Raw genomic sequence first — 142,080 nt, 5'->3', positions numbered from 1 at the left:
ACTCTGGATTAGTACAAAAGGCAGCATCAACACTTTCTCTGAGGGAAAGGACACTGGACTGATGTTTAAGCTGCTACCGATCTAGTAAATGTGTCTGGATCAGGAGGAGAGTCCAGACAACACATTGTTAGTTTGATGGTGGAGAGAAAAATCCAGAATAACATCAGCCACATGTTTTAAATCAGTCCTGCACAGACACCAACACAACATTCACAACAGAAAGGACAGAATGGACAGAAAGAACAGAATGGACAAAGAGGACGTACCTTTTGCATCATCATTAGTAGCAGCTCCTGTAAACAAACAGAGAGAATGAAGTGATGGTGGATGGTAGAAGTTGTTGCATTGAAGGACTTGTACTTGTCCACAGTCCAATAATAACAGAGCTCTGATAACAGACTCACTCCATTGTTCTTCTGGAGGAAAAGATTCTGTGGAATCTTGGTGTAAATACACTACAGACAACTCTGGATTACAGGACCTACAATCATTGATGTTGTTGAACACAGTGAAGATACACAACTTTGAACCTACCACGGATGCCTTTTTTCTTCAGTACCACCAGCACGACAGCCAGAGTCAGAGCTACACCCAGGACCAGACCCACAGCTCCCATCACTGCACCAACGATGACAGCAGTGCTGAGTCCACCAGAGTGAGGAGGAGGAGGAAGATGATGATCTAAAACCCAGAAAACATTGCCATCAGTTTGTGTGTATTAGTGAAATGTGGATGTAAAGTCTCAGCAAAGATTGAATTTAATGACTAAACAAAGTGAAATCAGTGGTTAGTGAAGGAGAGAAACATGTGAGCTTCAAAACTAAACCAGAGTGTCAGAGTATTCTCAGATGAGACTATGTGAAGACAACTTCTACCTGTTCTCTAGTTACAATCATCTCACTCACTTCAGTCCAACCAGATTAAAACAATATTCTTACCCCAGGGCTTCTCCACTTTCATATAAGATGCAGCATGAATGACTTCACAGGTGTAATCAGACTTGTCTGATTTTTTAATCTCCACATAGTCTCTTCTCTGGAAGGTGTCGTCTTCATTTGGACGAACTCCTGAGGTCACCACTCCGTCCTCTCTGGTTAGAATACGGCCGTTCCTCCTGATATTGAGGACGATGTCTTTTGGGTAGAAGCCTGTGGCCAGGCACATCAAGATGATGTTGGTCTCAACTTTGGCGTTTCTCGCAAACAAGAACACTTCAGGAGGAGCTGGAAACAGAAAAGATGAGATGATGTTCACATGCTTCATTTCAAATTTCAGGTCTATTTTAAAAACCCTGGTACAATATGTAACTAATTATTTATATCGCTCAGTTTATCAGATTTAACCTGTTGACTTCATGCATCAAACATCATCTCCACTAATATAATATTGAATATAAAATAATTTCATGCATTACATACAGGCTTGTCTTATCTGATTTTCGCCGTAACTCCTGAACTTCCCCAGCCAGTCCATGCACTCGTTCTCCAGGTAGCCTTTGGTGTATTCTTTCAGGACCTGGACTTCATCCCACTTCCTCTTGGTGGGGACAGCTGCATCAGTCGGGGCGACCCAGACTGCGTTGGCATCATCGAAGGACAGGAAGTCGTTTCCATCATAGTTGTACATGTCCATACCACGCTGGAACTGTAGAGAGCCGTCAGTTCCTTCCTCACCTTCACAGCCGTGCATCCACTGGAGAACATGGACGTCTGAAGGACAGCAAGGACAAATCAATAAATTACAACCTAGATAAGATGATAAAGAGGCTGGTTCTGAACATAAGACACTAATTAAAATCATTTAACAGCAAATAATAGTAATGACATGGTCCTTTCTTTAGTATGTTGAATAATAGATGCAGTATTTATCTACATGAAGTCATTACAATTTTTAACTACTGATGTGAGGTCATTCCTCATTGGTGGATCTTACCGGTGTCATTCTGTCTCATCCGTTTCATCAGGATGTCGATGTTGACCTTGAACCACTGCTGCTTGCTCCGGCGGGACTGTGTTCCTTTGTCCCAGTACTCTTTAGAAAGTCGCTCTTCCATCCAGGGCTGTTTGGGAACTTTGGTCTGATGCTCACTGTCGTAGTAGTCGATCATCTTGCCGTCCAGCAGACCCATGGCTGTGAACTCGTGGATGCCCTCGAGTCCCACAGGTTTGGAGAGGGCCGTGTAGATGTACGTGAGGGAATGTTTCTCTGAGAATCACACAGAAAATAATGGGAGGGTATTTATTTGACAAGGCTACAAAGCTCATGTGTTTAATGTGGCTCACACGATTCAATAATCTGATAATCTTACACCTTAAGTTCTGACATATCTTCTATTAATATCTGAATTTTCATTGTTCATTCTTTTAGTTTCCCTTCTTTGATCATAGTAAGTGAATTTTAGCGGTTGCGAGGGACGACTCTGTCCAGTCTACCTTAATTTTGTTCAACAAATTCACGTTCAGGATAAGAACTCAGAACAGAAACCACTAGAAATATTTCAAAGCTGCAGTTAAACCTGTTGTTGCATGGCATGTGTTGATGGCCATGTCAATTCTAATAGAAATGTGTTTCCCTGTTATTGTTGGCTGAGGTGATGCCTCCTTTATTTCAAACTATTCAGTTACTGATGCCTGTGAAAACCAGTATTACACATACCTTAGATAGAACCATGTAAAACCATGTAAAAATGAAATAGTCATTACTACAACAGACTGATCCAGCTCCACTCCCACAGTGAAAGCTACAGGACGACATTCATACCGAACCCTATATCATGTTATTCATGATAATGCTCCATCCATATTTTTACACCTTATCATTAGGGGTGTAACGATTCACTTTAACAACGATTCGATTCACGATTCGTGGTTGCCGATATGATTCAAGGATGATTTTAGTTCATTTTAGAACGATACGATATGAAACGATTCAGTGACTTGAAATCGATTCAGTAACTTTTTAGCCAAAAATTAATAAACCGGTGTGACTGAAATAAACCTACTCAGTGTTTCCTCTACATTCATTTAGGAGTGGGGCCGCCAACAGGTAACTATCTAGCTCAGTATCTACTCTTTGGGGTTCTTAATCTTCAGGTTATCGATCACAGTCACTTTTTAAACTCCAAGTGTCTCGATCTCTTTTGAGCGCTGACGTTCTCCTACATGCTGGTCTGTTGACAATATCACATGATGGTGGCGACCGACACTGCACATTAAATCATCTTGTTTTCTTTTTGCTCAGGTCACTGTGTGTCTCTTGTGGGGCGAGGAGACGTGAAGGCGAATGTTAGCATTAGCATATACATTCATTTTGCCATTGACGTTAGCTGGAAGCTAACACATATTTGTGTAACGGTGTTTTCGGTATATGAAACTAATTTGTAAATTTAGTTTGTCCAGTTTTACAGTGTTTCTCAAGTAAATACTCTACACGGATCCTCTGATTGTTTAATCCAATGCCTTATTTCCTGGTATCGGTACAATTAATTGATTACCTTTTAAATCGCTATTATTTTTATAACTACCTTACACCTATTTTTCTTCTTACTAGTGGTTTTTGAAAGTATTTTCTCTGCACAACTGAGCTACTGCGACCAAGTAATTTCCCTTGTGGATGAATAAAGTCTCAGCATCTGTCGCCTCAGCTGAAAAGAAAACATGAGGAAACAAGGTAATTAAAGTTTCCCTGACAACAACACACGAATGAAAGAATGTGGTCTGTCAACCTCAAGCAAAGGCTGACGTTCATACCTGGAGACAAAGATCACAAACTCAAACTTTAAACTCTGTGACTGCTCCACTTGTTTTGATTTCATAACCCTTTAACAAAAAATATCATTCATTTCTAATTAATGCACTTTAAATATATTTTTAAGTTTGAGAAAAGTCAACAGGCTTGTCGATTATCTAAGGGCACTAATTATAAGACCTATTTATAATAACAGCTATCCAGTTTTTAAACTGGATACTGGTGTTGTTTAATACTGTTATCTAATGAAATGACAGACTGCATATTTACTTATCATGTCTTATCAGGTTACAGGAAATTACTTCATATTGTAGGTTTCACAAAACACAACATTTTTTATTTTCACAAAACAATTCATATTTAGTGTTAAGTGTTACTTTTTAAATAACCAAAATATCTTTTTGAATATACTTTAATCTGAAACTCAAAATGAAGCGCAGCCATAAACAGTGAACCAGAAGTTCAATAGTTCGCCTTTCTCCGCGTGAGTCGGCCTACAACAAAAACTTCGGTAATGAACCATTTTCCTCTAAGTAATGTAATGTAATAAGTTTATATTAGTAAAAGTGAAGAAACCAGTCGTCTGTTCCGATTAATTTAACTAAGATAATTACATAAAACATTAATTTCAACGACGTCACTGTCAGTGTTTTACTTTCGTTTTTAGCCGAATTCGCATAAACATGTTAGAAAACGGTGACTTACCGCTGTTTACCGTCACATCTGCCCCCAAAAGCAATAAAACAACGAAGAAGATCATTTTGAACTCAAACGTGACTCAGTTCTCCGTCTAAACTTAGTTTTATCCGTCTATCGGACCGAGTTTGATGCCTCTCCGATGAAAACTCGTTCGTCTGTCTTTCTTCGTTTCCTGGTTCTAGCTGCTCAACATGGTGCATTCACGACTGCTCGGAAATTACAGATGCGTTCAAACCACAACCACGTTTTCATTTAACTTCCTGTTTTCATTTACATGGTCGACACACACATTAAACATAATGATAATGATAACAGAATTTCGTAGCTGCCCTAAACAAAACATAAATGTGTGCTAAATATTAATTTACACTTTATTTTTATATATGCATACGAAATTACAACATTTTGCCTAATGACTTATAAAAGAAAAGATGTTGAGTAAAAATATGTATTGATGTATGAAATAATATTGTATCGTGATGGGTTTAGATATTCGGTCAAATAAATATTCCCCATAAAAATATTGCTAAATTATTTTAACATTATATAACGACACCACAGGTGTGACGGAGGTCAGTTGATGTCCTGGTTATTGTATAACTCTCTTATAAAGTTACAAGAGCCAGTGAACGCATCGTAGCTCAACTTCCTGGTTCTTGTTTGTTGTTTTAATCTGATAAAGTTTCATCATCTTACTGTGTCTAACCCTCTAAACACGCTTCAAAAAAATACAGTTAAGACACAGACTGTACACCATATACATTTGTTTTATTATTACTATTGTTTCTGTTAAACTGGACTAAACTATTATTTCAATTTCTGTTGTTTAGTCTCGCCCACTGACTAAAATGTCAAAATAATTGTACATTACAACACAATATAAACTACAGCCTCCACTGTCATTGGAAACTTAAGCTGAATACCAGAACCCTCATGAAAACACTACTGTAAGAGTAGGACTCTTACAGTAGTGTTTTCACAAGTGTAACTGTTGTTGGTATCTTTAACAGGAATAATAAAGCTTGTCACGGCTTGTCATGATTCTGCTTTATATCACATTTTGATGGACAGAGAAACTAATTTAAAGTGAATATGTATTTAAACAATTGGGCATTTGTCCTCTTTGTATATCGTTGGGTTTGTTGAGGACATAAATAATTGGAGACAGAAACGTTTAGCCTTAACGTTAGTCTGCAGCTAATGTGAGCTGACTTCTAACTTCGAGCGTCAATTTAATTTTGGCACCAGCCATGACACTGGGTTTGAAAGACGAGCAGGCGGACATCATTAAACACGAGTCTGATTTTTTTTTAACACTCTAAATTTGTCCATTATATATGTAATATAATATGTATATATGATATATATACATATTAAATTTATTTGGCTTATTTGAAGAAATTAACGTCGTTCAACGGCTGCTTTTATCCAACCGTCACCGCATAAACCGTCAACTGGAGGTTTTATTAAACTTAAGTTACCAAAAAAAAACAAAAAACAAAAAAAAACTGTCCGGCCACGGTGAACCTACCGCCTCCAGCTGGGTCCACATTGCCCCACATTAAAGACAGAAACACAAATATCCAGATTCTTGGTGGATTCATGGTTTTAAAACGAGGAAACGTCCGAGGACACGGACTTGCTGGTTGCCACTGCAGCAGCCAATCAGATTATTAGTTTGATGTTACTAGGCAGATTAGTTGAGCGAGGTTTGACATGGTAGAGAATATGTGTATGAGTACGGTGGCCCAGAGAGCCCAAATATCTATCTATCTATCTATCTATCTATCTATCTATCTATCTATCTATCTATCTATCTATCTATCTATCTATCTATCTATCTATCTATCTAACAGACAAACACATTCACAAAGGTTTTCTTCCAGTTTTTTACTCCATGTATGTACATGTGTTTTCAGACATTTTCTGTACATTCAGTTACTGAAAAATAAATCTCTGCTTCCTCTGAGGTAAACACAGGAGACAAAAACATCTGTTTGCTGCTGTCGTGCAGAAGAATTAATATCCTGACATTCACTTTATTTATTTATTTTATTTTTTATTTTTATTTATTTATTTATTTTTTTGTTAAACTGAAATCATGTGCTGATCTGGTTTATTTTCTCTTTTAGACATCCACCTTTCCTTTAATTCGCCTGTGTCGCCTGGTGCCGGCGGCCATCTTTGTTGTTGTTGCTGTTTTAGAAAACAGCAAAGATGGCCGCCGGCATCCGTGTGCTTCGCAGCCTTTCACAGAATCACCTCCTGGCAGTTTCACTTTCATTTCCTCCCCTCAGCCTCCTCTGAAACCCCTCCCTCCACGCTTCTGCTCGTCCTCCTCTGCGGCCCCTCTCCTCCCTCCATGCCTCCATCCCTCCACCCCTGGTCTGTCCATCTTTTCCTGCCGAAGCGGAAGCCGAATCCTCCTTTCTCGCGGCTGACGGCTTGGAGTCCTCCTGCGATGGAGGTCAGAGCCTCGTTCCTCCCCTCCTCCCCCCCTTCTCCTCCCTCCTGGTAGTGCATGCTCTCCAGGGAGTGACCCCCCGGGAAGGGAGATAGCGGCCGGGCCATCAGGTCTCCTCTCTGAGCCCTCTGCAGGGCCTCTTCTTCCCAGGACCCGTCCTCCGCCCCGTCCTCCTCCCCGTCCTCCTCCCCTGGCCGTGGCAGGGCTGGCCGGGGGTCAACGGGCCACTCGGGCCAGACTTCAGGCCGGATCTGGTCCTCCAGAGCGGCCTGGAGGTGGTGCAGGGCAGATTCCAGCTGGGGCCAGTCCACCGTGGGCGGGAGGCCGGCGGGATAGAGGGGGTACGATGTGACGGGGCAAAGGAGGACGAGGGGGAGGAGGACGAGCTGTGAGGCACCGAGATACCGGAGAGAAAGTCTCATCTGGAAACAGAAACGAGCATTTACGAGGAGGATGAGCCGGTTTTATTTAACTCACGCTACAGCAAAGAAATTAAATAAGATTCTGACAATTTTTCCCATACGGTATTTTGTTATTTTACTTTATCTCTCTTATATTTTCTAAGTAATGTTACACATCTCATACTGTAAATGTCTGTACTGTTAAACTGTCGAACACCAAAGAATAAGAAATAATAATAAAATAATAAATGCATCAAAAAACGAATCAGACTAATATTATTTAATACTGTGAGAGGTGACGGCCAGCTGATGTTAATAAGAAGATTTTTTTTTTTTTACAGATTTTTACTTGAACCAACAAGAGCTTCAGCTTTAAGAAAAGAAGATTTCTGGATAAATAATTTAATAAATGAGATGAAGACTTAAAACTATGTAATTCTGACTAAATTCTAAAGCAAATAATCACAATAACGACTCATAATTTGTTAATGTTCACATAAGAACTCATTTTACACTTTGTTAATTTGTAGATTTTTTGTTTTTGTGTCTTTAAAATATAAAATTCAGGTTTTCAGGCATTTGATGCATAATCCATTCACCAGAGAAGAAATAAACGATGATAATTTTATACATTTATTTAAAGCAAAAACCACAATAAAGGAACAATACATTATCGTCTGCTAATTTACTCCAATGAAAAGCCATATTTTAAAGAATGAGCTCATGTTTTCTTCAGTAATGATGTGATTATATGAGTATTTCACCCAAACATTGACCTCAGTGTCTGTGGATGAAACCATGGTAGATGTTCTACTCACAATAATAATAATAATAATAATAATAATAATAATAATAATAATAATAATAATAATAATAATAATAATTAAATTTAATTTTAAGTAAATGCACAATTATCAACATTTTAGTCTTGGCTTTGCTGAAAAACATAATTTTGAATAAAACAGAAGCTGCTGCAGAAAACAATTGTTTTGCTTAAATTTTTAGAATTTTTACAAAAGACAAATCAGAGAAATTCTTTTTTTTTTTTCTCTAATGATTTACATCTTTTAAAATTTGTTACACTCCATGGAGACATAACTGAGTAACACCAGCCTGTGGCGCAGTGTGTCCTGAATCTACAGACTTCACAGAGCACAGAAAAACGAGACCACGAAGAGATTAAAAAACAGCCAAAAATGACTTGGGATTCAGAGGGTTAACATTCAATGAAATGGAAATCGTGCAAACAAACGAGATGATGGAAAAAAAGAAAAAAAAAACACATTTAAACCATAAAATATATGTAGTGCTGGAGAATAGCCAATAAAAAAGGACGCAAAGTAAAACTAGTGATTACACTGTAGTAAATAAATCCTACTGATACCCTCAGTAAATAAAAAACCAAACTATAAAAATACAAATCCTCAGTCTGTTTTCACAGTTTTTTGCTGTGTTGGTCCAATCACCAGTCATTCACGAAGACATTTAAGATCACGCATTCAGATCACACTTCATCAGGACTGAAAACATCTGCAACAATACTGATATAGAACAACTCCTCAGCATGAAACCAGGAAAACGCCTTTCTGTGTGTGAACCTTGAATCAAAGCTGAGGTGGAAAAAAAAACATCCCACGAGTCAAAACATTTAACTGAGAATAATGAGTCAAACTGATTTTTGCTGAACATTTGCTCGATTACATGAACTGAAGTAACTTTTCTGAATGTTTTCTTGTCGCTGGTTCATCCCACTTCTTTTATTTATTGGATTTTCTGAAGGAAGCACCAGTAAATTAATAAAAATACACTTCAGTAGTCGAGCAAATGTACTTTTTACCCTTTACCCTTGTAGTAATTATTTAGACCTTTGGTCACCAGTTTTTGGCTCCTTTATTAAGATGTGAATACGACTCAAATATTCTGTAAAAAAACAAACAAACAAAGAACAAGAACATTCCCGCTGATCCCCAGTCTCTCTTTTCTTACCTTGTGCTGTGTCTTGCTGTGTCTTCTCTGACATTGGTCGACCCTGACCTTTTTAAAAACTGCCCGCCGGCCCTCCGCCCCCCATCGGTGCCCCATCCCTGTGACGCATGTGAAGACTTGCGTCGACCTCCGTAACCTTCATTCTTTCAGCTGAGAAACGTCGAACCACTTGAGCGCCGAGGCCCGCGGAGGCATCAATTATCGCCGCTTGATTGGGGAGGCAGCGCACAGAGGAAGAGGAAGCAGCCGATTCATTAAGATGTTTCTGAGGATAGAGAGGTTTCTTGAATCGTTACGCTCGTTATGAAGGTCGTCGCGCTGGGAAAAGCCAGACACACCTGAAAGAATGTCATTGAGCCAGTCGTCTGCTTTCTCAGGAATCATCTCGGTGACAAATCCAAACGTCAAAACTGCAAATGGATTTTAATTAGCACAGGGCCAGAGATAAATAGTTTGAGGGATACCAGGAAGTCTAGCACGTAAAGCTAAAAGAAGAACAGAGGCTTCAGGCTGTTCCACGGTGGTGGTAACAGGAAGTAAAACATCTTTGAAAAGGTTTATTGGGTGAAAACTGTTGACTTTCATGTTTATTATTGTTGGTGAAGGTTCTCTGTCATCCAGCTCATGGTTTATATCTAAAAAACTGGACTCGTTGAGTTTAGAGAATATGTTCCTGGTCAGTATCTAGATGTTAATGGAAATTAAATTCTAATGTTTTTTTAGTTTCCAGTTTAAACCTGAAACTTCCCCTTGAAGAAGCTACTCCGACGAAACGTCTTTGCTAAACTCAATAAATGCAGTTAAACACTTTTCTAACACGTTTAGAACATAAAAGATAAATTATTTAGGACTGTGCAGCAGAGTTAACGTCGTTGGTGAATGGTTAACCCTAACGCTACGATGACGAAACCTTTTCATATTACAAATAACATTTCCTCTGTGACTAAACCCAGATGCTGACAAGTTAAAATTAATATCTGATAATAAAAACAGTGAAGAAATGTTAACAAGACTAAGATGTTATTTGATGTGAGAAGATGTTATTTGAATATCAGACATTGATCCTGTTCCATGATTGGATAAGAGCCATTAGCATTTGATCTCTTTTGGCATTAGCAACCAAAACTAGCTAGCTTCAACTAGCCCTGTGGCTAAAGATGAGGAGTAAGAATCCAACATTTGAAGGAGAATCAAGTCTGATATTGATGCAGCCTTCATCACAGTCAGTAACGAGTCTCGTCCAAGTACTTTACTAGTTCTGAAGTCTCATCTTAGATATTTTATTTATATTTTATTAGCTTTGAAATCCCATCAAAGTTCTTTACTAGTTCTGAAATCTCATCTAAGAACTTTAGTAGTTCTTAGATAGTTTTAGGAGGTAATAACATCATGTAGTTTTCCACTACATGATGTTATTACCTCCTGATTTTTTACTATATTTTTAAACTGTGGACCGTAGAGCGGATTAGTATTTAACATTCAGTTAAGTGTAGTTCCAAGAATGAATCATTCTTGTTTATGCTACCCCCTATTTATCTGTCTAATGTAACCTCATATCCAACTCTGGAAAGTAGTAGAAGAAGGAAAATGTGCAGGAAAGGTGGGTTTATTAAAGTTTAAATGAAACACAGTCACGTCTCTATGATACATGTCTCCTTCGTGTTTCCATCACCATGTCTGTTTAATATTGTCACCGCTATCTGAATTATTAAGGATTATTAGTTCAACTACTGTCTACTAATGAGGATCTGCTCATTTGTTCCATCAACAGTAACGAGGTCTGAACGTGTCAGGATCAACTTGTCGCTCTGCTTCTCCTCCTCCTGCCTCTCCAAACTCTCCAAAGGCCTCCAGCGAGGAGATGCACCCAGGTGCACTCTGGGAGTCGTAGTCCAGGTAGAAGGCGGGGCTTTGCAGCACCTGGTGTGTCGGGTGACTGGCGCCTGGACTCGCTGGCGGCTCACTGAGCGGAGAGGTGAGGAGGGAGAGCTGGAGGTGGTCGATGGTGCTGGTGGGGAAGGGCTGCGATTGGTCCGGAGGAGAGCAGGAGGGAGGTGGGGAGCTGGTCGTCATGGCTACGGGTCTGGAGGGACCGGAGGGCGAGTTGACTTGGGATTCGTCAGAGTTCAGGGAACGCCTGAGTTTGGCCCGAGCGTTTTGAAACCACACCTGAGGGAGAAATGATTCGTCATGAAGGCCCAGACATCCGAGCACACAGCAACACACAGCCATGTCTTAGTCTTAGTACCTTTATTATTATCCCCCCGGGCGGGCAATTTGTTTTTATAGAAAAACAACACAAAAATGCAGAGAGACAGAAACAGTACACATTCAATAACACAATCCAACAACAAACTTCAGGCACCAATGTTCCTAGGACAGGTCATCACAGCAGATTATTAATAGACTCAGACCTAGACAGGCTTTAATGATCCAGAAGGGAAATTAATTGGTCATAGTGGCTCAGTTGTTACAAAAAGATGAACTGTTCTCCAGCTGGATAGAGTTTGGTATAAAAGCAGCGTTCACTATGAATCAGTCTGCTGGAGAATGAGCTCCTCTGTCCCTCTAATGTTTGGTGTAGTGGATGGGATGGATTGTTCATAATGGAGAGAAGTTTATCCAGTGTCCTCCCTCTCCCTCCAATCACACAAAACAACCACAAAACAATCACAGAGATCTGTTCTAATGCTCTAAATACACACAGATAGGAAATTTATTCATCTGGATTTTCTTCACGAAAATTAACAAGTTCATGAAAGTAAGTTTTCTTTTGTCCTTTGATTAAACTCAAGTGTTTGTGGGTTTAGAGTTAGAGAGCTCTACAGAGGGTTAAAGGGTTCTGAGTACCTGCAGGACTCTCTTGGGGAGGCCGGTCTTGTGAGCCAGGCAGGTCCAGTCTTTGCCATCAGGGTTGTGCTTCTGGGCGAAGTACGACTCCAGCGCTCTGAGCTGTTCGCTGCGAAAACACGTCCTGATTCGCTTGGTCCGCCTCCGGCTCCGCCCACTCGCCCCCCTGTCATCCAGTCGTGGCTCTGGACTGCTCACTGACTCCTCCCCTTCACCTGAGGCCTGGCTCTGACCTGTGGGCATTCAGACTTTGAGTCTCTTTTAGCCTGTTTGAGCTCTGGTTTTGGTTTTGCCACAACAACGTGACGCAACCAGTTTTAAATCAGGTCTGAATCTTCACCCAGTCAGATCCACACTTAGAGAAAAACCAATAACCACAAAACTATAGGAAAGAGACAGAAACGACAACAGTGAGACACAAATTTTAATTTAAAATGTTTCAAGAAGAAATGCAAATGAATCAATAATTTACCAGTGTTTACCTCACTGCACAGACACACAAAAGAACCACAAAACAACCACAAGTACACACAAAACAACCACAAAGACACACAGGACACATAAAACTACTACAAAGAGACAAATTGAGCACAAAGTCACAGAACACTCCCACAAGACAACCACAAAGGTGCACAAAAAAACACGAAAACACACAAAACAGCCCAAAAACAATCACAAGGAAACACAGGACACTTAAAACAACTACAAAGAGACAAAACAACCAAAAAGACATGCAAAACCACCATGGAACAACCACAAAGACGCACAAAGTAACCACAAAACAACTACAAAACAACCACAAAGACACACAGGACACATAAAAGAGACATAACAACCACAAAGTTGCACAAAACAACCAAAACGACACGTTAAACCACCACAAAACAACTACAAAGATGCACAAAATAACCACACATCAACCACAAAGATAGAGAAGAAACAGAAAACAACTACAAACAGACACAACAATCACTTATTCAGAGAAAACAAGGAGAAAACGAAAAGTTTAAATAAAGTTTTATTTTGTCTGAGTTTATTGTTTCTGTAGAAACCACTCACCTTCCTTCAGGTCTGATTTGGGTTGAGGGTCCAGGGGCAGAGGGACCCCCCCATCACTGTGATAATGGGACTGGCAGTAGACCGTCTGGCCCTGGAGGAAGTACAGACTCCCTGGCAGCAGTTTCACATCACACTCCTGAAAAACACCACAAAGGAAATGTGTGTGTTTTATTTGAGCCTCTATAGGGATCTCAGTGAAACGTAAACATCAACCCTGGAGACAGAAATCTGTTTTACTCTGGTGAAATTCTTCTATTTTTGTTCATTTTCATGTACAAAATCCAGATGAATGAATTTCCCATATCTGATTAGACCTGAGACTGGATCTTCTCTGATTGGCTGAATGAAAACCACATGCTCCTGAGAGGACTGAGAGGAACAATGACATGAAGTTACCAGATATGGTTCCTGGACCCACTCGGGGGCTAATAAGACGTTTGGTAGCAAATAGCTAGAAGTTCTTGATCTGACCTGGCAGGAGAAGCAGTGAGGGTGGAAGGTCAGCTCACCGGACCTCATGACCAGAGCGGACGCTGGGATTGGCTGGAAGCAGCGAGCACACTGACCCCCTCCGAACATCCTGAGCAGGAAGAGAAGCCACACAGGGGTCAGGATGTCAAAAGGTCGGGTCAGGGGATATGTGATGAGTGATGGTGACCTAGGGTTAGGGTTAGGGTTAGGGGTTAGGGCTAGGGATGTGGGGAGGGGTGATGGGTGATGGTCACCTAGAATTAGGTTAATTGGGGTGGGTGATGAGTGCTGGTGACCTAGGGTTAGGGGACAGGTGATGGTGACCCAGGGTTTGGCTTAGGGGAGAGGGTTGCGGGTGGGTGGTGAATGATGGTGACCTAGGGTTAGGGATGGGGGTTTGGTTAGAGTTGGGGTACTGTTGACTTGCAGTAGTCAGGGTTAGGTGTTAAGGTTAGGGGAGGAGTCAGTGTTAGGGGGCGGGGTTAGGGGTTGGGGTGATGTTGACCTGCAGTAGTCAGGGTTAGGGGTTAGATTTAGGGTTAGGGGTTAGGGGGCGGGGTGATGTTGACCTGCAGTAGTCAGGGCAAGGGGTGGAGTTAGAGTTAGGGGGCGGGGTTAGGGGGCGGGGTGATGTTGACCTGCAGTAGTCCTGCTGGCAGTAGATGCGTCCGTCTCTCCAGAAGAGCGACGGGTGCGTCTGCAGCTCACACTGACACTGGCTACAACGGAGGCAGGAGCTGTGCCACAACCTCCCTGCAGCCAACAGGAAGAAACGGTCGCACACCTGCTCACCACAACCAGCGCACATCATTGGCTCCTGGATGGACACAGGTGTTGGAGCCTGACACAGAGGAACACTGCTTCAATTTCCACTGGCAACAAGTATGAGACACATAATGCCAGTACAGAGAAATTCAAAACACACACAATGAGACTCAAAACTACCTCAAAGGGACGAAACAACCACAAAACAATCATAAAGACACGCAGGACACACAAAACAACCATAAAGATACACAAAACTACCTTTAAGATACACAGGACACCACAAGTTTCCACAAAGACAACTACACAAAAACATACAACATACAAAAAGAGACATAAAGCTATCACAAAGAGACAAAATAATCACAAAACCACAAAGACACACGGGAAGAAACCTCCTTCGAGGACACACAAACCTATTACAAAGACACACAACAACCATCAAACAACCTCGAAGACACACAAAACAACCACAAACAAATAGAAAAACACACACGACACACAAAACTACTCCAACACGACAAAACAACCACAAAGACACACACTGTGCTCCAGTTAAAGGTGATATCACTGAATGTAATCATTTAATATTTTAATACTCACACTCTCGGCTCCAGGACCGTCCTCTGCCCCCCCCATGCCCCCGCCTGGCTCCGCCCCCTCCTCCGCCTCGTCACCAAGGTCGCCACCGTACAACAACAGGTCCTCGAGGGCTCGGTCATGTGGCGACATCATGATTGTCCTGAGAGGACAGAGGGGTTAATTAACGTCCCTCTCTGTAATCACCGGCCTCGTTAAAGTTTCTATTAATAAACAGAGGGAGGTCCAGGTCCACGTATTAAACGTCTCTCCAGTCACACTTTAGCTCCTCTACTCTAGGACGTGTCTCTAGCTCTGAGGTGTTACATGAGATATTTATATTATTAATATTCATGAACTGTGGTCTTATTTCATCTTTGTCATTAACAATATTTTTTCATTTATTCATTTTGTATTTAACTTTTTTTCCACTCTAAAGTCTTTATTATGTTGATTATTATAGTCTTTATTATTGCCCTTATACCTGCACCACTAAATACAAATCTGGTCATATTAAGTGTAAATTAGTGCATTTGTTCATTATTATTTTCAGACGGCAACTAATAGTTAAAAGACGAGAAGGATTTTTCACACTCAATCTGAAACAATTATTCTAGTTTTGGATTTTTAATCTCATCGTTAAAGGACATTTAGAGAGTTGGTTTGGGAATTTAATTTAGTTAAAATAAAATCATAAAGTGAATTAACAATTTTGTTTTGTAGTAAATCTTTAATAATCAAGTTTAAAGGACTTGATGTTCCTTTCCTGATGTTTCCAATTTAAAGCCACATTTAATCTTTTTGTGGAGTTTCACTGAAGAGACCACGGAAGGTTTGAATTTAAGGCCAACTAACGAACAGCACGATGAAACTCATGTCAATAAAAATACTTAGTTCTTATCATCTGAATCAAACTGGAAGAATTCGTGAACTAAAAACTACACAATGGAAACATTCATCCATCTGAGAGGAGGAGGAGGAGGAGGAGAAGGAGAAGGAGGAGGAGGAGGAGGAGAGCTTACCTGTCTGGATGGTTTTTCCTCTGCGTGACAGACAGAAGAAGAAGAAGAAGAAGAAGTAGAAGAAGGTCTGAACTTCTCTTCTCCCGTCCCTCCAGGTGTGTCTGCTGCCTCCCGTCTTCAGGTTTTTTTGGACCAGTGTCTCAGATCTCAGCTCCACCTCGTCCTCCACCCACCCACGTCTCTTCTGTGCCGGGGGACATCCAGGACGCTCACCTGTAAACAAGAGGCCCGGTGGAGTCAGAGGACAGGTGAGGGCCGGCGTCTGATTGGCTGCCGGTGACCAGGTGGGGGAGGTGGGGGAGGTGGGGTGGTGCTGGCTGCACCCTGGGGACCAATTAAAAAAAACCTCAAAGGTGTTAAAAAGACGTCTGGGAGCTGAAAATAAACCTTCTCCCTCCTCGACTGTAGGCTCAGTGTGAGAGCCGTCTACTTTAACACAAACTACTATAAAACAAACATGTGGACCAAAGAATTAAACTTCACAAACAGAGCAACTAGAATAATAAACAAACTGTGTGCATTAAAATTCTTACATATCGTGTTCTTGAAAACAATGGAAATATTTTTTACGGAATAACAGTCTTCTGGTTTGTATTCTTCAGTGATTTGTCAGACTATAATTTAAGATGGTTATTAATGATGTTTGAAATGTATATTTTTGAAATGTAAAAATGTATATTTTGAAATGAACTAATGTAAAATACCAATGTGTTTCAGCACATGGAATAAGCTCAGTGATGACTGAAATTTAAGTCTCAAAACGTAAAATAATGAATAATGCCTTTGCAGTTCTGGATAAACGGCTGTTTTTGATGGTAGTGATGTGTGACTGACAAAAACTGTTTCATTCATTCATTCATTCATTCATTCATTCATTCTCTGTCTGTTCAAAAACCAGTGTGACTGAAACTGACACTAAGCACAAAATAATAACAATAACCTTTCCCTTCCTCACCCACTCAAACACATCCACTAAACCCAAACTACTGTGAAACCAGAGCTGTATATTATATCAGAGAGAGTCTGTCCAACCAGGGAACAGAGCGTCTGATCTGTCTCTCTGTGCTGATTGGCTCTGAGCTGGTCACATGTTTCACTGGGCGTTTACCCAGTGAACAAAAATTGAGAAAGTTATGGGAACTTTTACCTCTGTTACTACTACGTTATTATGGCATAGCTTGCTAATTCTATAATGATAATACTCAATAACGTTAAGACTAATTTATTTTCACTATTTCTGAGTATTTATAATTTGAACCTTTTAGCGGTGATGTATGAACACGGAGGCTGAGGAGAAGGTAAACACAGCTCCATGACTGATGAGGTGATTGGACTATAAAATATTTTACAGGCTCATTTGAGAGGGGTGCATGGCACGAGAGAAAATAAACATGAAAAAACAAAGTGTAAACATCTGGTTAACTAACTACAGTGCATGCAAGTGGCAAAATAGATCAACTTTTAGTATTTATTCCTTTATTTATTCCAGTATTCCATCAGTCTTGTATCAAACATAAATTAAACATTTATGTAGAGGAGATGTGTTTTAACACCTCATAATAATAATGCATTGGATTTATATTGTGTTTTTTTTTCTTCCAGATGCTCAAAGCGCCTACAATTGTATTGTATGCATTATTCATTCGCTCACAGTCACACTCTGGTGATGAATGAAAACGTGGCTGCCAGTTTGCGCCTACAGGTGGGTAGAGTTGCCAAAAATTGTACTCAAGTAAAAGTAAAAAGTAGTCATCCAAATAATAACTTGCGAAAGAGTAAAAAATGACACAAGTACCGAGTAACTGTTGAGTAATGTCTGATTTATTTGTTAACACAAGCATTCAATCAGACAGACGAAAATACAAAATGATCATCTTTAGGCAAATTAGAGTACATCCAATCAAAAAAATGAATTAAAATTCATTAATTAATTACAAAATAGCTTAAATTAAAAACAATCAATAAAAAATAAAATCAATAAAATAATAATAAATAAATTAAATACAAGTAACACATATTTCCAAAACTTTGTACTTTTTCACCAGGCTCTGCACGTTTTTGAAAGCTGAAATGTCAGTTTGTTCAGGTAGACACAGAAGACACCACATAATGTAGCTGCTGCACTTTTTTTAAGGCAAACATGCTTTTAATATGAGGCTAATAGCGTCCCTCCTCGTCTGTGTCTGCATTGCCAACCACTGATCTTGCCGTTTTTCATCCGTTTCTCTTTTTTATTTGCTACCACTGTGAATTGTAAAGCCACTGAGATTGAGCATGGTCACGTGACGAGACTGTACGGCCACGTTTGATTGGTGAAACACAGTCACATGTTAGAGCCTTGTCTGTCTCAGTCAAAATAAAACATTAAAATGAGGCGTATGAGGGGGAAAGTAACGAGCTCATCACGGCCTAATGTGGAGGAGTAAGAGAACAGTTTCTTCTTCACAAATCTACTCAAGTTAAAGTAAAAAGTAAAATTTAAAAACATACTCAAGTAAATGTAACGGAGTAAAAGAGCTTGTTACGACCCACCTCTGCCTACCACCACCAACATCATTCACTTGCAGTCATATACCTGCAGGCAACACTGGAGGCTGTTCCACCTTTAACAGCTGTGTGCCAACACTGTAAACAAGATCCGGTTTAATGATTAACAGAATATTGGCAGAAATGGGTGCGTCCCAACCTACTGATGAGCAGAAAGAGAAACCAAACCTACCTGTGTGCCAGTAAGTTCCCTACGAAGGAGGGGTTTAGTTATTTCTTTATAAGTGAGTCGAGTTCCAACCAGGTTTCAGTTTTTATTAATACAGTGAAGGTGAAACCTCAGTGAAGAGATAAAGACTGCACAAAGGGAGGGCATGATGTCTCCATCAAGGTAAGGTTTGAATGTGTGTTACTGCAATGAGAAAAGTATAAAGTATTGTGTTCTTATTGGTCTTTGTGCACGTTGTGTAACCATTCACCTTGATAATCATCATCATTCAGGTGGTATTTACTTCTACACTTCACAGCCAGTGATTCTTGACCAGTGAGACTTTTTGTCCAACACTTGTGTGTTGATTTTTTTTTTTTTTTTTCTTTTTTTATAAAAATGTCATCTTGTTAGGTTGGACACAAATTCTCACATTTACTTCTTGCAGTGGCAAAAGCTCTTAATGAGGGCAGAGCTGGCAGTGTCAGACAATGGGTCTATGAACTAAAAGACTATAAATGTAATATATGGTAATAAATAAATAAATTAAAACACCCTTTATCCAATAAAAAATATATTATAAAAGCAAATAAATAAACACTTGGATTTTAAAATAATGTAAAACAGCCATGTGAAACGCTAGTGATATAAATAAAAATCAAATATGATAAAATAGAATTAAGAAGAAACTTGTTCAAGCCTGATTAAAAAGATGAGTCTTGAGCCTCTTTTTTAGAGTATCAACAGTCTCTGTGGCCCTGAGGTTCTCCAGCTGTTCCACCGTTGGGGGTCAGCTGGTAATATGAGTGTACACAGTACATGGGCTATTTCCAACTGTAGTGACACTGTAAGCAAGATCTAGGTTTAACTATAAACAGAACATTGGCAGAAATGGGTGCGTCTCAACCTACTGATGAGCAGAAAGGGAAACCAAAGCTACCTGTGTGCTGGCAAGAGTTTAGTAACAGTCAAAGAGCCGTTTGGACCCGTTTCCCGCAGAAAAGAAAACACTGGGAGCCACAAATCCCCTTTGACATCTAAAATGAAGATAACACTGCATATATCGCTTTTACCTCTAAGCTTGACCCATGTAAGCTATAGTGTGTTACATTTATGAAATGAAATTGTATTGTTGTATTGTATTTATCCATACATAACAGGGATTTATCCATGGTTGGCTTACCTGTGGTTGAAAGTTCAATAAATAGCGGGCAGGACCTGCCGTCGGGTGACGCACATTGGCAGTTGTGACATATATTTTGAGCGACAAAAAATTAAACACATTTTATTTTAATCTTACAAGATCATCATAAATTCAAATTTAGAATTATATTTAAAACACTAGCGAAGTAAAATAAAATACATTTGAATTAAATACTCGATAACAAGGAGTATATGTGCTGCAATGCATTGTGGGAGTTCAGTGTTTTTGGTTGACCTTACAAACATGAGTGTGAGTGGTGTGGCATTCAATGTCATTCAGTTGTTGCGTAGACCTTGCTTGTTTACTATTGAGTGAGTAGTTACTGCTTTTCTGAGGCAGTTAGCGTGAAAAAATTAACGACTTTAATCAGGATCCTTGCTCCACCCCGTTTGCCACGGAGAGCCGCAGCAGATGACCCAAAGGGCCACATGTGGCTCCGGAACCGCGGGTTGTCGACCCCTGGAACCTTGGAGTCGACCTTGGAACTCCAATCAGTTTTCAGTTTTTATTTCATTAATACAGGTGAAGGTGAAACCCCATTCTATGTGTGGGATTTTACTGAGAATTTCTGAAGCTCTGCTTGAAAGACTGTGTCCTACCGCTGCAGTATTGATGCTTTGCCATAGTTTCATCAAGGAGCTCTCTGGAGTTTACCACTGTTCAGTTTGCCAAAATTGACAATCACACACACATTCTTCTACAGGCATTTGTTTTGCGTTGCAGGACTGAACTAGAGGAAGCCTTGTGTCGCTACATGACGCACGCCCTCATCTACATCAACATAGTGAGAGGATTCTGTGAGGGGTTCTCTATATGGAAGGACTGGAGGGACGAGGAGGTCAACATCATAAAGGGCATCAAAGACAGGGCTGACGAACTGAAATTCAGTCATGTTAGAGAGTCAGAAGACAAAGGCAAGGCCTTTCAGAAATATATGAAGAGCAACTTGAGGCATGTGTTTGCAGACAGGTGTGAAGAGTTGAGACAGGAGCTGGGTGGAGTGTTGAAGAACACCCTGAAAGGTCTGGAGAAGCTTGATGGCTTCCTGGATGCAGTGGAGAGGCTGGCTGTCACCTCACCACACATCTTCATGGAGAACCAGGTGTTACGCCTCCCTGAAGACTTCAGACATGTTCAGGTTGTCATCACTGCTGCGAGACGAGTCTGCCCTCGTCTGCTAGAGTTTAAAAGAGATGCCAAAGACTTCTTCACTCCCAAACTTCAGAATGTTGAAGTGTTGATATATCAGCTGGACAAATACGTGCAGACCACCCAGGAGATCTGTGAGGAGTTGGAGAAAAGGTAAACCATTAGTTAACTTTAATGTAATCTTGCAAAGAAAAAAAGAAAAGAAAGAAAGAAAAGGAAACAGGAACATCTCTTAGAAATGTGTCTTTCACAGATGCTTGAAGGTATTTGGCCTGAAGCTGACCAACAAACCTGTGATAGACATGAATGTGGATTTGTCTGAAGAAGAGATTCAGAGGATGCTGCATCACATTAACCATCTTCGTGAAATCAGGTAAGTTTTCATTGTTGGTCATATTTGTATTAGCTGAATCTCTATTCTGCCCCACGGCCTAGTTCTAAGGAATTGCAATGGGTGCCTCCCATGTTGTAATCACTCTATGTTTACTATTATTCTTCCGCCTTGTTCCTAGGAACTTTGCCGTGTTACTCCTCCCAGAATTTCAAAGCGATATGGACAATATTATATCAGAACATGCGTCTCAATCAGGAATGGTGTGCTTTAACTTTTCTAAGCAATTGATTGAACCCGATGGGAATAAACAACAGTAAACCTAGAGTTTTTTTACCATTGAAAGGAATAGAGAAGTCCAAATATTCAGAAATCTACTCACTTGCTTTGCTGAAAGATTACTTGGCCATACTTTGGAGTCGAAAAATTATTGAAATTTTGTACGAGACACGACAAATGTGGCTTTCTTTTCCACAAAATGGCGTTTCGATATTGTTTAACATGGGAGTCTCTGGCCGCACTCTAACTCCAACTTTAGCAAGGGGAGTTCGCAGTTTTTAATGAAAAAAAGGTTTTCAAAGTTGTCTGGTGGCCACATTTTTTGAACTACAGAAATAAAAACTATATAAAAACATAGTTGCACAAATCAAAGCAGATGCTCTTCTTTCTTTCGTCACCTCGGCCACAGTTTTCTCTGTACGTGTGTGGAAAAAGCATTAAATTGAAGTGGACCCGTGGACTGACGCTCACGTGTTCATTTTGCCCATATGACCTGTTGTTGCCGAGATATAAGCAGTTGTTATATCTACCCTATAACCTAGGGTAATGTTTTTGTATCTGACCTGCCCTGGTTAAAGACAGCAGCACCTGGCCCCTGTCGCACAACTTAACCTACACGCACAGAGAAGCCTGGCATGGTCAGCCAAAACATTATGACCCCCTCAGACATTAACAGCAATGGAGAAGAGGGAGGCTATGAGGCTATGATATCAATGGCATGATTGCCTTTATCAAGATTTCAGTAGGACTTTTATTTTTATTCACAGAATGTGCCATTATTGTGCTGAATTGATTCTGTTGTAAGATTTAAAAGTAACAGTGTGGGTGGATGGGTCTACAAAACACTGGACTTGATAGTTTTGACTACCACTTTTAGATAACCTTACTAAACCATTATATACAATATATTTTATAGCTAAACCTCGCAAATTTTTCATAACGGAACAGAACCATAACTTCTGATTGATTGCAAAGATCTTTACTTTCAATAGCTAAAGTTAAATGATGGCTTTTGTCCCACATCTGTACAAAACAAAACATTATTCTTTTCTTCAACAGAGAAGACCAGAACTTCCGCACAGTCTTCTTGTTCCAGGACGTGTCTTGTTCTGATTTCATCCATGAGTTCAACGAGCGACAGCCCAGGATGCTGCAGTTTCTAGAGAAGCTGGAGGAAGCTGCTGTTCAGCTGGACAAAATAAAAAAAGGGTCAAAGATCTCCAGTGTGACAGGCAGCTCAGTGGGGGCAGTTGCAGGTGTGCTGTCCATTGTTGGGTTTGCATTAATACCTGTCACAGCAGGAGTGTCTTCAGCTTTGATTATTTCTGGTCTGGCGTTGGGAGTCACCAGTGGAGTCAACAGTATTGTCACCACCGCCACAGAAGGTGCAGTTAATTATAAACAACAAAATAAAGCTGATGATGTCTATCAGAGCTTCATGGAAGATGTGAAGTGTCTCCAAGATTGTCTCGAGGAGGCAACCACGCAACCAATCCCAAGTCTAGAAGCAAGTACATTAGATGGGGCCTTACCAGCAGTCAAGATTGTTTTAAACGTTCCTAGTATTGGAAAGGCTGTTGATTCTATTGTTGACGCTGCCTCTGCTGTTAAGCTGGTGGCCTTAGACAGAGCTCTCTTCATCGGTGCGAATGCTCTCTTCCTTGGCATGGATATATTCTTCATATGTAAAGACAGTGTCAGTCTGACCAAAGGCGCCAAGTCTGAAGTCTCACAATTCATCAGAGCCAGAGCTGAACTTTGGAGCTCTGAGATGGACTCATGGAAGAAGATCCATGATTGTCTGAACAAAGGTCTGCAAACATCAGAGGAAAAGTGTGCTGTCCTGGAGAAACCATTTTATCATTTAGGAAATTCACTGAATCTGGTCACACCCAAACTAAAATCAAAGAGAGTTGGTAAAGATCATTGACTGTTTAAATATGGAGGCAGAAGCACGTAGAGCTCCCCCTGGTGACTGGCTGCAGTATAGGTCATAAGCTCCACCCCTCCATGTTAGTGGATGGAAGTTAGGCCAAACTATTATTCTTTAAGGTTGATTTCTGACATTTTAGGTATGGATGAGTATCGTGAAGGTTTTATCTGAGGCCGATACTGTGCCTGAACTGGTGTTTAAAAAATACAAACTTTGCCCCAAAATGGGGCTTTTTTATTTTTAAATCATTTTGTGAGGTGCAAGTTGAATAGAATATTGATTTAAATAACATAAATGTAACTAAAAAAATAAATGAACCAATAAAAAATAAAATTCACGACAGACTGTTATAATGATGTAAAAACATAATAAAAACAGTGGCGTGGGGTCTGTCAGGTTATCAAAGAAAAAAAAGTCTATGCGTATCCAGGTATTAACTCTCTTGCACAATATCTCCTTAGAGCGCTTGTTGCAGGTTACTTATGATGAGTCTGAGTCAAACCTTACCCCAGATTTCCACCACAGCTCCACGGTCAGTCGTGACAATTCATGTAGGTATTCTGGAGGTTCTTGCACATTCATTTCTTTCACTGATTGAAGTTTTTATTTATTTATTTTTTAATTTCTGAAATGTGTTATATTAAATGTTGTGTTTTTTTTTTAAATTCATTTTTTAGGTCAAATCATGATCTACATACTTTTACTGAGCAGAGGAATTGTGTTTCCAAAATCAGCATAAAAAACACAACTCACTTTACAGCTCATTTATGTCTGGAAATTCATTGTACAGATCACTCAATTATAAAAGTATAATGAAAGAAAGAATAAACTGAAAGAAAAAAATGCATGGCAACTTGTTTTTATTATTTATCTTTAAAGAGTTCTGTCGGTGATGTCCTTTGAGAGTTTAACTCACTGGTTCTCAAACTGAGAAAACCCCTCAAACCCTTACCCGTCCATGGCTGAGATCAACAACCTAAAACCCAAATTGCTCCACGGGCGTGGCCCCACTTAGACGCTGCAGCCCACTGTACACACTACAGTGTGAATGAATGGATGGGTCAAACAGCAGGATTTTATTTCCCGTATGGAATCATCTCATCTCATCTTCCATATCGCTTATACTCACTAGGGTCGCAGGGGTTTGCTGGCATCAGGCGAGAGGCAGGGTACACCCTGGACAGGTCGCCAGTCTATCTCAGGGTTAACACAGAGACAAACAACCATTTGCACTCACAACTAGGGTCAATTTATACTCACCAATCAGCCTAACGAGCATGTCTTTGGAGGTGGGAAGAAACCGGAGTATTAACCACGTGAACACAGGGAGAACATGCAAACTCCACCCAGAAAGGCCCGAGCTGGCCAAGTTGAACCCGGATTTTCTCGCCGGGAAGCATCAGCACTTACCACCGAGCCGCTGTGCCGTCCGTATGGAATCAATACAGTGTAATTATGTAATTATATTGGATTTGTGCACTTTAAATGCATCCTGGGTTACCTGGATGTCCCAAGCCTAAATCACCTCCCTATCATCCACTCTCAGTAGTAGTTCAAGGGTAGTTCAAGTATATATACAGGCATGTGTTTAGCTAGATGTGTATTTTGAACTTTAACAGTTATTGGTGATGTTTCACCCTCAACACACACTCAAAGTCGAACCAGTGACGCCTGGGGTGGTCCCTGGATGAGGTGGATGCCGTCAGCCAGAGGAAGCAGCAGGATGCAGGACAGGATGCAGCAGCCTGGTGAATGGACGGTGGGGAGGACTTCATTGGTGAGGACTGGGTGGATGAAGCCGGGTGGGCAGAAGACTTCCGTGGTGCGGCAGAGCCCAGGTCCATCAGGCAGAGGTGACTGAGAACTACGGGGCCTCTGGGGGGATGGAGGCACAGACTGGGATACTGGAGCCAGAGGAGGAAAATCATGTCGAAGATGTCATACCTGTTTTCCAACCGGATGTTATAGTGGAGATGTGCATGAGAGGAGTGCCTTTCACTACCGTAATACTCTCGTCGTAGAGTGGGGTGGAGCTAACCTTAGGTCTAGCCCCAAGCTACGACATCATTAAAGCTGTGACCAGGAGTCATTAAAGACAGTGGCTGAAGGGGGTGAAGGGGGGGCATCGGTTTCATCAGCGGGACACCCAGTGGTGACGATAGGCTCAGGAATGGGAGCAGGATCTTGACAGTTAGCGGTGACAGCAGGCGTACAGGCGGATGTGCTGTTTTGAACTGGTCCAAAGAAGATGGAGTCAAGGAGCTTCTCTTCTTCCTGGGTTCTAGAGTAGAGTAGAGTGCGGAGATTACTGACCTTGTTGGCCAGGCGAGCACTGCTGACACAGCCGGATGGAGAGGTAAGTGGAGCCATATTGTAGGAGTGTCGACTGGGAAATAGAGATACAGAAAGCGGGGCAGTACAGGGCTGAAAGATGTATAGAGCAGTGTTAATCTCCTGTATTTAAAGAGAGTAGTTGCAGATAATGAGGGGTCACAAGCACTCACAGGAAAGGGCTCCAAATCCAGAGGCCACAGCTTGATATGGTGGTATCAGGTGATCAACAGAAGTAACAGCAAGCAGCAAAACTTGCCGACACATTGTGGACCAACTGAGGTGTTCAGGCACTTGTACACAGATTTTCATTTGACTTTGGCCAGGTTCTGCTTCTGGTGCTAAAAACACAAGCTGTTAGCAGTCTGGACCACCATGTTACAAAATCTTATGATTCAAGCGAGTGATGAATGAAAAGCTTTAGATGAAGAGATGATCTTAGAGTGCATGCCATAGGAAGTGCCTCAAACACACTAAAAAAATGGAAAGATAACTCTTTCTTTTTTACAGCAACACAAATACCATGTCTGCAGTAACGTCTACTTCAGCAATGATTATGGGAGTAAGTACAATTCCAGCTTACATCCAGAATTGCTCTGAGACTTGGAAACCTGACATAAGTTTTAGCCAAATTGATTTGTGGGTGTTGAAGTGCGTATGGTTGGTGTTTCGCTGCACTGGAGAGTGGATCAGTCCATGAGAACCAAGAATCAGTCCATGAGTATTATAGCCCTAATCATCAATGTTGTTAAGGCTCTGCTTGAGATCATTGGCCGAGGAAAAAGTATGAATAAATGTCTTTGTTTCTAATTCTTGGAGGGCACCAGATGCGGCGGGTGTAGGACCACCCTGAGTGAAGTGAGCTGTCTGTAGAATCTGGGCACATCTGGGAGATCTCGGTTGACCTGCTCCCTCAAGTAAAGGCACTATGTGCAGAAACAGAACTTGAATTAACTAAGATTTTTAAAAAGTGATTTTAAGCAGTATTGATTTATTGTGTTGATTCTCTGTGAATAAGATATTACACACAGAATGTAAGATGAATAATAGAATGATAGCAGGAATGTAACCAATTATTGAAATCAGGAACAAAGTAGGAAAAACAGGGAACATCTGGTTAAACATATGGGGAAAAAGAGAGGAACTGGTCAAGGCTCACGTGCCTTAGGACATGTCAGGACAGAAGATTATATAATGTCCAAAGTATTGTTTAATAAGTCATGTGTATAAGACACTTATTGGGCAGAAATGCTCGTGTGTTGGTTAGTTATGATGATGTATTAGATGTAGCACGTGTATTAGATCTAAGAGCATAAAAGATTAAATGCAGAAGTAGTTTACAGGAATATGTCATCTGACACAGACTGTGCTGCACGTGGACTAAGAAACCTCCTCTGCAGTGCCATTTCAGCCTTAAAAGTTCTGTCTGTATTCCTCCTGCCTAACAATCGAAGATTGGATCATCTTTTGCAGTTTGGACCTCTACTTCTTGGTCTTTGTACTGAGCCAAGGAGACATATTGGAATACAGGACAATCAATGTGTGTTAACGCTAGCTAACGTCAAGTGTTCCAATCAGTTTTCAGTTTTTATTTCATTAACGCAAGTGAAGGTGAATCCTCAGCGAAGAGCTAAAGACTGGACAAAGGGAGGGCACGATGTCTCCAGCAAGGTAAAGTTTGAATGTGTGTCACTTAAATACTAAAATACTAAGTATCGGGTTCTTATAAGTAGCCTATTATGTTCGTGCAAGGTGTTGTTGTATATTGATGTGCTTAAAGTTTAAAAAGGTTTATTACAAGAAAGAACAGTGTCAAAAACTCTTGCCGAATCTGAGAGAGCTTCTGGACAATCGTCGAATCCTCTCTCTCATTCAGCTCCCACAGTAACCTTATAGATGGTTCTCATCCCCAAGAACCCCCATTCACAAAGAAAGAAAACTTATCTCCTTACGTCTAGTTAGTTTTACGAGCTAACATCTGGTAAATAACCTCTTAACCTTTAAACTTTGTACACACTTCGCAAACCCCAAAAACAGGAAAGGGGACAGAAGAGAAAAACAAGAATATAATATACTACAGTGTGTAACTATTCACCTTGAAAATCATTATCATTCTGAGGTGGTATTTTACTTCTACACTTCACAGCCAGTGATTCTTAGCCAGAGAGACTTTTTGTCCAACACTCAGGTGCATTTACAGCTGTGAACTTATATATTGCCACTGACATTAAAAGCATGTTATAAGATTTTTTATGAGAAATTCTCTTCAGAAAAATGTCGTCTTGTTAGATTGGACACAAATTCTCACATTTACTTCCTGCAGTGGCACTCCTGCCAAAACTCTCAGAGCTGGCAGTGTCAGACGATGGGTCTATGAACTAAAAGACTAAAACAGTCAAAAAAAAAGTATGTAAAAGAAACATGTTATTAAAGTAAATAAATAAACACATGGATTTTAAGATAATGTAAAATAGTGGAATAAAGGTATTAAAATACGTTTGTAAAACACTAATGGCATAAATATAAGTCAAATATGATAAAACAGGTCAAAACAACACAAGACACAAGAAAACACAACGGCATTTCAGAAAACACGACATTAAATTACTACATGCAAATCTTAGTGTTTTCGCAGTAATGCTGGAGACCAAAGTAATGTAAAGAAACCAGATGATTAGATAATTAATCTGACATGTTTAGGGCCAAAAACAAAGACTTCTGTTTGTCAGAGTTTGCAGTTTTTCTAAATTGTTTACACACAAATACTGGTAGACACAATGACCCTCTGAAACAAGTCTGCTCAGCTACCAGCGCAGTTCCTGGTTTATTCAACCAGTTTTGTCTTGTTGCGTTTATTCCATTAATATCACTAGTTATGTAGTCACCTAACATTAGTTAACGTTAATAATGTACGTTAGCCGTTACATTACAATTATATGTATTTTTTCCCCACACATATGTGGCAGACCAAGGTTGCGCATCAGATGGGAAAATTACATGTTTTCAGCCACGGTTCACCAGTAACTTACAGCTGTGCATGAACGGGATTGTTTCCGTTGCAGGTTCCTCAGATACCGTTGTATGTCTTTGGTTTGCCACAAAAGTCGTAAATACATATGAAGGGCCAAAAGAAACAGCTGGCGGGGGCATCTTGGATGTTTGTTTACAGTTGTCGCCTCCGCAAGCAAACAGCAATGACGTAACGGCAACTGAGTGCCGTCTTGTTTCCTAGGGGAATGTTTTCACCCCTCACTCGAAACAGACGGCCAAGAGAAAGGGGTAGATTAAGGGGAAGGGCTAAGGGGTACATCTCAGAAACAATATCAGGACTCCCACTTGAGCTAATTATTTTTACTGAGACGTACATTGATGCCACTGTGGGATTAAAAATGACAATCACACACACATTCTTATACAGGCATTTGTTTTGTGTTACAGGACTGAACTAGAGGAAGCCTTGTGTCGCTACATGACGCACGCCCTCATCTACATCAACATACTGAGAGGATTCTGTGAGGGGTTCTCTATATGGAAAGACTGGAGAGACGAGGAAATCAACAGCATGAAGGTCATCAAAGACAGGGCTGATGAACTGAAATTCAGTCATGTTAGAGAGTCAGAAGACAAAGGCAAGGCCTTTCAGAAATATATGAAGAGCAACTTGAGGCATGTGTTTGCAGACAGGTGTGAAGAGTTGAGACAGGAGCTGGGTGGAGTGTTGAAGAAAACCCTGGAAGGTCTGGAGAAGCTCGACTGCTTCCTGGATGCAGTGGAGAGGCTGGCTGTCACCTCACCACACATCTTCATGGAGAACCAGGTGTTACGCCTCCCTGAAGACTTCAGACATGTTCAGGTTGTTATCACTGGTGCGAGACAAGTCTGCCCTCGTCTGCTAGAGTTTAAAAGAGATGCCAAAGACTTCTTCACTCCCAAACTTCAGAATGTTGACGTGTTGATATATCAGCTGGGCAAATACGTGCAGACCACCCAGGAGATCTGTGAGGAGTTGGAGAAAAGGTAAACCATTAGTTAACTTTAATGTAATCTTGCAACAAAAAAAAAAAAAAAAAGAAAAGAAAGAAAGAAAACGAAACAGGAACATCTCTTAGAAATGTGTCTTTCACAGATGCTTGAAGGTATTTGGCCTGAAGCTGACCAACAAACCTGTGATAGACATGAATGTGGATTTGTCTGAAGAAGAGATTCAGAGGATGCTGCATCACATTAACCATCTTCGTGAAATCAGGTAAGTTTTCATTGTTGGTCATATTTGTATTAGCTGAATCTCTATTCTGCCCCACAGCCTAGTTCTAAGGAATTGCAATGGGTGCCTCCCATGTTGTAATCACTCTATGTTTACTATTATTCTTCCGCCTTGTTCCTAGGAACTTTGCCGTGTAACTCCTCCCAGAATTTCAAAGCGATATGGACAATATTATATCAGAACATGCGTCTCAATCAGGAATGGTGTGCTTTAACTTTCCTAAGCGATTGATTGAACCCGATGGGACTAAACGACAGTAAACCTAGAGTTTTTTTGCCATTGAAAGGAATAGAGAAGTCCAAATATTCAGAAATCTACTCACTTGCTTTGCTGAAAGATTACTTGGCCATACTTTGGAGTCGAAAAATTATTGAAAGTTTGTACGAGACACGACAAATGTGGCTTTCTTTTCCACAAAATGGCGTTTCGATATTGTTTAACATGGGAGTCTCTGGCCGCACTCTAACTCCAACTTTAGCAAGGGGAGTTCGCAGTTTTTAATGAAAAAAAGGTTTTCAAAGTTGTCTGGTGGCCACATTTTTTGAACTACAGAAATAAAAACTATATAAAAACATAGTTGCACAAATCAGAGCACATGCTCTTCTTTCTTTCGTCACAGCGGCCACAGTTTTCTCTGTACGTGTGTGGAAAAAGCATTAAATCGAAGTGGACCCGTGGACTGACGCTCACGTGTTCATTTTGCCCGTATGACCTGTTGTTGCCGAGATATAAGCAGTTGTTATATCTACCCTATAACCTAGGGTAAAGTTTTTGTACCTGACCTGCCCTGGTTAAAGACAGCAGCACCTGGCCCCTGTGGCACAACTTAACCTACATGCATAGAGGAGCCTGGCATTGTCAGCCAAAACATTATGACCCCCTCAGACATTAACAGCAATGGAGAAGAGGGAGGCTATGAGGCTATGATATCAATGGCATGATTGCCTTTCTCAAGATTTCAGTAGGACTTTTATTTTTATTCACAGAATGTGCCATTATTGTGCTGAATTGATTCTGTTGTAAGATTTAAAAGTAACAGTGTGGGTGGATGGGTCTACAAAACACTGGACTTGATAGTTTTGACTACCACTTTTAGATAACCTTACTAAACCATGATATACAATATATTTTATAGCTAAACCTCGCAAATTTTTCATAACGGAACAGAACCATAACTTCTGATTGATTGCAAAGATCTTTACTTTCAATAGCTAAAGTTAAATGATGGCTTTTGTCCCACATCTGTACAAAACAAAAAAATATTTTTTTCTTCAACAGAGAAGACCAGAACTTCCGCACAGTCTTCTTGTTCCAGGACGTGTCTTGTTCTGACTTCATCCATGAGTTCAACGAGCGACAGCCCAGTATGCTGCAGTTTCTAGAGAAGCTGGAGGAAGCTGCTGTTCAGCTGGACAAAATGAAAAAAGGATCAAAGATCTCCAGTGTGACAGGCAGCTCAGTGGGGGCAGTTGCAGGTGTGCTGTCCATTGTTGGGTTGGCATTAATACCTGTCACAGCAGGAGTGTCTTCAGCTTTGATTATTTCTGGTCTGGCGTTGGGAGTCACCAGTGGAGTCAACAGTATTGTCACCACCGCCACAGAAGGTGCAGTTAATTATAAACAACAAAATAAAGCTGATGATGTCTATCAGAGCTTCATGGAAGATGTGAAGTGTCTCCAAGATTGTCTCGAGGAGGCAACTACGCAACCAATCCCAAGTCTAGAAGCAAGTACATTAGATGGGGCCTTACCAGCAGTCAAGATTGTTTTAAACGTTCCTAGTATTGGAAAGGCTGTTGATTCTATTGTTGACGCTGCCTCTGCTGTTAAGCTGGTGGCCTTAGACAGAGCTCTCTTCATCGGTGCGAATGCTCTCTTCATTGGCATGGATATATTCTTCATATGTAAAGACAGTGTCAGTCTGAGCAAAGGCGCCAAGTCTGAAGTCTCACAATTCATCAGAGCCAGAGCTGAACTTTGGAGCTCTGAGATGGAGTCATGGAAGAAGATCCGCGATTGTCTGGACAAAGGTCTTCAAACATCAGAGGAAAAGCGTGCTGTCCTGGAGAAACCATTTTATCATTTAGGAAATTCACTGAATCTGGTCACACCCAAACTAAAATCAAAGAGAGTTGGTAAAGATCATTGACTGTTTAAATATGGAGGCAGAAGCACGTAGAGCTCCCCCTGGTGACTGGCTGCAGTATAGGTCATAAGCTCCACCCCTCCATGTTAGTGGATGGAAGTTAGGCCAAACTATTAATCTTTAAGGTTGATTTCTGACAATTTAGGTACGGATGAGTATCGTGAAGGATTTATCTGACGCCGATACTGTGCCTGAACTGGTGTTTAAAAAACACAAACTTTGCCCCAAAATGCTGCTTTTTTATTTTTAAATCATTTTGTGAGGTGCAAGTTGAATAGAATATTGATTTAAATAACATAAATATAACTAAAAAAATAAATGAACCAATAACAAATAAAATTCACGACAGACTGTTATAATGATGTAAAAACATAATAAAAACAGTGGCGTGGGGTCTGTCAGGTTATCAAAGAAAAAAAAGTCTATGCGTATCCAGGTATTAACTCTCTTGCACAATATCTCCTTAGAGCACTTGTTGCAGGTTACTTATGACGAGTCTGAGTCAAACCTTACCCCAGATTTCCACCACAGCTCCACGGTCAGTCGTGACAATTCATGTAGGTATTCTGGAGGTTCTTGCACATTCATTTCTTTCACTGATTGAAGTTTTTTTTTTTTTTTTTTATTTCTGAAATGTGTTATATTAAATGTTGTGTTTTTTATTCATTTTTTTTAAGTCACATCATGATCTACATACTTTTACACAGCAGAGGAATTGTGTTTCCAAAATCAGCATAAAAAACACAACTCACTTTACAGCTCATTTATGTCTGGAAATTCGTTGTACAGATCACTCAATTATAAAAGTATAATGAAAGAAATAATAAACTGAAAGAAAAAAATGCATGGCAACTTGTTTTTATTAATTATCTTTAAAGAGTTCTGTCGGTGATGTCCTTTGAGAGTTTTACTCACTGGTTCTCAAACTGAGAAAACCCCTCAAGCACTTACCCGACCATGGCTGAGATCAACAACCTAAAACCCAAATTGCTCCACGGGCGTGGCCCCACTTAGACGCTGCAGCCCACTGTACACACTACAGTGTGAATGAATGGATGGGTCAAACAGCAGGATTTTATTTCCCGTATGGAATCATCTCATCTCATCTTCCATACCGCTTATACTCATTAGGGTCGCAGGGGGTTGCTGGCATCAGGCGAGAGGCAGGGTACACCCTGGACAGGTCGCCAGTCTATCTCAGGGTTAACACAGAGACAAACAACCATTTGCGCTCACACCTAGGGTCAATTTATACTCACCAATCAGCCTAACGAGCATGTCTTTGGAGGTGGGAGGAAACCGGAGTATTAACCACGTGAACACAGGGAGAACATGCAAACTCCACCCAGAAAGGCCCGAGCTGGCCAAGTTGAACCCGGATTTTCTCGCCGGGAAGCATCAGCACTTACCACCGAGCCGCTGTGCCGTCCGTATGGAATCAATACAGTGTAATTATGTAATTATATTGGATTTGTGCACTTTAAATGCATCCTGGGATACCTGGATGTCCCAAGCCTAAATCACCTCCCTATCATCCACTCTCAGTAGTAGTTCAAGGGTAGTTCAAGTATATATACAGGCATGTGTTTAGCTAGATGTGTATTTTGAACTTTAACAGTTATTGGTGATGTTTCACCCTCAACACACACTCAAAGTCGAACCAGTGACGCCTGGGGTGGTCCCTGGATGAGGTGGATGCCGTCAGCCAGAGGAAGCAGCAGGATGCAGGACAGGATGCAGCAGCCTGGTGAATGGACGGTGGGGAGGACTTCATTGGTGAGGACTAGGTGGATGAAGCCGGGTGGGCAGAAGACTTCCGTGGTGCGGCAGAGCCCAGGTCCATCAGGCAGAGGTGACAGAGAACTACGGGGCCTCTGCGGGGATGGAGGCACAGACTGGGATACTGGAGCCAGAGGAGGAAAATCATGTCGAAGATGTCATACCTGTTTTCCAACCGGATGTTATAGTGGAGATGTGCATGAGAGGAGTGCCTTTCACTACCGTAATACTCTCGTCGTAGAGTGGGGTGGAGCTAACCTTAGGTCTAGCCCCAAGCTACGACATCATTAAAGCTGTGACCAGGAGTCATTAAAGACAGTGGCTGAAGGGGGGGGCATCGGTGTCATCAGCGGGACACCCAGTGGTGACGATAGGCTCAGGAATGGGAGCAGGATCTTGACAGTTAGCGGTGACAGCAGGCGTACAGGCGGATATGCTGTTTTGAACTGGTCCAAAGAAGATGGAGTCAAGGAGCTTCTTTTCTTCCTGGGTCCTAGAGTAGAGTAGAGTGTGGAGATTATCCCTTCCAGCTCCTGGACCTTGTTGGCCAGGCGAGCACTGCTGACACAGCCGGATGGAGAGGTAAGTGGAGCCATATTGTAGGAGTGTCGACTGGGAAATAGAGATACAGAGGCGGGGCAGTACAGGGCTAAAAGATGTATAGAGCAGTGTTAATCTCCTGTATTTAAAGAGAGTAGTTGCAGATAATGAGGGGTCACAAGCACTCACAGGAAAGGGCTCCAAATCCGGAGGCCACAGCTTGATATGGTGGTATCAGGTGATCAACAGAAGTAACAGCAAGCACATTGTGGACCAACTGAGGTGTTCAGGCACTTGTACACAGATTTTCATTTGACTTTGGCCAGGTTCTGCTTCTAGTGCTAAAAACACAAGCTGTTAGCAGTCTGGACCACCATGTTACAAAATCTTATGATTCAAGCGAGTGATGAATGAAAAGCTTTAGATGAAGAGATGATCTTAGAGTGCATGCCATAGGAAGTGCCTCAAACACACTAAAAAAATGGAAAGATAACTCTTTCTTTTTTACAGCAACACAAATACCATGTCTGCAGTAACGTCTACTTCAGCAATGATTATGGGAGTAAGTACAATTCCAGCTTACATCCAGAATTGCTCTGAGACTTGGAAACCTGACATAAGTTTTAGCCAAATTGATTTGTGGGTGTTGAAGTGCGTATGGTTGGTGTTTCGCTGCACTGGAGAGTGGATCAGTCCATGAGAACCAAGAATCAGTCCATGAGTATTATAGCCCTAATCATCAATGTTGTTAAGGCTCTGCTTGAGATCATTGGCCGAGGAAAAAGTATGAATAAATGTCTTTGTTTCTAATTCTTGGAGGGCACCAGATGCGGCGGGTGTAGGACCACCCTGAGTGAAGTGAGCTGTCTGTAGAATCTGGGCACATCTGGGAGATCTCGGTTGACCTGCTCCCTCAAGTAAAGGCACTATGTGCAGAAACAGAACTTGAATTAACTAAGATTTTTAAAAAGTAATTTTAAGCAGTATTGATTTATTGTGTTGATTCTCTGTGAATAAGATATTACACACAGAATGTAAGATGAATAATAGAATGATAGCAGGAATGTAGCCAATTATTGAAATCAGGAACAAAGTAGGAAAAACAGGGAACATCTGGTTAAACATAGGGGAAAAAGAGAGGAACTGGTCAAGGCTCACGTGCCTTAGGACATGTCAGGACAGAAAATTATATAATGTCCAAAGTATTGTTTAATAAGTCATGTGTATGAGACACTTATTGGGCAGAAATGCTCGTGTGTTGGTTAGTTATGATGATGTATTAGATGTAGCACGTGTATTAGATCTAAGAGCATAAAAGATTAAATGCAGAAGTAGTTTACAGGAATATGTCATCTGACACAGACTGTGCTGCACGTGGACTAAGAAACCTCCTCTGCGGTGCCATTTCAGCCTTAAAAGTTCTGTCTGTATTCCTCCTGCCTAACAATCGAAGATTGGATCATCTTTTGCAGTTTGGACCTCTACTTCTTGGACTTTGTACTGAGTCAAGGAGACATATTGGAATACAGGGCAATCAATGCGTGTTAACGCTAGCTAACGTCAAGTGTTCCAATCATTTTTCAGTTTTTATTTCATTGACGCAGGTAAAGGTGAAACCTCGGGGAACAGCGAAAGACGGGACAAAGGGAGGGCATGATGTCTCCAGCAAGGTAAAGTGTCACTTACTGTAATGAGAAAAATACTAAGTATCGGGTTCTTATTAGAAGCCTATTTATTCGTGCAAGGTGTTGTTGTATATTGATGTGCTTGAAATTTTAAAAGGTTTATTACAAGAAAGAACAGTGTCAAAAACTCTTGCCGAATCTGAGAGAGCTTCTGGACAATCGTCGAATCCTCTCTCTCGTTCAGCTCCCACAGTCACCTTATAGATGGTTCTCATCCCCAAGAACCCTCATTCACAAGCAAAGAAAACTTATCTCCTTACGTCTAGTTAGTTTTACGAGCTAACATCTGGTAAATAACCTCTTAACCTTTAAACTTTGTACACACTTCGTAAAAGATAATATACTACAGTGTGTAACTATTCACCTTGATAATCATTATCATTCTGAGGTGGTATTTTACTTCTACACTTCACAGCCAGTGATTCTTAGCCAGAGAGACTTTTTGTCCAACACTCAGGTGCATTTACTGCTGTGAACTTATATATTGCCACTGACATTAAAAGCATGTTATAAGATTTTTTATGAGAAATTCTCTTCAGAAAAATGTCGTCTTGTTAGATTGGACACAAATTCTCACATTTACTTCCTGCAGTGGCGCTTCTGCCAAAACTCTCAGTGAGGGCAGAGCTGGCAGTGTCAGACGATGGGTCTATGAACTAAAAGACTAAAACAGTCAAAAAAAAGTATGTAAAAAAACATGTTATAAAAGTAAATAAATAAACACATGGATTTTAAGATAATGTAAAATAGTGGAATAAAGGTATTAAAATACACTTGTAAAACACTAATGGCATAAATATAAGTCAAATATGATAAAACAGGTCAAAACAACAGAAGACACAAGAAAACACAACGGCATTTCAGAAAACACGACATTGAAGAAAACATGACATTTCAGAAACCACAGTTCCAGCGCACACGCAAAATTCTAGATTACACACACAAATTAGTACATGCAAATCTTAGTGTTTTCGCAGTAATGCTGGAGACCAAAGTAATGTAAAGAAACCAGGTGATTAGATAATTAATCTGATAAGTTTAGGGCCAAAAACAAAAACTTCTGTTTGTCAGAGTTTGCAGTTTTCCTAAATTGTTTACACACAAATACTGGTAGACACAATGACCCCCTGAAACAAGTCTGCTAAACTACCAGCACAGTTCCTGATTTACACTCATATTGCAGTTCTAAAGCAAACTTTTTTCTTTTCTTTTTTTTCAAAACACTGCTCCCAGTTCTCTGGAAGGAACACACTTTCATTCAGAATAACGTTATGTAACGTTAATAATGTACGTTAGCCGTAACATTACAATTATATATATATGTTTTTTTCCCCACACATATGTTGCAGACCAAGGTTGCGCATCAGATGGGAAAATTACATGTTTTCAGCCACGGTTCACCAGTAACTTACAGCTATGCATGAACGGGATTGTTTCCATCGCAGGTCCCTCAGATACCGTTGTATGTCTTCGGCTTGTAAAAGTCGTAAATACATGTGAAGGGCCAAAACAAACAGCTGGTGGCGGCATCTTGGATGTTTGTTTACAGTTGTTGCCTCCGCAAGCAAACGGCAATGACATAACGGCAATCAAGTGCCGTCTTGTTTCACTTGAAACAGACGGCCGAGAGGAAGGGGTAGATTAAGGGGAAGGGCTAAGGGGTACATCTCCGAAACAATATCAGGACTCCCACTTGAGCTAATTATTTTTACTGAGACGTACATTGATGCCACTGTGGGATTGAAAATGACAATCACACACACATTCTTATACAGGCATTTGTTTTGTGTTACAGGACTGAACTAGAGGAAGCCTTGTGTCGCTACATGAAACACACCTTCATCAACATCAACAAAGTGAGAGGATTCTGTGAGGGATTCTCTGAGTGGAGGGTCTGCAGGGACATGGAAATCAACAGCATGAATGGCATCAAGGAAAGGGCTGATGAACTGAAATTCAGTCATGTTAGAGCGTCAAAAGACAAAGGCAAGGCCTTTCAGAAATATTTGAAGGGCAACTTGAGGCAGCTGATTGCAGACAGGCGTGTAAAGCTGGGAAAGGAGCTGGATGGAGTGTTGAAGGACACTCTGAAAGGTCTGGAGAAGCTCGACGGCTTCCTGGATGCAGTGGAGAGGCTGGCTGTCACCTCACCACACATCTTCATGGAGAACCAGGTGTTACGCCTCCCTGAAGACTTCAGACATGTCCAGGTTGTCGTCACTGCTGCGAGACAAGTCTGCCCTCGTCTGCTAGAGTTTAAAAGAGATGCCAAAGTCTTCTTCACTCCCAAACTTCAGAATGTTGACGTGTTGATATATCAGCTGGACAAATATGTGCAGACCACCCAGGAGATCTGTGAGGAGTTGGAGAAAAGGTAAACCATTAGTTAACTTTAATGTAATCTTGCAAAAAAAAAGAAACAGGAACATCTCTTAGAAATGTGTCTTTCACAGATGCTCAAAGGTATTTGGCCTGAAGCTGACCAACAAACCTGTGATAGACACGAATGTGGATTTGTCTGAAGATGAGATTCAGAGGATGCTGCATCACATTAACCATCTTCATGAAATCAGGTAAGATTTCATTTTTGGTCATATTTGTATTAACTGGATTTCTATTTTGCCCCTTAGCCTGTTTTATTTTTTATTTTTACTCACGTAGTGTGCCATTGTTGTACTGAATTTAAAAGTAACAGAGTGGGTGGATGGATGGGTCTAGAAAACACTGGACTTGATAGCTTTGACCATCACAGTTACATAACCTTACCAACCTTTCTTATTTGAATCCAAACTATGATATAAAATATAATTTATAGCTAAACCTACCAATTTTCTGCCAATAATCAGGAAGTATTCTACCCCTAAAAGAACAGTGAGCAGCCTTTGGAAAGGCTCTCGTTAAGGAACAGAGTCATAACTTCTGATTCATTGCAAAGATCTTTAATTCCAATACCTAAAAACGATTTAAAAATAAAATAGTAAGTACAATGATGCCTTTTGTGCCACATCTGTACAAAACAAAACATTCTTTTCTTCAACAGAGAAGACCAGAACTTCCGCACAGTCTTCTTGTTCCAGGACGCGTCTTGTTCTGTTTTCATCCATGAGTTCAACGAGCGACAGCTCAGGATGCTGCAGTTTCTAGAGAAGCTGGAGAAAGCTGCTGTTCGCCTGGACAAAATGAAAAAAGGGTCAAAGATCTCCAGTGTGGCAGGCAGGTCAGTGGGGGCAGTTGGAGGTGTGCTGTCCATCGTTGGGTTGGCATTAATACCTGTCACAGCAGGAGTGTCTTTAGCTTTGACAATGTCTGGTGTGGCGTTGGGAGTCACCAGTGGAGTCAACAGTATTGTCACCACCGCCACAGAAGGTGCAGTTAATTATAGACAACAAAAGAAAGCCGATGTAGTCAATAAAAGCTTCATGGAAGATGTGCAAAGTATTCAAGATTGTCTGGAGAAGGTGGCCAAGCAACCAATCCCAAGTCTAAAGGCAAGCAGATTAGATGTGGCCTCAGCAGCAGGAAAGATTGTTTATAAGGTTGGTAAAATTGGAAAGGCTACAGATGCCATGACTCATGCAGCCTCCACTTTGAACCTGTTGAAAAGTGAACAAGTCCTTTCCACTGCTGGTAAAGTGGTGGCTCAGGAAGGAAAAATATTACCTAATGTGTCCAGAGTGGCCTCAGATATCCCAGATATCGGTCAGGTTGCAGCCAAAGGGCCACTTTCCCTCTCCAAGTCTGCCAGAGCTGGCTACATCGGCTTGAATGCTCTCTTCCTTGGCGTGGATTTAATCATCATATGTAAAGACAGTGCCAGTCTGGCCAAAGGCGCCAAGTCTGAAGTCTCACAATTCATCAGAGCCAGAGCTGCACTTTGGAGCTCTGAGATGGAGTCATGGAAGAAGATCCGCGATTGTCTGAAGAAAGGTCTGCAAACATCAGAGGAAAAGCATGCATTCCTGGAGAAACCATATTATCAGGAGATTTAGGAAATTCACTGAATCTGGTGCCCAAACTAAAGCCCTTTCTCCAAAAATTATTTTTCACTTGATGTGAAAGGGTTTTTCGCTCTGGCGCTGATATATCTGCGTGTTACATTCTGATCGACGGTCTGACAGACTGTACCACTGTGGAAGCTTCAGCTCAAAAACAAGTTTTTGTCTACTGCCATAAAGACAACAGATGTGAAAGCGCACCAAAGGCGAGTTGACTCTGGATTTTCAATGTGAAAATGGTAAAATAAAGCTGGTAATGATCACTGAGTGAGAGGTGTAGTCTCTCTTGCACAATATCTCCTTAGAGCCCTTGGTGCATGTTACCTATCTGAATCTGTTGAGGTGAAGTAGAGTCGAACCTTACTCCAGGTTTCCACTGGGCTCAGTCGCAGCTCCACAGTCAGTCATGACAATTCATGTAGGTATTCTGAAGGTTCACCATGCACATGAAAAAACTTGATAGGACGTCACATGTAGCATCAGCACAGCGATAGAGCTAAGAGGGCTAAGCTAATTAAAAACTCACTGGCACCAAAAGAAGCAGATCTTTCTGGTTACTACCGTCAGAGTCAGCACTGGGGTCAGTATCAGTATCCATCCCTAATTTTAGGTAGTTAATATGTTTTATTGTCCGTTTCTGAGAAGTTTTGTTTTAGCTATGTTATAGAAACATTTATATGTAACTGGTGGTGTTAGAGCAGACTGTTCAGTCTCTGGCTTCAGACTTGCAAAATGACGCCGCCCATATCGCCTGGAAAATAGCTTTACTTACCTTTTGTCAAATAAACGTGAGCTTTGATAAGTGACCAGTTGGACTTCTTAAATTTAAACGGTTCTATTTTAAGTTCTCTGCACATTCATTATTTTTCACTGATTAAAGTCTTCATTTAGTTATTTCATCACATCATGATCTACTTACTATTCCTGAGCAGAGTTATTGTGTTTCCAAAATCAGCATTAAAACACAACTCACAGCTCATTTTGTGTGTCGGTGAAATTCATTGTACAGATCATTTTTTAAAGGAATAATGAAAAAAGAATAAACTGAAGGAAAAAGGCATGACAACTTGTTTTTATTATTTATTTTTGCTCATTTCTTTTATTTTTGTACATCCTGTCTCTTCAGCTCTTGTCTGTGGCATAGAGACAGTGAAGTTAATTGAATCACTGTAAATGTCCGGGGTTCTTTAAGAGTTTAAGTCAAACTGAGGTTTGAGATCAGTATATGTGACATTCATCAATACCAAGTATATGAACTTCTAAATGCCGTACTGTGTAGTTTGGACATGGTTTCATTTGTGAGTACAGAGGAAGGTCATCCTCCCTCGTCCGTGGCTGAGGGGCCCTGATCAAGAACCTGAACCCCAAATTGTGCTTCATGACAGACTGGAATCATTGTGATCTCTGGGTTTGAACTGATTCTGAAGAAAAACAGCAAAATGTTCATTATGCCTTGTTCAATTGCCTCAGCTAGTCATGTGATCATGTAGTCAGGTGATCATGTAGTCAGGTGATCATGTGACAGGTGATCAGCCTCGATCTTGTTCAGGTTGTCATCACTGCCCTCTGCTGGTTTCTCCTGGTAGAGTTTAAAACGCATGCAATAGTCTTCCTCAGTCCCATATTTCACAATGTTTCAACAAACGGGTCCTTGACGTGAAACAAAGAAAAAAAAAAGATCTTTTATGGCATTTTCTTGTAATTGATATATTTATTTATTGATTGTTAAAATGTGTTAATATGTTAAAATATACAACAGTGTTTGTTTATCATTTTGCTTTATATTTATTTTCCACTTTCATATTTTTCTGTATTAATTTCAGTGGAATAAAGCATAGACAGTTACAAAGGCTGTGGAGGAACATAGTCAGTGATTGAGGAGAGTGATCCGGTCAGTGAATGCTACTGATCTACTGATTCACGTTGCGTCACTGACTCGAGTCAGTTCGCTAACGGATCAGTTAGTGATTCATTTTCCAAGTGAATCACCAGTACATCAACGGAACACTGTCTGAGATTGGCTTATCGTGTGAGCCTACTGCACCTTAATCAATCATTATCCCCTATAAGGTTGTTTCGCCTCTCCCTCCATAAAAAAAAAAAAGCTTCTCGGCTCCAGTGGCCCATATAATTTTCAGTGACGGAAACGGCGTTATAAAGATGGAAACAGTGATTAGTTAGATTACCTCTTTACTGAAAAAAGTAACGCCGTTTATTTTAACGCCGTTATTCCCATCACTGGGACACAGCTCATTTAAGAGAGGTGGATGGCGTGAGAGAAAATAAACCCTAAAAAACAAAGTCCTGAACAGCTGTGTACCACCCAGTCAGGACTTTTCCAACTGTGTCAGCACTGTAAACAAGATCTTGTGTATATTGACTTTAGAAATGGGTGCGTCTCAACCTACTGATGAGCAGAAAGAGAAACCAAACCTACCTGTGTGTCAGCAAGTTCCCTACGAAGGAGGGGTTTAGTTATTTCTTTATAAGCGAGTCAAGTTCCAACTAGTTTTCAGTTTTTATTAATACAGTGAAGGTGAAACCTCAGTGAAGAGATAAAGACTGCACAAAGGGAGGGCATGATGTCTCCATCAAGGTAAGGTTTGAATGTCTGTAACTGCAATGAGAAAAGTATGAAGTATTGTGTTCTTATTGGTCTTTGTGCACGTTGTGTAACCATTCACCTTGATAATCATCATCATTCGGGTGGTATTTACTTCTACACTTCACAGCCAGTGAATTCTTGACCAGTGAGACTTTTTGTCCAACTCTTGTGTGTTGATGTTCACATTACAAACAAGATTTTTTTTTTCTCTTCGTAAAAATGTCGTCTTGTTAGGTTGGACACAAATTCTCACATTTACTTCTTGCAGTGGCAAAAGCTCTTAGTGAGGGCAGAGCTGGCAGTGTCAGACGATGGGTCTATGAACTAAACGACTATAATGTTATATATATGTAATATGCTACATAGTGATATATAATAGACATGGTAATAAATAAATTAAAACATTCTGTATCAAAATATGTTATAAAAGATTTTAAAACACGTTAGCCTAACTTGGTTTGATTTGTTCCATTGTCCACTGTTCTGTTGTACTGTAATGGTAAATGGTCTTGCTCTTATATAGTGCTTTTACAGTCAGAAACACATTCACCCATTCACTCACACAAGCACACATTCACACACCATTCACACACTGGGAGCAAATGGGGGTTCAGTGTCTTGCTCAAGGACACATGGACAAACCCACTCTACCTATTGAGCCTAAGTCGCCACTGTCTATTGTCATGATATTTTCATGGTGTACCTTAATCAGTTTCATTGCCTCACTGGCTCTCCTACCCAGCAGGGGCACTGCTCCGTCCGCATTTACCACTTGGAACTCCAAGCGATATTGCTTGTGATTTCTTGGATTTCTTATTTTAATGCTACATTTCCTTATTAATGTTCTCCTTAGAGAGCTCCGCGGCTCTGCACAGTTGCAAACATGTGTCAAGCGTCAAGTTTTTTTCCTGCAGCAGTCTTTCTCTCATGCTCGTGTTTTTACCTCCACACACAATGCATCATCATGAGCGAGTCTCTCAAAGTCCCAAAGTTGCATGTTCTTGCCAGCAGTCTCAGTTCAGTGACACAACTGTCTATATTTTCATTGGCGCCCTGGTTTCTTGTGAAGAAACGGTAGCGTTCAACAATCTCATTCAGGCTTCATCAAACTTCGTGATGATGTCCTCTATCTTCCATGCATCCTTAGCTGTGTCGCCAATGAGGCCAAATACGATGACTTCTGTTTTGTCTGAGTTTAAAAGTAGAAAATCCAAGCCTTTATGTCTTTAAGGCATGCTTGGAGTTTAACCAGCTGTTTAGTTTCATCTGGTTTCATGGATAAATATAAAGTGTAGGAAAAGGTAAACTGTCAATATGACATTGTTTTACATCTCAGAAACAATATAAGGACTCCCACTTGACGTAATTATTCTTCACTGAGACATACATTGATGCCCCTGTGGGGGTAAAAATGACAATCACACACATATTCTTCTACAGGCATTTGTTTTGTGTTACAGGACTGAACTAGAGGAAGCCTTGTGTCACTACATGACACACACCCTCAACAACATCAACATAGTTAGAGATTTCTGTGAGGGGTTCTCTATATGGAAGAAAAGGAGGTGCGAGGAAATCAACAGCATGAATGGCATCAAAGACAGGGCTGACGAACTGAAATTCAGTCATGTTATGAAGTCAAAACACAAAAGCAAAGCCTTTCGGAATTTTTTGAGCCTCAACTTGAGGCAGTTGTGTGCAGACAGGCATATAGAGCTGGGACAGGAGCTGGATGGAGTGTTGAAGAAAACCCTGGAAGGTCTGGAGAACCTCCACGGCTTCCTGGATGCAGTGGAGAGGCTGGCTGTCACCTCACCACACATTTTCATGGAGAACCAGGTGTTACGCCTCCCTGAAGACTTCAGACATGTTCAGGTTGTCATCACTGCTGCAACAGAAATCTGCCCTCGTCTGCTAGTGTTTAAAAGAGATGCCAAAGTCTTCTTCACTCCCAAACTTCAGAATGCTGAAGTGTTGATATATCAACTGGACAAATATGTGCAGATCACCAAGAAGATCTGTAAGACGTTGGAGGAAAGGTAAACCATTAGTTGACTCTAATGTAATCTTGCAAAAAAAAAAAAAGAAAGAAAGAAAGAAAGAAAAGGAACAGGAACATCTCTTAGAAATGTGTCTCTCACAGATGCTTGAAGGTATTTGGCCTGAAGCTGACCAACAAACCTGTGATAGACACGAATGTGGATTTGTCTGAAGAAGAGATTCAGAGGATGCTGCATGACGTTAACCATCTTCGTGAAATCAGGTAAGTTTTCATTGTTGGTCATATTTGTATTAACTGGATTTCTATTCTGCCCCCAGCCTAGTTCTATGGAGGAAACGCAATAGGTGCCTCCCATGTTGTAATCACTCTGTGTTCACTATTATACTTCCTCCGCCTTGTTCATAGGAACTTTGCCGTGGAAGTCCTCCCAGAATTTTGAACTGATATGGACAATATTATATCAGAACATGCGTCTCGATCAGGAATGGTGTGCTGTGACTTTTTTAAGTGATTGATTGAACCCGATGGGAATAAACGACAGAAAACCTAGAGTTTTTTTTTCCATTGAAAGGAATAGAGAAGTCCAAATATTCAGAAATATACTCGCTTTGCTGAAAGAGTACTTGGCCATTTTTTGGAGTCGAAAAATTATTGAAAGTTTGTAAGAGACATGACAGATGTGGCTTTTTTTTCCACAAAATGGCGTTTCGATATTGTTTAACATGGGAGTCTCTGGCCGCACTTCCATTCTAGCAAGGGGAGTTTGCAATTTTTAATGAAAAAAAAGTTTTGAAAGTTGTCTGGTGGCCACATTTTTTTGAGCTACAGAAATAAAAACTATATAAAAACGTGGGAATTTTTGTTGGCTTTCCGACTAGTTCCTGTAGGTCCTACAGTTTGGACTCCAGGCTCAGCTGAGCGACGAGCGCACCGAGCATTCTGTAAACTTTTTCACTTTCGTGTGTAAGTTATAGTTCGCTCCTATTTTCTGAGGACAGATCAGAGCACATGCTCTTCTTTCTTTCGTCACAGCGGCCACAGTTTTCTCTGTACGTGTGTGGAAAAAGCATTAAATTGAAGTGGACCCGTGGACTGACGCTCACGTGTTCATTTTGCCTGTATGACCTGTTGTTGCCGGGATATAGGCAGTTGTTATATCTACCCTATAACCTAGGGTAAAGTTTTTGTACCTGACCTGCCCTGGTTAAAGACGGCAGCACCTGGCCCCCGTCGCACAAGTGAACCTACACGCACAGAGGAGCCTGGCATGGTCAGCCAAAACATTATGACCCCCTCAGACATTAACAGCAATTTTATAGTTTAGTTTTTATTTGTATTCACAGAGTGTGCCATTATTGTGCTGAATTGATTCTGTAGTAAGATTGCCTGCTTGTTTGAACCCAAACCATGATATATAATATATTTTATATCTAAACCTGCCAATAATCAAAAAGCAATCTGCACCTAAAAGAACCGTGTTAAGGAAGGAGTCATGACGTCAAGTGAATAAAATGATGCCTTTTGTCCTACATCTGTACAAAACAAAACATTATTCTTTTCTTCAACAGAGAAGACCAGAACTTCCGCACAGTCTTCTTGTTCCAGGACGTGTATTATTCTGATTTCATCCATGAGTTCAATGACCAACAGCCCAAGATGCTGCAGTTTCTAGAGAAGCTGGAGGAAGCTGCTGTTCGCCTGGACAAAATTAAAAAAAGATCAACGATCTCCAGTGTGACAGGCAGCTCAGTGGGGGCAGTTGGAGGTGTGCTGTCCATCGTTGGGTTGAAATTATTATGTTCAGCTTTGATTATTTTTGGTGCAGTGTTGGGAGTCATAAGCGGTGCCATTGGTATTGTCACCACTGCCATAGAGGCTTTAGGTAATTATGAACAACAAGTTAAAGCCGACGAAGCCTCTCAGAGCTTTATGGAAGGTGTGAAGTGTCTGCAAGATTGTCTGGAGGACATGATCAAACAACCAATCCCAAGTCTAGAAGCAAATACATTAGATGGGACCTTAGCAGCAACCAAGATTGTTTATAAGGTTCGTGGTATTGGAAAGGTTGTTGATGTTATTCTTGACGCTGCCTCTGCTGTTAAGCAGGTGGCCTTAGACTTTGACATAGGTCTCATCCTTTCGAATGCTCTCTTCCTTGTCATGGATATATTCTTTATATGTATAGACAGTGTCAGTCTGACCAAAGGCGCCAAGTCTGAAGTCTCACAATTCATCAGAGCCAGAGCTGAACTTTGGAGCTCTGAGATGGAGTCATGGAAGAAGATCCGCGATTGTCTGGACAAAGGTCTGCAAACATCAGAGGAAAAGTGTGCTGTCCTGGAGAAACCATTTATCATTTAGGAAATTCACTGAATCTGGTCACATCCAAACTAAAATCAAAGAGAGTCGGTAAAGATCATTGACTGTTTAAATATGGAGGCAGAAGCACGTAGAGCTCCCCCTGGTGACTGGCTGCAGTATAGGTCATAAGCTCCAGCCCTCCATGTTAGTGGATGGAAGTTAGGCCAAACTATTATTCTTTAAGGTTGATTTCTGACATTTTAGGTACGGATGAGTATCGTGAAGGTTTTATCCGACGCTGATACTGTGCCTGAACTGGTGTTTAAAAAATACAAACTTTGCCCCAAAATGGTGCTTTTTTATTTTTAAATCATTTTGTGAGGTCCAAGTTGAATAGAATATCACTTTAAATAATATAAATATAACTAAGAAGTAAATGAACCAATAAAAACTAAAATTCACAACAGACTGTCATAATGATCCTGATAAAAACAGTGGTGTGGGGTCTGCCAGGTTATCAAAGAAAAAAAATCTATGCGTTGTCAGATTCCAGGTATTAACTCTCTAGCACAATATCTCCTTAGAGCACTTGTTGCAGGTTACTTATGACGAGTGTGAGTCAGACCTTACCCCAGATTTCCACCACGGCTCCACGGTCAGTTGTGGCAATTCATGTAGGTATTCTGGAGGTTCACTGTTCACGTCACGTGTAGCATCAGCACAGCAATAGACCTAAGGGGGCTAAGCTAATTAAAAACCCCCTCACACCAAATGAAGCACCCAGATCAGTCTGGTTACTACCGTCTGAATCAGCACCGGGGCCATTATGGTACAGAGTATCTGTACTCATCCCTAATTTTAGGTAGTTAATATAATGCTGATGCATGTTCAGTTGTCAGTTTCTGAGAAGTTTTGTTTGAGTTATGCTATAGAACCATTTATATGTAACTGGTGGGGGTAGAGTTTGTCCAATGGGAGGAAGTGGGGACGTGTTTCCATTTTTACAGTCTATGGTATTGATCATGTAGTCGTACCTTTACTTATTTTGTCAAATAAACACAAGCTTTGGTAAGTGACCAGCTGCATTATATCGTTAAATTTCAAGTTTTTGCACATTCTTTTCTTTCACTGATTGAAGTTTTCTTTTTAAATTTCTGAAATGTTGTGTTATATTAAATGTTGTGTTTTTTATTCATTTTTTTAAGTCACATCATGATCTACATACTTTTACTGAGCAGAGGAATTGTGTTTCCAAAATCAGCATAAAAAACACAACTCACTTTACAGCTCATTTATGTATCAGTGAAATTCGTTGTTCAGATCACTCAATTATAAAAGCATAATGAAAGAAAGAATAAACTGAAAGAAAAAAAAGCACGGCAACTTGTTTTTATTAATTATCTTTAAATGTCCAGGGTTCTGTTGGTGATGTCCTTTGAGAGTTTAACTCACTGGTTCTCAAACTGAGAAAACCCTCAAACCCTTACCCGTCCATGGCTGAGATCAACAACCTAAAACCCAAATTGCTCCCCGGGCGTGGACCCCTCTTAGAGGCTGCAGCCCACTGTACACACTGCTGTGTGAATGAATGGATGGGTCAAACAGCAGGATTATATTTCCCATGTGGAATCAGTACAGTATAATTATGTAATTATACTGGATTTGTGCACTTTAAATCACCTCCCTATCATCCACTCTCAGTATAACGGGTAGTTCAGGTACAGGTACAGGCATGTATTTACCTGGATGTATATTTTGAACTGTAACTGTTATAGGTGATGTTTCACCCTCGACATACACTCAATGGTGAACTGCAGGTTTAATCTACGAAGGAAGTGGTTAATGAAGAAAAACAAACAGGAAGTCTGTGATGAACAAAGCAGCGTCGCATCCTCACAGTCTGAAGCTTCCTGTTACTTGTGCTTCATGACAAACTGGACTCATTGTGATCTCTGGGTTTGAACTGATTCTGAAGAAAAACAACAAAATGTCCATTATGTGTTGTTCAATTGCCACAGCTAGTCATGTGATCATGTAGTCAGGTGATCATGTAGTCAGGTGATCAGCCTTGATCTTGTTCAGGTTGTCATCACTGCCCTCTGCTGGTTTCTCCTGGTAGAATTTAAAACACATGCAAAAGTCTTCCTCACTCCCATATTTCACAATGTTTCAACAAACGGGTCCTTGACGTGAAAAATAAAATAAAATAAAATAAAAAAGAGACAACAATTCCCACAATTGCCTGAAAAAAAAAAATTTAGGATAATGAGTTTAATACAGGGATTTAATGACACTCCAAAAAAAAAAACAGATTTAGTTTTTATCTTTAAGTGAATTCATCTGTACTTTTTATTTACTTTAAATATCGTCCTGTTACATGAAGTATTTTTTATATATATATTTTTTGCCACCTTTTCATCAAAACAAATGCAGCTTTAACCTTCCTATTACCTTCTAGTGTCAGTTAGACTCCAAGTATTTAAACCTAAAAATTATCAAAGTTAATTGTTTAACTCGTTTTATTGTTGTATTATTTTAAGTGAAACATAAAGAAATGAAACCAAAACTCTGAGTGGAGGACACTTGTCTCCACTGACTGTGCATCTGACCAGCAGGTGGCGCTGCAGAGCTTTAAAACAAACCTGACTCTACAACGTGAAGACTTTTCAGAACCTGAGGTTTTATTTCAGGAGGATTTTGGAACAAAAACAAAAGAAAAACGATTTGTCAAAATATGTTTTTTATTAGTTCTTGAAAATCTTATTTCAAATAACGAGGCACATAATAAAAAATAAAAAATAAATCCTGCATGCACAGACGAGAAGTCGCCTCTGAGATTAAGTTTTGGTCCATCAACCTGAAAATTGATTCTAGTGCTGCAAACTTTTTACAAAGAACACAGGAGGCTGGAGCGTTAAACACTAGGATAAATGGACAAAGACAGAACCTTATTTATTTATAGTTCATATCTGTCAGGTGATCATGTCTCTGAGGATCATTTAGTTTGATTAATAAATGGTCAGAGCAGCAGGGAACCATCACATCTGCTCTTATTGGATCGTCTTCACTGGAAACTGTCTAAGTGCAGCATCAGCGTCTGATTGGTTGATCCACTAAGAGGCTAAAAGTTTCCACTAAGATAAAGACTTGTTGGAGCTGTGGACACCAGAAGGAGGAAGAATGAGTTTGTCTTTGTCTCTTTAGACTCTGATGAAGACGTCAAAGGTTTCTAATGGTCGTGCTCCAGCGTCTTGGTTCCCTCAGGTCCTCCAGCGGAGAACACGTGCAGAGAAAACACTTTTCAGTCGGATAAAAGGATCCTGGACTTTATTTGGTTGGATGTGAGGAAGTGAGACCCGACTCAAGCACATCCAGATTATTATTAGCAGGTCTCAGGTCTGTGACTCTTCTGAAAGCTTATCGTTGGTGAGGAAGAAGGAGGTGGAGATGAATGGGCTAATGAATGGATGCATCCTTGTGCTGCTGCAGGTTTTTTTTTAATAAGTAATGCACGGTGTTTTTACGTTTTAATGTTTTCTGGAGCCACGAAGGCGTCGAGTTGGTTTCAGATCTCGTTTCTGAGAAGTTTTGTTTTAGCTATGCTATAGAAACATTTATATGTAACTGGTGGTGGTAGAGCAGACTGTTCAGTCTCTGGCTTCAGACTTGCAAGATGGCGCCGCCTGGAAAATAGCTTTACTTACCTTTTGTCAAATATACGTGAGATTTGATAAGTGACCAGTTTTACTTCTTAAATTGAAACTGTTCATATTAAATTCTCTGCAAATTCATTATTTTTCACTGATTAAAGTCTTGATTTAGTTATTTTATCACATCATGATCTACTTACTATTCCTGAACAAAGGCATTGTGTTTCCAAAATCAGCATTAAAAAACAAGCCATGTTACAGCTCATTTGTGTGTCAGTGTAATTCATTGTACAGATCATCTTTTTAAACGAATAATGAAATAAAGAATAAACTGAAGGAAAAAGGCATGACAACTTGTTTTTATTGTTTATTTTTACTCATTTCTTCTATTTTGTACATCCTGTCTCTGTTGTCTGTGGGATAGAGACAGTGAAATTAATTGAATCACTGTAAATGTCCAGGGTTCTTTGAGAGTTTAACTCAAACTGAGGTTTGGGGTCTTAAAGTCTTAAAGTCAGTATATGTGACATTCATCAACACCAAGTATATGAACTTCTGAGTGCTGAGGGTGAGGTTTCACACTCAAAGTTCAACTGCAGGTTGAAGCTACAAAGGAAGTGGTTAATGAAGAAACGCAAACAGAAAGTCTGTAATGAACAAATCAGCATTGCGTCCTCACAGTCTGAAGCTTCCTGTTACTTGTGCTTCATGACAGACTGGAATTATTGTTAATCATTGCATCCTCGTGCTGCTGCAGGTTTTTTTATTCACAGTGTTTTTACATTTTAATGTTTTCTGGAGCCACGAAGTTGGTTTCAGATCTCTCGACATGTGAAAAGCAGAAGCATCGCTGTGAAAAGAAATGGACAGTAACATACTGATAATACAAAAAAAAATCACACTGATAAAAAAAAGAAAGTTATGTTGAGTATGAAACTCTTGTCGATTACATTTTACTTGATAACTGCAACAGCATGTGTTGTATTCATTGTTGCAAAACTTTTTCCGTAAACGGTTCGTTTTCTATCTGACCAAAACCACAATTTCTCATCAACCCATATCAATTGCATACTTACAATAACATATTGGTTAAAGCCCCGCCCATTTAAACAAAACCCGACCCACTTCCGGGTTAAATCCCGTCCACTTTCGGTTTAGGCCCCGCCCACTCTGAGTACAGATACCGATAATTCTTATGGTTAACAGATACAGATACATCCCCATCAGTTAAACAGCCAATGAATAGAGGAAGTTGGTTGATGTAATCATCGCCTCAGTTAATGTGTGAGTTTCAGTCTGTGGAGGAGACTGCAGTCACGCCATCTGCGCTTCGGCGAGGCACGGTCACGCCATCTACACTTCGTACCGCCCTCCCCTCGTACAGCCTTTAGCTGTTCAGGACCGATTTCCTGTAATTGTCTTCAAGTGCTGTAGGAAACACGCACATAAAAACACGTTTCCTCTTGACGTGTTTTATTTCTGAAAATGTCGAAAATGTGGAAAAGCATTTAAAAAAAATGCTGCTTTTTCAAATCAGAGCAGTTCTCCACTCCTGTAACAAATGATGATGGTTTGTCCTCTTTCCAGTTTTAAAGTTATACTTTTTAAGCATACGCCATCTGCGCTTCGGAGAGTTACGGTCGCGCTATCTACACTTGAAAATCGAGTGCTCGTCTACATCGCATCGGACGGTAAAGCGTTTGAGCGGTTTTATGGTGCATTCAAGCGCATCCCGTAAACTCGAAAGTCTATATTTTTCTTCGTATTTTCATTTGTTGAAATACATATATCAGTCATTACTTTGTTTTTATTTTACTACATTCTATTTAATGATTAAAACTAAATGATAGAACAAAATTATTTATATACAATATATATATATAATATATAAAATCACTACAGTGGTAGCTGGGGACAAGAATCCACAAGAATCTGGTGGAGTTTGCAGAAAACTATTTGATTAGTTTTTTTAATATTTTTTTTTTAATCTGCCCATATACATCATTCATTGGATATGAATTCAACATCACATTTTCAGAAAATGATGCAGTGAAATAGATTGAAAATCACCACAGTGGTAGCTGTAGAGTATGCGGAAAACAATTTCATTCTTTTCTTAATTAAGTTTTCAAATCTGACTATGCAGAAATGAGTTGGATTCTGAATATACTTCAATAATTTTGTTCTATCATTTAGTTTTAATCATTAAATAGTATGTAGTAAAATAAAAACAAAGTAATGACTGATATATGTATTTCAACAAATGAAAATACGAAGAAAAATATAGACTTTCGAGTTTACGAGATGCGCTTGAATGCACCATAAAACCGCTCAAACGCTTTACCGTCCGATGCGATGCGATGTAGACAAGCACTCGATTTTCAAGTGTAGATAGCGCGACCGTAACTCTCCGAAGCGCAGATGGCGTATGCTTAAAAAGTATAACTTTAAAACTGGAAAGAGGACAAACCATCATCATTTGTTACAGGAGTGGAGAACTGCTCTGATTTGAAAAAGCAGCATTTTTTTTTAAATGCTTTTCCACATTTTCGACATTTTCAGAAATAAAACACGTCAAGAGGAAACGTGTTTTTATGTGCGTGTTTCCTACAGCACTTGAAGACAATTACAGGAAATCGGTCCTGAACAGCTAAAGGCTGTACGAGGGGAGGGCATGATGTCTCCATCAAGGTAAGGTTTGAATGTGTCACTTACTGCAATGAGAAAAGTATAAAGGATTGTGTTCTTATTGGTCTTTGTGCACGTTGTGTAACCATTCACTTTGATAATCATCATCATTCAGGTGGTATTTACTTCTACACTTCACAGCCAGTGATTCTTGACCAGCGAGACTTTTTGTCCAACACTTGTGTGTTGATTTTTTTATTTTATTTTTTATTTATTTATTTATTTTTAAAGAAATTCTCTTCAGAAAAATGTCGTCTTGTTAGGTTGGACACAAATTCTCACATTTACTTCCTGCAGTGGTGCTCCTGCAAAAGCTCTTAATGAGGGCAGAGCTGGCAGTGTCAGACGATGGGTCTATGAATTAAAAGACTATAAATATATGTAATATATGGTAATAAATAAATAAATTAAAACATCCTTTGTCCTGTAAAAAAAAAAAAAACAATCATCATCTATTACCTACTGCTGCTGGCTAGGCTAGGCTAGTTAGTAGCTGACTGCTGGTCTGCTGGTTGGTTTTCTTGTTGGACAAAGCTTCTAATGGAGTTTTGCCTCACCCATCAACCCTAACCCTAACACTAAACCCAACAGTGTAACGTTCCCTCAGAGTCTAAACACCAATAGCACATAGAAAACCCTTATTTACATACGGATGTTTGCACCTGCTGTCATTTACACAATCAGTCCAGTTCCAGCCAAAAAATAAAATCCATGAAATCCTCCCAAATATTTTCACAGTAGTACTGGAGGCCAATGTAATGCAATGTTTAGAGCTAAATAGAATGACTTCTGTTTTGTCAGAGTTTAAAAGTAAAAAATTCCAGGATATCCAATCCTCTATGTGTTTAAGGTATGCTTGGAGTTTAACCAGCTGATTAGTTTCATCTACATTGATGTCCGTATGGGATTAAAAATGACGAGCACACACATATTCTTCTACAGGCATTTGTTTTGTGTTACAGGACTGAACTAGAGGAAGCCTTGTGTCACTACATGACACACACCCTCAACAACATCAACATAGTGAGAGATTTCTATGAGGGGTTCTCTATATGGAAGGACAAGAGGTGCAAGGAAATCAACAGGATGAATGGCATCAAAGACAGGGCTGACGGACTGAAATTCAGTCATGTTATAAAGTCAGAACACAAATGCTGCGCCTTTTGTAATTTTTTGAGCCTCAACTTCAGGCAGTTGTGTGCAGACAGGTGTGAAGAGTTGAGACAGGAGCTGGATGGAGTGTTGAAGAAAACCCTGGAAGGTCTGGAGAACCTCCACGGCTTCCTGGATGCAGTGGAGAGGCTGGCTGTCACCTCACCAAACATTTTCATGGAGAACCAGGTGTTACGCCTCCCTGAAGACTTCAGACATGTTCAGGTTGTCATCACTGCTGCAACAGAAATCTGCCCTCGTCTGCTAGTGTTTAAAAGAGATGCCAAAGTCTTCTTCACTCCCAAACTTCAGAATGTTGAAGTGTTGATATATCAACTGGACAAATACGTGCAGATCACCAAGAAGATCTGTAAGACGTTGGAGAAAAGGTAAAGCATTAGTTAACTTTAATGTAATCTTGCAAAAAAAAAAAAAAAAAAGGAAACATCTCTTAGAAATGTGTCTCTCACAGATGCTTGAAGGTATTTGGCATGAAGCTGACCAACAAACCTGTGATAGACATGAATGTGGATTTGTCTGAAGAAGAGATTCAGAGGATGCTGCATCACATTAACCATCTTTGTGAAATCAGGTAAGTTTTCATTGTTGGTCATATTGGTATTAACTGAATTTCTATTCTGCCCCACAGCCTAGTTCTAGGGAGGAAATGCGATATGGACAATATTATATCAGAACATGCGTCTCAATCAGGAATGGTGTGCTTTAACTTTTCTAAGCGATTGATTGAACCCGATGGGAATAAACGACAGTAAACCTAGAGTTTTTTTGCCATTGAAAGGAATAGAGAAGTCCAAATATTCAGAAATATACTCACTTGCTTTGCTGAAAGATTACTTGGCCATTCTTTGGAGTAGAAAAATTAAAGTTTGTAAGAGACATGACAAATGTGACTTTCTTTTCCACAAAATGGTGTTTCAATATTGTTTAACATGGGAGTCTCTGGTCGCACTCTAACTCCAACTCTAGCAAGGGGAGTTTGCAGTTTTTAATGAAAAAAAAGTTGTCTGGTGGCCACATTTTTTGAGCTACAGAAATAAAAACTATATAAAAACGTGGGAATTTTTATTGGCTTTCCAACGGGTTCTTGGTTCCTGTAGGTCCTACGGTTTGGACTCCAGACTCAGCTGAGCGACGAGCGCACCGAGCAGTTTTATAGTTTAGTTTTTATTTTTATTCACAGAGTGTGCCATTATTGTGCTGAATTGATTCTGTAGTAAGATTGCCTGCTTGTTTGAACCCAAACCATGATATATAATATATTTTATATCTAAACCTGCCAATAATCAAAAAGCAATCTGCACCTAAAAGAACAGTGTTAAGGAAAGAGTCATGACGTCAAGTAAGTAAAATGATGCCTTTTGTCCCACATCTGTACAAAACAAAACATTATTCTTTTCTTCAACAGAGAAGACCAGAACTTCCGCACAGTCTTCTTGTTCCAGGATGTGTATTATTCTGATTTCATCCAGGAGTTCAATGAGCAACAGCCCAGGATGCTGCAGTTTCTAGCTAAGCTGGATAAAGCTGCTGATCAGCTGGAAAAAATTAAAAAAAGATCAACGATCTCCAGTTTGACAGGCAGCTCAGTGGGGGCAGTTGGAGGTGTGCTGTCCATCGTTGGGTTGGCATTATTATCTTCAGCTTTGATTAATTCTGGTGCAGTGTTGGGAGTCATAAGCGGTGTCATTGGTATTGTCACCACTGCCATAGAGGCTTTAGGTAATTATGTGCAACACGTTAAAGCCGACGAAGCCTCTCAGAGCTTCATGGAAGGTGTGAAGTGTCTGCAAGATTGTCTGGAGGACATGATCAAACAACCAATCCCAAGTCTAGAAGCAAGTACATTAGATGGGACCTTAGCAGCAACCAAGATTGTTTTAAAGGTTCGTGGTATTGGAAAGGTTGTTGATGTTATTCTTGATGCTGCCTCTGCTGTTAAGCAGGTGGCCTTAGACTTTGACATAGGTCTCATCCGTTTGAATGCTCTCTTCATTGGCATGGATATATTCTTTATATGTAAAGACATTGTCAGTCTGACCAAAGGCTCCAAGTCTGAAGTCTCACATTTCATCAGAGCCAGAGCTGAACTTTGGAAATCTGAGATGGAGTCATGGAAGAAGATCCACGATTGTCTGGACAAAGGTCTGCAAACATCAGAGGAAAAGCGTGCTGTCCTGGAGAAACCATTTTATCATTTAGGAAATTCACTGAATCTGGTCACATCCAAACTGAAATCAAAGAGAGTCGGTAAAGATCATTGACTGTTTAAATATGGAGGCAGAAGCACGTAGAGCTCCCCCTGGTGACTGGCTGCAGTATAGGTCATAAGCTCCACCCCTCCATGTTAGTGGATGGAAGTTAGGCCAAACTATTATTCTTTAAGGTTGATTTCTGACATTTTAGGTACGGATGAGTATCGTGAAGGATTTATCCGACGCTGATACTGTGCCTGAACTGGTGTTTTAAAAATGACAAACTTTGCCCCAAAATGCTGCTTTTTTATTTTTAAATCATTTTGTGAGGTGCAAGTTGAATAGAATATCGCTTTAAATAATATAAATAAAACTAAGAAGTAAATGAACCAATAAAAACTAAAATTCACAACAGACTGTTATAATGATGTAAAAAAATAATAAAAACAGTGGTGTGGGGTCTGTCAGGTTATCAAAGAAAAAAAAGTCTATGCGTTGTCAGATTCCAGGTATTAACTCTCTAGCACAATATCTCCTTAGAGCACTTGTTGCAGGTTACTTATGACGAGTGTGAGTCAGACCTTACCCCAGATTCCACGGCTCCACGGTCAGTCGTGACAATTCATGTAGGTATTCTGGAGGTTCACTGTTCACGTCACATGTAGCATCAGCACAGCAATAGACCTAAGGAGGCTAAGCTAATTAAAAACTCACTGGCACCAAATGAAGCACCCAGATCAGTCTGGTTACTACCGTCTGAGTCAGCACCGGGGCCATTATGGTACAGAGTATCTGTACTCATCCCTAATTTTAGGTAGTTAATATAATGCTGATGCATGTTCAGTTGTCAGTTTCTGAGAAGTTTTGTTTGAGTTATGCTATAGAACCATTTATATGTAACTGGTGGTGGTAGAGTTTGTCCAATGGGAGGAAGTGGGGACGTGTTTCCATTTTTACAGTCTATGGTATTGATCATGTAGTCGTACCTTTACTTATTTTGTCAAATAAACACAAGCTTTGGTAAGTGACCAGCTGCATTAAATCGTTACATTTCAAGTTTTTTGCACATTCTATTCTTTCACTGATTGAAGTTTTCTTTTTAAATTTCTGAAATGTTGTGTTATATTAAATGTTGTGTTTTTTATTCATTTTTTTAAGTCACATCATGATCTACATACTTTTACTGAGCAGAGGAATTGTGTTTCCAAAATCAGCATAAAAAACACAACTCACTTTACAGCTCATTTATGTATCAGTGAAATTTGTTGTACAGATCAGTTAATTATAAAAGTATAATGAAAGAAAGAATAAACTGAAAGAAAAAAAAGCACGGCAATTTGTTTTTATTAATTATCTTTAAATGTCCAGGGTTCTGTTGGTGACGTCCTTTGAGAGTTTAACTCACTGGTTCTCAAACTGAGAAAACCCCTCAAACCCTTACCCGTCCATGGCTGAGATCAACAACCTAAAACCCAAATTGCTCCCCGGGCGTGGCCCCTCTTAGAGGCTGCAGCCCACTGTACACACTGCTGTGTGAATGAATGGATGGGTCAATCAGCAGGATTGTATATCCTATGTGGAATCAGTACAGTATAATTATGTAATTATACTGGATTTGCGCACTTTAAATCACCTCCCTATCATCCAGGTACAGGTACAGGCATGTATTTACCTGGATGTGTATTTTGAACTGTAACTGTTATAGGTGATGTTTCACCCTCGACACACACTCAATGTTGAAGTGCAGGTTTAATCTACGAAGGAAGTGGTTAATGAAGAAAAACAAACAGGAAGTCTGTGATGAACAAAGCAGCGTCGTGTCCTCACAGTCTGAAGCTTCCTGTTACTTGTGCTTCATGACAGACTGGAATCATTGTGATCTCTGGGTTTGAACGGATGATCATGTAGTCAGGTGATCATGTAGTCATGTGATCATGTAGTCATGTGATCAGCCTTGATCTTGTTCAGGTTGTCATCACTGCCCTCTGCTGGTTTCTCCTGGTAGAGTTTAAAACACATGCAAAAGTCATCCTCACTCCCAAACTTCACAATGTTTCAACAAACGGGTCCTTGACGTGAAAAATAAAATAAAATAAAATAAAATAATAATAATTTTTTTAACAGCATTTATATGTATTATTTCTTGTCATACCTATCTCTGTTTACAGTTATTTATGTACCCTTTACCTCCTAATTGCCCTTCGGAAAATAAATTTTTGTGTTTGATATCTGATCTGAATGCCTGAAAAAAAATTTAAGAATAATATTGTTTAATACAGGGATTAAATGACACCCCCCAAAAAACTGATTTAGTTTTTATTTTTAAGTGAATTCATCTGTATTTTTTATTTATTTTTAATATTGCCTTGTTACATGAAGTATTTTTATATATATATTTTTTGCCACCTTTTCATCAAAACAAATGCAGCTTTAACCTTCCTATTAACTTCTAGTGTCAGTTAGACGTGTTTAACTCGTTTTATTGTTTTATTATTTCAAGTGAAACATAAAGAAATTAAACCAAAACTCTTAGTGGAGGACACTTGTCTCCACTGACTCTTTGTGCATCTGACCAGCAGGTGGCGCTGCAGAGCTTTAAAACACACCTGACTCTACAACGTGAAGACTTTTCAGAACCCGAGGTTTTGTTTCAGGAGGATTTCGGAACAAAAACAAAAGAAAACAATTTGTCAAAATATGTTTTTTTATTAGTTCTTGAAAATCTTATTTCAAATAACGAGGCACATAATAAAAAATAAAAAATAAATCCTGCATGCACAGACGAGAAGTCGCCTCTGAGATTAAGTTTTGGTACATCAACCTGAAAATTGATTCTAGTGCTGCAAACTTTTTACAAAGAACACAGGAGGCTGGAGCATTAAACACTATGATAAATGGACAAAGACAGAACCTTATTTATAGTTCATATTTGTCGGCTGATCAGGTCTCTGAGGATCATTTAGTTTGATTAATAAATGGTCAGAGCTGCAGGGAACCATCACATCTGCTCTTATTGGATCGTCTTCACTGGAAACTGTCTAAGTGCAGCATCAGCATCTGATTGGTTGATCCACTAAGAGGCTAAAAGTTTCCACTAAGATAAATACTTATTGGAGCTGTGGACACCAGAAGGAGGAAGGATGAGTTTGTCTTTGTCTCTTTAGACTCTGATGAAGACGTCGAAGGTTTCTAATGGTCGCACTCCAGCGTCTTGGTTCCCTCAGGTCCTCCAGCGGAGAACACGTGCAGAGAACACTTTTCAGTCGGATGAAAGGATCCTGGACTTTATTTGGTTGGATGTGAGGAAGTGAGACCCGACTCAAGCACATCCAGATTATTATTAGCAGGTCTCAGGTCTGTGACTCTTCTGAAAGCTTATCGTTGGTGAGGGAGAAGGAGGTGGAGATGAATGGGCTAATGAATGGATGCATCCTTGTGCTGCTGCAGGTTTTTTTTTTTAATAAGTAATGCACGGTGTTTTTACGTTTTAATGTTTTCTGGGGCCACGAAGACGCCGAGTTGGTTTCAGATCTCTCGACGCGTGAAAAGTAGAAGCGTCGGTGTGAAAAGAAATGGACAGTAACATACTGATAATACATCCTCATCTCCTCCACAGTTCAGTCCGCTCTCTATGCATGAGCTGTTGACACACTGAAGTCCATGTGCGTGTGTTGACCAGTTCATCATCATCATCATCATCATCATCAGTTTGGTCCTCTAGCTGGAGGCCTGAAGGCGGCCGGTCTCATCTTCATCTCAGTGAACGGGATTGAAAACTCTTTTCCTTTCCAGCTGGTCCAGATCACACCCTGAAAAAAACACAAAGACACAATTAACATCCATCCTGATCTGGTCTCTAGAGTCCAGGTTAGAGTCCAGGTGTGAACACTGATCTGGTGTCAGTCCACATGTGGAGCTGGTCTGGGACACATGTGAACCAACATTAGCTGCGTTTCCATCACAGTTTTTCTCAAAATAAAAGTGATATTTCTGAAATTTCAATGAAGACCAGTTGCTTTTTGTACGTGTTTCCATTGAAAGGTGTTTTTTGTATGTGAATGAGCTGCAACTGTGGTAGAGTCTAGTCTTTATGAGATTTCCCATATTTCTCTTCATCTCTCGTCACTTTGAGGAAGATGGACTTCAAATGAACTGTTCACATGACCCCCTGCATCATCTCCAAGGAAATGCAAAAAAGTGTTTCCGTTGCACTTTAGAGATAAACTTTTATATCGATACATCTGAAAAACAAATCACGAGAGTAGAAATTTTTTAGCTTTAGATATCTGAGAAATGTTTTGCATATTTCTAGACAGAATTGAAACACAGCAAATGAGTCTGTGGAAGAGGAGTTGAACTCATAGAATTGATCACCTGAATAAGTGACGTCTGTTCATTAGTAACAAGATTGCGTTAACTAACTAAAGGAGAAAACTAGACTAGAATCAACCCAAGAAATGAGTGAACATGAGGAGGCTGAGTGTGATTCATCATGTGATTCATTACTGATACGACCAGGTTAAACTAATTGTAGCTCTTTCTGTTTCCTCTTGTGAATCATGAATCCAGACTACTGCCACCTGCTGGTGTGGGGAGTTATTTCCTATATGTACCAGCTGGTTGTTGGCCACAGTCTTTGTGATGCGTTCAAGGGCAACATGAATATTACAGTTGGCCATTGGCGTCGCTACTTCTTTAGATATTGGTTTGTTGTGGTGGTGGTGGTGAAAGAAAATCTTCACCCATGTTTAAAATCTGAAACCTTTCCCTCACCTACACTCGACCAGACGTTGCTTCTATTACCTGTGGGTTGACTGGGCTGACCTTCTTTAATGTTAACCCCTTAATATTCCAGCCTTTTGGCAAAAAAACTTTACTTTTTAGTAAAGTAACTGAATGCTGTTCATGAACATGTTGGAGCTCGTTCATGGTCTTGGTCTCTTATGAAAGCCAAGACTCTGAAGCTTATAGTTCTTGATTTCTATGGTATTATTTGATAAAATACAAAGATTGTGATGTTTCTCGTTCTTTGCCAAGATGTTGAAACAGCTCTTCGTGGATTTTTATGGGACTAAAAGTAGTTTTTGGACTGAAAATATGAATACTATACTATACTATGAATACTATAATGGATTATATCAATGAAACCAGAAGAAAAGTAGCTTTTCAACCGCATTTACTGAAACACAACTCGTCACTCTGTCCCATATACGACCCAGCGGAACATGAAGAGGTTAATGAGCTCTTTGTTAGATGCCTTTTTACCTGGTGGTTGATGTCGATGCCATAGACACCATTCAGGTTGGCCTCGTGGCAGTTCTTGTACCACCAGCCTCCTCGATAGGACAGAGCACAGCTGGTAATGAAGGACATGGGGTCGCGGTCCTTGGTGGAAAAGATGCGGTTGTTGTGGTAGCTCAGAGAATCTCCTGAAAATTATAAAACAAACAAACAGATATGAAGAATAGGCAGAGGAACAACAGAAGGAAGCGATGAAGCTCCATTCAGGTCAGTTTGGGTTCAACATGTTTTAGGAGCTGAACACTGACCTGCTGTCCCGCTGTATCCGCCCACAGTCAGTTTGTAGTTCCTCTTCGCCACCGCGAAGGTCGAATACTGAGCGAAGACCGACTCGTCTCCGTCTCGCAGGTCGACTCGTAGGATCATCGTCTTCATCGCTGTCAGGTTGTGGAGACTATCGAGGCCTGAAGGATGTGAATCAGTTTGAGTCTTTCTGCTCATGTTCAGGTTTTAAAGACATGAATTAGTCTGGTTATGGAGGAAGATGAACATCCTCTATCAGCCATCAGTTAAATTAATGTTGTTATCGGTCATCTTTAAGATCACTAATAAAACAGCACTGGCTTCAGGGTAAGTCAGTGTTTCTCTATATTGTAGAGAACAGACAGAAAAAGTTTGCAGCTTTTCAAAGAATAAACCCTATGTATTTAGTTACATACCAATAAATTACTAAATTATCACAAATAATCATCTTTGAGTCCAGACAGATGGTTTTGGAAAACATTCATCAAAGTGTTCTTTAGAAAAAAAATGGATTTACCCACAAAAAGGGAAATCCAAAAACAACTGGTTGTAATCAGTAACATACCAATAAATCAGTGACTCTTAAAATAAAGATAAAATCATATCCACATCTCTGTGCATGGCCCTTATTGACTGTCACATCCTGGCTCAACTCAGTCCTGGTTAAAGGGGTTTTCTATTGTGACTAATTGGATGATTTTTAAGAACAAAGTGAATTCTGGCCCTCAAATTAAAATAAACTCATTTATGAATACAGACAAATGGTTTCGCCAAATTTAAAGAAATTTCATCAAAGTGCTCTTCAGATATTGTGTTGTGAGAAATGGGACATGCCCAGATATGTTCAAACCAAAAACCAACAAACAACAAAGCTGCTAAGTTCAAGGTGAAAAACACACGTGAATAAAAATATCTTCCATCATGTGTCTCACTCACCGAGCCAGAACTCTCCATTCAGATCTCCGAATCCTTTAACGTACGCTTTCCAGTTTCTGAAGAAATCCACAGAACCATCCTTCCTCCTCTGGAAGACCTGCAGACAACAAACAGGACAAAGTTACCCTGAAACTAAGTCAGAGTTCATCCCTGATTCATTTCTGCAGAAAAACACTGAGAGGCCGTTTTTCGTGTTCATTTGTTATTTTCATTAGTGACCAGACTCAAAATGACATAATACAGAAAACAGGTAAACATCTGTTAGCACATCTGTTGGATGGACATACAGATGAACAATTACATTTAAAAATTAGTAAGAAAATTGAATTAAACGAGTAACTGTTCAGATTAAATTAAATTAATAATTTATTTAAATAAAACAAATAATTGTTCCAATTAAATGAAATTAAAATCAAAATTAGTTTAAATGAAACAACTAATTGTTATTAAATTAAATTAAGTTAAATTAAAATCGTAGTATGTTTTATTTGTTTCTTTCATTTTTTGTATGTTCAAGACTTAATAAACACTACCTATCTACCTAATATAAACTATTAGTCAAATAAAATGCACTCTGATAGGTTCAGCATAAACTGGCTGACACTCGAGGCTGCAAACAACCCATAATTCCATAATTCCACACTCATGTATTTAAGACCATGTGACATTAAAGACTAGATCTCAGGCTGCAACTCTTTCCTGTCTCCAGTTCACAGAGTAAATCTGATCGTACTGTCCAGCCACCGCCGTCCGTCTCCATGTCGCAATAAACCGTTATCGGAGTCCCTTCTTTCCCATGAGGGAAAATCTCCACCTCTCCCGACGTCATGATGCCGTTCAGGAGCTCCTGAGAGCAGTCGGAGGGGAAGGGGAACCTCAGGACGCCTGAGGAGGAAGAGGAGGGAGGAGGAAGATGAGCTGGTTATAGATGAAGAACATTGACCGTGAGATGAAGGACGTACCGGTGGTGAACTGAGTGGAGATGGCCGTGGTGTAACGTCCTCCTGATTCAGCCTGGAGCTGCACCGCGTACATGGATCCGGGATGAAGTCGGGTCAGGTTGTACTGCGTTACCGTGCCACCAACGATCACTTCCTGTTCACAGAGACAAACAGGAAGTCAAGAGTCATCCTCAGGGTGAGTCTCAAAGCTCCCAGAGTGAAGAACTCTTCTCACCTTCGTTTCGTGCCCTTCGGTCTGATAGGTCAGTCTGTATCTACCCACGGGCTGGGATGGTGGTTTCCATGACAACAAGGCAGTGCGAGGGGTCACATTTTTGGCCTGGAGGTCTCTTGGTCCATCTTCATCCTGACCAGAATCTGGAGAAAAATGGATTCTTTAGTTTAATGGATGAACGGAGGTCAGAAAACATAGAAACATCTGTTCAACAGATTAGAGATTAGATGCTCCTGGTAGATGAGGAGGTGGTGGTGGTAACCATGGTAACCAATTAATCATCTCCTTATAAATCAGGGCCAACATCTTGTTCATGTTCTAAGACTGTAGACATTCAGGACTGGAGGAGGAGGTGGAGGAGGAAATGGAGGAAAAGATGTAAGAGACGATGGAGGAGAAGGACATGGAGGAGGAAGAAAAGAGGAGAAGATGGAGGAAGAGGAGGATAAGATGGAGAAGAACACAGAGGAGATCAGGGAGGAGGAGGACATGAAGAAGAAGTTGGAGGATCAGATGGAAGAGGAGGATATGGAGGAGGACATACTACTACTCCTTAATTTTTTCCTCTTCTTTTCTTCCTCCTCCTCTTTCGTCTTAATTTTCTTCTTCCTCCTCCTCTTTCTTCTCCTGCACTTCCTTGTCCTCCTCAATTTTCTTCTTCTTCCCCCTCACTTCATCGTCCCATTCTTCTTCTACTACTTCTACATATTAATTATGTCTGTAATTATTAATACGTGTGTGTGTGTTTGTACATGTTCATCTATCTTTCTGAGGACCAGGTTCAGTTCCGTCAGAGTGAGGACGTTTCTGTAAAGTGATGTCCACCCAGCCTCCTGGTCTCTCTCCTCTCTGAGGCTGTTCTAGAGGCTTTTAGGGTGAAAGCTACAGGTTATCAGGTTGTCGGGTCATCATGTGAAGGTTAGGACCAGTGTGTGTGCTGCTCTGACCCCTGCTGGTGGTGGTGAAGCTGGTGGAGGCCGGTGAACTCTCCAGGCCTCCTAGCTGACTGGTGACGGTGACGGTGTAGGTGGTGGATCCGTCCAAACCACTTAGCTGCTGTTCGGCTGCGTTTCCAGAGACGGTGACTCTCACCTGTGGACCTGCCGAAAAATATATATATTATATACATTATTCCACAGTTTAACCCTCCTGTTACCTTCATCTTTTATCACACCTTTTTTTTTTTATCATGGTTAAGTGGTCCCCAGTAATTTAAACCTCCAAAAAACGAAGTTAAATTGTTTATGTGTCCTTTGGGTACTTTATATTTGTTTGTTGACCTAAATAGCTCTTTAAATAAAATTAACCCCCTCCACCCCACTCTTACATCCAGAACAAATTACTTTATATCAAGTACATATTCTTATTCTCTACAAAATTTGGTATGAAAAACTGTTACTACAACTACTATCAAGAATAATAAACATATTATGTTGGAGTCAGTGTCCCCATTAAATTAGGAAAAGTCATTAAATCTGACGCAGATATATTTAGACATTAAACATTGAATGGAGTCAAATTGTTAAAGGGACATTTATAGTGTAAGTAAGTGTAATGTGCAATAGTGATTAAGGGAGATGTGGAATGTCATCATGTGCAACAGTGACAATGGGAAATGTGTAATACTGTGGAATCTTGGCAGAGGGGTATGTGTAGTAAAACAATATGCAACAGCAGCAAAGGGATATTTACAAAACAATCATGTGCAAATTTTAATTAATGCTTGACAGCATGCCTTGGTCCCATATTATCTGCAAACTATTAGTTGTTCATGTTGCATGCTTGTTTTTCTTTTTGTATGTTTTTGTTCAATTATAATATTATGTTAATAGTATTTTTTTTTCAATTATCCATATGCATATATCAATCATTCAATCAATCAAACTGACCCCAAAGATAAATAATAGGAGGGTTAAATAATGACTCCTGGTGGCTATGTACCTGAACCTGAGCCATAGACGATGGAATACTTATCAATGGCAGCCAACGCTGGACGCCACAGTAACAAAGCTGTGGAGTCGGTGACGTTCACGGCCCGTACGTCTGTAGGAGGGTCGGGGACTAAAAGGGAAATAAATGAAGGAGGCATGAATGTATTTCTGTTAGTAGTAAGGTTAAAGGATAGTAGTTTTATTTAGTGTGTGTGTAATCATGTTGATTAAGGGAATGGCAAGCCACATGGTTATGGTTATTCACCTGTTGGTTTATTTTATTTTATTTAACCAGGAAATAATTTCATTTAATTTCAGAATCTCTTCTGCAAAACAACAAAACAAAACAGCAAATAAACTGTTGAAATAACAAATCACATCACTACATGATGATCACCAAGATATCATGTGCATTCAATTCTCAAATAGTCCTTAATCATAGCCATCCTGTGTATGCCTCCATAGAGGCGCCTCTATCTGGCCACCAGCCGTACAGCCGAGTATAGTCATGTCTGTTTCTTCTTTTTTCTTTTGGGTGTGTACACATGTTTATAATTACTGGGAATCTCGTACCATCAATGATATCCAAAAAATGTTTTGTTGGTGTCTTTAGATTTCTGTTTGATTAGGTCATCCACCAGTTGACCAGTCATGTGACCAATCATGTGACCAATCATGTGACCCCTAGGGGGAGATTTTAAAAAAGGGGTTGTCTCTCAAGTCTGAAGACGAACACGTAGCTCGAAATATCACTGTCATTTTTGGATGTTTTAAATAAATGCCCTAGTGTGTGCACTTTCTTTTTTCCTGATCTTTTTTTTTCATTTTCATTCCATTTTTTTGCAAAATAAAAGCGATATTCCTGAAATTTTGATAAATTGCTCTCACAGTGCTGTGCTGTAAGGCTCGTCTGGTGATATCTCATAATTCTCTTAAAGTCTCGTCACTTTGAGGGAGATGGACTTCAGATGAACTGGTCACATGATCCCCTGCGTCATCTCCAATGAAATGCAAAAAAAAAAAGTTTTTCCATTACACTTGTGTGATAAACTTTTATATTGATGCGTCTGAAAAGCCATCACACTATCACGGAAGGTGGACTTATAAAGGTCTAGCAACGGTCTCATATAAGCTGCAGTGATGAGTATCTTAATGCTGCATGATCCACTGAATCTAGAGATTTGCATGCATATATAAAATGTCACTGTAGTCAAGTATTGATAGAAAAGTCACCTGTATCAGTCTTTTTGTCGCACTGAAGGACAAACATCCTTTGTTTGTATTGTAGAAACCCAGTTTGAGCCTGAGTTTCTTTGTAAGGACCTTAGTATGGTACTTAAAAGACACATTTTCATTGAAATAATATCCCAAGTATTTATAGACTGAAACTTAATAAATAACTTGCTCATTTTGTGTAACATTTTTTGTTGACTGTTGGTTTTCTTTGATCACTGTAATTACTTTGGTTATATTTTAGAGCACGTTATCATGGCTGATTATGTTTTGTTTGTTAATAAATGGTTAAACTTGGGTTCAAATCGAATCTCTCTGTCCCTCAGAGACTTTTGGAACAAAGTTGGTGATATTTTCACAAAAAAACACAAAACTACTCAGTGTAGAGTGAACAATAGAGTGAGAACAGATATAGAGACATATGCTTGTGATGGGAATCAGAGAACTGAAACTGATCCAGGATGAGACGCCTCAGAGGAAACTTAAAACTGAACGGATCATTTCCAGACCCAGCAGCTGCTTCACACATCAATGTGATTTATTTCATGCAGAAAAGAAACATCATTCACGTTTTAGTTTAGTTAAAACAAAAAAAGAGAAAACAGGAAATGATTCATATCTGTTTTCAATCTCTGTGTTAGTATTTTTCTGATATTTCAAGTTTGGTTTTAGATTCTAAAATAAGAATAAATAAATTAATGCACCAGAAAGTGTCTTGATGCCTGTAATGCACCCTTCAGGGTCTGTGCATTTTTTTAATTTTTCCAAGTTTGTCTTTAAAACCTGAAACAAAAACTGCAAAAACAACTGATATTAGATTTGTATTTATAAATAAATAAATGAATAAATAAAAACACAGAAAATTAAAAAATATCTTCATGTTATCTTCATGTTGTTGCTCCTGAGGTGATCTGCACTTGAATGAAGCAGGAAATAATCTCCACTATGAACACTGGTCCAGGTCTCTCTGAAACTTCTTCTTCTTCCTCTTCCTCTTCCTCTTCCTCTTCTTCTTCCTCTTCTTCTTCTTCTTCTTCTTCTCTTACAAAAACGTCTGCTTTTATTTGAATCTAATAACTTGTGGTTTCTCCTTTACTTCTCTTTCTGGTTTCTGGTTTCATAGTGTAAAGAACCACAGGTAAACTTGCTTTGCTTTTTCTTTTTAAATTGGAAATCAAAACCAAACTTGAAACACCAAAAAGCAAACGAAGCGTTCTAATTATTATTCAAGGAGCTGTGTCGGCTGTCATTTCTAACTCCTACTGAAATCCTGTAGGAAATTAAATCTGTAGAACTCACGTGTCATGGCGAGGTCTCTGGCGGGGTCACTCTCGTCCAGTCCCAGAGTGGAGATGATGTTGACCTCATAAGACGAACCGGGTGAGAGTTGTGACAGGAGCAGGGAGGAGTTCTGTGAGTCCACTGAGACCGACACCGGCTCACCTACATAAAACAAGACTCACTGGTTCATTCATTCATCGTGTGGTTCATTACTGATGTGATTGTTGATGTTAAAGAAACCCTGAACTTCCATTAATTGACTGTACAGGAAGTTCTCATTATATCTTCTTCTGGAAATGATTTATTCTGTTATAAAATTATGCAAATAATGCTGAGAGCAAAATCTCCAATACGGGAGAGCAACTATCAACTGAGAGGTTATTGTAAGTTTAGGCATTAAAAAGAGACACATTTCTGTAATTGGAGATAAATTTTGGTATGATGCCATGTTTAAATTTAAAAACATGCAACTCATTTCTTGTTTATGAAAGGATGGTTGGTGAAGATATTGTTGAGAGCTACAAAAGTGACTTTTCATTTCTAATTCTAGATTATTCCATAGATTGACTTATTTAATTGATACACATCTTTGTTTTACATCATACCTTGGTTTTCTATACACACAAGTCCCTCTTAATTCATATCTACTGGATCGAGTCTGAAACATCTTCTGAATACATATTTTTATTTACTTTATGCATAATTTGAGCAGTTTTATAGATCATTGAATTTTAAGGTCTGTAAGTTTATAAATAATTTGTTAGTTGAGTCTTGATAATCATCCCTGTTGATCACTCTCTTTAGTAATATGAAAACTGGTTTTGTGATTTGTATTTATTGTACTGTGACTGAATAACATACTACTACAACTAAAGACTGAAAATAAATGAAAGTTCAGCTGCAGCTCATGAAGACATCCAGACCAAAAAGACAGAGTTGGTGCTTCTGTCACTGTACACTGGTATTTATCATTGATTTTATTAAGCAAGTTTATCTGTCTGGGTTGAATTTGTCATGAGCATCATGAAAGACTCATAACACACTCACCTCCGCTTTCTGACTATTTGTTTTATTGTTTCTGTCTCTAGATGCTTAGAAATGAAATAAAACCTGAGTTTGGTTTCTCACCCTCGTCTGTGTGGGTGTAGGTGACTTTGAAACCACTGACGGAACTTTTTGGTTTGGTCCACGACACTGTCATTGAGTTTTCTGTCACTTTGCTGAAGACAATGTTGGTCGGAGGCTCCGGGCCTGGAGGGTTTGACAAATACAACAAGGGAAATTAAATGAAAAGCAAAAGATGGAGGGAAAGAAGTGAAGTAAAGGAGGAGGTGAAGGAAGAATAAAAGGAAAAGAATGAAAGGTGTCATCGTAACAGTCAAATTTATTCATCCACACATTTGTTATTAGTGCTCCAATGAGTTTGTGTGTATATATGTACAGTGCAAACATATATACAGTATACACATCATATACAGACATACAGTGGGACATTTAAATGCAGACGATGGTCCTGGGCAGCAGCAAAGGAGAAAATGATGACATTTTAATGCAGCGGTTAGCGCGTCGCTCAAATCCTGAAAATAAAAGCGTGGCAGGAATAAAAGACGTCAAACGAACAAAGGAAGACAACGGAGACAAATCCACAAAGTCATTAAAAGTGAACAAACATGAGTACATTTAGATATATTAATACGACAGAGTCACATTGAAAGCGTTAGGAAATGATTTTTCTGAAGTTTGGATCGTTTTGAATTAAAGACAAATTCAGGATTGGACTAAAACTAACTTTAACATATTATAAATTTGGATTGCAAAACAGAGTTAGACGTCTCTAATATCCTGTCAAAAAAGCCAAACACAGAATGTACCATACTGTCAGTCTGCACAGTCCTGACCCATGCTGTTTTGTTTTTTTTGACAACCAGACTGATTCAAAAATTAATTTGCACACTTTATGTTGAAATGTATAAAAAGGTGAAGACAGACCAGACATACAGAGACCAGCCGTGGTCTTACCCTGGTTTGGGTGAGAAGGTGAAGGGGTGTCAGTGAAGCTGGCTGTTAGCTTACCCTGAATAAGAGAAGACCAGAGCAGCAGTGAATGAATGATTGAATGTTGTTACTGTTGTTTTTGATGTCAACTCAGTTGACCAGGACAGACTGGAGACCCACCTCCAGGCGGGTGATAAATAATACTGAGCGGAGTTCCCCAGGGCTCGATTATTGGTCCTCTTCTGTTTAACATTTTCATTTTTTCATTTGGTCAAAATATAGTAAAGCTCAACATATATGTCGATGACACCTGAATTTACTTCCAACACCTAGAAACTAAAGTGCCAAACAACAGGTTTCAAGAAGAAGAAATTTGATTCAGTGTTAGACTGAAGTTTGATTTTCTGTCTCTGCAAACCACAAAACGTCCATGAAATCTTGTCGTAATCTCAAACCAGTCAGAGAGTGCTCAGAAGACAGAACAACAGACGCTTTTTTTTTTAGCAGATCTCTCCTAAAATCTTTCCTAAAATATCTGTGTGTATAAAACCGTGAGACATAATTGTTTAGAAGTAGACTGTCAAAATAATTAAGTATTCAGAAACAAATCCTGCAATATGGAACTCAAAAGTATGGCCTCTAGCACTCAGACTTAAGTACTAATTTCACCCATCAGAGTCAACTGTCATTGACACTTTCTGGTATTTCATGTTTGGTTTTAGACTCAGATAAAAGTAAAAAAAATAAAAGTAAATAAATTAATGCTGGAAACACCTCTTGACAGATATTGTTGAGCCAACCGTGTCAATGCACATCTGAGGTTTGACATCAATAACTGTGGGCTTATGGAGGCTGTTAATTATTACAATGAAATGCACAAAGCTGAAGAATGAGTGGACACACACAACATCAACACAAAACACAAGTTCTTAGTGAATTTTCTTCAACATGTGATAAAACAACAACAGGTTATTTCACTGAACCAATGTTGATGAATCTGAAACTGTAAATCGTGAGATTACAGTTTTCAAGAGCATCAAAGCAGCTGACCTCTTGAAATGAGCATGTCCAGTGAAGACGAGTGATGATTAGTTAACAATGAACGGGAGTTTTAATCCAGTCAACATCAACTGCAGCAAAGACAGAAGGTCTCTTTATTCTGAGCAGATTGAGACTGAAGAGACAAGTTTTCTGATACAGACTGGACAACATTGACAGGAATGTTGTATTGCACAGTAGGAATTTGAGTTGATCTACTGTCACAGTGACTTGTACCTGTGCTGATGACAAGCTTGTGCAGGCTGGACAGAAGTCCCGGACCCTTTCCAAGCAAGGTCAACGTGTAGTCGGTCTTTGGAGGCAAATCCTCAAACTGAAGGGAGCGAGCGGAACCAGGCAGGACTCTTTTGAAGGTTGTGTCACTTTCTGTTGGTTTGGGTTTTGTGCTGCTATGGATGCTTGGGTGTTGAGTGACTAAACTTTCAGGTGCTCTGTTATCGTCTTCCCTACTTCCTGTGGTAGGTTGAGGTGTCCCTTTCTCCATGGCACTCTCTTTATCAGGATCCTCTTCTTGTTCTTGAGTTCTTTCCATCAGCCTTTTACCTTCTTTCCTAGTCACCACAAAGTTTTTGTACTTCCCTTGTGGTGCGTCCCATATGAGCGTAAATCCATCTGAGGTCCGGTTAGTCACTCCCACAAAGTCCAGAGGTTCTCTTGTGTCTCCAGTTGTCTGCTCCGACTCAGACACCTTGTTTGCAGTAGGGTCTGTTTGTGGATCTTTATACTTTTGCCTTTCACTGATGAAGGGTTTCTTCTCTGTGTGGTGCTGTTGTGTCATAGTACCTCTTATTGGTGGTTGTCTCTTTGGAAGCGAGACCGGTCTTGAGCCTTTTGAACTGGAGGAAGTTGGTCTACCTTTAACTATATCTTTACGGGTGTGAGAACCTGTGGCACTAGTTTGTTCTTTCTGGACCAGAGCATCGTCTCCCTCTGCCAACTCATTTGTCTGTGGTCTGACAGTGTTGTGGCGATCGATCTGGACAGCTGGGCTTACCTCTTGCTCTTCTGATTGTTTGACTGGGACTTCATGGACATCAAGCTCTCCTGACCGGCTTTCAGGGGTATTATCTTCTCCCTGTTGGCTAGTTTGACTTCCAACCGTAAACCTGCTGCCTGCATTTATGTTTCTGGTGGGGAAAGGTTTGCGCTTGGGATCTCTGAGTGGAAGTTGAAGCGGTCTGAGGTTTGGACGGGTTCTGTTTCGGAGAGATCCATCATACACCCGTCGGAAATAACCGTCTTTGGTGTTTGGGTGATGGGAGGAAGGCACTTCACCATGTCTGACAGCTTGATCGACCTGAGTACTTGTCATGGAGATTCTTTGTCCAACACTGCCTTCACTATCTCTCTCTCCCTCTCTTTCAGATCCTGTATCTGATACATGGACATCTTTGGAAATGGGAGATGATGTCGCTGGTAATTCGGTGGGAAACACTGGTTCATTCTGAGTCTCCGTTTCAGGATTTAAAGGCCGTAAAGGTTGAGTCAAAGGCCTCAAATGAGGACGGTTTACAAAGGGCCGACGGGAATGTCCCCCATTGGGAAAACGTCGACCTGGGGGTTGACCTTTTTGTATCATTATCTTTTTTTGGTTTTGTTGAACTTCATGGGACCCAGTTGAATTTGAATCATCTTTGTCCCCTTTTGTGTCCTTCACTGATTCATAGGCCTCAACTGATGATGATGATGATGATGATGATTCGTCTGAAGCGGATGAAGATAATAATTCACTTGTGGGTAGGTGTGTGGTTTGTCTTCTCGGGGCAATGCTACCACGAGTAGGGAAGCGTTGGTGAACACGGGTTCTGTTCTGAAATGAACTAATTGGGTGTAGACGACGCACATGTCCACCTTTTGGAGATGCACGAGAGAAAATAGGAGCCCCATCGTCTCCTAAGGGTGGCTGAGTTGAGTCTGTCTTACTGTTGTCAACATCTAGTTTGTTGCTTTCTTGTGAATCTAAGGAAGATAATGGACTTGATGGTGATGGTGCAGATGAAACTGCTGATGATGACTCAGAGTATGATGAGTGTGATGAAGATAAGGACGATGAAGAGGATGAGAATGGTGTCAGTGGCTTCATTCTCATTAGAATCTGCTTACTCGCTGCATCAACTGAGAGGTTTGTAGGTTTGGACAAGTGAACAGAAAACATTGTGATATTCAGACCTTCAAACGCGTCTGTCAGGAGTTTATCGAAAGGATCTGGTGAAGCATCAACACTAATCTCTCCAGAAGGGGGCGTTTCATTAATTACAGGGGTACCTGGATCTGAGCTCAATGTGTTCCCTGCCAGCCCTGTCCCATCCTCCTTACACCCACTGCCTTTGTCTTTTTGTGGGAATCTGAAGTGTGTCACTTTAATTTTGTTCATGCATTTCTTCTCTTGGCTTTCGGCACTCCCAGTTGGCTCTGGGGACACTGCATCGGAGTCCTTTCCATGCATGGCGATGCCAACATCTGGTAGCTCTTTGGAGCCAACAGCAGCAGTTTGTACCTCTGAGCTACTTTGACTGTTTATTTCTGAATCAGTCCCAGAGATTAGGGCTGGATTTTCCTCCACACTCAGGTTTCTGTCAGATTCTCCGATGGTGGGGACATCTGTCTTTTTATTCATCTGGTCCTTCATTGCCACCACTGGGGCTTTTCTCAAAGGGAAAATCCTTCTTCCTCCGGGAGCAACTCTTGTTGCATTGAAGCGCCCAGACCCTGGGATCTTTGGCTTCCCGGACAATGTGGGCCTACCTGTGAATCTGAATCTGGTGACATTTTTAGCATTCATCTTGGTGACTGGAGGCCCAGTTCTGGCAATCACAGAGGCTGATGGTGAGACTTTTCCAGATTCAGCCTCACTCCCTTCCTCCACCCTCTCAGGCTGGCCAACCTCAGGTGATTGTTTCAAGTCTTGATCCTTTCGATTGACATCTTGTCCAGGCATGGTCAAAGCCGCTGTGTTAACCCTAGGTAATGACTTCCCTAAAGATGTGGAGAATTAAATGTTAAGGTCGCCATAATCTGCTGCTGTTAGTAATCCAGAGGAGATCACATCTAACAAGGGAAGAAAAACAGTTTTAATATTCATCATAAACTCTTAAGAAAACCTGATATAAAAAAAAAAATAACAACAAACATCTTGGGTCAGCAGTGTCCATGTGAAACCTGCAAGGAGAACATTTTAATGTGGTTAATGTTTTGCTTGGACAAACTTTCTGTTGGCGTCACTGTGGATGAGGAAATATCATGAGTGGAGGGTTTCATTAAAGTTTACAGTCTCTCCACACTCCAATGGGTTTTATAAGATGTGTTTCCATGAATAATGAGGTGTGTGGGCATATAGAAAGACTTACTTAGTTCTGACCGAGCTTGTTCTAACCTGAACCTGAAGAGAAAACAAAAGCATCCCCGTTTCCTCTTTCTTTCCTTGGCATTTCTGTCTTGATAAAACAAGGTTTGGTGGTGGTTATTGTTTGTACATTTTCAGATAAACTGTAAACTGACTTCTAACCGATCCGTATCAGGACTGATCCAATAATTTTAAAAACCATCAGCCAAGCCTGATCTTTTATGGTTATTGATTTTAGGCCAAAACCACGTCCCTGTAGCGCTGAGATTTCTTCTTCTTCTGTTTTAACAGCTGTTGGCGTCAAAGAACTAGAATCCAGTGTCTAACCATGTGTGTAAATGAAGTGATATAATCTGGATGTGTGGTGGGATGGTAGTAGGAGATGATCTAAACAGAATCCATGGAGTCCCCTCAGGTCAAAGGCTGCTGTCAAACCACAACAACAACAAACAATGAACGCTCCAACGTTTAAAAGCAGACAAAAATCTTCTGGAGAGGGTTAGGGAGTTTATGGCAGCATTGGAGAACCAGAACATTTCTGGAGTAGAGAACATAAGGTACAAGCTCCCCTCTCCACACTACATTGACTTATAGAAACATTTATTGGACAGGATCCAGTCGACTCTAGGAAAGACTTCAGGAAGCTACAGGGGACCAAGTTTAGGACGGTAAACATCAGATCAGGATCAGTATCTAAAGATCGGGATTGGATCAGGATATCCCTTGCTCTAAATATAAATTGTGTCGTCACGTTTGAACCCAGTAAAATCGATGGAAAATAGTGTTTGTTGACCTTTGACCTTTCTCTACTCACCAGGAACTGCCTGGGTGGTCGCTGGTTCGCTCCGGCCTGTTCCTTTCTCGGACACGAGTACGACGTCATACAGACGCCCTGCCTCCAGCTGGCCAATGTGGGCAGAGTTTTGTCCAGCTGAGATGACCATTTCTTGACTCCTCCCCTCTCCATCGTTGGGCGTGACTGTTAAAAGGTACCTGTCAATCTCCCCCTGCGACTGCTCCCATTGGACCACGACGGATGTGGTGGTCGTCTTGACAACTTGGAGGTCGGCGGGACCAGAAATAACTGCAGAAGAAGAAAGAGCAAGTTTTCTAGCATCTGTTTTAGCCAGTAGCTGCAGCAGTGACTCCAGACCCTGCAGACTTGTACAGTTCCAGTGTTCCTCTTCTCTCCCTGCAGCTTCGATTTATTACAACTTTCCCAAAATTTTAAACTTTCACTGCTGGTTTTAGGCTGCAGACGTCTGCCAGTGTGTTTGGTCAGAAGCTCCTAACTCAGTTCAGTCTGAACCTTTATACAGATGGGACACCTTAGATTTTATAATAACAGAAATAATCTGCAACATCTTTTCCAGGCTATCTGTTCATTTAAATCAAGGCCTTTGTCCCAGTTGCACGAGAACATATTTTCACTGTTTGCAATCATTAATTAAAAGCAAATAAAGTAAAAGGTACTGACGGGTCACGAATTCAGTGGTGCTCTCAGCTCCCCTCCTTCCATCGATCTCTCCGATGATGCTGACGCTGTACTCCTGACCTGCTGCCAGGCCCGTCTGAGTGAAGGAGGTCAGGCTTCCCTCCGCCTGCACCGTTATTCGCTGGTCACTCTCCTTCTGTTGGGTCAACACAGACGACGCAACATGTCGCTGAAATGCTGCAGAGAAACCGTCACCTCCATCTCTTTCCACAAACATCGCTTTGGTATCAGCGCATGATCTGGCCATTGTCATAAATTTGCGAGAGTGCAAAAATTACATAGAAGACTGCAATTTTTCAATAAAAAATAACTTCTACTCCTAACTTGTTTTTAAGCCAGCAATGAGCCAAGATTGCACTTATCTTTCTTGAGAATGTCATTTTTTAAGGATATTTTATTAAATGTAAGCATTTTCCTAATCAAACTTGTCCTTCTGTGCACAACACAAATGGAAATAATCTGGAGTTGTAGTCACTTATAGGTTATTATGCTGTTATCTTATATACTGTTTTTACTGAGGATATGACAATAAAATGCCTTGAATCTGAGAAACACATGATTTTCAACTTTCACCTATGAATAATTAAACTAGATCCTCCAGAAAAACGTAGATCTTAAACTGACATTTCTGCTAATATAAAGACCTTAAATTAGTTGTTTACACACCTCATTGATTATTACCATGCATTAAAGAGATCAGTCAATGCAGACAATGGAAAAATGTTAATTTCTTCTTGTTATTTAATCTCCTCTGATTTGGGCACGCTCTAGTTCAAAAGGTCAGAGCGAGTCGTTGAGGTTCAGCTGAGTTTCCTCCCATGCTGATAACCAATAATTAACTCAGTCACCGTGGACCAACACTGAGACGTCTGCAGGGCATCCAGGTGCATGTGGTCAGGAACAGAAACACTGTTTTCTTTGGTTCGTGTCCCTGAAGTCAAACTTAACTAAACAGAGACTGAGGTCACTGAAAGTGTTCTCACCAGATTTGTCATTTCCCAAATAACAGACGCTTTTCAAACGTTCCCTCTAAACACTCGGAGACGCCAGTGAGGCATAATGAAGAGGACGGGAGGAAAAATGCTGAAAATGAAGACGTCAGGGTGTTTTCACGCTGCTCGCTGAATCATGAAAGAAAAGAAAAAAAGGAAATCCTGGAAATCCTGAAACATCTGTTGAACCACAGCTCCGCTGGGAGGTGCCAGGGCTTCTAATGAGGGCACGTTGTGTTGTGTGGAGGCAGCGGCCCTCAGCTGGTTGCCACGTTGGTTGCCGTGTTGGTTGCCATGTTGGTTGCCAGGCGATGGAGCTCCTGGATCAGTGTCCAAGTGCTTTCGTCCATTTCCATCCCAGTGAAGGTGATGTCATTAAAACTGAGCCTCCAGTGAACTTTAAAACAAGCCGAGGGTCCGTGGCATCTTAGCAGGACGCGATGAAGAGGACAAAGAGGACAAAGAGGACGAACCGAGTCAGAGAGTGACTCATTGTTTTCTTGATCAAACCCGTTCAGACAGATGTTTTGCAGCATTTCAGCAACAAAGAAGTAATTTTGTCTTTCTGTTTAAACTCTTATCATTCCTCTTGGTGGTTTATGGGGCAGCAGTATCTGTTTGAACCAATCAGAGCTCTGGACACCAGTTGTGTTTGAATAAATGCTGCATGATGCAATATGTAATTTTCTTCTGGTTTCACTGATAAAAGTACTTCAACCAACACAGCCAACATCAGATAGCAACTCAAAAAGAAAACCACTTCGAGAGATTCTGACTGCTGTGATAGAAGCTTCAGAGTCTTAGCTTTCAAAAGAGACCAAGAATGACCTCCTAAATGTTCATGAACAGCACTCAGTTTCCTTTTTTTTTTTGTTTGTTTTTTCAAAAAGAGATTAACCCTTTATGGGGCCAGGAACCATGTTTGGTAACTTCAGCTCATTGTAAATTGCGCCCCTGTTCCTCTCACCGAGGTTTATTGTCATGTGGTTTTCATTGAGCCAATCAGAGAAGATCAAGGAAAAACTGTCAGGTCTAATCAGGGTCTAATGTGGTCTACAAGGTCCCCCTCTGCATGGACTCTGAGCACAACTGGTTTATTAGGAACCATGAAGAAGAACACGTGTCCTAATGTTTCTAATGTGATAATGTTGATGATGTTCTAATGTGACAAATACATGTTTACATTAGTTTAAGGCCCAGCAAATAAATTCATCTGGATTTAACTCAGGAAAATGATGAATTTTGAAGATTTTCACAAAACAGTCTTCTTATGTACTACAATAACACTTGAGGGTTGAAAGTTAGAATTTCCAAGTGTTTCACCCTGTAAAGGGTTAAAAATGAATGTGAATGAATGAAGCTGATTAATGGTGCAACAAAGATGAGTAATCAGATTTTCTTAATAATGAAGTTTAAAGGAGAAACAGAAGAGTGGGACAATCAGCTGTTGTTGTTGTTGTTGTTGAACGTCCTCTCTCTTTCTCTCTCTCTCTCTCTCCCTCTCTCTCTCTCTCTCTGTGTCCCAGCTGTGGTTAAGTAGTGATGTCATCCCTCTGGCGGTGGCCATGTTTTTGACAGTGTTTACACATCACCGTGGCAACAAGCATCCCACATCTGCATCCTTTTTTTTTTTGTGGACCTCCAAGAGTTCACTTCATTTTCAGCTCCTCAGTTTGACTGAAGCGTCTCTGGCTCCAGGATCGATTTGAAAAGAAAGATAATTCAGAGCTGCTCCTCCAAACCACCTCCACACAGAGGAGGAGAGAAAAAACGATCTCATCAGAACATTTAAAATAATAAAGATTTTAATTATTTAGTGGCAATTATTTATTTCTCTTGATAGCAGGTGGAGGGGGAGGAGGAGATGAAGAAGGAGAAAAATTGGAAGTAGTATGTCTCCTCCATCTTCTCCTCCATGTCCTCCTCCTTCTCCTTCTCTACCATGTCCTCCTCCACCGCCTCCTCCTCCATCTCCTCCTCCAGTCCTGAATTTCTAGAGTCTTAGAAGTCGACCAAGACGTCCCCTCCGTCCTCATGTCTTCCTCCATGTTTCTGTCCCTCTTGGAAACTCCTCAACTTGACGTTCATTCATTTATTAGAAGGTGATTAATGAGTCGAGGTTACCATGGTTACCACCACCACCTCTGACTCCTCCTCCTCCTCGTGCACCAGGAGGGTTTATTAATCTGATTACCGGTTTCCATGGAAACAAACCAAACCAACTGTTTTCCAGATTGTCCTGATCCAGGTTTTTATCTATTCCTTCTCTTTTTTTCCTCCTCCTCATCTACTTTCCGTCGTTCTTTCTTTCCGTTGCCTCCCGTCCCCGTCACATCTCCTCCGTGGGCTTGTAAAGAACAACACATGTCTCTCTTTCCTCGCTTCTTCTCATCAGTTCCAGTTTTACTCTCTCCATCTCTTAATCTCCCTCCATCCACTCATCACATCCTCCCTTCTCTTTCTCTCTGTGGCTGTGGGTAATTCCTGGCGCTGCTATCCTCCTCTCAGACTCATTACACAGCTCTAATCCCTGGATGAAGTCACCAGGGATCGGTCGGCTGCTCGGTTTGTGAAGCTAGAACCTCTCTTTGTTTTCCTTTAATGTCTCCTGCAGCCGATCCATCACACATGTCAAAGCAGAACTGAACTTCTGAAGGAGGCTCGATCAGAAGATTAATCATCTTCTCAAAACTGGGTTCAAGTCCAGACACGTTGAATCAAAACTACCTGAAGCTGGAACAGCTGTTCCTACAACTATAGAGGAAATAAACTAATCCTGGACCAGTTACTACTGCTGTTGTGAGTTTGATTTATTCCTGACAACATGACAACTTCATACCTCATTAGATAAACCTCCTTCACTTCTAATCTTATATTAACTTCATATCATTCCAGTCTCTTTAGGACATGGTCAAAGTAACTAAATGCTAGTGGTTTTATTCTGGATGAATCAAAGTTTTTTTGGGTTTAAAAAATAACAAGAAGTTGTTGGTTCACCTGAAAAAATGTTGGTTGAATCCTATAATGACTTTTATCAGTGAAACCAGAGGAAAATGATACTGCTGCCCCATAAACCACCCAGAGGAATGTTAAAGGGTTAAAACAAAAAACTTAACTTTTTCATTTCTGTACTCGACTTTGTTGGTTAAGATATTTTGATTTCTTTAAACTCTTATGAAGAAAGTTTATTGAATATTAGCTCTAAAATAAATCTGTTACAAGTTTAAACCATCATAAAAATAAACTAAGAATTCCAGAATTAACAGTGACTCCTAAAGTCCAGGTACGTGGGATCAGTGGTTCACAAGGCGTCTGTGTGGAGAATTCAACAAACGGATCCATCCAAATATCCAAAGTCACAGAAAAATAAACAGCAACAAATGTTCAGTTAACTCACATTCAAAACACAACTCACAAGATGGATTATTTCAAATTAACTTGTAATTTACTTTCTCAAAGCTGCAAGATGTTGATGCTGTGTATAAATAAATGTCCATGCACGTCCAGACTAGAGTAGAAAAACTAAAGTTATGAATATAACCGAGGTTCCGTGAAGCCACAACTAATGGGGCTGATTCTGATTCTCAGCACCAAACTTTTACTGCAGATCCTCATACACCAGTGAGTCAATCCCCACAAACCTCCATGTTAAATCCACACGTTTTGATCTCTAGAACCAATCTGAGATGGAGTTAATACAGCAACATTGCTAATGAGCTACGTTAGCCTTCGAGGCAAAAAACACTATAGACCAAACCTTGTTGCTAAAGAGGATGCACACAGACACACAAACACACATACCTTAAAATAACCCGCTAAGTTCAACAACACAAGCATAAAAACTAATGAAATAACAAATTTTAAACAAAGGCCCTATGACGAACGTTAGAAATGACAAATTTAACAATTTTTCCCATTAATGAAACCCTAATAATGCAGAAAGAATGATTTTATTGTGTCATGGCTGAAAGATTTAAAAAATGTTGTTTTAAAGGAAGTCAATGGGACATTTTTGTCCGCTAAGGTTGCAAGAGCGTAGTAAATTTTACTACACAACAGCAATCAAGTCAATATTTTAGATAACCTTGGTTATATCCAAGTCTGATCTGAAAATAAATGCCCCAGCCCCCAACATTAGTTTTATGGAAAATAACAAATTTTTCTTTTTTTATTCTCATAAAAACAACAGTGACTTCAAGTAATCAAAGGACATTTAAAGATAAAATCCTCAAAATTATTGGATTTTTTTGTAGTTTTATAAAGTGCTAAAGTGGTTAAAGAGATTTATGTAGAACAAAATCAGAAATAAATATGAATCAGTTCAGTTTTTATAGCAGTTTTTAAACATTGATTCCTCTTGATGCTGAGATTACAGGAGGGTGATAAATTAAATGGATGCCTGAGGGTTAAATGTCCTCATATGTGGACAAAAGGATTATATTGTTGTATAATAAAAGCCATCAGTGGTAAGAAATTATAAAATTATCTTAAATTATAAGAAAATATAAAACTATTTATTTCAATTCCCGAGCATGGATGAGTCAAAACAGAATCACAAACAATAAAGTCTCAATGTCCTCAAACGAGTACTTGCTAATTAGTGATGTCATAGCTTGTTACTATTGATAAAATGCATTAATTTGCATGTTGTATCAAAATGGAAAAGTTAATGAGCACAAATAAACACGTTTTCACTGTAGAATTTGTTGGGTTTTGGTCCTTGTCCACTTTTGTCCAATGACTGGCTGCAGAATGAATCAGTCCACTATCACATTCTCACTCCAACTAATGTGTTGACCCTTTGCTACCACTAGATGGCAGACTAAAGTGTCCACTATGAGGACAACAGATGTAAATGAAGGACAATAAACCGAAAATTTAATGTCCTTAATGTATGAGGACACCAGGTCTCAGGAGGATAAACCGCAGTTCCTCTAACGTCCACTAGAGGCTCCACCATAGTTGTCCATGTTACATCCTGCTACAAAAACCGTTTTAGTCTCGGAGATAATTTCTTCATTTGTGTTGTTTCTAGAACTCACCTGTTTTAATTAGATCAAGGATTAAAGTTAAAGTTAAAGTTAAAGATGGAGGAGGTCGTAGACGTCACTGAGTTTCAAAACCTCAACAGGCCTGAACATACACTATGTCGCCCCCTACTGGTAAAGTAAGTTTGTGAAACTCTTTAACGGATTCGGTTGCTATGTTAAAATTTATATTTATTCAACAGAACCACGTTTATGTTGCTAACGCTGTTGCTAACAACAACAACAACAACAACCCCTGAGCTGTTTCCTGTGAGCGAACAGAATAAAATGTGGAGGAAACAGCGGAGACGATGAGGTGTTAGTGACGTCCAGACGGATTCCTCCTTCCGAGTCATGAGAAATAACCGAAGATGTTTTTGTTTCAATTAAAAAAAAGAAAAGAAAAGAAAAAGAAAAGAACTGAACATCAGACCAAAAGAAGACAGTGTGAGTCTCTGATCTCTGAGTGAACCAGACTCTCCAGGGAGTGCTTCGAATTTAACGGCAGATTTTTGTTTTTACAGTGTTTGTGACAGAAATAAAACCTGGTGAGAATCTGTGGGTCTTGTTTTGATTTAGGGAAAGACATCTGTATGAGTTTAAAATAATCTTTGGCACTTTTTACAAACTTAACACAGAACTGTGGATGTTTTTAATTAGATTTTTCACATCTGCTGAACACCAGAGATCATTCAACCATGAATTACAATTTAAATATGTTTCATTTACATTAGATCAACACATCTGCATCCAGGGAGAACTGAAGACTTTTATTTTGATGATTTTCATAAGAGTTTATCTCCTGCCTGCGGTGCCCCCTGCTGTGTGGATGCCAGTGTCTGCAGTTTGTTTACGTGCAAAACAACTTTACAGCTCTAGAATTAAACTACAAATATGTTTATAAGGCTTCTGTTTGGAGCATTAAATAAACATATTTACCTCAAATTAAAATTCTATCCTGAGGCAAGTTCATGAACTTGTCTTAAAAGTCTCAAAAACTCAACAACTATTTGTTTAAAAGTATTTCCTATATCATTTATTCCAATCTTTCATTTTCTTGTGTTTATTTACTTTTTTTTTTAATTTTCAAAACCTGAGTTGCAACATGCTCTCACTGGTCCAGGTCATGGTCTAAATTAAAGAACAAGCTGAAACAAAGACATCTGGACATTGTAGAGGTTCTTTAAGACAGAGGTCTTCAATGTTTTTCAGGCCAAGTACCCGAACTGATGGAAAAATTAAGTAGGAACCTCCTGCCTATTATATGCGTTCTATATTAAACTCGGTGTAGTGCTGTTTATAAATATATATTATTTTTATCATTTTGAATTTAGTATTAAGCTATTCCTTATCCCTTTACTAAAATATATTTTTTTTAAATGTGTATTTAAAGAAATTGAACTTAAATACATACATAAAATACATAAAATTGTCTAATCAACCAAAGATTTTACGACCCCCCCTCCCCTGCAGTACCTCCACGGACCCCCTGTTGAAGACGTATGCTTTAAGACGTTTTATCCAAGTCTTCAGTTTTAAATGGCTGGTGGAGGGGTAAAGAACTGGTCCAGGTGAGTATCAGGTTGTTCCTGAAGAAGCAGCTCGGATGAAACGTCTTGTAGAAGCTAAAGTTCCAGCTGGCCTCGCTGCAGCTTGTTGTTCCTGTTTTCTTGGACCAGTGAACCGTAGCATCATAAAACCCTGCAGTAATTCTCTGTTTATGGTTCCCATAGATCTCCTCCAAGCCTCCGACACAGTTTCACACGTCGTCCTAACTTTAATAGGATCTCCTTAAAAATAAAGAGTCCTAGACCTCCCAGCCACATCTCTCTCTCTCTGGACACGTAGGAGAGTTTCACACCTCTAATGTTTTTGAGGACTTCTTGTGTTGTTATTTAATTTTATCTCTAGAAGGTTTCAAACGTGAACCGTGTTTCCTTCAGAAACATCTTCCTGATGGAAATAATTTATAAATCATCTGAGAAACAGACAAGACAAAGTAAAAAAGATCTGTTTTTCTGCAGCTGTTTTATTTTTTTTTTTTTTTTTTAAGTAAAAACATACATGACGCAGATTATTTGACTTGTTGGATCTCTTTAAGTGGAGTTGTGTTAGATCATGTGGATATTTTTGTTCAGCTTTTGTCTTCAATTTATCACAGATCTTTATTTATTTTATAACTGAAACTGTTCTGCTGCTTCCTGCTGCACATTTATTTGACAACACTTTTTACAAACACATGAATAAAGGTGGAAGAATCCTCCTCTGTGCTGGTTTCTGAAGCGAGTAACGTCTCTGGTCGTCTCTGATTTAAAGTTTGTAATTCTTTCAAAGTTTGAGTTTGATACATTTTTATGAGTCAAAAAGAGGACATGTCCTGGAAAAAGGGGACATCTGGTCACCCTAGGGGAGCTGAGGCTAAAGACAGCTAGCATCCTGTCAATCAAAGAGGCCACACCCCCTTAATTATGTAGAACTTTAATCCTATAATATAATGTGAACAGAAACATCCATCATGAATGAAGAAATTATCTCTACAGACCAGAACTGTTTCAGTACCAGGATGTAAATGTGTTGATTTAACATGGAAGTCTATGGTGGCGCCTAATGTGTACAGAAGAGGCACTACAGGTTTTAACACTTTATTTGGTGCTTGGGTTTAAAACTTTTAATTGACAAAAGAAGTTCTACTGAACATTTGACTTGACTTTTCAGTACTTTCTCTTTAATTCTTAAAATAATTCCTGGATGCTCCGATGTTTTTTTGTTTTTTTTGCTGATGTCCTGTTCTTGTAGCGTAACGTTCAGAATTAAACTGGAGTGTGAGCATGTGTGTGACGGAGATTGGAGGTTATTTGAGGCAATGTGCAGCAGTTTTACGGCTCTGTCTGCAGACCTCATTTCACATCGGACACGTTTTAAGCGTCTCTGTGGATCCTGTAAAAACAGAGACAAGACCTGGCACAGATCCTGAACCTCCAGAGTCCTGGACCAGGGGACAGCGAGGACTCTGAGAGACAAATACATCTGCTCTCTGACTTATTTCTACACAGATAAATATGTGTGTATGTGTGGATTTTTTTCATTTAAATTTTTTGTCCCTGTTGTCATACAGACTTCTGGGTTATTTATTTATTCTATGTAAAGTGTCGTTAAACGTTCAAACAAGTATTCTGAGTAAACACAACCAGGTGATCCCATAAATCACAGATTGTAAAATACAACACAACCAGCTGTTTTTTGTCTTGATGAATTGAAACCAGTCTCTACTGGTTCACCTCATCTAGTCAAATATGACTGAAGATAAATGAAACATGAGAGGAAGATGTGTTGCCAACACCAGCCTCAGTCAACAGTAACTCACACTTGACTTGTCTTTGAGACCTGCTTTGTTCTTTTTGCACAAACTACCTCATTGTCCATTTAATAGCTTAGCAATTATATTATATTCCAATTCCCAGCCCACACTGTATGTACTGCTCGTCAGAGTGCTGTTATTTTCTTGTTTATTTTGTATATTCTTTCAAATTTTATGTTGCCTTTTATTGTTTTTTTTTTTTGTATATATTTCTTATCTAATTCCATGCTACTGTGACAAGGTAACTTCCCATACGTGATGATAAGTAAATGTTGTCTTGTGTCTTATGCTGGTGTACCTGACTGGTGAAGGTGATGTGGTAGGTCTCATATTGGACAGCAGGTGGCGTCCAAACCAGAGTGACGGACGTCTCCGTGACGTCCCGGGAGCTGAGCCGAGAAACGCCAGACATGACTGAAAGACAGAGCGGGACGGGACAAGGTTGGTTGGTTTAGAGACTATGAGGCAAAACTTCACGGCAAATTATTTACATGAAGAACATTTAAAAAGAGACCTAACCCCATAACCGCATAACCCCTAACCCAGTAACCACATGACCCCAACCCCATAACCCCTAACCCCATAACCGCATAACCCCTAACCGAATAACCACATGACCCCATAACTGCATAACCACATGACCCCATAACCGCATAACCCCTAATCCCAACCCTAATCCTAGGAACCAGAACTAAAAATCACTACTCTCAATGAGGATCTTTAAAACAGTGTTTCTTTACTCAACAGAGAAATTAAGCCGTATTTCGACACAGTAGTGGCTTATCTTCAGTGTGACGTCATGCTACATAGATTCATAGAAGTTATCTCTCTTCTGGGAGGAGGGAGTAACTCCTCTGACATGATACCAACTGCACTCTCCTTGAACCGATTCTACAGAAATAAACATAATACATCCTGTTTATTAAACCTAGTGACTAAAGCTAATATTTTTCCATCAGATACAAACAACCATAGAGAGACATAAATAACTGAGTCCTTCTGAAGAGTAGAGAAGCTCCACAGATCCATCAGTGAACCACATAACGTCATCACTCATTAGAGACACTTCTGCCTTATTTCCATTAACCACTCATAATGTCACAGGCAGAAGGTTTGACCTTACACACAATCTGTTGCTTTTGCCCACAAACCTTTGCGTATTTCTTCTTCTTTAATTTTAAGCCCTCCTGGTTGTCCCTCAGTTTGGTTACAGTTCGGGTACCAAAGATATTAAGAACCACATAATAAAAGTACAATGAAGTGGTGCAAATAAACTCCTCTGCTCAATTAAACTAGAGATCTAAATTTAGTTTATTATCCTGATTAACTTGTAGACATGTAGAACTCTAGTCAAAGCTCCAACGCAGGGGTAAATCTACAGTTTAAACTTAAATTTACTTAAATTACTGCAATACCATTTTGTTTTTGAACATTATGCAGTTTTGTAGAGCAATCTCAATAAAATTAATCATCAAATATACCCCTTTTACATGGAAAATCCTGGGCTGATTTTCCATGTAAAAGGGGTATATATGCACAATGATTGTTTTGAGCAAACATGGTCCATCGTTTTTAGGGTCCTCTGGAAACATTTCCATTGTGAGTTTGCTGGTGTTGTAAATCTATTTGCATGTTTTCTCAAGTTGCTGTGCACTGAGCTCTCTCCCCCGATGTACCTCTGGGATACATCTTTTTTTCTGATTCTGATCAGGTGACAAGGAAAATAAATAAACATCTTGTAACAATTCAGTGTTCTACTGGGACGTGTTTGGACCTGGCATTCATTCATGTTGGATGTTACTTAGACATGTAGCACCCAACTAGACCAGACAAACTGATCAGCTATCAGTGGGATGGTCCTGCACAACATCAGCGAGGTGGTCATAATGTTATGCCTGACCGGTGAGTGTTGGAAACCATCGGCTGCATCTGGAAACTCGAGCAGCAGATGTTTCCACCGGCTGCTGCAGCTTTGTGCTTTTTATAAACTTTATTTTTCAGTTTTTCAAACAGGCAGCGACATCAACATAGGACATGTAAACGAGTCCAAGGCAAAAACAACAAACCCAGCCGCCCCAACGATCAAAAACTGTCTGCTATCATGAAAATAGTAAATAAAAATAAATAAATAAAAGTCTGATGCATAATGGTTGTGTTAATAGTCGACTTTTTTGTAAGTGGTCACATGGAGAAATGAGGACAGAGAGAACTAAAAGGAATAAAGGAGTCTACTGGAGGGAGACGCCACGATTTTTATCTTTTCTATATCTAAGCTAGCTGGAAAGTACCTCATTCACCCACTTGAAAATAGAAAATATGAACAAAAATGGAGCTTTGTTTGACTTCTAGGAAAGACTGAGAGGTTGAAGAGGTCCTTTGTCTCCACATCCATCAGACTGTACAACACTGCTGTCTAAATGTTTAAATGTTCCCTTGTAAAAATGCCTGGTTAACTGCACACAGTCTGGGACCACGACTACCCAGACTCCTTTGCAATGTTGTCGCTCTTTTCCACAGAAATGCATGTTAATACATCACAGACAATATATATATATATAAATATATATATATTACCAGTCCATTTCCATCTGCACTGCTCCCACTGCTGCTGTTAGTTACGTTACATTATGTTATGTTATGTTGATACTATGCTATGCTATGCTATGCTATGTAATATTATGTTATGTTATGTTGATACTATCTTATGCTATGCTATGTTGATGCTATGTTATGTTCCGTTCCGTTCCGTTATGTTGATACTATGCTATCCTATGCTTTGCTATGCTTTGTTATGATATGTTATTCCATTCTATTCCAGTTGAAGAGGAGAAGTCCATGAGCTACGATCAAAGTTTGTGCTTTTCAGACGATGTTTGATGAGGTCCTGATGTGGAACAATAACAGAAAACCTAAATCAAACCAACGTCATCCCTTTTCTTTCAGGACATTGTCATGTCTCCTTCAGTCTGTTCATCGTAACGAGGTTGGAGCTAATTTACCGTCTCACATGTTTCACATCAGGACCAGACACAAACGTCTCACGTCCTGGCCACGTCCCACAGCTCGTATATAACCGCTTATTACGGGGGTGTGCGTGATAATAATTCACAGATTTGTTCGACTGCCCAGAGTCTCTCGTAAAAACCCTGGCTCTGCTGACTGAACCTGAGCTAAAGGCCTAAAATCCATCCTCCTTTAGTCCTGATCTGCTTCTCACACATCGGACCGCTACCTGTTTTATTTTCACCTCCCGATCTCTGACTGCTTGGAATAAATCTCTTAATGGGACCACAGTGGAGCTAGTAGCTCTACTCTGAGGATCACCAGCCTCTTAGTTTAGGGATATGACTGGTGAGATTAATAATGAATAAAACCAAAATGGTGCTGTGCTATGTGTCTGATCTGAGTCCATTTAATAGTTTCCTAGGCCAGAATTAACCCTGATAATGATTTCATTTAAGCCCCAAATTATCAAAAAAAAAAAAAAAAAAAAACATCCACTTTTATTTTTCAGCTCATATCTAACCCTTTTATTCATTCACATCCATGCATCATCCATTTTGATCCAATAGACCTTTTCTCTTGCAATCCACCACTCGTTTTCACCTAAAAAGAAGAGAGCAACCTAAAACTTTTCCTCTGATTCCACATTTTAACCGTCAAACTGGTCAAATTTGACCGTAATACAATATAAGGGTGAAGGGTTAAGGGTTAAAGTTAGTTTCAGAAAGGAAGGAAACAGAAGTTTAGAAAACATATTGTTAGCCTAATATATATATATAGCCTAAGTCATATTTGAATGTTTTTGGAAAACAATTGGCATTACAGTCGTATTTTCATTAATATTGAGACAGTAATTAAAAAAAAAATAACAAGAAAACAGAGGAAATAAACTTGTTGTCATGGTAAAACAGAGGAAATAACATGTGACCGCATGGCCGCTTAGGCCGTCCGTACAGATTCACCTACAGAGCCTCTGCATGTTTTTCTGCATCCGAGGGAAATATGTCCGACTGAAAATTCCTTAGAGAGAAACTCAAACAGCCAAGATATACAGCTGCTACAGATGATGAGCTCAGAAACACTCAGTGAAAGAAAAAAGAAAGAAGCCAAAAACCCCTGGTTCCTCTCATCCAAAACAATGTGAGAAGTGATATTTTAAATAAGGATGTCATAATAACAATAACACTATCACATGTTGCATTTGACCTTCCACCCAGCTTTGTAGCATCTTTCTATTTTTTAATTTTTTAAATTATCTGAACCTATTTCTGACGTCTTTTGCACACACACACAAAAATAAAAGCAGGTGGATGGAAAACGACTTCCCAGTTGTTCTTTCACTCTTCTTCAGTCCCTCACTTTAACTCCAGTAAGTGGTTGGAAACATTTGGTTAAACACTCAACGCGTCTGTTCAGCGTCAGTCTGAAGCAGCTCAGAAAACCATTAACTAGCCTGGATCTGGATCTGGTTCAGTAATGGAGCTGCAGGGTCTGGATCCTGAACACACGAGCTAACATGCTAAAGTAGCCAGGCAACAACAACAACAACAACTACGCATAAATAGATAGAAGAGGCTGATGTTTCCTCCAAGAAATGACAAACTCCGAGTGTTTGCTTCATCAAGTTGTTGTGTGAAAAGACATCACGCTAAAGCAGAGCATCTGGATTATGAGCTGCTCTCACATACCAAACATGCAGAGTGAGGCTACAAACCGCTGATCCACAGGGGGAAGGAAGGGAGAGGGATATTTAAACACGACAGCCGCAGAGGAAATGTGAGATTTTTACTCTTGGGGCTTGTTGCAAACAGATTGTTTCCTCACAACCAAAAGAAACTCACACAGAAGGAAACGATTTCATTGTGATTCTGGCACCAGCTGAAGAACAGGAACAAATCAAACACCTCACATAGCTTCTCATAAACTCCCCTCAGTAGAAGTAATGATTAAAGGTGGAAATTAGACGTGAAACTGGGTATAGTACATTAAGATCTACAGCTCCTGGTCTCTATGGACCCTAGTCTCTAGGTCAGACTTCAGTGTGAGTAACACTGTGTCTGATTAATCAATGATAAACCAAAATATCTTCTAGATTAGAGGGTAGAAACCACCCTGATAGCAACGAAATCATTCTGAACTCATTCATCAACCCCTGGTCTCTAGACCTGGACCAACAGTTTCTAGAAATACCACAAAGCTCACATGTTCTCCAAAGGTTCTAGTAAAAATGGAACCAGGCCCACTCTCCATTTGGAAATTTGGATCAAACCAAAGAACCTGGAGTGTTCCTCCACGTTGGGTTTTTACCTCTTGAAAGTGAATCTAGCTCCAAAATGCTACTGATTCCACTACAGGAGGCAACATACACACAATTCAACCTTTGGACATTTTATTTATCCTGGACATCATCACGTTCTACCGTTGAGCTCAATGTACAATCCGTAACAATACTGACATTTCCTCCATGAGGGAACCAGTCACCAAGGCATGTTAAAAGTTGTTGTAAAGGTCTCAGTTAGTAGAAAATGGCCTCATTGGTTGGTTGCGTTGGTTATCTGTAGTACCACAATTAATCCACCAGATGGAAACGAAAGACCATGTATGAAAAGCACGAGGCTCAGATTCTGTCAGGTAAGTCACCGTGTGGTGCATAATTGGTGGAGACTCTAAATGACGGAGAAAGTTGACAGTGAAATTTAAAGTTCTGCGTGTTTTCTCTGTTAGTCGAGGCTAGCTGGTTAGCTCCAGCTATGTGATGCTTTATATCAATGGAAACAGTAGCTTGTCTAGTTTCAGATGACTCCACGCATGGCAGAGTGGAGCAGAGAGGATTGTGAGTTTTGCTGCGCTCCATTTTCACTCTTCCTCAAATTCATGGGGCTCTTTTTTTTAACTAAAATATTCCTATTAGTAAGAAATTAGTAAGAAACAAAAAAGTTTTGAATAAAATACAACTGGTCAGTTGTTTTTATATTAGCAAAAAGAGACAGGGTTGAAAACAACACCACCTTTCAAAAGAACAAAAATTAACAGGTTGGTTTAACTTTCATTGAATTCAAAAGCTGCCTTAAATACGTGAGTTAACTCAACCTTAAGAGATCCAGTTACTGTTCCAAAACTCATATTGGCAAGTTAAATTAAGACATTGAAATTTCCATTTTATTGAACTGACTTTACACCTCAAGTTGAAATACCAAGAACTCGTGAAATAAAGTTGAAATGTCTTAACTCATCATGTTGATTTAAAGGATAGATAAAAGCCAGGATAATTACTGAGCTGGTGCCTTTTTGCAGCAAAATGCAAAATGTGTCTACAAATAGAAGAGGATCCAGAATAGAACCCTGTGGTGCACCACACAGGAGGATGCATAGATACAACACTGTGCTGCAAACTGTGGACCAGACGTTTGGCTCCAAAAAGGTCAAAATACTCCTGAGGAATCTGCCTTTGCATCATTTCCTAGTTTGTAATAAGCCAAAACCACAAACTGAATATTCACAGATGTGTTTCTTTGTTTGAGAGCTCACTTTACAAGACTACATATATTGGTGGGTTTGACTCACCGGTATCACAGTTGGGTCCGGTCATGCCTTCCTGACACTGGCTGCAGTCTGGTCCGGTGAACCCACGCCGGCACACACAGCTCCCTCGGACACATCGGCCTTTGTTGTTGCAGTTGTTGGGACAACCCTTGGTGGCACAGTCCGGTCCGGCGAAGCCCACGTCGCAAACACACTTCCCGTTCACGCACTTCCCACGATTGTTGCAGTTGCTGGGACAAGTTTTTTCAGAGCAGTCGTCTCCAGTGAACCCTTCTTTACAGACACACTGTCCGTTAACACAGCGCCCCCTGTTGTTGCAGTTCCCAGGACATGCGAGTTCAGAGCAGTCGTCTCCGGTGAAACCGCTTTCGCATTCACATTTACCGTCAACGCACCTGCCTCGGTCGTTGCAATCATCAGGGCACGTCCTCTCGGAGCAATCCTCGCCGGCGAATCCTTCATCACAAACACACTGTCCGTCAACACAGCGCCCCCTGTTGTTGCAGTTCCCAGGACACGCGAGTTCAGAGCAGTCCGGTCCGGTGAAGCCGCTTTCGCATTCACATTTACCATCGACGCACCGCCCCCGGTTGTTACAGTTGTCAGGACAGGCCCGTTCGGAGCAATCTGGACCCGTGAACCCCACTTTACAGACACACTGTCCGTTAACACAGCGCCCCCTGTTGTTGCAGTTCCCAGGACACGCATTTTCAGAGCAGTCCGTTCCGGTGAATCCGCTATCGCAGACACATTTACCGTTGACGCACTGCCCCCGGTTGTTACAGTTATCAGGACATGCCTTCTTTGAGCAGTCCGGCCCAGTGAACCCGGGGTTACACACACACTGTCCGTTAACACAGCGCCCCCTTCTGTTGCAGTTGTCGGGGCAGGCCTTCTGGGAGCAGTCGGGGCCCGTGAACCCGGGGTCGCATACACACTGTCCGTTAACACACTTCCCATTGTCGTTGCAGTTCCCGGGACAGTCGGACTCGCTGCAGTCCGGCCCACGGAATCCAGGGAAGCAGACACATTTACCGTCCACACAGCGACCCTGATCGCTGCACTCGTTGGGACACTCGCCAGCCTCTGGTTTGATGGAGCAACCTGCACCTAGAGCAGAGGGAAGGTCATGGAGGGTTAATTTGATTTAAGAGCAAGTCAACAAGTCATCATCTGGATCGCCCTCCAACCAGTCAGAGACATTTACACATCAGGATTAATCTGATTAAACCTTTGAACCCAGTGAAGCATCTGCAGCAGAATCATTCTGAACGTGTCTCAGTTCGTCCAAGTAGAGTCACCAGTTGATCCGGTAGTGACAGGCAGCCGAAGAAAACCCATAAAGATGGAAGACACTAAACCGCATGTTGGTCCTCTCCAGGGAACATTTAAATTTAAGATATCTGTGGTTACATTTTGAGTTGTTTGAGTTCGACCAAAGTGCATCGCTGTTGAATTTTTCTACCACATTTATAGGATTCCTGAGTTTAATGTGGATGGTGATGATATTTGTGATGTTAGCTCAGTCTTTAGAGCCGTCGTCACATTGTTAACAGTGACTCATTGGTCCAAAGAGAGATTTAGGAACAAAATGAAATAGTTTTGTGTCTTTGTGTTTGATGGAGTTAAGTAAAACGTCTTGAACCAGTTATAAACCAGCTTTAGTTTTGGGGGGGGTGGAGGTCTAATCCTTTGTAATTAGGCTGTAACGTGGCCTCCTCCTGACTGATTACCCCCCCGCCACCCCCTCTGTGTGTGTGTGTGTGTGTTGCTGTGTGTGTGGTTGTGTAGAGGAGGGTGGAGGCTGGTTGGAGGCTGAGATCACACTGGGCTCAGAGGACGAACACACACACACACACCGACTTGTTTCCATCGTTTCAAACATTACATTCACTTCCTAGAACCAGAACTCTGCTCCATTAGTGGGGATTTGTCTTTTTGCCCCAAAGAAGAAGTCGAGCGTCCACGGTTTGATTTATGTCACCAAACAACGAGGAAGACGGGAACAAGTCAACTGGAAACCAGAAACCAGGAGGACTGGACTGAACCACGGCCGGTGGATCTGAGAGGAGCTAGAAACACTAAAAAACCACCTCTTCAGTCTGGCTTTATTTCATTCTATTTATTACTTTTTATCTTTATTTTGAGTGTTTCTATATTTTTATCGTTTTACTCTATTCTGTTTTTAATGGTTTTATATTTTATAAAGGTTTTTCTTTTTCTGGTATTCTTTTATGATGTTAACATGTCCTTTTTACAGTGAGAATTAGTCTCCGTGTCCTTTTTATGGTTTCTTGCAAAATTTCAGGCAGGTGTGAAAAAATTCTTCAAACTAAGAATGCTTTCAAAAATGGAAAAGATGGTAGTTTATTTTCATCTATGAGAGAATTAAATATAATTAATATCTGGTGTAACCACCCTTCACCTTCCAGACAGCATCGGTTCTTCTACTTGGCCTCAGTTCTTGAATTTTGTTCCAAACATCCTGGAGAACTAACCACAGATCGTTTCTCTATCTTATCTTATGTTATCTTATCTTATCTTATCTTATCTTATCTTATCTTATCTTATCTTATCTTATCTTATCTTATCTTATCTTATCTTTTAAACTGTACTGCATGTATTTTTGTCCATCAAAATGGTTTAGGTCTGAGCCTGAACATGTGTGTGTGTTATAGGGTTTGTTAACGACCACACACTCGCTGGACTTTGGTCCAGTTTTCTTTCTCCAGAGAAAACGAGGGAGGGAGAGGTGGAGGTTTTGGGACAGATGTTCAGACCGAGTTGTAAATCGATGGCAGATGAAGGAGAGAGGATTAGAGCGCTCACATGTTCATAGAGGTTCATAGAGCTTCTGCAGCAGCTTTAACAGATCTGACGATAAAACTCCACTAATACGTGTCTTTTAGATTTAAGTCCAATCGACAGGTTAAAGCACAGAGAAGATTCTCAAACAAAAAGCTGCAGTTTTTAACTGTGTGGACGTCTCCTGGGACTAATTCATCACATAATCACTGTGACTCCAGCGGCTGAGACGCTGTCGAGGTTTTATTTGCCTCACAAGACGAGAAACTGAAGCACCGGCCGCTTGTTTGTTGCACACATGTTGCTACGAATGAGTCATTTGAGGCTGTAAATGAGTTTCTGAATTCATCATCTGACCTCCGTCCACGTGACTCCGTTAATATTTGGATGTGTTGTCATGGCTGAGGCTGATCAGGATGTTTGGAGCTGATTTAAATAAACGTTTGAAGCTCTCTGATCACTCAACTGTTTAGTTTTTGTAAAATTATTGTTTGTCATTGCCGCAGAGATTAGAGACGTATTTGAACGACCTCATTACTTCATGGAGGAACGTGTCCAGCTCATAAACTCTGCAGGACTCAACGCCGGCTCCCAAACCTCAGCTAAGACCCTGAAAATGTAAAGATGTAACGTCATGTTTGTTTTGTGCAGGTCCTCATCATTCAGAGTCTAAATGTCTCTTTATTTGAATAGAAAGAGGGCATTTAAATGTAATTATTGGATGTTTCATTGAGAGTTCAGCTTAATACGATGCAGTGACATGAATTGATTTTATATAAAGACATAGAATTAATTCTTCAGCACTAGTTTGGTGAATCTAACATTTTAAATGTCCCAAATTAAACTTCTTTAGATCTTCATCCAAGAGTTAAAGACACGTTTGCTGGTGATGGAGGTAGACGCTAAGTTTAATTAATATTCTCGTTTAATTTCAATAACATGTCTGAGGAAAATGTTCCCACTGGCCTCATCCTTTAATTATGACTTCTCATCTCATAAACCATAACCTCAGGAGTCTGAAGACACTTTCAAGTTCAGTGTCCTAAACTCAGTATTAACTTTTTCCAGCAGCTACGTTATTCTTCACTGAGTCATGGTTGAGTCGACATGATGGTGCTCATACCCAGGACCATGAGAACGAACTGAAGTCATTTTGTTCTCGACACATCGACAGGGAAGAAGTTTTTCAGCAACTATTCTGTGATTGGTCAAAAATTAGACGTGGGTGTGGTTTAACCCTTCATGGGACTAGGAACCATATTTGGTAACTTCGACACATTTTAAATTCTCTTAAATTCTTGTCACAACTTCAAATGAACTGGTCACATGACCCCTTCGATCATCTCTAGGGAAATGCAAAAAAGTTTTTTTTTTTTTTTTTAAAATCACCTCATGAGAGAATAAAATATTTTAACTTTAGTTATTTGAGAAGTTTTTCCAAATGTTTCTATGACCAGTTTTTATTATTATTATTATTATTATTGTGATATTTAGGTTTTGCGCATTTCTAGGGGGAATGGAAACACAGGAAGTGAGGTTTATTGTCATGTGGTTTTCATTGAGCCAATCAGAGAAGATCAAGGAAACACTGTCAGGTCTAATCAGGGTCTAATGTGGTCTACAAGGTCCCCCTCTACATGAACTCTGAGCACAACTGGTTTATTAGGAACCATGAAGAAGAACACGTGTCCTAATGTTTCTAATGTGATGATGTTGACAAGTGTCTGAATCAGCTCTGATGTTCTAATCTGACAAATACAAATGGGGAAATTCATTCATCTGGATTTTATACATGAAAATTATGAATTTCACAAAAGTAAAAAAAAGACCTGTGCAGCCCTGTAGAATTTGTAGTATTTCAATGCAAGCCATATAAAGGGGAAAAGTGGAAATGCTAGCTGCCACTCTGTAACCTCCCAAATACTAATATTATCTTCTGGAAATGCTATCTTATCTTCCTGGATATCTTCACATCCAAAAATAATAAGAGAAGGGCCTCACGTCATCCATTTCCCACAATGCTGAGAGGGGCCTATGAGGCACTTGAGTTTAAATGACCTGGTCAGAATGAAGTTTATTTTTGTTCTCCCTCACGTCCAGAACAAGAACAAATTACCTGTCACAAGTTTTAGAGCACCAATATTTCTTTTTATTGAAATGTAGCAGTTTAATGTCTCATTTTACTCTGAAATGAAAGCGTAGACCAAATAAACTACTCGATATATAACCCAAAATCTATTCTAAATTTTGACTCATCAAAGTTCAAAAAAGGATATAAAAAAAACAAAAAACAAAAAAAGTGGCTATTTGATTTACATTTTAAAATTCAAAAGTTCTTCACAGAAATGCTTTGCTTTCATTCTGTCCAGTTCATCACAAACCAGCTCCATTAGGCTAAAGTCTAGAGGCTGGGTCCACTATACCAGCCTATGCCAGAGGATACTGGTGCTGCTCTAAAACTTTAGACCTGGTCGTGTTTGTCTGTAACACATCATTTTTTCTCTCTCTTATTATAATAAAACCCATCCCTCTGTTGTTACCTTTACTTTCCTTGGAGGTGCAGCAGCTGCCCTCAGCTCCTCCACATTTCTCCCGGAGGTCCGACACCTCCCTCTCCAGCCTTTCCAGACGCTCCCTCAGGGCAGCGAAGTCGGCCTCGCATCCACAAGACCCCGAACCAGAGCCCGAGGGAACCAGTTTGATCTTGTGGGTCAGAACCAGAGGAGAACCGGGGGCCAGGTCGACCTCTTTACCTGGAAAACACAGACGTGGAAAACACAGACAGATGAGGGTCTGGGGGGACGCTGGGGGGACGGAGCCGACGGGGTCTCGGGGTTTTACCTCCTTGGCTCAGGTCGGATGAGTCTCCCTGAGAGACGCAGCCCTCAGAAATCACCACCTGCAGAGAGAAGATAGAAGGAGGTGAGTCTAAATGAAACCAAACCACCTCCGGTTCATGTGTTTTTTCTGCTCCCGTCACCTTGATGGAGTCCTGCTTGGCCTCCCTCGGCGTCCTCTCTCCTCTGACCTGAACCTCGGTGGAGGTCAGGAGACCGGGGTCGACCCGGAGGAGGATGAGGAGCAGGGAGGGGATGAAGGGAAGCATCGCTCTTCCCCGGCTGCTTCAGAGGAACGAATGAATCTGGAGGCTGAGCTGACGTATCCTCCGGCCTCTGGGTTAAGTTTCTTCTTTTCCTCCTGAAGCAGAAACAGAACGTCTCATTTAAACTTTCACATGAGCTCATTAGCTTTTCCCACAATTAGCACAAATGAGGCCATTAGCTGTTTACGAGTCTGCTGGCCATAAAAAATAAATAAATAGTAAAAAAAAAAAAAAACCCTGATGGAAAAATCAACTGAAGGAGACGTTTGTTGTCCTGCTGCCAGCTCCATGACTCACAATATTTTCTAAACTAAATGGTTTTTTTGTAGATCTTATTTTGGTGCCGTTTCCTGGACGTTTGAATCTGGGTGGAGACTAGAACCATAGTAAATGCTACTGAGTTTCTTTTATATTTAACAGTTAATCGATGTGAATATAACATAATATGTGAAGGATCACACGGTGAGAAAAGAATTAAACTAGTTGATACTTAGTTCTAATTTAATCTCATTTTATTTTATCTTTCTTGTTTATTTTTATGTGCAAAGTCATTTTCCTCATGGATCATTAAAGTCCGTTTAAGTCTAAGTCTAATCTTTCCAGAGTTTCTGGACTTCTTCCACCTCCAACCAGTATTATAATTTTGCATTAAATATTAAGCTATTCAACCAATACACAGGACCAAATATTCGTTCTATTTATTTCAAACATGTGCAACAGTAGAGTGAAAAAATTAGTGGGGAAGATAAGATAAGATAAGATAAGATAAGATAAGATAAGATAAGATAAGATAAGATAAGATAAGCCTTTATTCATCCCACAATGGGGAAATTCTTGGAAATAAAAGATATATAAAAAATGTCCAATCAACTAAAACTTTTGCGACCCCCCCTGCAGTACCTCCACAGACCCTCTAGGGGCCGCACACACCCCCACACAGCCTTTACTTGCCTGTATTTATTCCGCATGTATATTTCCAGTTTTTTATTTTCCTAAATTGCATATATTGTTTTTTTCTTCTTTCTTGCCAAATTTATTTTAATGTTACCTGGTGCTGATATACCAGGTAAAATTCCTGTGTCCACTGTACATTTGACCAATAAAGAGACTGTGACTGTGATTGTGATTGTGACTGTGAAAAGAGGTTGCGGTGGATGAAGTTCAGCAGCTACAGAAACATCATGAATCACGTCTGAGGATTTCTGTGCAGGTTTCAAGCCGTCACAGCCAGTTATTGTGCTCTAAATAAAACCAGACTGCTTCTTAAATGTAAAGAACACATGGAGAGCCAGAGTCCAGCTACAAATCTCCAACTTTTCAACCAATAGTCCATCCGTTCATCCGGAGGAGGAGGAGGAGCAGAGAAGATGAAGATGAAGGAGTTTATCAGGGTTTAGAAAAAGTGCCAAATATCACATTTACTGTTTAAACCTGTCTATGACTGATGGTAAAGTTTAATGAATAATCAGCTCGTTTTTCTTACACATTTTATTTTATTACATTATATTTTATATTTTTATATTCTTTATGTGTGTGTGCTCCTGACCCCCGAGAAACAAATATCGTTTGTACGTGCGACATAAAAATGACAATAAATGAAAATAACCTTGAACCTTGAATAAAAGTGAAATTATAACTGATTCTAAACATTCACAAGTCAAGTTACGTTTTTCTACATTAAGAAATGAAGCTGTCATTAGATGATCTGTCCACCAGGGGGCACCAGCAAAGTCCTGGAATGAGATTCACTTAATAATTCAAGAATTCATCGTGTTTATGATCAAGATTCAACAGAATTATCTTCACACATACACAGAAAAAACAAACAAACAAAAAACATAGTTTAGACCAAACAGGGAAATAAATAAATAAATAAAAGCCATTATCGGACAAATTAAGAGATAACAATCTGAGAGGAATTTGTTAGAAATATTCTTAAAAACTTTAAAATTTTAACAGATTCATTAATCAGTAGTTTATTTTTAATTATACAATAATCTTATTATTTATTTACTACAGAAAAGCAACACTGATGGATTTATGTCAATAATTAATAAATATGTTATGTTCATAAAAGCTGATTGTATTATTATTCTAGACTTCTAACGTCATAATTCAGATAATAATGAGACGTGACGTCAGGAACAAGTTTCCTTTTTCCTCCTGGTCGGATCTGAAATGAACCTTTAACTTCCACGTCTGCCCACATCTGTCCACAGGGTGGGTTCAGCATCTGGACGTTAATTTAGGTCCCAGTCTGGACCTTACCCCCCCCCCCTCTCCTTCCTCCTTCCCTCCCTGCTTCAGTGGGAACAATTAGCTTGTAAATAGCTGCAAGTCACAGCTGCTCCAGATGCTGCCACCGGACAACAGGAGGGCAACACCCCCCCACCCTCACATATTTATTTAGTTTTAGTTAAGTTTTAGGTTTATTGCAGCTTACTGTCCAGTGGACGCCTAAGTCTGCCATCTAGTGGTAGCAAAGGTTAAAACTTATTTATGTTTAGCAATTTTTGCTGATTAGCAAGTACTTGTTTGAGGACGTTGGGACTTCATTGTTCTGTCTTTGCTCAGCCATGTTCAGGAATTAAAATAAAACAGTTTTATATTCTGTCACACATTGGTGACTTCTTCGTAACATAAATAAAGAAATAATCCCAGTGTCCACATATGAGGACACAGTATTTTTCAAAAACTATGACTTCCTGTTCAAAGACGCTGCTTAGTTTTTATACGTCTTAGGTCCTGATGATCCTGAACATGTTGGAGCTCGTTCATGGTCTCGGCCTCTTTTTAAAGCCAAGACTCTGAAGTTTCTATTATATTTCTATTTGTTCTGGAGGAATCAAAGTTGGCGCACAGTTAAAAAATAACAAGTTAGTTTGAAAAAAAAAAAATGTGTTGGTTGAATCCTATAATGACTTTTATAAATGAAACCAGAAGAAAATGACGTATTGCATCATGCAGCATTTACTCAAACACACCTCATGTCCACAGCTCTGATGTTTTTAGATTTATTATAATCCTCTTGTTATATTATTGCGTAGTTTCACTTCCTTTTATGCACCAAAAAAAACCTCATAACCTTTACTTTCTTCAATAATAATAATAATATTAATAAATAACATTAACGTCACTTTATTCATGACCTCCACATTAACACAGACAGGAAAGAGGAATGAAATGTTTAAATGTTTAACAGACCTGCAGAGAGACGTCTACTGTCTTTATTTAGTTAATTTACTTCATACCTGATGATGAACCTCTGGTTGTTGCAGGTGAATCTGTGAATATTAGAAGAGGAGAATGTGTCTGTATCAGATTACTGAAGATACACGTTGAATTAATTACACTGATGTTTATTTAGGTTTAAACAAAATAATAATTTGGTTTTGACAATGTCAGAAAACTGAAAATAAAATCTCCTCAAAACCAGCTGTTGTGTCTCCAGTCTGCTCCGAGCAACACCAGTAATTACTATTTGATAAAGGAGAGAGAAGAGCAGCCAACACAACGTCACTACAGAAAAACTACTGAAGAATAAGCTTCCTCAACCAAAAATCAAACTCACTTAAACAAGAATTTAATATTTCAACTTGAGAACGACATAAAATATCAGCACATATTTATTGAAAGCCACTTTACTGCACCTGCACAACTGCAAGGATTCATTTAACGGCTGAATCAGTGGATCAGATGAAGAGAAACGCCCTTGTTTTTAACTTTCATTTTAGATTTGGAGAGATTAATATTGTTATGCATTTAATTTAATTTAGTTGCACATGTGCAGTGGTTTTATTTTAATGTAAACGATGCATCTAAATCTGTTTTAATATTTAACGTCTCAAGTTGCTGCAGAAACTCAAATATTAGAGAAAACGTCCAAAATGTTTGAATGAAACAGATCAAATGTGCAGATTTATTTTTTCATCTAAAGAAGCATCTTACCTGCTCAGAGTCCTGCTGCTGGTTCTGTCTGAACTCTCATTGAGCAGGACGAGGAGGACGAGGAGGAGGAGGATGGACGGATGAAGAGAGGGAAGGAAAAACGCAAGAGGAGGGCAGGAGGAGGAGGAGAGCAGTAAAATTTTCTCATACTTGAAGAATTTTTCCTCCCTCCTTCTCCTTCTCCTTCTCTCTCTCTCTGATGTAATTCTATGAGCTTTACAGGTCCCCGCTGGGCGGAGGATTTCAGATGGAAAACATCTGAATTTCTCGATGTTTTTAAGGCGCCTTGAATCTTTAATGTGTTTTGAAGGGGTCTCTGTCCATGACGTTAGAGAAACTCTGATAATGACAGAGCTCAGGATCTGACATCAGACACTTGGCTGCTCCCGGAGAAATAAATCTACAGCACGGTTGGAGGAAACATGCAGAGCCTCCAGGAGACTGCAGAGGATGCACAAACGACACTTTACATGCACAGAGGACATAAATACCGGCATCAAATATTTAATTTAATTAAATGTCCCGTCAAACTCTAAGGTTTAATCATCCGGACCTAATGTGGACCAGATGAAACTGATCTGTTTATTTATTTAAACTAAAGAATGATTCTGTTCTTGTGGAGCAGATTCATATTAATCAGGATCAGTTTGTTTCTGTTTGTTTCTCAGATTTCTCTCTGACTGATGACGTGATCCAGTCGCTTCTTGGTCACAGACGTTTTTTTTTTCAGTGTGAAATGAATTTAAAAAGGTCAGAGGTCAGAAACCGTAGCTTCGAGGATGTGGCTTCAGGTGAAGAGAAGAAACGATGATGATAAAGATGATGATGATGATGATGATGATGTTCCTCAACTATTTCAGACTTTTTTTTTTTCTAATGAAGAAAACCTGGATCTAAACATGAACAAACTCGCCTCCTCTAATAACTACATTAGGAGGAGTTAGTTTGGTTCTGGTGGTGGTAACCATGGTAACCTTAACTAATTAATTAATTACTCACCTCCTCATAGATGATTGAACATCAGGTTGAGGAGTTTCCAGAAGGGACAGAAACATGGAGGAAGACAAGATGATCCAGAAGCTGGAATCCATGAGGACAGAGACGATGGAGACGTGAGGAAGTCTAGAGGACAACGTGGAGGAGGAGGACATGGAGGAGGACATGGAGGAGGAGATACTCCTTCTCCTCCTACTTCCTCTTGCTCTCTTCCTTTTCATTCTCCACTACATTCTTAATTTTTCCTCCTCCTCCTCCATCTCTTTCTCCTGCCTCCTCATTCTCCTCCTCCTCTTCCTCATTCTTCTTCTCCTGTTCTTCTGTTTCCAGTAGATGTGATGCTCCTCTCCATCATTAAACTTCTCCAGTGATTGATGTAAATGCTACATCTCATTCCGTCTCCATGTAAAACAGTCTCTGGTCTGATCTGATGTCCATTTAAAGGACCGATAAGAGATTAGAGGCCTGAGGCCGAGTGTTGTTAAGGGTGAACTCGTTGTTCTCGTCTCTAAAGTGTTTAATGATCTCGGTGTGAATGGAGGTGAACCTGGAGTCAGGACTTTATGGAGCTCTAGGACCCGTTAGTTATGGACTGAAACCAATCAGCTTTATTAACCATTGACTTTACTACCTGACCCCAAACTAACCCCGACTCTGACCTGAAAACCATCCTGCTGCCTAAGGAGAATTAACTCAAGACGTCTTTTAGTCACAACATTGGGGTAACAAACTGGACACTTAAATGTTTACAAGAAATAAATATATATACTTTTAAAATAAAGTGGGAAGCTAAGAAGAGCTACTGTTAGCTTCGAAGTTAGAAGGCTAAGAAGAACTACTTTTAGCTGGGAGGATAGTTGGCTAGGAAGAGCTACTATGAGCTGGGAGGCTACGAAGCTAGGAAGTGCTACTGTTGGAGGTTAAGAAGAGCTACTATGAGCTTGGAGATTAAGAACAGCTACCATTATCTGAGAAGCTAGGGGTAGCTTATATTAGCTAGGAGGGTAGGAATATAGGAAGAGCTGCTATTATCTGGGAGGCTAGGAAGCTAGGAGTAGCTACTACTAGCTAGGAAGCTAGAAAGAGATACTAGCTGGGCAGCTAGGAAGATATGAAGATCTACTATTAGCTAGGAGGCTATGAAACTAGAAAGAGCTATTATTAGCTGGGAGACTGGGAACAGCTACTAGCTGGGAGGCTAAGAAGGTAAGAGGAGCTACTATTAGCTGGGAGCTAAAGAGACGGTGAGTTCAGGTTCCCTAATCAGGGGCTGAGGGTCTCTCATCTTTATTATCAGATTTACAGCCAGACTCTAAATCCTGACAGACCTCCTCTGACGTTCACTGCTCCCTCAGGCTTCTCTCCCGGCTCCTCGTTAACACAGTAGCTCAGACACTGGTGGATTTATGTCGTTTCACTCCTCCATCGTGTCCTTTAAAACTCGTCCTCATCTCTGATGGGCTCAGTTTAAACACACACACACACAGTGATGCTTAAAGCTGGTTTGTTCCCTTTAGACGTTTCTACACATCAGCAAGTCTTTGTGTCCAGTATCTGCTGTAACTGAATGTTTGTGGTAACAGCTGATCAGTGTCTACAGCAGCTTGGACAAATCTGATCCCATTCTTCAGAACAGAACCTCTTCAGTTCTGAGGCGTTGGTGGTTTCCTCTCATCAGCTGATGCTTCAGGTCCGTCCACATCATTTCTATTTGACTAAGGTCAGAACTTTGACTTGGCCGTTCCTAAACATTCCACATATGGAAGAGCTCCTCTGGAATATTGGCTCATTTTACTTTAATATTTCTGTTTCATGTGTTAATTGGGTTCTGTCTCTACTTTCAGGTTTGAAATGTAGATTACAAATCTCCTCTAGTTTGAGGAGTTCGATTTTATGAGATTTAAGAGAACCTGGGAGGGTTTTACAAGATCCAGAGCAACGCAGACGCTGCAGAAACTCAACTTTTCCTCTTAAGTACCACCACGTGTCTCCTTCTTCAGCACTGAAGCAGAGTCACCTGGAATAAAATCACAGCAGGAGCTCAGGCAGGTGACTTCTCCCGTGCTTCATGTTTCAAACTGACTTCATTCAGTGTTTGATGAGAAATGTATTTAGTGTGAGAGAGGACTCATGTGTGATCCAGACCACTGTTAACGGCCGACCGATGACTCCTCATCACGGGTCTCGTAAATGACTGAGAAGCCTCTGAAACCAGAAACACATGCGCGATGAGTTGGGCGAGCCAAGCTGAGAGGCTGGCAGCGTGGACCCTGTAAAGATGGAAAAGCTAATTTAAGCCGACACCGACGTCTAGATTTGCTCTGAGTGTGAGTTATTTATTTATTTCCACTGAGATTTTTGACAAAGTGTGACTGCACAGATCTGGGTTTCATGAGTTTATGAGTGAGTGCTGATCAATATGAGAGTGGAATAAATAACTCTTCACACCAGCAGGTGGCAGTAGTCTGGCTAAGAAGCACTACTATGAGCTAGCATTGTTTGATACAACCGATTTCTTTTCTGACCTGATATCAGCAATACCGATACTCGATACTAGTGTCCATAAAGAATACAAGACATCAGGGTAATTTATTTATTTTAAACTTGGAAATATATTACAAAATACCTGAGCTAATACAACAACAGGAAAACCAAAGTTTGTTTTAAAATATTAATTTCACAGTTTAAGCAAATTAGACTGAATGTAAATAATAACAGAGAGATTTTATAGATAAAATGTTATTATCCATCTTTTCTAGTATATATTTTTCTAAGTTTCTAAATGACTGAAGTATCAAATGTATCGTATTTTGTATTTTGATTTGTGAGCATAAAGATCTGGTATCAGAAGTATCGATCCGGATATTATCACTATTAACTTTTAGCTTCCAGGGCTGGAGTGGCAATCTGAGTTTTTGTCTCTAAAATAACTAATGTTAGGAAAGACATGAATAATAATTAATAATCTTTAATAATAATTAATAAATAGTCATTTAATTGTCCCCAAGTCACAGAAAATAAAAAGAGTTCATGGTTCTGAAACGGAAGTAGAGATCCATTAGAGACAACAGCTGTGAAAATATGCACCACAAATGATGATGTGGTTATTTTCAGACACACAAACGAAACAGAGCTCCAGTGGTGACTGGGGACACATTTTAGTTGAGACCAGGTACAGGAACTTAAAGATGGAAAAGTGAGATGTTAATGACATGTCAGATGCTCTGATTGGTTGAGGTTGGTTGTATCTATTTATTTGTCTGGATCAGTTGAGACTTATCTCGTAGTGAAATCCAGACTCTGATAAGAACCAGTCTGGTTAGAAGCTGTAGGAACCTGATCTGTCCTGATGTGGTGGAAGTGGTTTGATATGAAACCAAAGTGCTTGTCTGTGGCGGCTGGTTGACCTCAGGAGGTTTCATTCTTCCGAGCTGCTTCCGTTTAAAAGCCTCGTCTCACCTCCACCACAAAACCACATCTGACTCCGACTCGTGTGTTTTCTCTGACAGAGAAGCTGAGCTCAGCGTGAGGAACATGACTCCAGGGCACCGCCTCTCAAAGCCAACGACATCACCGCTCACATCTCCACTCACTCTGTTTGTGGTTTTACATCCACCTCTGCAGCTGCAGCCTGAGAATCTATTAGTGTCGAGGGGATATAGCTCGCTGCCCCGACGTCCACCCAAGTTACAGCAGGACGGATCAGACTTTCACCAGCGAGACCAGTTCAGATCCAAACGGGCCCGTCAGGACCCGTCAGGACCGGTCCACCTGTCTGGCTGCAGGCCTGCAGGGGGAGAGACCAATAACTCATGTGTTGGAGCTGCCAGGCCTCGCTTACCAAATGCAGCGCTGACAGTAGCCTTGACAGTTTTTAAAGCACATGAGGTGAAGTTTGTAAATCCAACACAGAGACGCCATTCATGACGTTACACTGAACGACTCACAGCTTCATCAAACACGTCCTGATGAAGCTGAAACTCTAACAATATGTCATTCCTTGGTAAAGATTTAGGTTTTCTGCACACAACGTGTGTTTAAAATTTAGAAGTCAACGTTTGAAGATAGAAACCAAACCTCTGGACATTAATTATTTAACTCTTTAACATCTGGGTGCAGATTTTTGAACTAATCAGAGCTCTGGATACCAGTTGTGTTTGAGTCAAGGCTACATGATGCAATATATCATTTTCTTTTTTCTTTTCTTTTTCTTTTGAGGTAGAAACTTCAGAATCTTGGCTTTTCAAAGAGACCAAGACCATGAACAGCATTCAGTTTACTTTGGCTATGTCTTAAATAGGAGTTGTTGTTTTTTGCAAGAAGGCTGGAATGATGAGAGGTTAACTTTTGGCAAAATGAGCAACTTAAAACCCCAGTAAAAATACACTAGTAAAACATACCTCCAGTTGTAGCCATCAGGGTTTAGACAGAGACCTCTCATTTTTCCTGTTGATGGCTGTTGATCCTCAGACAGAAAATTTAAAGATCAGTGTCAAACACAACAGACTCACTTAATTTAATTCATCTGAAACTAATGCAGAGTTTAGAAATAAAAGAAATGAAAGAAAGCAGAAACAAAGGTAAATGACATGCACACATGTCTCCATGTGCATCCCCAGCCAGCTCTGGAGATCTGATCTCAGTTTGTAAATAAACAGCAAGAGCAGAGAACCTGTGGTCTCTAAAGGATCTCTACCTACCTGTGGATCTGAACCATGCACAGCTTTTTTTATTATTATTATTTTGAGTTTGCATCATGACTTTGGCTTCACATTTTAAGTTATTATTTACTGCTCTCAAGCCTTAGTTATTTTCAGTAAACTCAGATTACAACTCAAAGCCTGGAAGCTTCCATAAGCGTCATGATCCCTGGTAATAATGTAAATAAAGACATTCAACCTCCTCATATTCAATCATTGTAGTTCAGATTAGTTTCTGTTATGGTAGGATTTGGTTATTGATGGGTTAGTATTGATTTGATTGGTTGGATTGGTTGGTTTGATTGACTGACCGATTGATTGGTTGGTTTGGTTGTTTCAGTTGGTTCGGTTGGTTTGATTGATTGACCGATTGATTGGTTGGTTGGTTGGTTGGTTTGGTTGTTTCAGTTGGTTTGGTTAGTTTGGTTGGTTCAGTTGGTTTGGTTGGTTCAGTTGGTTTGATTGGTTTGGTTGGTTCAGTTGGTTTGGTTGGTTCAGTTGGTTTGATTGGTTTGGTTGGTTCAGTTGGTTTGGTTGGTTCAGTTGAGTTTGGTTTGGTGGGTTTTGTTAGTTTGATTGACTGATTGATCAATTGGTTGGCTGGCCAGTTGGTTTGGTTGGTTCAGTTGGTTTGGATGGTTGGTTTGGTCGGTTCTGTTAGGTGGTGTGGTTGGTTGGATTGACTGATCAATTGATCGATTGATCGATTGATCGATTGGTTGGTTGGTTGGTTGGTTGGTTGGGTTGGTTCAGTTGGTTTGGTTGGTTTGGTTAGTTCAGTTGGGTTTGGTTTGGTTGGTTTTATTGGTTTGATTGACTGATTGGTCGGTTGGTTTGGTTGGTTCAGTTGGTTCAGTTGGTTAGTTGGTTGGTTTGGTTGTTTGGTTGGATTGATTGATTGATTGATTGGTTGGTTGATTGATTGGTTGGTTGGTTGGTTGGTTGGTTGGTTGGTTGGATTGATTGATTGATTGATTGATTGATTGATTGATTGATTGATTGATTGATTGATTGATTGATTGATTGATTGGTTGGATTGACTGATTGATTGGTTGGTTGGTTGGTTTGGATGATTAGTTGGTTACTATATTAGTGAACATTCGTTCTGAAATTTGTCCAACATCCAAGACACTTCCTTCCTCATTATAAAAGAATACGGTACAATATGACGTCAGACAAATTCTAACCTCAGACATGTGACGTATACAAACATCCAGATGGCTGCCTCCATGTCCCTGGTCTCACGGCCTCTTTAAGACCGTAGCTTATCCAACATATTAACAGACTCAGGTTTAAAAGTGTTTAATCTAATTTTGTGTCTTATTTTGGATGGGTTTAAATAAAATATGTGTTGGGGCAGACAGAAAACTGCAACATCGTCGTTATATATAAAGATATTAAAGATGGATTCAAGACATAAACCTACAATATTTGAGCAGATATTTAACATTCAAGGTTAGCAGCTCCAAGTTAACGTCACTTAACAGACCAGACAACACACCAACCAAGATATGAATCCCTGATGCTGTGCTTCCCTTAAATTGTTGCTACAGCGTTTTTTGACTCTGTTGGATGTGAATCAGTTGAAGGTTTGAAGCTCATCATTTCTGACAGGTTTGGGTTCGACTCCCACTGAAATTGTCCCGTCTCCTCCGCTGGTCGTGCTTGACGAGGACACATCTGAAGACAAGATGGACAGAAGCAAATGAAAGACACCAGTGTTTCTGGCCCGGGGCCTTTTCTGATGTGCCTTTGTTCTGGGCTGTAAACGTGTCGGCAGGAAGGAATTCATCCCAGAGTAACAGGTCACCGTGGCCTCATGTCACACCTTTAGTCAGCTTTAAAATAAACACAGAGGCTGCAGCTGGACGTCAGCTTCAAGCATGTCAAACAACAACAAGCTGCTGCTGCACAGATCACCACATCTCACCACTTCACAAACCTAAAACCATGTGGCGTTATTAAAATCAATGGGAGAATAAACACAAACACTAATTAATAATAATAATGATGTGTTTTCTACGTTTAATCAAGGACATGAGTTTAAATAACACGATAGACCTGACATATGTTGGCTATAAAACAATTACACAGATGAGACGTGCCTTCACACTGTTCCATGTGTCAAACAGAAAAATAGAAAGTAGAAATATGAATATGAAGCCAACATCCTGTAGTTCTTCTATTTCCCACTAGAGGCTCCACCTTAGATCATGATGAAATGAACAAGTTTACGTCCTGGTACTAAACAAGTTCTAGAGATAATTTCTACATTTATGATGATTTTGTTTCTTCGACATTATGTGTTTAAATCAGGTCAAGGATTAAAGTTCTACAGAATTAAGGAGCTCTCCCTAGCCTCCTAGCTAACCATGCCATTACCATCGCATGCAGTCATCATAAAATGCTGCAGCTCTTCTAAATTACTTTTTAAAGAGCAAAAAAATGTTTTGATCCATTTGAAGACTCCAGGTGAGCCCAGGTCAGATCAGATGATCAGACCAGAACCAGTGAGTCTACAGCTCCGGGTTAAAGATGGACACTGGACTCTCCTGTTTCCTCTGACTCACAGTTTCCACAGTCGAGCTTCAGCTGAGTGGACGTGGACGACATCCTCACCTTGAGTCCACAGAACATCAGAGTGAGGACGTATCTCCACCAATCAGCTGCCAGATCTGCAGCTCTTACACATTATTCATCCCGGAGTGAAGACAAAAAATAAATAAATAATAAAACACATGACAACGAAACCCTGAAACATTCAGTCTCAGGTCGGAAAAACGTCAACACTGATCCAGAATCTACACAAACAGGAGCCGTGGACCTGGAGACGTCTCGTTGTCCTGACGGTTTAAAATTTACTTTCATTCTTTCCTCAGTTCTTTTAATGAGAACAATCTGTTTTCAGCAGACTTTCTCTCTGTCTTTCTGTCTTTCAAGGTGCTGGTTGTTGTGTCGTCTTTGTTTTGGTTGCTGCCTCGGCCTTCGGACTCTGGTTTGTTCATCTCAGAGAGCGACTGGAAGAACATCAAGAAACGCCACGGCTATCACTCCTCGGAGAGAGCCATGCGTGGGCAGGTTTTACAAGACAGAGAAAATACTTCTGAACTACCTTTGTCTTTTTTCTCTCCTCATTTCTTGGACGTACTCGTTTATTTTTTTTCGTCTTTTCATCCTTCCCTCCGTCATTCCTTCACCATATGGGCTCCTCACCTCTCGTCTCGTAAAAGGTTGAAGGACGTAAACCTGGAGGTGGAAGACGCGACCTCTGAGAGAGAAAATCAGGAGGCTTAAAAACACTTTGTAAAAATTTAAGTGATTGAAACACGATGAGCGCAGGGACGACTCGTTGATGATAATTGTGTCTTTGTGTCTTTTGTCCAGGAAACTTCTGATCATAAAAGGTTGAATGTTTCTCAGAGACGTGGAGCTGGACCGACTCCAGCCTTTGTTTTGGCCGAGGACCGGGACAGACTCCGTGGGACGGGCCAGAGATGCTCGCGAAGTTGCTGAAATGTCACTGAAATGCCCCAGAGATCAGGGGCCCCGGCTACAAGAGCCTGTTCTACAAAGAAAAGATCAAGCAAACGATCACGAAAACAGGTAAATACTGAACAAACGACGGCAACGACTCTCAGAATAAACTCTGCAAAGCAAAAAGTTGCACAAAAATGTTCACAGCTGAATCCAAAGCCACTGAAAATGACACAGGGACGCACAGATGTGTCACTACATGTAAAATATCAGCAAAGAGACTGAAATCAGTCACAAACACAAAAAAAATACAATTAGATGAAAAAACAACTGAGCAAAAAAACAAAAAAACTACAGAAAACGACCACAAATGACTGGAAAATAATAAAAATAGAACCAAAGGGACTAAAATCTGCACAAATATGAACACACATGGATCTAAGGCATAAAATACAACCAGAAACACATGCAAGACACAACAAAGGAAAATGGAATCAGACTGGATCAGATCAGATCAGATCAGTCATGTTTGGTCTGAACGAGGCCTAAAACGAACGCAGACAGACCTTGTTTCAGTTTTGAGCAAAATAACATGTTTTATCTCCTTCTATTGTTGGTGGAGACGAAGACGTCACCGAGGGAACTCGTCGCATCAGAAGCCTCCGACGTTCCCAGGAAGCTGAAAGCGGCCTTTGTAGCAGCAGAAGAGGAGGAAGAGTGTTTTCCTCTGGGAAATTTAAAGTATCCGAGTAATTCAGAGAGTCAGAGGCGAGGGAGGACACGCACAAATAAAAGAAAATCAAAAAAATGCAGAGAAAGAGAGAGGAGGAAGTTCATTCTTAGTTGAACCAAGAATTTAGAAGAATAAATGTTTCCTGGCTCAACACTGAAAGATTAGCACGTCACCAGGGCTGTAGTTTAAAGTTTAACAGCCCCGGGGGCCCCCCCCTACTGCCCCTACTGCCCCTCTGTCTGAGCTACTTTTATTAAATTAGTGAAGACATGAAACAAACAGAGCAGACACCATCATGTGAACATATTTATAACATGGTCAAAATCATCAGTTTGAAATAAAATCAGCTTTTTAATGCATTTCTGATTCTCTCCTCCATCGTTATTTTACGTTACTCCCTACGTCATCTGATGTGCTAGTTTGTTTGGTCGCTGTTGAAGAAGACGCAATGTTGGGAGTCACATGTTACAAAAATAATACAATTACTGTAAAGCATTACTTTGTGCTGTGATGTGGTAATTTAAGGCATTACAATGGATTTTAAACCTGAAATTAATTATATTAATTACGTTGTGTTTTTATACATTTGAGATTAACAGAGGAGAAAAAAAAACGGATAAACGTTAACTTCCTGTAAGAGCTAGAGAACAGCTGATTGGGAGAAGAGTCAGGCTCTACATTCACCAGATGGACATATGCTCATTATTTACAGTTCGTTAGAGAAAAAGATACAAAGAACATTAGAGTTAAGTTCATTTTGTGTGTGAAACCAAACGATCTCTGCACATCAGGAAAGAGCAGAAGTTACTAGTAATTTAAGGAAACATGTAGCGTGGTGCAGAGACCAGGAGGAGATGATGGAGATGAACAGGCTTCTCCTCCTTTAACTGGTTTATAACCTGCTCCTCTTTCCCTGTCGTGTTCAACGTAAATGTAACTTGAACTAACCACTCCAGTGACATCACAGACAGAGACACAACAGCAACAAGGTGATTTATCAGAGAAACCTTTCAGTCTGAGAGGCCTCTCCATGTTTAGTGTTTCATGTCCTCTTTGAGTTTCATTTGTGTAAATCCTGAGAAGGAAGGAGCCTCTTGACTAATATTAACTTTTATCTTGGACGTAGGAACAATTAAACTAAACTGTTGTTGTGTTGTAAAATCAAAAGAGAACATCTTCATCGTCGGTCTGAGGCCGAACACCCATCCCACATTAGAGACGCATATTTCACTCCCAGCTGTAAAAAGCATCAGTGGAAGCCTGAACATCTGGATGGTGATGGTGTAGTGGGGGTGGGGAGGGGGACACATTTATTGGGGACACATGACTGCATCGCACAACCCCAAAAGACAACCCCCCTCCGGAAACCCCAGCTGTCAGGTTAATGGTTCCCAGGTGAAAGGTTCCCTCGCTCTGTTTCACTCAAACACCTGAATGTTAAATAAAACTAAAACCAACCTGTGGACTCGACTGTGACCAGCAGGGGGCGATAATGTGACAACGATGAGGTGGGGAAGAAGAAGAAGAAAACGCAGCAGGATGACGTCGCTGGCGTCATCCTGCTGCGTTTTCTTCCTCCTTTTTTTGTTTTTTTGTAATTTTAATTTCAGAAAAACAAACAAACGGAAGAATTCATATTTCACGAGTCAATAATTAAAAATAAGGAGCGAGTTCAACAACTGTAAAGGTTTTAATAAATCTGTTAAAGACACATCTGAGTTAATGGAGGTTGGAAGTCGGGGTGGATGGTGGGTGCACAGAACATCCACCTATGTGACTCCAGAGACTCCAGACAAATAATAATGAACTTATTTATTATTAGAGTTTATCTATAATGACGCATGGAGTCATCGAGGTTTGAGGATTAATTAACATTAAAGTTTATTGTGAATCTGAAACACCTAATTATTATTTGGATCATTCAGTTTAATCAGAGCTGAAGGTTTTCATATGAAGACAGAAGGGTGGGGGTTATGATGATTAAAGCTGAAGTGGAAAAATGGACGAACGTGGACAGAAGCGTGAGACAGACTCAAAGACACGAAGACGTTTGTTCCGTCATCAAATAAACGACTTCTGCAGGAAAAGTTTAAACCACAAAAACATTTCAACAAAACCTCCAACACAAAAGAGTCATTACAGATAAAAAGTAACAAGAAGAAATATGTGCAGAATATTTATTATGAAGTAGAATATATACTTTTAACTGTAAATAAAATTATTAAATTAAATGATATTATTTTTTTTCTCCTGTGATTTGTTTTGAATCTGAGTTTAATTGATTTTTAAAGTCAGAAAATAAATAAGTACATTTATTTTACTGGAAACTTAATATTTTATTTATTATTTTATTTTTTTAGTTGATGTTTAATGTGTCGGTGCTGTAGACAAACAGACAGAAAATAAAATGAAATATATAAACGATGAATAAATTAAGTGTTTTTATTGATTCAAACAACAGAAGACAAACAAAATTCTGAAAGTAAACTCAAATTGCAATTAGAATAAAAGTCTAATTAAACTTGTAATGAAACTGTTTTAATTTAAATGAGAAGAAACTTTAACGTCATTTAACCTAACTCTTTAATTAAACCTATTTTCTTCTAGTTCTTCCTCTTTTCCACTTGTTTTAAGTTTAAATGTTTTCCTCCGTCTACTGCACACTGACGTATTAAATATTTATATATTTATATATAGAGGCTACTGTATATTTCCAGATGCTTGGAGCCGTGTTCAGAGTTGCCGTGTGTTTCACATTTAAAATGAAACGTGATCATTTTGTTCAACGGAGCAGAAACAAAAACTTCATTTCCTCTTTAAAGAGCAGTAGGAACCAGATTTACCAGATTTACACGGTGGAGCCTCCAGACGTCACCGCCTCCTTTTCCATTAAACACTTAGAGCAGCCAAAGATAACGAACGCTAACGCTGCTCCTTCTCTCATTACAGGGTTAGGTTTAAATGTCAGACTGTCTAAAGATTAAAAAACAGCTGCAGCAGAATTAAAGGCCTTAAATGACAATTTATTCAGGAATAAATAGATAAATACGTGTATGGATGGTTTCTGGTTCATGGCAATACCACAACTCACCACCAGGGGGAAACAATAACGTCCATATTTAAAAAATGGAGAAAAGAACATAAGTCTACGAGACCCTCTGACTACAGACTGGTCTGGACCCCCTTATCAATGATCCATGGCCCAGAACCCTGGTTCTCCTCCTTCTTTGGACTTCCTCCTCTTCCCCTTCCTGTTCCTCCTCCTACTTCCTGCTTTTCCTCTTCCTCTTCCCTCTTTCTTCCTTTAAACCACTTTGAACTTATTCCTCCTCCTTTTCCTCTTCTTCCTCTTTAAGTTAGAAATCTGACCTGAGCTCCTCCAGACATTTGAAGTTCAGTAAAAACCTTGTGCAGCGAAGAAGATCACGTTCTGTGGAGACTGAACCGGTCCAGGATGGAACAGGTTTTTACTGCCCCTGTTAGAGACGTCTGTCTTCTCCAGTAAAAGTCATTTATAGACACTGAGAGGCTGCGTTTGTCATTTTTTCTTTGTCCGTCTCTCGAGCTTCGCATGAAAATCTCATCATCAACGTTCTCCAACCGAAACAACGACTCAGAGCTTCTGTCCAGAGTCGTTAGGAGAAGAAACGATGACGAGAACAGAGGATCAGACAGTTACCTGCTCAGGTGTCTCAGGAACACGTTTTATTATTTAGTGATTTATATTTTCTCTAGATAAATATGATTTATTCTCAATAAAACCATGAATATGAACTTTTTTTCAGAGTTGACGATAGAAGCAGAAACAAATGTTCCAGTGCAAGAAAGAGCTACTATTAGCTGGGAGGCTAGGAAGAGCTACTTTTAGCTGGGAGGCTAGGAAAAGCTACTGTTAGCTTGGAGGCTACGAAGAGCTGCTGTTGGCTTGGAGGCTACGAAGAGCTGCTATTGGCTTGGAAGCTACTATTAGCTGGGAGGCTATGAAGAGTCGGGAGGCTAGGAAGAGCTACTATTAGCTGGGAGGCTAGGAAGAGTCGGGAGGCTAGGAACAGTTACTATTAGCTGGGAGGCTAGGAAGAGTCGGGAGGCTAGGAACAGCTACTATTAGCTGGGAGGCTAGGAAGAGTTGGGAGGCTAGGAACAGCTACTATTAGCTGGGAGGCTAGGAAGAACTAGTGTTAGCTGGGGGGTGAGAAATAGCTACCGTTAGCTGGGAGGCTAGGAAGGAGATTTGAAGGTGAACAAACTGAAACCCTGAACATATTGTGGATAAAATTAGATTAACAGTGTTCTCTGTTAAAATACGATTCTTTCCACAGACGCCGTAAACTCCTCTTTAACTCCTTTAATTGCTCTTTACTGAGCATTAGTTTAACAAGGAGCATTATGTTTTCATGAATTCAGGAAATGTCTAACAGATCACGTTCTGACAGGAGCAGCTCTGTGAGTGGATCTACTTTATGTGCATCTGAATGTATTTTCCATAATAAACAAGCACATAAAACCAGAGTTAGCATCCGCTCATTAGCTTCACTAAAACAAATCCTCAGCGCAGCAGAAAGACAAACAACTCAGGAGTCGGGTTCAGTTCTTCCAGGAGTCTGCACATTTTATCTGTGTGCTCAGTTTGAAAACTTAATCTGATAATCCTCAGCTTTTAAGGTTTGTTAACGACAAATTAGAACTAGAACCAACAACCCGCTGGTTTTACACCTGACAGGAAATAACTCTTCATAGTCTGGATTCATCATTTATCCACTTTATGATCCAGAGGATTTCACAAATAAACGAATAAATCATGAATTCGTTATTGGTCGATTCAATAAAATAAATATTCATACAGAAATGTCAGCAAAAATATAAACTATATTTTTCTGGGAAAGTCCATGAAGGCGGCCATTTTGGAAATGGCTGCCAAAAGCTCATGACTCCCGGGTGTGGATTGTTTTATTTCTCTGTGCACTCAAGTTTTTCTTACATTTATTTAATTGCAATATTTTTGCACAAGCTGTTGTGTTTTTAATGTTTTTCTGATTTTTTTAAAGTAGTATTAAGAATGTTTTATAAACTTCTGTAAATAAATATATTATTTTTTTCTGTTGTTTTCTTTTGAGTTTAGTTGATGTTGAGAGTAAAAAAAAAACAAACTTTTATTTTATTGGAAACCTTTTCCAGTGCTGTAGTTTAAAGTTATTATTTTATTTATTTAGACTGGCCCTGGATCCAATGGAAACACAACAAATCCTGGAAACACTGCATATTAGAACCAAGCTGGTTTCTTTCTTTGTTCATTTAAATGACAGTAAACAAACAAAAGCCACCTGTAAATTATTATTTTATTTATTTATTTATTACTTTTATTTATTTGTTTTGCTTCTGGTTCAGTATTGGTGTTAAGCTCAAAGTACAGAATAAAAGTCTAATTAATGTGTTTTATTTTATGAGTATTTATATTTTTAACAAACACTTTTTGGATTCACATCATCTGTCTCTTTTTTTTTTTAAAGTTGTATTTAGAGAATTTGTTTGTTTACGTTACGTGTTAAGAAAGTTTGAATATAAAACGTCAAAATAATCATTAGTTAAATGTATTTTTATAATATTATTTTTTAATAGAACCAATAATATTTCTCTGTGTAACATCAACACTTTCTTCTTCAGCCTGACTTCAGGTCACTGAGGTTTCATGAAGAACTTTGTCGCCCCTTAGCGGCTAAATGAAGAATTACACGTGTGTGAACAGCGTTCAGCACATTTTAAATGTAAACAATTAATAAAATGATTGAAGATTAAATATAAGCTGAGAGGCAGTGGCTCAGTTTTCCTCTCATTAAACCGTCCTTTCTCTTCACTTCTTCTTCCTCTGATTTGTTGGTTTTTATCCTGCAGCAACATGTGACCACACACTGACCTTCACCATGAGCCCAGCGCCCACGTTTACAGCTCCACAATAAACCAGGAACCTAAACCAGGAACCTAAACCCGTCACCGAGGTCACCTGTGACCGGAGACAGAGAGAAATACACCTGGATCCAGACAAAGAAAAATACAATTAAAACGTTTGTGATGATTAAATGAATAAAAAGATCAATTAGGAGCGAAATGCAAAATGTATTAATGTATTAAAAAAATGCCTTAAAATGTTAATAAACTTAAAACTTTAATAATTAAATGATCAAATTATGAGATGAAAAAGACAAAACTTTAAGAACTTATAAAAGAGAATAAAAAGTTGAATTTTAAACAATAAATATCTAATTGATGATTTGTGTTTTGAAAAAGGAACAAATTTAAGGTCAAAGAGTAAATTTAACAGTTTGAAACGTCTTTTTTTCTTCTGTGGTAGAAAACATTGTATCTGCGTTAGCGTTTAGCTGAAGCTTTATAAATGAATGAATGAATGAAACCAGAGCGCTGTTGGTTTTTCCACCTCCAGGTTTCCTCTCAGTCCGTTTATTGTTTACGTATCAAACCCGACACTTTCCTACAAATGTGAAAGGCAGAGAATTACAAAGACAAAAGTATTTACATGATTTCATCTCATTTAAATAAGAAAGAGAAAGAAAAGTCGTATTTACAGCTTCGCTTTGAACAGACTCAGGTCCGGTCGGTGGCTCATAAACTGCTTCAGAAAACACAATAATTAGTTCAAGTTCAACTGTTGTCATCATTTTTTAATAAATCCACAGAAGAAGAGCCACAGACCAGATGAGTCTCCAGACACAAACAAGTGGTTTAACCTCCCGCCCCACAACACAAACAAAAAAATGACAATAAAAAAAAACAAAAAAACAAATTTAACTTCATATCCATTTTTTTTAATCTTTGTATTTTACATAAAAAGCAAAAAATTCAGTGAATTCTGTATAAAAAAGACAAAAAACAAACAGATTTATAGATTTTTGTGCAGAGCAGCAAAACAAAACGTGTCAATAATCTGGAAAAATAAACGCAGCCGGTTAGCTTAGCTTAGCTTAGCTTAGTTTAGCATGAGGGAACGGCTCCTCCTAGTGGCCACGTCGGGAATCTAAACCTCAGATAATGAATTATTTCAACTCTTCCATCATGAAATAACCTCAATTCATTTCTGACACATTTAAATGAAAGCAGCTTCTCGTTAATGTTTCCAGGTGAATGAGTGGATTAAATGTTTCATTAACTAATTAAATAATAATATTATTAAATCCTCAAGTCATAGCTGCTGGTTTACTGACTGATTTGATATTAATTAGTTTAGATTGAATCCAGTTTTTAAACTAAAATTAACGTCCTCGCTGGTTCTGGAGGTTTGAGACACTAAAAAAAAAAAAAAAAACACACAAAGACGAGAACAAACGTCTAATGTAGGAAGTGATGATCAAATAAAACGGGTGGTGTTCTGCAGTCAGAGCGCAAGTTCATTCTGTACAATAATAATAATAATAATAGAAGAAACATCTGTCGTATTTATTCAGACTCAGATGAACCAGTAAAGGTTCAGATGAGGACGAGTGAAGCTGGTTGGTCCATGAACGCACCACGACCACAGACGACGACATTTTCACCACAACACAAAAAAACAAAAAAACACAATTCTTTTCTGGTTTTATTATTTTTACTGTGAAAAGACGAAGAAAAAAAACATTTAAAAAAAACAAAAACTAAATATCTACACTGATATTTACAAGTATTAAATAACCCAAACAATAATGGGAGAGGGATCAGATCAGTTAATCAGATAAAAATATAAAAATGTTCCTTTTCTGTTTCAGCTCCAGTTAAAATGAAACGTCTGAAAGTAAATTCTTACAAATATGAAAGATTATTCGGTCAAAATGAACCAGAATCTGAAACTTCTACAAATCTCTTGGTTTGTTGTGACTGAGAAAAGATTTAGATTTAAATCTTAACTCAGATAAAAGTAGTGGAGCAGAGCTTTGTTTAAATCAAACATTTAACTCGTGTCGATAAAGGTTTTATAAAATAAATAAAAGTAATAAACGGTGACAAAAACAGCTCGTCCTCACGAAATAAAAGAAGAATTCTTTTCACTATTGATTCATCTGGTGCTTCTTCTGTATTTTATTTTATTTCTCTGTCAAATAAACGCTTTTTAAATTAAATGTTTCTCACTCTTTTTTAAATCTTTGTGGGGGATTTACTCTCCTGATCACAACACGAAAACGATGGGAGTCCTCGTATCTGATGCCCCATGTAATCTGGTTACTGTAATCTGGTTACTGTAATCTGATTACTGTAATCAGATTCCAGTAATCTGATTCCAGTAATCTGATTCTTGTAATCTGGTTACTGTTGAGACGCTGCAGTCACCGTTTACTCTTTTTGAATCATGATCTTTGTTCCTCGTCAGGAACCTTTTAGTTTTTCTGTTGTTGGGACCGTGCAGCTCTGCAGCGCCACCTACCTGTCTGTCTGTCTGTCAGTCTGTCAGTCTACCCGTCTTCCATCCATCCATCCTGTCCATTAAACATCAGAGTGCTTGTTGCTTCTTGTTCCTCTCATCATCTTCTAATTTTCCTCAGACTGAGACTTAACTGGTAAAAACCTTTTTTTTTTTTTCCAGAGGACTAATCGTTACCTGTTGAAGACACACTGAGGTAATTTATTCACTTCCTTCCAGTCCTGTGGCCTCATCTCCATGGCGACGCCTCTCCAGACTCCCTCCTACTGTCCGATGAAATACTCGGCGGCGGGGCGGCGGCGGGCGGGAAGAGGCTGCCTCGGAGACGGCGAAGAGGAGGAGGACGAGGACGAGGAGGAGGACGAGGAGGAGGAAGGAGACGAGGCGTGGCGTCCTCGGAGCGAGGTGTGGTTGCCGTGGTGATGGTGGGGGCCATGGTGGTGGTGGGGGGAGGGGGGAGGCGAGGCCGGGTCACGGAGGGACGGGGGGACGGCGGACGACTTGATGGGGACGATTCGAGTGTCCATGACCTCACAGTCGACCTGCATCATCATCTCGTAGCCCTGAGAGGAGTTATAGAGGCTCTCTGGGGACGGGGGGGGGTAAAGAAGTATGAGTTTCCTTTTTAACTAACATGTATCATCAGAAACGTGACTGAAACTGGCCTCTCACCGTTCACAGACATGGCCGGCATCACCAGAGACATCTTGGGCCGACTCGTCTTGTTGTGGCTGATGGCCGGCAGCAGCAGGTGGTCCTGAAACAGGAAGTGGTCGATGAGGTCATGTGATCCCACCACGCCACGCGGCCGCTCACATTACTTCCTGTTCTCTTACCCGTCTGAAGGAGACCACGTAGAAGGTGTCCTCTCTGCGGTCGATGGCGTCCAGGAAGTCGCTGTAGGTGACCTCAGGACCAGGAAGGACCTGCAGCTGACTGTACAGACCAGAGAGGTAGTTACACCACTGCACCACTAGGGGGCGACAGAGCCCAGTTTCTCCCAGAGCCGTATATTATAAAGAGTCTAACCCAGGAACAGAGCGTCTGAACTGTCCCTCTATGCTGATTGGTTCAGAGCAGGTCACATGTTTCATGGGCCCCATGTTAGATACATCTAACCAATGTTCACCCAGAGAGAAGTGGCAACAACAGAGAATAAAGTTGGATTAAAAGTTAAAAACGGAGAAAGTTATGGAGCAGAAGATTAAAAGGAAGAACTGGACGTCAGCTGGTTTCTCTCTATTATGTGATGAGGTAAATGTCAATGTCTCTTTGACGTTTGTTAAGATTTTATATAGAAAAAAAGAGTCACACCATCATTAATGTGAACCTTGATCTCTTTACAAATGAATGAAGTTTGAAGTTAGCCTAGCCTCATGCTAGCCTCATGCTAGCCTTATGCTAGCCTCATGCTAGCCTTATGCTAGCTAGTTATCTAGACTAAAGGCTTAGAAAAATAGCAGCTAGCATCATATATACTGTGAAACCCATGTGTTCATGTAATTTATGTCCATGTAGATACTAAGTTATTATGGCTAGCATGCTAATGCTATAATGCTAATACAGTTATTTCTGAGTATTGATAATTTTTCTGAGTAATTTCCACCTTTTAACAGTGATGGATGAACACAGAGACTGAGGAGAAGGTAAACACAGCTCCATGACTGATGAGGTGATTGGGCTACAAAGCATTTTACAGCTCATTTAAGATATTTAAAGGAAGTAGACGCTGGAATATTTAAGTGAGGACCTTTTACTATATTAATAACATTTATAGGAACGTCAATGGTGGAAATAAGACATTTAGCCTCACTTATTAGTGAAAGGTAATCACCCATTCACTAATTATCCAATAAGAAGCTCCAAACCATCTGTTTAATTATATTGGTGGTTGGTGGTTTTTAAACCGTTTTTAGGCTGGAAACCATCAGAAAGAACAGAAATACGTTTAATTGGTTGGAGTTGACCCCTTCATCCGTGTTTTTCATTGGTTGTGATGTTAATAAAAGCTTCTGTCTGAGATCTCGTACCTCTCTATGGAGCGGTGGGTCTGGACGGGCAGATATCTGGAGAAGTTGGTTTTCCTCAGCTGAGCTTTCTGCTGAGGAACAAACACACGACTCGTCAACACCGACTCTAAACCTGAGTGGACGGAGACGAGGACGAGGACGAGGACGAGGACGAGGACGAGCTCTCACCTGGGCGATCTTGGCCTTCTTGGCGATCTTGGGTTTCCCTCCAGACTTCTTCCTGTCGATCTGATGCCGATGGACCCAACCTCTCAGCTCGTCCGCCAGCCTGGAGGACACAACGCTTCAGTTTATTCATGTTTATTCATCATCACAGCTCAAAACTAACACGACAGACTCAGAGGACACATTCACCAACGTCTCAAATATTCAGGATTTTATCTGTCAGTGAACAGAACGAACCGGGACCGTGCAGAGAGCATTAAATATGAGGGTGGTTCACCGGGACCAGGACCAGGACCAGGACCAGGACTGGGACCGGGACCGGGACCAGGACCAGGACCGGGACCGGGACCAGGACCAGGACCGGGACCGGGACCAGGACCAGGACCAGGACCGGGACTGACCTGAGAGACTCTGAGCGGTTGAACTGGCGACAGTCCGAGGACGTGAAGTAGCGGTCGATGTCCTGTAGAACCAGATCCTTCATGTCACTGAACACGTCGCTGAGGTTCCTGCAACGACACAAACGCTCGACGCGTCAGATTCTCCAGGAACTGGTTGTTTCAGCTAAAACTCAGAAAGAACCGGTTCCTCCACGTGTCTGGAAACACGTCGGCCTGCAGCTCTTTGCAGGTTTAACGAGTTTCTGAGTAAAGCTGCTTCCTCTGACTGGTGAGAGAAGCTGTGAACACATTGTAACTGCTGCAAACATGAACCGTTTTAATCAGTTTACCTTCAGGTGAACGTTAATGTTGAGAAGAGAAGAAGAAGGGTTTAGTTTTAGGGGCGAATCACAGTTTGCATTATTCACTTTAACTCTTAAATATCTCTGGTGGAATGAATAACTCGTATATGTCATGCTGTTGTTAAAACCAGACGAGGTTATTTTGAAGAAAGAAAAACCTGATAATTATAATAAAATATCTTCTATATAAGATAAGTTCCTCTTTCTATAATAATTATGTTCATTTAGTTGCAAAGTTTACCAGTGAAACTATGATCTTCCATCTATAAATTAGATCTTGCTCCTAACTTCTGTCCTGTGTGAATATAAGCTTCTAGATTCCAGCCTCGGGTCTGAGAGACTGCGTCATATAATTAAGATAATTTAGAGCTTTGTCACCAGAGGAGCTGCTAGAGGACAGACACCTTTCAGGAAAAACACATTTCAGGATTTTTTTAATTTAACCTTTATTTACTCAGGCAATAACGAACAGTTTCTTATTCACAAACGCAGCCTGAACAAAGAGCAGCGGCTCCTTTTAGAGGCGAGTTAATAAACAAGAACAACCACATGAGAACAGTGAGACACGCGAGGACTCAACACGTTCAACAGGCGACTGCAGTTTGCTGCAGGTTTTGTTTGAAAGCAGTGAAACTTGTCAGGACACTGAGTTTAAGGTGAGTTTTTATTTAAGGGACGGTGCAGGACGAGGGGACAGTTAATTGAAGGTAGGAGAGAACACAGGAGATCCCCTTTCATACAGCTCGTTTACAGAAATGACTGATTAGTCAGCACCTCGTAGCCTGGTTTCCATCTTCATGTGGTTGTTTAGGGGATGTACACAGATTCTAATGAGAGCGAACCTATAATTACAGAGGATTATTTTAGTCTTTATTTTACTTTTGAAACGGTGCCTTTTTTATTTTAAGGAATTTTGCGACGTGCAAGCTGAACAGAATATTAATTTAAATACTATAAATACAAATAAATGGACCAAACTGTCATGATGAGGCAAATAAAAGCAGCAGCGTGAGGTCTGTCAGGTTAGCAAAGACGCTACGTCTCTGGTCTTTGAATAAAACGCTTTGTGTTTAATCCTAAAAGTAGAACTAACATTAAACCACGACGCGTTTCTGTTCGAGGTGTTAAACACATTTAAAAACACGTTTAAAACCAAACGGTTTGCTATGAAAAAGATGAAACTGGATGACGTGAAGCAGACTGTGTGAGAGCTGCTGAGGATCCAGGTTATAATATGTGCAGCCTCCAGCCTCCGCGTATTAAACGTGTTGAAGGTGGAGGAGGTGAATAAACCGAACCGGTCTCACCTGAACTGATACGACTCTGGAGCGTATCTCTCTGCGTCTCCTCTCTTCCACCTCTCGTCTCCTCCGTCCTCCTCCGTCTCCGTCTTGTCCTCGGCTCTGGGCGGCGGCTGAGCCTCCGCCTGCTGCTGCTGCTGCTGCTGCTGCTCCTCCATCTCCAGCAGACGCCGTCCTGTGAAGGACATGGCGTCGTCCTGGAGACCCGTGGACAGCTTCCTGTCTGTGATGCTGGGGACACGAAGACAGAGGACGACGTTTGTTTGTTTGTTTGTTTCATTAGGATCCACATTAGCTGCAGCCTTGTTGAAGCTAATCGTCAACAGGATCAGCAGAACAGAAACAGAACAATAACGTGGAAACGATGGAAAAGTTTTATTTGTGACACTTGTACAAACAGGAAATGAATTCTACCTGACGGGTCCGAAGCTGAAGGTCATGAAGAGGAGGACGGCCATGACACAAACCGCTCTCTTGTTTCCTGCAGAGTCTCCTCCCTGAAAACCACACGGGCAGAGGGAAAGATTTTACTTTTTAATATTTAATAATGATTCAGATCTGTATCTGAGTTCCTTCAACATGTTCTCCAGCTCGTTCTTCATTAATCAGGGTGAACACAGGAACTTCACTTCTTCCTGGTTTCATCCATTAACTGGTTCTGTTTCAAATCTAACTAATATCTATATAATAAATAATATCTCTGTAACACCATAACAACATTTTCTCTCAGGGTTCAACTCATTGTTTCACTTCATGCTCAGTTTATTCATTTATTTCCAGAAGGTTCTGATGTTTACTGGTTGTGGACGGCGGTACAACTTTGTGAAAATGTCTGAATTCTTCTCGTTCTAGTTCTAGTTCTTGTTCTAGTTCTTCTAGTTCTAGTTCTCGTGTGCCGTTGACGATGAGGAGGATGTGGTTTTGGTTTGGACCAGACCTCAAACCACCGGCTGCTACAGATGAGAGTCACTTTAAAGTTTCCTGGATCGTCCCGTGACACAGATGAAGACGTCACCTTTACCTGAGGCCTGACTGATGCTAACGAAGCTAAATGTTCGGCTACTTCCTGCTCATCACACGTCTATTAATCAACGCTAACCTACCTCCTTCCATCTATAGATAAATAAATAAATAAATGAATACATAGATAAATAAATACCTCCTTCCCGGCCAGCCTCTCCCTCAGCTCCTGGTTCTCCCGGCGGAGGCGCTCGTTCTCCTGCTGCGCCTCCCTCAGCTGCGCCTCCAGGTTCTGCAGGTACTCCTTCTTCTTCTTCCTGGACTGGCAGGCCGACTCCCGGTTCTTTATCATCCTCTGCTGCCGCTTCAGCACCTTCATCTGGACGGAACCAGGAGAGACAGAGTCGATTTAAAACTATTTAAAGAGCTGTGGACATCAGCCACTGCATCCGCAGAAGAATAATAATAATAATAATAAACTGTTCATTCAACAACTAGCAACATGTAATGAAAATAAAAACTACTGAGAAAAGATTTTTTAGTATAAACATGAACACAAAAATATAATGTTATTTTCATTTGTCTGTAATAAATAAAGTAAGAACTGATGAAATAAGAATAAATGAAATAAAACGAGTGACATAAAATAAAGAGCTGTGGATATTATTGGATCAAACTCACATCAATGTCACTGGAGTTGTTGCCGGGCAGCGCCGTGGTCGCCGGGACGATGGGTTTGCTGGTGGGCGGGACCGTGGGGCTGGGGCAGTGCTGGGGGTTGCCGGGGGAGACGGGCTCCATCTTGACGATGGCCGGCGCCGAGCCGAGACAGACGGACTGAGAGAGGACGACTGGAGGAGGGAAGACGGAGTTAATGCACCACGTCCACCTGGACTCAGGGTTTAGATCAGAGACCAGATTCTGCTCCTACCCGGTCTGGTCTGGTCCATGGAGGGGAGGCCCTGCAGGATGAGGGTCTTGGCCGGCGTCGGGGTCTGGGGGACGGGCAGCGCGGCGACACACACCGGTCTGGGCTGGATGGGAGGCTTGGTGCTCAGGATGGAGCTGGCCTTTATGGAGCTGGACAGGACTACAGGACAGAGACAAGACCGGGTCACACACAGACAGAACCAGGACAGAGACAGGACAGAGACAGGACAGAGACAGGACCAGGTCACACAGAGACAGAACCAGGACAGAGACAGGACCAGGTCACCCAGAGACAGAACCAGGACAGAGACAGGACAGAGACAGGACCAGGTCACACAGAGACAGAACCAGGACAGAGACAGGACAGAGACAGGACAGAGACAGGACCAGGTCACACAGAGACAGAACCAGGACAGAGACAGGACCAGGTCACCCAGAGACAGAACAGAGACAGGACAGAGACGGGACCAGGACAGAGACAGAACCAGGACAGAGACAGGACAGAGACAGGACCAGGTCACACAGAGACAGAGACAGAGACAGGACCAGGACAGAGACAGGACCAGGTCACACAGAGACAGAACCAGGAGGGGACAGGACCAGGTCACACAGAGACAGAACTAGGACAGAGACAGGACAGAACCAGGACAGAGACGGGACCAGGTCACCCAGAGACAGGACCAGGACAGAACCAGGACAGAACCAGGACAGAACCAGGACAGAACCAGGACAGAGACAGGACAGAGACAGGACAGAGACGGGACAGAGACGGGACAGAGACGGGACAGAGACAGGACCAGGTCACACAGAGACAGAACCAGGACAGAGACAGGACAGAGACAGGACAGAGACAGGACCAGGTCACCCAGAGACAGGACAGAGACAGGACAGAGACAGGACAGAGACAGGACCAGGTCACCCAGAGACAGGACAGAGACAGGACAGAGACAGGACAGAGACAGGACCAGGTCACACAGAGACAGAACCAGGTCACCCAGAGACAGGACAGAGACAGGACCAGGACAGAGACGGGACCAGGTCACCCAGAGACAGAACCAGGAGAGAGACGGGACGAGTCTGCAGACACGACACCGTGTCCCAGCCTCCAGGAAGCAGAGGGACAGACAGCAGTGAACCGAGGACATGCAAACAAGCATTAGCTCCTCGTCCCGACTCATGTGACTAAAACCCAGAGACGTAGTTTTAATCAAATCATGTGTGAGAACGAAGAGAAGCAGCAGAGTTCAGAGGAGCAGAAACTAATCAACGGAAAGTCTCCAGAGTCTTTGTGCTGCTCCCTATCAGACTGGAGCCTTTTTGCTCCCGGTTGTCCTCCCTGATTAGTGGTTTTCTGTTCAGTCCCTTAAAGTCCCTTCACATTGTCCATTTCTTCCTGGAAGACGAAGGTTCTCCACTGTCCCTCCGGTTTATAATAAAGACAGTTTTAGTAGTTTCTAGATGTTTTCGCATCCACGATGAAGCTCCAAACTATTTAAGCTCAATTAAATCCAATTAAATCTCAATTAAACATCAGTGTTCATGTTATAAACCAGGTTATAAAACAAAGCTTTGCACCAACAAACACGTCCATTCACTAAACCCTCGGCAGATTTTTATTTTAATTTCACAACTTCCTGCATCATCTCGTCAGAAAACGATCTCCTAAATGTCTCCTTAAAATGTCTTTTGTTTTCCGTGCGTGTTAAAATCCTTGGATTAATATTTTAAATAAACGACACGCCCTGAAACCCTGCAGATCTCTGCAACCAGTGACAGAAGACAGATAAAATAAGATTAAAATGAAATCAAATTAAAATATAAGTAACATCTAGGAGGACAAAACAGAAAATAGTGGAAGTAACTGGGTTTATCGATTAATTAATTTAATCCTCAGGTGGATTTTTATTTTCATTTATGCAAATTAATCGTTTTTCATCGTCTTTTGTTTCTTGTTTTTTTAAAACCTGCAAATCTGGAACCTCTGGATTCATAAAATCCATCCATCTGAACTGACTGATTGATTGTTTTTCTTTCTTCTCCCTGAATGAACGGAGGAGTCGTCTGAAGGCTGAAGCTTCGTACCTGTGGCCGGAGGCTGAATCCCCCCGATGACTCCTTGGATCTGGGCCTGAGGAGCAGGAGGAGGAGGAGGTACCGCCGACGTTGCCACGGTTACCTCCATGGACCCCAGAGGAGGAGACAGGACGTCTCCGTACATGTAGGGAGGAGTCGGAGGGTTCTCTCCTTTAACCGAGATCTGAGGAGGAGACATTTACAGTTACAGCTCCTGTGGCCAGTTTATTAGGTACGCTAGCATTAGGAGCATCAGGACGTTAAGAAGAAGAACCTGAGGGTCCGGGGATGATGATGGTGAACAGTCGGACCCGAGGGAGGAGGCTGGAGACGGAGGCTCCGCCTTCACCTGGAACACTGCACACACACAGACACACACACACACACACACAAACACAAACACAAACAGACGTTAACCGGCTTATAAGGAAACAACATGAGGACGCAGGTCTGGACAAACTCAGAGGACACTTACACATTTCTACAGGCAGCGGTTGAGTTATTGTCATTTCATTCTTGATGACGGGGGCGTCGCCTTCACACAGAAACAAAAAGATATTTAACATCAGACTGTGAAGAGGACGTTATGTTTCTGGCTGCTTATATGGAAGGATATGAAAAAGAAGAAGAAGAAAGAGAAGACGTTTAAAAGAAGAAGAACAAAAATAAAAAGAACGAGAATGAGAAGGGGAAGAGATGAAGGTGATAAACTCAATATATAATAGTTAGAAAATAAAAAAGAGAAGAGACCAACACATTAATAAACTACTAATGAATAAATAAATGCTGAAATAAAAGTCCTCCTCTTTCTTTCTCATCTCTAATTAATTAATTAATTAATTAATTAATTAATTAATGAGGCGCCTCATGTGTTCTACCTGTGAGCAGGTTGTTGTCAAGGTGTCTCCATGGAGACGTGGGGTTGTCAGGGTCGAGGGTCAACACCAGGTCATTATCAAACTGAGAGGAGAAGAAGAAGAAGAAGAAGATCAGTATGATTTAAAATGTCTAACACAGAACGTGAGGAGGAGGAGGAGAAGGAGAAGAAGGAGGAGAAGAAGAGCTGTAAACATGAACACTGATCCTCCTTCATTCCACATCATTATCATTATTATTATTATTATTATTATCATCATCATCATCATCATCATCATCATCATTATTATTATTATTATTATCTGAGAGTGGAGGGTTTAACACTGAGGATTATTCTCCTTATTATCAGCTGCAGGGTGAAATAACTCGGACGTTTCTCTCATTTCTCTTTCTGTGTGAAAGTGGAGCTGAGAGCAGAGGAGGAGCCCTGCTCTTCTTTTCTCTTTCCTTCTCTTCCTCTCTTTTGTTTTCTTTTCTTTTGTGTTCGTACCGATGAGTCGTATTTCAGCCCTCGGCCAAAGTCGGCGTCCTCTCCCTCCTCCATGCTCTCACACTGGTACAGACAGGCATCTGCAGGAAACACAGGGTTAAACATCATCATCATCGTCATCACCAGCATCATCATCATCATCACTAACTGGTCTCAGAGCTTCGTTTCAGTCTCTCAGGACGTAAATCAGTCCCAAGACACAACGTCAGATCAGACTGTGGTTCACAGAACATCCTCATACGAGGCCGTTTTACTTTTCTTTACTTTAAACTGAATCTTATGTTTCTGTTATGTTTCTGCAGGTTTGAACAAGTTTAAGATAAACACTTTTTAAAGACTTCTTTTAATAAACTTAGCCGGTTCAAACCTGTGCACAGTTCTACCTGCAGGTCTCATTTGTAGTTTTATCTCTGCATACTGCTAATGTTATATATTTCATGAAGAACTACAGGAAATGAATGTCACCAACACATTGAGCTGAAAGTGACTGAAGTGGAAATAAATGGGCGTCAGGATTTAAGTCTTGACTGAATGTAATGTGAGACTTTCCTGTTACAGTCACAGTGAGGAACGTTCTGAAACCACATTTAGGTTTTTTACTTTCATATGTCGTGTTCTAACATCTTTCAGATACGACGTGTTTCTGTGGATCATCAGAGCAGAAAACTACAGGACAAACTGATGCTGAAGCTGATCTACTGATTCCACGGCTTTGGTTCAGTCTAATCTCCCATATTCTCTCTCATGTAAACGGATGAATCTCCACCACGACTGCACCAACCACACTCTATAATCTACAGCCTCTTCTCTGGATCCTGCTCCTTCAGGTCCTTAATGTTTTAATGTCTCTTGTAGCTTCTCTTACAAACATGATAAAATAATGTTCTACTTCCTCTTCTCCGTTTAGATATTTATCCTATTTATCATCGTATTAAATAAGAACCTGCAGCTGAGCCACAAACTAAACACTTGTTGAGTCGTGGTTTTAAAGCTCTGTTAGTTAATATTATGATCAGTGTCACAGAATAGATAATAAATTCATTATTTATTCACAGTTTACTCAGGGGACAGGATCAGATTAAATAAAAACTAGAGGCTTTACGTAATTAACGCAAATTAATCACAATATTTCTGTTCTAAATGAGCCTGGAGGAGATATTTGTCCAGTTATTAACATCTCATACCTTCACCTACCTTAAAGTCAAATTTGCACCCAAATGTAAATATTGTACAATTGTTTTTTTTGTTTTTTTTTGAACCGAGGAGACCAAGACTGTGTCAGTTCAGACGCTGCACGGTGAAGCTGAGTTTGGGCTGCGACAGCAACAACATGTGGTGCATTACTCACATCAGTGGCATTAAAATGAATCTATAATTAAAATAAAACTGGTTTTAATGGCCGTGGTGTCATTTAACCTTCACATCTACATGTGTCACGAGCAGGACGCCAGCGGACTGAGGAGGACCTGCCTCGTCTTTTTCTCCCATCATGCCTTGCAGGTTTTCTGAACGGAGTCTGGACTTTGAAACACTTTGAGCAAACAGGTTTTTATTGAGTGTATGTGGAGAGAGCAGGTGTTTCATCACGACAGATTTCTTAGTCCTGGTTTAGTTACTGTTGCTCTGACACACTTTTGTCCTGTGATTAAACAGACGAACCGATCAGTTTTATAGGCCAAATAAAACCAGGTGATAATGGTGTAAAACAGATGAGACTAATCTGTCGGATAGAAGATAAACTCTGTGAATTTAAAATTCTGAATGAGATATCGAATTCTGCTGTTATCACAGTACTCTGCTGGTTTCCTTGTGTTTCCTCCAGTTGAGTTTATCTCAACCCAGTTCTCGTGATCTAAAGTAATCAACCTATTTAGCTCAACCTGCAGCACAGACCTGCAGCTCAACCCTGCAGCACAGACCTGCAGCTCAAACCTGCAGCTCAAACCTGCAACTCAAACCTGCAACACAGACCTGCAGCACAGACCTGCAGCACAGACCTGCAGCTCAAACCGTAAAGCAAACAGACCCTCACAGACTGATCAACTCGCCACCTGCAACACGCCTCGCACGGCTCAACTGACTCACGCACAGACTGCCAGACCTGCACAGACTCATCAAACGTGCTCAACCTCAAGACCTGCCTACTGCGCCGACTGCGCTCACTCAGCTCACTGCAAAGACGCACACAGACCGCCTCAAACTCAACTACTGCCAGCTGACACGACTCGCAGCTGCGCAACCGTAAGCAAAAGACCTCACCTTCCTCAGGCCACGTTTATACAAAAATTTGGTGAAATCTTGGTAAGCACACATTTCTTTTTTCCCCATTCATGTGGACACCTGATATGAACACAATGATGTCATCACCCCTCCAGCCCCCGACGCCTCAAACCAACAGTCAGTGGCGACTACAGGCTGGTGAGATGAAGAGATGTTGACTCATGGTGGGTGTCCAGGTCCAGTATATTCTGTTCATTCACTATGATGAGATAAAAAGTATCATGGACTGTATGAACGAGAAGCCAAAAAAAGGCTGTGTCAGTTCTTTGTTTGTTTGTTTGTTGTTTTTAGGGGGACCAGACGTCCCCCTATTTCTGGGGACAGTCCTGGTTTTGTATGACTTGTCCCCCGGCTAAAAACGTCCCCGGAAATGTCCCCAATTTGAGCTTTTTATGAATGAGAAAACAAAATGTTGCACCCAGACGGTTACAGACATAACGGTTTTAATATGAGTAAATATGAATAAATGTCATAGTAAATTAAACCACATTTGTTCCTCTTACTTCAGGCAGTGCTAACCCGGGTTTTACTACTAGTGTGGAATTACTCTACAATATTTACTCATCACTGTGAAATAGTCCATCTTTAGTCAGTCTACTGCATTAATTCCTCTCTCAACCTGTAGAAATGATGTCTTCACCTGATTATACATGAAAAGTCAGCTTTCTCATATAAGGCCGTAAAAGAACGGAACCAGCTCAGTTGTTAATCTGACAACCTGCACAAAACGTGTAAACTTATGTAGCCAAAAAAAATACATTTTAAATAATCAATCTTGTCAGCCCTGATTAAGTACGTTGCTGCTGTCGTCATGTTTTTCTTTTCAGGGTCAATGAACCAACACGATTTAAAATATATCCTGTAATTTCTGATGTACCACTGTTGATATTGAAGCTCAAAATCACTTTTACATCAGGAGCAGATTTTAGATCGTATTTAATGTGCAATGTTTGTAGCACGGTGTCGTCGGTATCTCTGCACGTCCTGTGGGTCTGTGTTTTGTATTTTTATGTAAATCTGAAATCCGATGCACACAACTATTCATGTTTTTGACACTGTTTAATGTATGTGCATATTGTCCTTAAACCTAATCATAAAAAAATAAATAAATACCATGATACCTTCAGAATCTTTGAAAAATACCGTGATATATATTTTTGTGGTCATACGTTCCAGCCCTAGATCAATGTTTATGGAGAAATTCTTGAATCGACACCAGGGAAACCGACGACTTTCAGACACATTTAACTCTGAGCTTCTGGTTATTTCTTTAAGTTTGAAGTTATCGTCCTCCTCTCTTCCATATCTCTATCTTCTTTCTCCTCCTTCATCTTCTTCCCCCGTTTACAGCAGATGTGACTTTATTGCTGTTCATTTTTGGTGTGAAACAGTTGATTATAATCTGATAGATCTCTGTATTTACTAGCGGTTTTTGAGTGTTTCTTTTTTAAGCTGCTGTGACCAAGTAATTTCCCTTGTCGATCATTAAAGGTTATCTAAGTCTAATTATGTTATATATTTATTGTTGTGCTCTAATTCACAGTTTTTATTGCTATTTTGTGTGAAATAGTTCATTATAACCTGTTAGAAAGCAGATTTGTTTAGTTTTGCGCTCTAATTCGTGGCTTTTATTGCCTTCCTGGTGGTGAAATAGCTGCTTTTTCATATTATAATAACTATAACATTAATAACTCAACTGATTATGATGATTATAATGACTATAATGGACGTTTCTTGTGTTTTAGCTGAAAACATGTCAGTGGGAGCTAATGGAGCGAGGCTGAGAGGAGACATGTGGCTGTATTAATGTGTAATCACGTTTCCTCCCACCGACATATCCGGAAGCAACACTGAGACCGCGTGTAACACAACCCAACACACAAATACGCGTTTTAATGTCCAGTAAATGGCATTAAATGTTGAGAACTAGCCCTTAAACGAGCTCGATGGGCGCCGGTGTGTGTGCAGGAATCACCCCCACCCCCTCTGTTATCATAGCCTGCTAGCTGCAGCCGCTGGAGACCAGCTTTATCCTCTGTTTTATGCCACTTTTACACGTTTTAGGTGTGAACTCACCCCAGTCTTCGCTTGTCAGGAGGTTATCGGCGAAGAAGCGACTATCCAGGTCGGACAGTAGATCCGTAGCCATCGTCCAGATAGGAATCAGATAGCGATAACAGCGAACTACACGGCACCGCCTCTAGCCTTAGCATCGAGCTAACCGAGCCATAATAGCCTCGGATATCATTTATATTCAGAACTCACGAGGCGTTTATGTTAAAGGAGAGCTAATATTTATTATATTCCACTTATTTTTCTCCAGTCGTTGTATCTCCGCTTCCTTTCGCTTCGCATATGTCAGACAAGGAAACGTTTTTTTCCCTTTAATAAAACGCCCACTTCCGGAATAAGAGCCAATCACAGCCCAGATACGTGTGATTGACAGTTGAGTTAACCAATAGGTTATTGCTAAGGGAGGGACTTTGAGGCCTGGGTTTAACGGTGATTCAGACCAATCAAATGGTCGCGTTTTTTTGATTGACAGGCAAAACCAGCCATCGAGCATGAGGTGTTCCCGGAAGTGACAAACGCGCTAGCCAATCACGTATCAGCACATTTTTTTTTTAGGTGAACATCACGTTTATTCAGGCGTTGGAAGAAAATAACACGACATACTTTCTGTTAAAACATTAATATAAAAGACAAAGTTACGTCTTTCTGCACGGCCACGCGAACAGAACGCTATAACTTATTAAAGTACAGTCACGCGGAGGTGGGAGTGTTATTTTTGATGCATTATTTTCGGGGTGTGGAGAGTGGGAGTTATTACATAACAGCAGTCAGGGGGTGAATGAGGACAAGCGCCTCTAATGCAGCCTGGTTTTAAAGCAGGTGGAGCAGGTGTTTTTAATTCTTATCACTAATTAGTGACAAGGAAACTTCCATCTGCTTTTTATTTATTGGTTCTCTTGTGTATTTGGAAGCTGGAGTACATAATCATATGGATCTGCATATTTACTCAGAGCTATAAGAGGAAAAATAAACACTGATTGTTATTATTGAGGTTTACAGCTGGAGAATAAGTCATTATTTTGGTTTTGAGTTGCAGATTTGTCTCTTGTCTTTTCCTTCTTTGCAGACAGACCTATAGACTCTGTATGAAATCACTAACCTACCTTTAAACAACATTTTACTCCAAGGTTTGTTTAGTTTGAGCTACAACATGAAACTAAACTAAGAGACTAAAGATCTGTGAGGCACAAAATGCATTATGGGTCTTTTCATTTTCACAACTGCATGTATAAATAGCAGAGCAGCACCATGGGGTGGAGGCCGTCGGTTTCTGTGGTCAAACAACACAGATATTTCTCAGCAGCAGATGAGAAGATAGACGCTACGACTTAGAGGCGGAATATAATCTACAAGGAACATCCTCGTTCTTATACATTCAGGCATGCAGACATAAGGCTTCCCATGAATCCATCCTCTTCATAAATGATTAGTTTCAGATTGATCGTAAACTTTTTCTAAACTTTATGAATTTGTTTCTGGCCCCCAGATGCCACATGGCCTCAACATTAAATGATAAAGCGTTTTGTTATGTTCTCATAATGACTCTTGAATCTTACATCAACTTTTACTAATTAATTACTGATCCGGGGAATGTGTATCCTCTTAAAAAAGTCAGATGCACCTGGTTGTGTTACAGAGACGTTGCTGGTTGGGCCGAGGACACTACTTCATGTTTTAATGCGTCTGCTCTTCTTAGACTTCATCTGATCAACACAATGCAAATATTTTTAACACAGTTGTTAGGTGTGGTAGCTTGTGTGGTACGCACACTTCCTGTTGGAGCCTCAACACTAAAAAGATGAGGTCTGACGATTGGATTATTTCAGACATGAGGCTGAATGTCTACATCTGTCTGCTCCTCTTTGTTCTGGCCTCCAACGTCTTCGCAGGTAAGAACCTTTCACATTTATTCTAAATGTTCCGTCAGATGAGTTTTGTAACATTTAAAGACACGTTTCGATGTTTTTATGGAGATGTTGGTGCGTTCTGGGTCAGTGGTGAATTTTAAGTCGTATCTGATTGTGTTGGCTTTTCAGGTTTAATTCATAAAGCAGTTGAAGAAAAGGTGACAGTCACTATTGATTGTTGTCGTCACTGTGTGAAGAATAAAGTGACGTGGAGCAGAATCAGAGATGGAAGGAAAGTTGATATTCTCACAGTTGATGGCGACAGAGACATAAAACACATTAAAGATCCAGACAAACGATTCAGTTCATTAGCTGATAAATCTCTGGTCATTATCAGAGCCGACGTCTCTGACTCTGGAGTTTATCTGTGTGATGATAAACCAGCTGTGAACCTGACCGTGATCCCCTCAGGTAAGAGCATCAAAGTATTTCTGTTTCTCAAACATCAAACCTCCACTTTACTTTAGAGATATTTGTGTTGAAGTTCTGCAGACTGTATTTTTAACTGTGTCACGCAGGACGGAAAAAGGTGACGACACCTTCACCTACGACAACAATTGAGTCATCACACAGAGAGAACACAGGTCTGAGCACAGGAAAAGAAAAACCCTAAAACACCTGAACAATAATAATAAAACAAGCTAATGTTGAAGTAACATCTTCTATTAAAGTTGTAGTTTTTAATCTTTTAACAGGACCAGACTGAACCTCCTGTATCTGACGGTTTCCTCCTGTTTGTTTTTCAGGTTTAATCCATCGAGAAGTCGAGGAAAAGCAGATTGTGACTATTCGTTGTTGTCGTCACTGTGTGAAGAATAAAGTGACGTGGAGCAGAATCAGAGATCGAGTTAAAGTTGATATTCTCACAATTGATGGGGACAGATACATAAAACACATTAAAGATCCAGACAAACGATTCAGTTCATTAGCTGATAAATCTCTGGTCATTATCAGAGCCGACGTCTCTGACTCTGGAGTTTATCTGTGTGATGATGAAGAAGCTGTGGAACTGACCGTGATCTCCTCAGGTTGTTATTCCACTTTCTTATGTGAACACCATCAGTTTAAAGCTTAGTCTGTGCTTTAAACCTGTAATTGTTATATGTCTGGAACTTGTAAATGTTTTAAATACATGAGCCTTAACATAAGTTTTGACTATTTCTACACAAAAGGAAAAAAGACACCAACATTCGCAACAGCGCCCCTTCTGGAAAACTCAGGTATGACAACAACAAAGAATCTGTATCAAACTGTTTGTCACCTTTAAGTTTATCATAATATTGAGTTTATTTCTTCCTGTTTGGTTTTTAATCGATTTGTATTTTGGTTGGTTTTACGTCCACAACAGCGCCCCTTCTGGAAAACTCAGGTATGACAACAACAAAGAGACAAAGTTGCACCAAGTCGTTTTTGTTTTTTTCAGTATTGTGTTTTGAACCATGACAGATTATTTCAGCAGTGTCTTTGTCTTCCAGCTCCTTCTGACCTGTGGCCAGTGTGTGTTCGTACTGTGGTCGTAGTGATCTACTTATTCACCATGATCAGCATCACTGCTGCCACCTGGAGGAAAGGTAGAGCCCCTGGAAGACACACACATATATTTAAACTGTTCAACTGTTCCAGCTCTATAAATGTCCACATGGGGGCTCTGATCTGCACCAACAACCTCATCACTGGTTCTTGTTCCATGGTCCAACTTTCAATCAGAAACCACTGGAACTGAAGAAGTAGTTTTAGAAAATGTTGTGCAGACGTTGATAACAGGTTCCCACCAGTTAAACCACATTTATGATGATTTAAATGAGGAGTAAAAGACCTAGAAACAGGTTTTATTCTCTGTCTTTCACAGCTGGACAGATCCAGAACCAGAAGAGACCCTCAGCAGAAAGAGGAACTGATCCCTGATCCCCCATCACACAGAAACCAGAGTGGTAAAGACTGAACTGATGAGACTGATCCAGACTGTTCATGGGAACCAGTGTTTTCTGTTGTGTCTTCTGTTTGTTTCCTGGCAGGTTTGTGTTGGTTCAAGCTGATGAACAACCTGCAGACCCTCAGTCTCTATCTCTTTATATTTTACCAAGTTTTTACTTCTTCTGGAATGAAAATGGAAAAACTGAAAGTAAGATTAAATAAAATTACTAAAAAGTGAAAATGTCTGAATCCGTTCTGAAGTGTGGTCTCATTGGTCCATCTCTGAGCTCCTGTGTTCCTGTAATTAATTTAAATGTGTAAATGCATAAATGAGCAGCAGCGCCACCATGTGGTCAGTAGAATATTGTAACAGCTACTGTCTCTAATGCACGGGTGTCAAATAACAGCTCTCAGTTTTTAAAATTTTCCAATTAAAGTAACTCCTATTTGTAGGGTTCACGCAGTTTTCGTGAGAGTTGTGGACATAACATTCACTCTGAAGTGAAACTTCCCTTTGTTTTTCTTAAGAACTGTCCGGTTGTTCATTAAATGAAAACATTCTGTACTTCTTTGCATAAAACAAAGGGAAACATTTGCAGTTGTCATTATTCATTGGTTAATATGCTATAAAACACCTCCTTTCCTCTGATGGTTTTTGACAGTCTGTAAAATTCCAAATGTTTTGCCTGGTTGGTCCAGCCAAAAATAAGGCAATAATCCACCATTTTCCACCATTTACTTCAGTCCGTCAGTGTCGAGATCAAACTGGTCTGAATGTGGCCCCTGAACTAAATGAGTTTGACGGCCCTGCTCTAATGGATCTCTACCTACCACTGGATCTGAACCATCAACTGCTTTTTGTTGACTTGGGGACATGATCCAGATTTAGAAACAAGACGTCATTTGTTGCTGGTGACTAATATTGATGTGGTCAGATACCCGGAAACAGTCATCACCATAAAAAGACACAGTGGTTTCCTTTAGACGTGTATTTATGTTTCTGGAAAATGTACGCATAGACGCACCCTTCCTGTTTGAGCCTAAACAATTAAAAGGTTAGGTCTGATTCTAGATTATTTCAGACAGCGTTAAGATGAGGGTGAATATCTACAGTGGCCTGCTCCTCTTTGTTCTGGCCTCCAGCGTCACTGCACGTAAGAACCTTTCACATTTATTCTAAATGTTCCGTCAGATGAGTTTTGTAACATTTAAAGACACGTTTCGATGTTTTTATGGAGATGTTGGTGCGTTCTGGGTCAGTGGTGAATTTTAAGTCGTATCTGATTGTGTTGGTTTTTCAGGTTTAATTCATAAAGCAGTTGAAGAAAAGATGACAGTCACTATTGATTGTTGTCGTCACTGTGTGAAGAATAAAATGACGTGGAGCAGAATCAGAGATGGAGTTAAAATTAATATTCTAACGGTTGATGGTGACAGAGACATAAAACACATTAAAGATCCACACAAACGATTCAGTTCATTAGCTGATAAATCTCTGGTCGTCTTCAAAGCCGACATCTCTGACTCTGGAGTTTATCTGTGTGATGATAAACCAGCTGTGAACCTGACCGTGATCTCCTCAGGTAAGAGCATCAAAGTATTTCTGTTTCTCAAACATCAAACCTCCACTTTACTTTAGAGATATTCGTGTTGAAGTTCTGCAGACTGTATTTTTAACTGTGTCACGCAGGACGGAAAAAGGTGACGACAAAAACACCTGAATAATAATAAAAGCTAATGTTGAAATAACATCTTCTATTAAAGTTGTAGTTTTTAATCTTTTAACAGGACCAGACTGAACCTCCTGTATCTGACAGTTTCCTCCTGTTTGTTTTTCAGGTTTAATCCATCGAGAAGTCGAGGAGAAGCAGATTGTGACTATTCGTTGTCGTCGTCACTGTGTGAAGAATAAAGTGACGTGGAGCAGAATCAGAGATGGAGTTAAAGTTGATATTCTCACAGTTGATGGCGACAGAGACATAAAACACATTAAAGATCCACACAAACGATTCAGTTCATTAGCTGATAAATCTCTGGTCGTCTTCAAAGCCGACGTCTCTGACTCTGGAGTTTATCTGTGTGATAACAAACCAGCTGTGAACCTGACCGTGGTCCCCTCAGGTAAGAGCATCAAAGTATTTCTGTTTCTCAAACATCAAACCTCCACTTTACTTTAGAGATATTCGTGTTATTTTAACTGTGTCACGCAGGACGGAAAAAGGTGACGACAACTTCACCTACGACAACAACTGAGTCATCACATGGAGAGAACACAGGTCTGAGCACAGGAAAAGAAAAACCCTAAAACACCTGAATAATAATAAAAGCTAATGTTGAAGTAACATCTTCTATTAAAGTTGTAGTTTTTAATCTTTTAACAGGACCAGACTGAACCTCCTGTATCTGACGGTTTCCTCCTGTTTGTTTTTCAGGTTTAATCCATCGAGAAGTCGAGGAGAAGCAGATTGTGACTATTCGCTGTCGTCGTCACTGTGTGAAGAATAAAGTGACGTGGAGCAGAATCAGAGATGGAGTTAAAGTTGATATTCTCACAGTTGATGGTGACAGAGACATAAAACACATTAAAGATCCACACAAACGATTCAGTTCATTAGCTGATAAATCTCTGGTCGTCTTCAAAGCCGACGTCTCTGACTCTGGAGTTTATCTGTGTGATGATAAACCAGCTGTGAACCTGACCGTGGTCCCCTCAGGTAAGAGCATCAAAGTATTTCTGTTTCTCAAACATCAAACCTCCACTTTACTTTAGAGATATTCGTGTTATTTTAACTGTGTCACGCAGGACGGAAAAAGGTGACGACAACTTCACCTACGACAACAACTGAGTCATCACACGGAGAGAACACAGGTCTGAGCACAGGAAAAGAAAAACCCTAAAACACCTGAATAATAATAAAACAAGCTAATGTTGAAGTAACATCTTCTATTAAAGTTGTAGTTTTTAATCTTTTAGCAGGACCAGACTGAACCTCCTGTCTGTTTTTCAGGTTTAATCCATCGAGAAGTCGAGGAGAAGCAGATTGTGACTATTCGTTGTCGTCGTCACTGTGTGAAGAATAAAGTGACGTGGAGCAGAATCAGAGATGGAATTAAAGTTGATATTCTTACAGTTGATGGCGACAGAGACATAAAACACATTAAAGATCCACACAAACGATTCAGTTCATTAGCTGATAAATCTCTGGTCGTCTTCAAAGCCGACGTCTCTGACTCAGGAGTTTATCTGTGTGATAACAAACCAGCTGTGAATCTGACCG

General features: G+C 40.3%; 10 protein-coding genes and 1 pseudogene across 20 annotated transcripts in view; 6 read left to right on the top strand and 5 right to left on the bottom strand.

Moving 5' to 3' along the window:
• LOC125019927 (H-2 class I histocompatibility antigen, Q10 alpha chain-like) overlaps positions 1–6,135 on the bottom strand; it is a 175,597-nt gene extending 169,462 nt beyond the window's left edge. For 3 of the 7 annotated variants that reach the window (XM_047605058.1, XM_047605059.1, XM_047605060.1), the window contains exons 1-6: positions 5,978–6,134; positions 1,933–2,205; positions 1,419–1,709; positions 939–1,223; positions 535–681; positions 267–293 (exon numbers count right to left, since the gene is read on the bottom strand). In XM_047605058.1, coding sequence (XP_047461014.1) covers positions 267–293; positions 535–681; positions 939–1,223; positions 1,419–1,709; positions 1,933–2,205; positions 5,978–6,050 — 1,096 coding nt within the window. In that variant the 5' untranslated portion in view covers positions 6,051–6,134. Of the gene's footprint in view, positions 1–266; positions 294–534; positions 682–938; positions 1,224–1,418; positions 1,710–1,932; positions 2,206–4,452; positions 4,639–5,977 lie in introns of those variants that run through there. The other 4 variants (XM_047605061.1, XM_047605062.1, XM_047605063.1 and 1 more) reach the window with 2 other exon arrangements.
• A 353-nt stretch (positions 6,136–6,488) lies between these two features.
• Positions 6,489–9,368, bottom strand: LOC125019942 (pyroglutamylated RFamide peptide). The gene is made up of 2 exons (XM_047605095.1): positions 9,298–9,368; positions 6,489–7,332 (listed from the first exon to the last, which is right to left on the bottom strand). The coding sequence occupies exon 2, from the start codon at positions 7,330–7,332 to the stop codon at positions 6,727–6,729; it is 606 nt and encodes a 201-aa protein (XP_047461051.1). The 5' UTR covers positions 9,298–9,368; the 3' UTR covers positions 6,489–6,726.
• Positions 9,369–10,902: 1,534 nt separating this feature from the next.
• On the bottom strand, positions 10,903–16,159 carry LOC125020243 (LIM/homeobox protein Lhx9-like). Its single transcript, XM_047605581.1, has 7 exons — positions 16,044–16,159; positions 15,046–15,184; positions 14,316–14,518; positions 13,678–13,786; positions 13,207–13,342; positions 12,148–12,380; positions 10,903–11,466 (listed from the first exon to the last, which is right to left on the bottom strand). The coding sequence occupies exons 2-7, from the start codon at positions 15,175–15,177 to the stop codon at positions 11,062–11,064; spliced, it is 1,218 nt and encodes a 405-aa protein (XP_047461537.1). The 5' UTR covers positions 15,178–15,184; positions 16,044–16,159; the 3' UTR covers positions 10,903–11,061.
• A 2,629-nt stretch (positions 16,160–18,788) lies between these two features.
• Positions 18,789–24,463, top strand: LOC125020240. The gene is made up of 4 exons (XM_047605578.1): positions 18,789–18,921; positions 20,666–21,244; positions 21,345–21,464; positions 22,761–24,463. The coding sequence occupies exons 1-4, from the start codon at positions 18,905–18,907 to the stop codon at positions 23,629–23,631; spliced, it is 1,587 nt and encodes a 528-aa protein (XP_047461534.1). The 5' UTR covers positions 18,789–18,904; the 3' UTR covers positions 23,632–24,463.
• A 3,052-nt stretch (positions 24,464–27,515) lies between these two features.
• Positions 27,516–33,157, top strand: LOC125019530. The gene is made up of 4 exons (XM_047604349.1): positions 27,516–27,636; positions 29,404–29,982; positions 30,092–30,211; positions 31,508–33,157. The coding sequence occupies exons 1-4, from the start codon at positions 27,623–27,625 to the stop codon at positions 32,376–32,378; spliced, it is 1,584 nt and encodes a 527-aa protein (XP_047460305.1). The 5' UTR covers positions 27,516–27,622; the 3' UTR covers positions 32,379–33,157.
• Positions 33,158–36,350: 3,193 nt separating this feature from the next.
• Positions 36,351–48,640, top strand: LOC125020332 (annotated as a pseudogene).
• On the top strand, positions 42,676–47,361 carry LOC125019531. Its single transcript, XM_047604350.1, has 4 exons — positions 42,676–42,970; positions 44,440–45,018; positions 45,123–45,242; positions 46,550–47,361. The coding sequence occupies exons 1-4, from the start codon at positions 42,954–42,956 to the stop codon at positions 47,340–47,342; spliced, it is 1,509 nt and encodes a 502-aa protein (XP_047460306.1). The 5' UTR covers positions 42,676–42,953; the 3' UTR covers positions 47,343–47,361.
• A 4,673-nt stretch (positions 48,641–53,313) lies between the features above and the next one.
• Positions 53,314–58,315, top strand: LOC125020220. 2 transcript variants are annotated; one of them, XM_047605535.1, is made up of 5 exons: positions 53,314–53,623; positions 54,583–55,161; positions 55,245–55,364; positions 56,199–56,676; positions 56,868–56,959. In XM_047605535.1, the coding sequence occupies exons 1-5, from the start codon at positions 53,607–53,609 to the stop codon at positions 56,877–56,879; spliced, it is 1,206 nt and encodes a 401-aa protein (XP_047461491.1). In that variant the 5' UTR covers positions 53,314–53,606; the 3' UTR covers positions 56,880–56,959. The 2 variants fall into 2 exon arrangements, with proteins under 2 accessions (XP_047461491.1, XP_047461490.1); XM_047605534.1 differs by having other exon boundaries at positions 56,199–58,315.
• Positions 58,316–59,671: 1,356 nt separating this feature from the next.
• On the bottom strand, positions 59,672–102,837 carry LOC125020219 (tenascin). Of its 2 annotated transcripts, XM_047605532.1 has the most exons (21): positions 102,758–102,837; positions 102,061–102,093; positions 98,687–98,904; positions 98,548–98,605; positions 98,247–98,459; positions 92,923–94,011; positions 86,654–86,769; positions 76,961–77,114; positions 76,298–76,567; positions 72,357–75,116; positions 70,215–70,337; positions 69,105–69,248; positions 66,583–66,702; positions 65,589–65,741; positions 64,642–64,784; positions 64,428–64,560; positions 64,199–64,350; positions 63,466–63,562; positions 62,535–62,690; positions 62,251–62,414; positions 59,672–60,794 (listed from the first exon to the last, which is right to left on the bottom strand). In XM_047605532.1, the coding sequence occupies exons 3-21, from the start codon at positions 98,810–98,812 to the stop codon at positions 60,690–60,692; spliced, it is 6,276 nt and encodes a 2,091-aa protein (XP_047461488.1). In that variant the 5' UTR covers positions 98,813–98,904; positions 102,061–102,093; positions 102,758–102,837; the 3' UTR covers positions 59,672–60,689. The 2 variants fall into 2 exon arrangements, with proteins under 2 accessions (XP_047461488.1, XP_047461489.1); XM_047605533.1 differs by lacking the exon at positions 72,357–75,116.
• Positions 102,838–119,077: 16,240 nt separating this feature from the next.
• On the bottom strand, positions 119,078–135,288 carry atf6b (activating transcription factor 6 beta). Of its 2 annotated transcripts, none has more exons than XM_047605723.1 (17): positions 134,985–135,288; positions 130,629–130,708; positions 130,141–130,222; positions 129,738–129,797; positions 129,537–129,619; positions 129,272–129,446; positions 127,191–127,349; positions 126,941–127,110; positions 126,459–126,638; positions 125,714–125,796; positions 125,306–125,530; positions 123,658–123,765; positions 123,260–123,359; positions 123,092–123,162; positions 121,898–121,997; positions 121,734–121,818; positions 119,078–121,647 (listed from the first exon to the last, which is right to left on the bottom strand). In XM_047605723.1, the coding sequence occupies exons 1-17, from the start codon at positions 135,055–135,057 to the stop codon at positions 121,325–121,327; spliced, it is 2,157 nt and encodes a 718-aa protein (XP_047461679.1). In that variant the 5' UTR covers positions 135,058–135,288; the 3' UTR covers positions 119,078–121,324. The 2 variants fall into 2 exon arrangements, with proteins under 2 accessions (XP_047461679.1, XP_047461681.1); XM_047605725.1 differs by having other exon boundaries at positions 123,092–123,159.
• A 253-nt stretch (positions 135,289–135,541) lies between these two features.
• LOC125020268 lies at positions 135,542–139,021 on the top strand. 2 transcript variants are annotated; one of them, XM_047605607.1, is made up of 8 exons: positions 135,542–136,870; positions 137,018–137,299; positions 137,407–137,472; positions 137,635–137,916; positions 138,061–138,108; positions 138,237–138,257; positions 138,364–138,459; positions 138,738–139,021. In XM_047605607.1, exons 1-8 carry the CDS (start codon positions 136,780–136,782, stop codon positions 138,791–138,793), a joined length of 942 nt encoding a protein of 313 aa, XP_047461563.1. In that variant the 5' UTR covers positions 135,542–136,779; the 3' UTR covers positions 138,794–139,021. The 2 variants fall into 2 exon arrangements, with proteins under 2 accessions (XP_047461563.1, XP_047461565.1); XM_047605609.1 differs by lacking the exon at positions 138,237–138,257.
• The last annotated feature ends 3,059 nt before the right edge of the window (positions 139,022–142,080 follow it).

Source organism: Mugil cephalus, chromosome 14, assembly GCF_022458985.1.
Source record: "Mugil cephalus isolate CIBA_MC_2020 chromosome 14, CIBA_Mcephalus_1.1, whole genome shotgun sequence".
Taxonomy (NCBI): domain Eukaryota; kingdom Metazoa; phylum Chordata; class Actinopteri; order Mugiliformes; family Mugilidae; genus Mugil; species Mugil cephalus.
This window is presented reverse-complemented; position numbering and strand designations above follow the sequence as displayed.

Excerpts from the sequence above, each read along its gene's own strand:
- LOC125019942 (XM_047605095.1), bottom strand. The coding sequence starts at position 7,332 with ATGAGACTTTCTCTCCGGTATCTCGGTGCCTCACAGCTCGTCCTCCTC.
- LOC125020243 (XM_047605581.1), bottom strand. The coding sequence starts at position 15,177 with ATGATGTCGCCACATGACCGAGCCCTCGAGGACCTGTTGTTGTACGGT. Across the intron at positions 14,519-15,045 it reads ACGGTCCTGGAGCCGAGAGT|GCTCCAACACCTGTGTCCAT; the intron begins GTGAGTATTAAA and ends CCTCTGTGTCAG. Across the intron at positions 11,467-12,147 it reads TCCCCAAGAGAGTCCTGCAG|GTGTGGTTTCAAAACGCTCG; the intron begins GTACTCAGAACC and ends TTTCTCCCTCAG.
- LOC125020240 (XM_047605578.1), top strand. Across the intron at positions 21,245-21,344 it reads TGTGAGGAGTTGGAGAAAAG|ATGCTTGAAGGTATTTGGCC; the intron begins GTAAACCATTAG and ends TGTCTTTCACAG. Across the intron at positions 21,465-22,760 it reads AACCATCTTCGTGAAATCAG|AGAAGACCAGAACTTCCGCA; the intron begins GTAAGTTTTCAT and ends TTTCTTCAACAG.
- LOC125019530 (XM_047604349.1), top strand. Across the intron at positions 29,983-30,091 it reads TGTGAGGAGTTGGAGAAAAG|ATGCTTGAAGGTATTTGGCC; the intron begins GTAAACCATTAG and ends TGTCTTTCACAG. Across the intron at positions 30,212-31,507 it reads AACCATCTTCGTGAAATCAG|AGAAGACCAGAACTTCCGCA; the intron begins GTAAGTTTTCAT and ends TTTCTTCAACAG.
- LOC125019531 (XM_047604350.1), top strand. Across the intron at positions 45,019-45,122 it reads TGTAAGACGTTGGAGGAAAG|ATGCTTGAAGGTATTTGGCC; the intron begins GTAAACCATTAG and ends TGTCTCTCACAG. Across the intron at positions 45,243-46,549 it reads AACCATCTTCGTGAAATCAG|AGAAGACCAGAACTTCCGCA; the intron begins GTAAGTTTTCAT and ends TTTCTTCAACAG.
- LOC125020220 (XM_047605534.1), top strand. Across the intron at positions 55,162-55,244 it reads TGTAAGACGTTGGAGAAAAG|ATGCTTGAAGGTATTTGGCA; the intron begins GTAAAGCATTAG and ends TGTCTCTCACAG. Across the intron at positions 55,365-56,198 it reads AACCATCTTTGTGAAATCAG|AGAAGACCAGAACTTCCGCA; the intron begins GTAAGTTTTCAT and ends TTTCTTCAACAG.
- LOC125020219 (XM_047605532.1), bottom strand. The coding sequence starts at position 98,812 with ATGCTTCCCTTCATCCCCTCCCTGCTCCTCATCCTCCTCCGGGTCGAC. Across the intron at positions 77,115-86,653 it reads ACATCACCTTCACCAGTCAG|AAGGAGAGTGACCAGCGAAT; the intron begins GTACACCAGCAT and ends TTGACCCAACAG. Across the intron at positions 64,561-64,641 it reads CCGAAGGGCACGAAACGAAG|GAAGTGATCGTTGGTGGCAC; the intron begins GTGAGAAGAGTT and ends CTCTGTGAACAG.
- atf6b (XM_047605723.1), bottom strand. The coding sequence starts at position 135,057 with ATGGCTACGGATCTACTGTCCGACCTGGATAGTCGCTTCTTCGCCGAT. Across the intron at positions 130,709-134,984 it reads CCTGACAAGCGAAGACTGGG|ATGCCTGTCTGTACCAGTGT; the intron begins GTGAGTTCACAC and ends TGTTTCCTGCAG. Across the intron at positions 125,797-126,458 it reads AGAGGCTGGCCGGGAAGGAG|GGAGGAGACTCTGCAGGAAA; the intron begins GTATTTATTTAT and ends TGTGGTTTTCAG.
- LOC125020268 (XM_047605607.1), top strand. The coding sequence starts at position 136,780 with ATGAGGTCTGACGATTGGATTATTTCAGACATGAGGCTGAATGTCTAC. Across the intron at positions 138,109-138,236 it reads GCCCCTTCTGGAAAACTCAG|CGCCCCTTCTGGAAAACTCA; the intron begins GTATGACAACAA and ends CGTCCACAACAG. Across the intron at positions 138,258-138,363 it reads GCCCCTTCTGGAAAACTCAG|CTCCTTCTGACCTGTGGCCA; the intron begins GTATGACAACAA and ends TTTGTCTTCCAG.